The sequence below is a fragment of the Arachis stenosperma genome, chromosome 4 (genome assembly GCF_014773155.1).
Source record: "Arachis stenosperma cultivar V10309 chromosome 4, arast.V10309.gnm1.PFL2, whole genome shotgun sequence".
In the NCBI taxonomy this organism is placed as follows: Eukaryota; Viridiplantae; Streptophyta; class Magnoliopsida; order Fabales; family Fabaceae; genus Arachis; species Arachis stenosperma.
The window spans coordinates 141,457,306-141,601,484 of NC_080380.1; the positions used below are offsets into that span (position 1 = coordinate 141,457,306).

Genomic DNA, 144,179 nt, shown 5'->3' on the forward strand with positions numbered 1-144,179 from the left:
ATAATCAACAGGCAGTCTTCTGGTGTCACATGTCATCTCAAGTTGGTAAAGAATAAAGACCAGGACTCTGTAGTCTCAGACTCAACAATTACAAATGACACAAGAAGGATATTACTGTTACTATCTTGTTGTTACTCCAATTAGCAACACACCACCATATTTGCGATACAGATACGTGCCATTCACAGAGACAGGCTTGCAATGCTTGAAAGCCTCCACAAAATCAGGAAAGACCCAGAAGACCTTATCAAATTGGTTGCAGTCGCGTACCATCAAGTGCCTATCATGGTACGGTTCGGTCCTAAAATCACATATTGTTCCAGAATAACAACTCTGCAATATTTGGAGCAACCTCAACACCTTATTATATGACTCCTCTTAATCATTGTTGTCAAACTTGCCAGTTAACTTGTAAACTTGTAGGAGTTTACGAGTTTAGGTAGTGAAATTGAGTTAACTTGGACACAAACTTGATTTTGAGTAAATTCGAGTAGACTTGACTGAACTCGCATAAACTCGATCAAAATCTTGAGTTTGAGAGAGAGTTTGCATTGGGTAACGTTTTGGCCGAAAATGGCGTAGCTTTGGGCAATAAAAAAATAGAGAGAATAACGTTAAGGTTGGCTCAATCACTATTTCCTCTTTCACTCTCCGCCATTTCGACTCTCACATTCACTCTCTCACTGTTCTAACTTCTGTGCCTCTGCCTCCACCGTTCATCGCCATTCCTCCGTCGATCGCCTACATCTCCTCAACTTCACGCATAGCCGCACGCATCTCTCTACTCTCTGCTCTCTGTTCACAGTTGGGTCACTCTCGCTCTCTGCTCTGCTTTGCTTCGCGCCACGCTTTTGCCATCCGTTATGTTGCCGCCGTTCCTCTAGCTGTTGCCATTCGCCGTGTTCTGTTCTGCTTGGCTTAGAGGTTAGACTTGTGCACAACTGCACGGCTGCGCTGCTTCTCTGCTCCATTCAGGTTTTTTTTAGACAAATTCATAAATAGATAATCATTATTCTATAGTTTCCACGGGTTCATCACAAGCAAAATCCCTTTGCCGTGAAATATTTGGCCATTTACTTTTGCAAATAAAGCATTTAGAGGATTTCGAATTCTAAAAAATGACTTCACTTTGATATCCAACGAATAAATAGGTGTATGTATTGATCATTGTTGTTATTTGTTATTGAAAGCTATTACAGTGGCAAATTTTGTAAATTATTCCAGAAAAAAAAAAGTTAAATTTACTATAGTTCTATTGGAGAATGCTGTTGATTTATGTCATAAAGCTATTGCAGTTGCAAATTTTGTAAATTACAGGGTTAGTGTGTGTCTATGTTACTATATGATATGGTTAAATATTTATAGTTGATTATTTGATTTAGGGGTAGAATTTAGGGACAACCTTATTAATTGAATGGTGATGATCTTATTGGTCATGTTAAACCTAAGCGTTAAGGACATGATGTTTCTGATGAAGATGGTGAAAATGATGATGTTGATGCCATGAAAGATAAAGATATTAAAAGATTTCAGTTTTTTTTTTTTTGTGTATTATATAAAGTTTTGATTGTGTTTTATATTGAACTATATGCATGCTTGCAAAGAATTTGAATATGTGTTCTAAAGTACTTGTTATAATTGTAGTATTATTTCAATTTATTATGTATTTTGAAGTTGAAATTGTTAATTTTGAAGGTCTTGATTTGAATAAATACATACATATATATATATTTAAAAAAAATTTATAACAAGTAAACTCGTACAAGTCTATGAGTTGAGTTTACGAGTTGAGTTTATGTCAGCTCTATGAATTTACTTAGACTCGCGAGTTTGACAACCTTGACTGTATATCTGTCTAATTGCCTTTTACTTTGCCATCCAGACCTTTTTGTATGAGGGTTTAAAGTGATAGCTCTACCTAACTGCACATTGTAGAATAGGAATACTGACTCATGGGCTAGACTGTATAAGGGTAGGATGACACTACAAATAAGGTTGTTGTCCAACTGTTAATGGTCATGGGACATGGTGGGGACTAAGCAGGCATGCGCACCTCCAAATCTACGCACCTCCCTAACAAAATAAAATATACATGATAGGCATTTATAACCAAAACAATAATGATAAATAAGAATTTACACAAATATTAAATTTGACCTCACCAATATCCAAGATTCTGTCGGAGGATAATACGGAGACTCCAAGGACATTCTGTTGCAAATTGCCAGCAATGCACATGGTACTTTAATCGACCCGACTCCATGACTCAGTACTCAACACTTCTACAAATACTGTAATTCTTCACACTTTGCAATACTGCCCTATGCTTTTGAATATGTGGCCAACCCTAAACTCCACACCACCATTTATGTTGTAATCATCCCTACCCATATTGGAAAATAGAGTTTTTTCGTGCATCACATCCAGATCCAATGTATAATAGTGACTAAGTACAGCTGATAAGGCCGGAATTGGTTGCGGAACAGGCAGAAGATACCGAACTAATGCATCGACCGAAGTCTTTGGGATATAAATTCCTCCTCATCATCATCCTCAGAAGAACTACTATCATTAGTATCGGCAACATACTCATCATTGGACTTTTCACCATCCACGTCCATATCATCCGATGAACTAGCACAGTGTAGTGGTGGTGGTGCAAGAGGTGGATCATCCTGCACAAAATTTGAGTGGTCAGATCCACCGCTACCAAAATCACCAACCTCCACAGAAAGCTCTATCACTTATTCCGTGATGATTCTCCCACGGATGTCAAACATGAGACGCACATGCTCATCGCCATGGAGGCAAAACATACGAAACCGAAAAACTTCATTTCTCATTGGTGTTAGCAACTTATATCCAACTCTTCCAACATCTTTTCAACCGTTAGCACCAATACTCCTCAATATTAGATTCTTTAGCTAAAAAAAAAACTCACTCTCTGAATGCGCAACAGAATGAGATTATCATATACACTCAAATATCACTCCAATATCACTGTTTTTTATATGACAATTGGGATACACACTTTCAACCACATATTTTCTACCACTAGACATTTTTTTCTGAATTTTTGAAGGAAAACCGAAGGAAAATAAAAAGTAAAATGTTTGTAGAGAATACAAATAGTCGCAGATCCTTTTATAGCTACTCGAAATTTATCGTACTGTATCTCGTTTACACAGTAAAGGAGATATACATGTTTCACACTAAGTATTTTTATCTTGTTTACAGTGTAAAGAAAATATACATAATGTTCTTTCATTTACACTATAAACGAGATAAGTAATAGAGTACAAATCAATAAAAATGCTACACATTACTTATATTCATAAGATAAAAAATTTATTTTATTTATTTAAAAAAATCCCAAAAAAAAGTAACTCTTACCATTTTTCTAAAAAAAATCGAGAAAGAGGGTATTTTTTTGTAATTGTTATAATTTCATCTGTGTTTTGTTTTGTTTTTGTATTAAAAGTTAAATTTACTAAAATGGTTCTAATTACTTTATTAAAAAGACGAGTAAAGTATCGTTTTTGTCTCCAACATTTGGGATAAGTCTCAAAGTTGTCCCTAACATTTCAAAATTGACTCAATGTTGTCCTGCCGTTAGAGATCTGTTAAAAGAATTGACTGCGGGACAAAATTGAGACGATTTTGAAATGTTAGAATCTTAAATAGGACGAAAACGTTGGGGACAAAAATAATACATAGAAATAAATTTTAATTTTATCCTTTAATAATATCAATTTTTTATAGTACATAGTTATTAATTATTTTTTAATCACATCTAAGTAAATTACACTTAATTACATTAATTTTATTCTAAATAAATTTATTTTTTATAATTTTACCCTTAAAAATTTTTACTCATCATAAAATATTTGTAGAATGACTAGTATATAAATTTATGGAGAAAAAAATGATACATATACAATAAAGTAATGTGATTCTAGTCATTTTACAAATATTTTATGATGAGTAAAAATTTTTAAGAGTAAAATTATAAAAAAAAGTTATTTAGAATCAAAGTAATGTGATTAAGTGTAGTTTACTTAGATGTGATTAAAAAATAATTGAATAATTATGTACTGTAAAAGAGTGATATTAGTGAAGAATAAAATTAAAATTTATTTCTATGTATCGTTTTTGTCCCCAACATTTTCGTACTATTTAAGTCCCTAACGTTTCAAAATTGTCTCAATTTTGTCCCACAGTCAATTCCGTTAACAGATCCCTAATGACACAACAACATTGAGTCAATTTTGAAGCGTTAGGAATTTAAATAGGATGATTTAAACGTTATGGACAATTTTAGGACTTACTCTAAACGTTGAAGACAAAAACGATACTTTACTCTAAAAAGATTTTAATTTCTTTTTATAAATTGTTCATTCATAAAAATATACGTTACATGGGTAACCTGAGGTTTGTGGATTGGACTTGAAAGATTGGCCTAAGCATCAAGAGGAGGTTGTCTCCGACCTAGTTTGCGTCTGGGGGCCGCCTTCCGACTTGTGTATATGGAAGAATGGGGGTAGTACCTGCAAAGACACTCCGATGCCTAAGTCAGCAAAGGGGTAATGATGAGAAGATAATTTATACGCTTGTTGGCATTGTTTTTAGTATGTTTTTAGTATGTTTTAGTTAGTTTTTATTATATTTTTATTAGTTTTTAGTTAAAATTCACTTTTCTGGACTTTACTATGAGTTTGTCTGTTTTTCTGTAATTTCAGGTATTTTCTGGCTGAAATTGAGGGACCTGAGCAAAAATATGATTCAAAGGCTGAAAAGGACTGCAGATGCTGTTGGATTCTGACCTCCCTGCACTCAAAGTGAATTTTCCGGAGCTACAGAAGCCCAATTAGCGCGCTCTCAATTGCGTTGAAAAGTAGACATCCTCGGCTTTCCAGTAATGTATAATAGTCCATACTTTGCTTGAGATTTGATGGCCCAAACTGGCGTTCCAAATCAGCTCAAAACTGCCCGGCGTTAAACGCCGGAACTGGCACAAGAATGGGAGTTAAACGCTAAAACTGGCACAAAAGCTGACGTTTAACTCCAAGAAAAGTCTCTATACATGAAAGCTTCAATGCTCAGCCCAAGCACACACCAAGTGGGCCCGGAAGTTGATTTTTATGTCATTTACTCATTTCTGTAAACCCTAGGCTACTAGTTCTCTACAAATAGGACCTTTTGCTATTGTATTTTCATCTTTGGATCTTTGATCATCTTTAGATCTTTGAATCTTTTGATCACGTTTTGGGGGCTGGCCTCTCGGCCATGCCTAGACCTTGTTCTTATGTATTTTCAATGGTGGAGTTTCTACACACCATAGATTAAGGTGTGGAGCTCTGCTGTACCTCGAGTATTAATGCAATTACTATTATTCTTCTATTCAATTCAGCTTGTTCTTGTTCTAAGATATCACTTGTTCCTCAACTTGATGAATATGATGATCCGTGATACTCATCATCATTCTCACCTATGAACGTGTGCCTGACAACCACCTCCGTTCTACCTTAGATTGAGTGGATATCTCTTGGATCCCTTAATCGGAATCTTCGTGGTATAAGCTAGAATTGATGGTGGCATTCAAGAGAATCCGGAAGGTCTAAACCTTGTCTGTGGTATTCTGAGTAGGATTCAATGATTGAATGACTGTGACGAGCTTCAAACTCCTGAAGGCTGGGCGTTAGTGACAAACGCAAAAGAATCACTGGATTCTATTCCAACCTGATTGAGAACCGACAGATGATTAGCCGTGCTATGACAGAGCGCGTTGAACATTTTCATTGAGAGGATGGGACTGTAGCCACTGACAACGGTGATGCCCAACATACAGCTTTCCATGAAAAGGAGTAAGAAGGATTAGATGAAGACAGTAGGAAAGCAGAGAGACGGAAGGGACAAAGCATCTCCATACGCTTATCTGAAATTCTCACCAATGAATTACATAAGTATCTCTATCTTTATTCATAAATCATCCATAACCATTTGAATCTGCCTGACTGAGATTTACAAGGTGACCATAGCTTGCTTCATACCAACAATCTCCGTGGGATCGACCCTTACTCGCGTAAGGTTTATTACTTGGACGACCCAGTACACTTGCTGGTTAGTTGTGCGAAGTTGTGATAAAGTGTTGAGATTGCAATTGAGCGTACCATGTTGATGGCACCATTAATGATCACAATTTCGTGCACCAAGTTTTTGGCGCCGTTGCCGGGGATTGTTTGAGTTTGGACAACTGACGGTTCATCTTATTGCTTAGCTTAGGTATTTTTTCAGAGTTCTTAAGAATGAATTCTAGTGTTTCAAGGTGATGTTCTTATCATCACCAAAGCTGATTGATTCTCATCAATTTAGCTCTTGAATGTAATGTCCTGCTGAAGCTTGGCTAGCCATGTCTAATTTCTTTAGACTAAAGCTTTAGACTAACATTGCATGATTCCTAGAATTCTCATTAAGAATTTTGATATCCTTATTTTCTTTCAATTTTCGAAAAAAAAACCCAAAAAAATTACAAAATCATAAAAACCAAAAATATTTTATGTTTCTTGTTGAGTCTAGTGTCTCATTTTAAGTTTGGTGTCAATTGCATGTTTCTATTCTTCTTGCATTTTTCGAATTCATTCATGTGCCTTCATTAATCTTCAAGTTGTTCTTGATGATTTCCTTGTTCTGATCTTTAAATTCTCATGTCCTGAGTGTTTTGTTGTTTCTCATATGCATTCTCATTTTGTTAGTGTCAAAAGTATACAAACTTCTAAGTTTAGTGTCTTGCATGCATTGTTTAGTTGATTTTAGTTGCATTGTGATTATTCCTCATCATTAAAAAATCCAAAAATTTTTAATTTGTGTCTTTTCAAGTCAATAATACAGAGAATTGAAGATTCAGAACATACAGCAGAGGAATTACACAGCAAAAACTGGGCATTCAAAACGCCCAGTGAAGAAGGAAAACTGACGTTTAAACGCCAGCCAGGGTACCTGGCTGCCCAAAAGGGGTGAGTTTTGGGCGTTAAACGCCAGAATGGATACTATTCTGGGCGTTTAACGCCAGGATGGCACAAAAGGGAAAATTTTGTTTTTAACTCAAAATTTTTCAAAATCAAATCTTTTTCAAATCATATATTTTCAATCATATATTTTCAAAATCAATTTCTTTTCATTTTTCAAAGATACTTGCTAATAATTAATGATTTGATTCTACATTTCAAGTATGTTGCCTTTTCTATTGAGAAAGGTTTAATGTCTGAATCATATCTTTCTTGTTAGGCAGGTCATTAATTTTCAAAATCAAATCTTTTTAAATTATTTTTCAAATCATATCTTCTCAATCACATCTTTTTAAAACCACATCTTTTCAATCATATTTTCTTAATCACATCTTTTTCAAAATAGTTTTCAATCATATCTTTTTAATTTCTAATTTCAAAATCTTTTTCAAAATTCACTTGATTTCTTTTCCACTCTTAGTTTTCGAAAATCAATTAGTATTTTTTTCAAAATGTTTTTAAAATCTTTTTAATTTATTTTCGAAAATTTCTTCCCCTCTTCTCACACCCTTCTATTTATGGACTAACACTCCTCCTCAATGCACAATTCGAACTCCATCTTTCTTGATAAGTTCGAATTCTTCTACCTCTTCCTTCTATTTTTCTTTTCCTCTGACACCTCAAGGAATCTCTATACTGTGACATAGAGGATTTTATATTTTCTTATTTTCTTCTCTTTCATATGAGCAGGAGCAAAGACAAAAGCATTCTTGTTGAGGCTGACCCTGAACCTGAAAGGACCTTGAAGCGAAAGCTAAGAGAAGCTAAGGCACAACTCTCTGTAGAGGACCTAACAGAAATCTTCAAAGAAGAAGAAGACATGGCAGCCGAAAACAAAAAAAATGCCAACAATGCAAGGAAGGTGCTGGGTGACTTTACTGCACCTACTCCCGACTTCTATGGGAGAAGCATCTCTATCCCTGCCACTGGAGCAAACAACTTTGAGCTTAAGCCTCAATTAGTTTCTCTAATGCAACAGAATTGTAAGTTCCATGGACTTCCATTGGAAGATCCTCATCAGTTTTTAGCTGAGTTCCTGCAAATCTGTGACACTGTCAAGACTAATGGGGTTGACCCTGAGGTCTACAGACTTATGCTATTCCCTTTTGCTGTAAGAGACAGAGCTAGGATATGGTTGGACTCACAACCTAAAGAAAGCCTGAACTCTTGGGAAAAGCTAGCCAATGCCTTCTTGGCAAAGTTCTTTCCACCTCAAAAATTGAGTAAGCTTAGAGTGGAAGTCCAAACCTTCAGACAGAAGGAAGGTGAATCCCTCTATGAAGCTTGGGAAAGATACAAACAATTGATCAGAAAGTGTCCTTCTGACATGCTTTCTGAATGGAGCATCATAGGTATCTTCTATGATGGTCTATCTGAACTGTCCAAGATGTCATTGGACAGCTCTGCTGGAGGATCTCTTCATCTGAAGAAGACGCCTGCAGAAGCTCAGGAACTGATTGAAATGGTTGCAAATAACCAATTCATGTACACTTCTGAAAGGAATCCTGTGAACAATGGGACGAATAAGAAGAAATGAGTTCTTGAGATTGATACTCTGAATGCCATATTGACTCAGAACAAAATATTGACTCAGCAAGTCAATATGATTTCTCAAAGTCTGTCTGGAATGCAAGCTACACCAGGCAGTACTAAGGATGCTTCATCTGAAGAAGAAGCTTATGATCCTGAGAACCCTTCAATGGAAGAGGTGAACTACATGGAAGAACCCTATGGAAACACCTATAATCCTTCATGGAGAAATCATCCAAATTTCTCATGGAAGGATCAACAGAGACCTCAACAAGGTTTTAACAACAATAATGGTGGAAGAAACAGGTTTAGCAATGGCAAGCCTTTTCCATCATCTTCTCAGCAACAGACAGAGAATTCTAAGCAGAGCCACTCTGACTTAGCAACCATGGTCTCTGATCTAATCAAAACCACTCAAAGTTTCATGACTGAAACAAGGTCCTCTATTAGAAATTTGGAGGCACAAGTGGGTCAGCTGAGTAAGAAAGTTACTGAACTCCCTCCTAGTACTCTTCCAAGCAATACAGAAGAGAATCCAAAAGGAGAGTGCAAGACCATCAACATGGCCGAACTTGGAGAGGAGGAAGAGGCAGTGATCACCACTGAGGAAGACCTCAATGGACGTCCACTGGCCTCCAATGGGTTCCCTAATGAGGAACCATGGGAATCTAAGGCTCATAATGAGACCATAGAGATTCCATTGGATTTACTTCTGCTATTCATGAGCTCTGATGAGTATTCTTCCTCTGAAGAGGACGAATATGTCACTGAAGAGCAAGTAGCTAAGTACCTTGGAGCAATCATGAAGCTAAATGACAAGTTATTTGGTAATGAGACTTGGGAGGATGAACCCCCTTTGCTCACCAAAGAACTGGATGACTTGATTAGGCAGAGAGTACCTCAAAAGAGACAAGATCCTGGGAAGTTTTCAATACCTTGTACCATAGGCACCATGACCTTTAAGAAGGCTCTGTGTGACTTAGGGTCAAGTATAAACCTCATGCCTCTCTCTGTAACAGAGAAGCTAGGGATCTTTGAGGTACAAGCTGCAATAATCTCACTAGAGATGGTAGACAATTCAAGAAAACAAGATTATGGACTTGTAGAGGATGTTCTGGTAAAGATTGAAGACCATTACATCCCTGCTGATTTCATAGTCCTAGAGACTGGGAAGCGCATGGATGAATCCATTATCCTTGGCAGACCCTTCCTAGCCACAGCAAAGGCTGTGATTGATGTTGACAGAGGAGAATTGATCATTCAAGTGAATAAAGAATCCTTTGTGTTTAAGGCTCAAGGATATCCCTCTGTAACCATGAAGAGGAAGCATGAAAAGCTTCTCTCAAAACAGAGTCAAACAGAGCCCCCACAGTCAAACTCTAAGTTTGGTGTTGGGAGGCCACAACCAACTTCTAAGTTTGGTATTGAATCCCCACATTCAAACTCTAAGTTTGGTGTTGGGAGGATCCAACATTGCTCTGAACATCTGTGAGGCTCCATGAGAGCCCACTGTCAAGCTACTGACATTAAAGAAGCGCTTTTTGGGAGGCAACCCAATGTTATATTTATCTAATTTCCTTTGTTATTTTATGTTTTCTATAGGTTGATGATCATGGGAAGTCACAAAATCAATTGAAAAAGCAAAAATAGAATGAAAAACAGAAAGAAAAACAGCACACCCTGGAGGAAAACCTTGCTGGCGTTTAAACGCTAGTAAGGGCAGCAATTGGGCGTTTAACGCCCAGTCTGGTACCATTCTGGGCGTTTAACGCCAGAAAGAGGCACCAGACTGGTGTTTAACGCCAGGAATGGGCATCAAGCTGGCGTTAAACGCCAGAAATGGGCACCAGCCCGGCGTTTAACGCCAGGATTGGCAGAAAGAGCAATTTTACTCGCCACTTGGTGCAGGGATGAATTATCCTTGACACTTTAGGATCTGTGGACCCCACAGGATTCCCACCTACCCCACCACTCTCTCTCTTCTTCACCCATTCACCAATCACCTCAACACCTCTTCCCCAAAAACCCTTCACCTCTCAAATCCTACCATTCTCTTCACCACTCACATCCATCCTTCATAAAACCCCACCTACCTTACCATTCAAATTCAAACCACTTTCCCTCCCAAACCCACCCATACATGGCCGAACCACAAAGCCCCTTCAATCTCCTCCATTTCTTCTTCTTCTACTCTCTTCTTTCTTCTTTTGCTCGAGGACGAGCAAACCTTCTAAGTTTGGTGTGGTAAAAGCATTGCTTTTTGCTTTTCCATTACCATTTATGGCACCTAAGGCCGGAGAAACCTCTAGAAAGAGGAAAGAGAAGGCAAAAGCTTCCACCTCCGAGTCATGGGAGATGGAGAGATTCATCTCAAGGGTGCATCAAGACCACTTTTATGAAGTTGTGGCCATGAAGAAGGTGATCCCTGAGGTCCCTTTCAAACTCAAAAAAGGGTCAACTTTGATCAAAGATTGGACCAAGTCCTCATGGATACCACTAAGAAAAGGATGGAGCAAACAAGAGATCCTACTCATCATGAAATCCTTGAGATGCCTCAAGGGATGCACTTTCCTCCACAAAACTACTGGGATCAAATCAACACCTCCCTAGGAGAATTGAGTTCCAACATGGGACAACTAAGGGTGGAGCACCAAGAACAATCCATTCTCCTCCATGAAATTAGAGAAGATCAAAGAATCATGAGAGAGGAGCAACAAAGGCAAGGAAGAGACATTGAGGAGCTCAAGCACTCCATAAGATCTTCAAGAGGAAGAACAAGCCGCCATCACTAAGGTGGACCCGTTCTTTAATTTTTTTGTTCTTTATTTTCCTGTTTTTCGAATTTTTTTGCTTATGTTTATCTATGTTTGTGTCTTATTACATGATCATTAGTGTCTTAGTGTCTATGCCTTAAAGTTATGAATGTCCTATGAATCCATCACCTTTCTTAAATGAAAAATGTTCTTAATTGAAAAAGAGAAGAATTGCATGAATTTTGAATTTTATAACAGATTAATTATTTTGATGTGGTGGCAATACTTTGACTTCTGAATGTATGCTTGAACAGTGCATATGTCTTTTGAATTTGTTGTTCATGAATGTTGGCTCTTGAAAGAATGATGAAAAAAGGATACATTTTACTAAGGATCTGAAAAATCATAAAAATGATTCTTGAAGCAAGAAAAAGCAGTGAATACAAAAAAAACGAAAAAAAGAAAGGGGAAAAAGAAAAAGAAAAAGAAAAAAAAAGAGAAAGTCATAATCCAAGGCAAAAAGAGTGTGCTTAAGAACCCTGGACACCTCTAATTGGGGACTCTAGCAAAGCTGAGTCACAATCTGAAAAGGTTCACTCAATTATGTGTCTGTGGCATGTATGTATCCAGTGGTAATACTAGAAGATAGAGTGCTTTGGGCCACGGCCAAGACTCATAAAGTAGTTGTGTTCAAGAATCATCATACTTAACTAGGAGAATCAATAACACTATCTGGATTCTGAGTTCCTATAGAAGCCAATCATTCTGAATTTCAAAGGATAAAGTGAGATGCCAAAACTGTTCAGAGGCAAAAAGCTAAAAGCCCCGCTCATCTAATTAATACTGATCTTCATAGATAATTTTGGAATTCATTACATATTCTCTTCTTTTTATCTTATTTGATTTTCAGTTGCTTGGGGACAAGCAACAATTTAAGTTTGGTGTTGTGATGAGCGGATAATTTATACGCTTTTTGGCATTGTTTTTAGTATGTTTTTAGTATGTTTTAGTTAGTTTTTATTATATTTTTATTAGTTTTTAGTTAAAATTCACTTTTCTGGACTTTACTATGAGTTTGTGTATTTTTTTGTGATTTCAGGTATTTTCTGGCTGAAATTGAGGGACCTGAGCAAAAATCTGATTCAGAGGCTGAAAAGGACTGCAGATGCTGTTGGATTCTGACCTCCCTGCACTCGAAGTGGATTTTCTGGAGTTACAGAAGCCCAATTGGTGCGCACTTAATTGCGTTGAAAAGTAGACATCCTGGGCTTTCTAGCAATGTATAATAGTTCATACTTTGCCCGAGATTTGATGGCCCAAACCGGCGTTCCAAATCAGCTCAAAACTGCCCGGCGTTAAACGCCGGAACTGGCACAAGGATGGGAGTTAAACGCCCAAACTGGCACAAAAGCTGGCGTTTAACTCCAAGAAAAGTCTCTACACATGAAAGCTTCAATGCTCAGCCCAAGCACACACCAAGTGGGCCCGAAAGTTGATTTTTATGTCATTTACTCATTTCTGTAAACCCTAGGCTACTAGTTCTCTACAAATAGGACCTTTTGCTATTGTATTTTCATCTTTGGATCTTTGATCATCTTTAGATCTTTGAATCTTTTGATAACGTTTTGGGGGCTGGCCTCTCGGCCATGCCTAGACCTTGTTCTTATGTATTTTCAACGGTGGAGTTTCTACACACCATAGATTAAGGTGTGGAGCTCTGCTGTACCTCGAGTATTAATGCAATTACTATTGTTCTTCTATTCAATTCAGCTTGTTCTTGTTCTAAGATATCACTTGTTCCTCAACTTGACGAATGTGATGATCCATGACACTCATCATCATTCTCACCTATGAACGTGTGCCTGACAACCACCTCCGTTCTACCTTAGATTGAGTGGATATCTCTTGGATCCCTTAATCGGAATCTTCGTGGTATAAGCTAGAATTGATGGCGGCATTCAAGAGAATCCGGAAGGTCTAAACCTTGTCTGTGGTATTCTGAGTAGGATTCAATGATTGAATGACTGTGACGAGCTTCAAACTCCTGAAGGCTGGGCGTTAGTGACAGACGCAAAAGAATCACTAGATTCTATTCCAACCTGATTGAGAACCGACAGATGATTAGCCGTGCTATGACAGAGCGCATTGAACATTTTCACTGAGAGGACGGGACTGTAGCCACTGACAACGGTGATGCCCAACATACAGCTTTCCATGGAAAGGAGTAAGAAGGATTGGATGAAGACAGTAGGAAAGCAGAGAGACGGAAGGGACAAAGCATCTCCATACACTTATCTGAAATTCTCACCAATGAATTACATAAGTATCTCTATCTTTATTCATAAATCATCCATAACCATTTGAATCTGCCTGACTGAGATTTACAAGGTGACCATAGCTTGCTTCATACCAACAATCTCCGTGGGATCGACCCTTACTCGCGTAAGGTTTATTACTTGGACGACCCAGTGCACTTGCTGGTTAGTTGTGCGAAGTTGTGATAAAGTGTTGAGATTGCAATTGAGCGTACCATGTTGATGGCGCCATTGATGATCACAATTTCGTACACCAGGTAATCAGGTTTAGAAAGTATTGGAACTTGGAGATACTTGAGGGGTGTCAGTGTATTTATAGTGGTGATCCAATAACCACCGTTGGAGTAGTTTCACCTTTTAAGGTGGATAACCGTCCCTTTAACTTAGGATAGTTGCAATATGGCTCTTGAAAGTGGGTTGAGAAATTTTAGGGGCAATTACTTATTTGAAAAAGAGTTATCTGCCAGCTATCTTTCGAGCCCGACTTCTTTGGAGTGGAGTCTGTGTTGAAACCAACCTCTTCTGAAGAGGTCGGTAGACAACGAAGGTCAATCTTTGAATTGGACCTTTTAGTGTGTTTGGACTTGGACCAGGGTATGAATAATATATTATTTTTATATTTATTTAAAATTTTAGAATTTAATTCATAGGAATTATTCATTCATAAGAAAAAATATTGCCAAAATTAAAAATTGGTATTCTCATTTCAAAAGGTGAATATTTGATATTCTCATATTAAAAGAGTAAAGATTAATATTTAAATAAGTAAATTATTATTTTTACTTATGAAAGTTCAAAAAGCTCATAAATATATTCACAAATAAACAAAACTATTATTTTTATCCATAAAAAATAGACTTTTACTAACAAAACTACCTAAATCCTAAAAAATTATTTAAAATCTCAAAAATACCCTCTAATATAATCTAACTCTAACTTTTCTTTTTACTCTATACCACCACTCCCACCCAAATTCTTCCACACCACCACTCTCATCGACCACCATCACTGCCGTCATTACCATCCCCAAATCATTCTCTTTACTACCACCATCGAACAAGAGAGAAAGAGTGAGAGAAAAAGCCGAAACATAGAGAGTGAGAAAATGACTAAAAAGAGATGTTACTTATCACTATTGGAAAATTTAATTTGAAGAGGAGAAATATTCAGATTCAGAATTTCACATTCACATTCAAATTTGAATAAAAATACCTCAATAGAACCATATTATTACAGATTCAACAACAGAATCAACAGAACTGCAAACACAAATTCAAATTCCAACAACAGAATTTGAGCATTCAAATTCAACAATTACAGATCTACAATTCAATAATAAGTTAGATTATGGAGATGAAAAATTAGAGAATGAAGCAACAAAAATAAAAAATTGAAAAAAAAAACTATGACAATGGCATATTACCGAATCTTCGAACCCCTCAATCCCCAACCTCGAAGTTTTGTGAGCAGTGCTTCAAAGTCGAAGTGCTAGCGCAGAGATTGTTGTTAGAAATGGTCCTAATTATAGTCAACGACGTTCTTGTAAAAGACAACACGAAGACCAAGGATAAGGCAGAGAATGTTCACGACCCTCGTTGATGGAGCAGCAACGGTGGCGAACACACAACTTCAGGCAAGGGCGGCGATGATGCGCGGATCTTGTCACCACTGCTGTTGGAGGTCATTGAAATCGCTACTGCCAAGCCACCACTGCTGTCATTCTCTTTCTGCCTTTGTCGTAGTATTAGATAAGGAGGCGGTGATGGCAGTGGTAGTGAAGACGGCAGTAATGATGGTAGTTGGGAATGAGAGTGTGGCGGTAAAGAAGAATTTGGATGATGGTGGAATTTGAATGGTGATGGAGTTTGGGATTGAGGGAATGGTGGTGTGGAATAAAAAGAGAAGTCAGGGTTAGGTTATATTAGATAGTATTTTATGAATTTTAAATAATTTTTTAGGATTCGAGTAGTTTGTTAGTAAAAGTCCATATTTTATGAGTAGAAATAGTGATTTTACTTATTCGTGGATAGATTTGTGAGCAATCTGAGCTTTCATGAATAAAAATAATAGTTTACTCTATTTAAATTTAGTGTTATATTCTCAATTATTATATTTTTTTTACGATATTTTTCTTTTATTACTTGGAGATAATTTTAAAATTTAAAACTATTCTTTAAAATATGTATAATAAAACAATGTTTTTAAATAATACTTTCAAGCTATAATATTCTTAGAAATACAATTTTTTAAATTTATTTTTTAACCTTAAAGCAAACCTCATTAACGATAAGAAATATTTTAATTACTTCTATGCTAGATTATATTTTAACTTATTAATATATTGTTAGTATAAAATAATTTTGTATTATCTTTTAATTCTGCAATTTTATTTACAAAATTTTTAAGGTGATAAATAGTTAGATGAAAAGAAAATGTTTCAGAACTAATTTTTCAAAATTAATATTCAGTCAATTTTTTTTATCTCTTCTTTTTCTTTTTTCTCTACCTACTTTGTATGCTTAAGAAAAAAATGTGTTTATTTTTTATTTTTTTACTAAATTTCTGAGTGTCCATAAAAAAACTTAGCTCTCCAATTAGAATATGAGATTGTTAAATAAAATATTTTTATTGACTCGACAATATATATATATATAATAAGAGTCTAATTTTAATGTATTGACAGAATAAGATATTTTACATAGTTATTCAATCACATATATTTTATTTAGATAATCATTCATGAAATCTATATAAAAAATGATTAATTTTATTAATGTTGTATTATATAATTGAATAAACGTATAAAACTATTTTATATTAATAGTGTATTAAAATAAAATTATATGCAATAATATCTACAATTATTTATAATTTGAATACATCAAAAGTAAATATAAAGACATACAAGGTTGTCAAACTCGCGAGTCTAAGTAAACTCATGGAGTTGACCTAAACTCGACTCGCGAGTTAACTCGTAGATTCGTACGAGTTCACCTATTATGAAGTTTTTATATATATCATACATAATGTATATTTACTCAATTCTAACCCTTCAAAATTAATAATATCAATCTTAAAGCACATAATAAATTAAAATAATAGTATACATTATAACAAATACTTTAAAATACATATTCAAATCCTCTATAATTATTTTTATACAAATACAACATAGAACACACAAAATTAAAAATTCTAAATCTATAATACTAAATCTTTAATTGAACATTGAACAATATCAAATAATCAAATTAACTCTAATCAAAATAATGAATTACTAATCAGCCATGAATGGATGAACCATCTGTCCATCTAACATAAACGATAAGTAATAGGTTAAAATTATAAGCATTAAAATTTAAAAAGCAAAAAAAAAAAAAACTAAATCAAGAAACAAAGTCTCAAAAAAAGGACAAAAGGCATACAAAAGATAGAGGATACAGAAGAAAAGAAAGGACAAAATCCAGCAACAGCAGATCGAAGACAAGGGTGCAGCAGACAGTGGTGGTGAGGGTGCAGTAGCAGCACGAAATGACGACGACAAATGTCATGGATTTTACGACGGTGCAAACTAGAGCAGAGATAAGACTGTAGGAGAAGTAGTCGAACTCGTGAACGGTGATAGCACGATGGAGTTACGGATAGTGGAGATATGAAGAAATATAAAGTAGAGAACAACATAGGTAAAATTCACAAAGATAATAGCGCAAATCAGAGCAGAGGTAGCAGACGCAGGCGAACAATGGCAGCTCGACGTGAAACGGCGACTGTGGCAAAACATGGAGAAAGTGAGACTTGAGAGAAACGACGCAGATGAGTGAGTTGTGAGTGAATTTTCTTTTATTTTTTGGGAGTGTTATTGTAACTCTAATAAAAAAAATATTTTTTTGGTTTCAAAATGACACTTTTTTGAGCAAAAATGAAGAAAAATACAAACTCACTAACTCGGTCCTAGACTCACGAGTTTGTCTGAGTTTGACTGAGCCTAGTTGAGTTTACTCAGGATAGAGTCTATGCCTGAGTCAACTCGATTCCATATCTAAACTCATAAACTCGTACGAATTTACAAGTTAACTCGAGAGTTTGACAACAATGAAGACATATGTGAAAAGATAAGATAACATTATCAATTATCATTCTTTATCTATTCTTTTTATACTTAAATCCGTTTAATATTTAAAATTTATTATAGAATTCACACAAATATTATGCATATATAAAAAAATAGCTATTAATAGTTATTGTTATTATAACATAATACCAAAATTTCTATGGTCGAAAGATCTAGAGTTCGATCTTTATTATCTCCAAAAAAAAAAATTAACATAAGATAAGTGTCTCTTTTTATTGATTTAAACTTTGAAAAACGGTGATATCATGATATTTATTAATATACATTTGTAATTTTACACATTTTTAACGTATATTTCATATTTAATATATATTTTATATGAATAACTGATTTTAAATAAATACAAATATGATTATAGAATTTAATGAGTATGTATAGGGATAATTTAAAAAGAAAACATTTTGATTAACAAAAAAATAATTCTAAGGATAAAATTTAAATATATTTAAAATATTAGAAATAAAATTTAAATAATTCAGATATTAAAATTGTTTTTGAAATTTTTTTAAAAACTTTAAAGTAAAGAATTTTTTTAAAAACTTTAAAGTAAAAAAATTCATTTTATTTTTATTTTTTGGTATTTTTTTATTTTTGTTTTTGTTCAGGTCCCATTAATTGTATTTTCCATCTCTCTTTGATCCTCTTTAGCCTTTCATTTGGTGGCCCATCTCGAAGCCCACCAACTTATGGCGACTCCATATAAAAATATACGATTGAAAGAAACTCAAAAGAATGATCGTAAAAAAACAAAAACATAGATAACCTTATAAGAATCAAGCTTTAAATTTTTCGTTGGCCAAATTAATAAAAAAAACTTTAAATTTCTGAATGAAAAAAATATTAAGTGTTTTTTTAGATGTCATTATTTTAATTAAAAAATTATTAATATTTTTTTTTATTTTTTAGTATGTTTAGTAAATATTTACTAACTAGTAAAAATAAAAATACTAAAAAAATTAAAATATATTTTTTAAAAAACTACAATTTACATTTTTTAAATTTAAAAAAATATTTTGTAATCATTAATAAATAAAAATATTCTTACTAAAATTTTGAAAGACATTTTTTAACCCTTTTTTTCATTACCGCATTAATATTCAAATAATGAAATATTTTGAGATAAAATCTTTAATGATTTGATATAAATATAATCATTATAAAAATAAAAAAATATACTACTATCAAAATATAAAAAAGTAAAAAATTTAAAATGATTTACTAAAAAAATAACGTATTCGTTTAGTTTTTCTTATATACATATAAGCAAGTTGAAAGTTAAAATATTATTTTCTGATATTTTTCTTTTATATACTCAACAAGTTCAGGACATCATATTTTTATTCCTTTTATTCTTTCTTAGCGTTATGTTCTTTACAAGTTATTGCTATACTAATAAACTACTCCAAAATACAAAGAAAATTGTAAACACGGAAGAAAATAGTTCACCTGATTAATAGGTCATTTGGACACGCATTATATTTCGTTCCCTATAATTTATTCAATATGCATTATGCAACACACATTATATATTTGTTCATTAACATGCTATAACTTATTTTAGTTCATTACGTTATTATTATTGCTTCTTTTATTCTTTCTTTTTGTTATCATTTTGTCATTATTGTTATTATATTATTCGTAATTTTTATTTAGTTTGTTATCACATTACTTTATTTTTATTTAGTGTATTATTATATTTATTATTATTATTTATATTATAATTTGTTTTATTAACATTATATATTATAAAATTTGATATAATTTATATAGTATAGCTCCAAAACTAAATTTAAAAAGAAATTCTAATTAAATGAATATTAAAAATGAGGATGCAATAAATGAAGGAGAAGTAAAAACTGTAAAAATAAAATAGAATGATTGAAATACTGAAATATTTTTTATTATCTGTGTGAAAGAGATACGAGATAATAATAGGTCTAATAAATATTTCAGCAAAATTAGTTAAAAAAATCTACAAAAAAAAAAAAAATTAGAGAGAGAATATAACTCTCATATGTGCATAAACAATTAAGAAATAGATGAAATACTCTTAAATCTTATTTTCAATTATGGGCGAAATTAGTTGGACAAGAGACTGCTTTTGGTTGGGGTCATGAGAAAAAAAATAGTATTAGGTTGTGAATCTTGGTGGACTGATAAAATTAAGATATGTTAATTTTGCATTATAAAATAATACATAAGTTAATTTTATTTTTAAAACTTATTAGATATCTTTTATATTTATTCTTTTGAATATTTTAAACAGATTAATCCAGAATTCGTTAACTTTAAGAATAAAGGTTCTAAATCTTTAAATAACTTTGAACAATATTTCAAGGACATCATAATTACTGGTTGTTTGGGTGCCATCGGAAGATCCAAATCCTGAAAAATTTAATAATTAGAACCATGAGGATTTCGAGAATGGAGGTGACATTAATTATACAAATAAATTGTTTGAAAAAGACATTGCTAATTATACAATTATTCAAAGCCCTACTAGGGAGAAAAGAAACAAGACTTCTAGCAAAAAGATTGAGAAACGAGCTAGAATAGCATCTTGATTACAAGACTTATTTGATCGTATTTTGGTGGGTGTGGAGTCAAAATCTAGATGTTATTCCAGCTCGTTTCTCAACTTTTTTGCTAGAAATCTCCCTTCTTTTTTCTCTAGTAGGACTTTGAACAACTGTATAATTAACAATATCTTTTTCAAACAATTTATTTGTATAATTATTGTTACCTCCACTCTTAAAATTCTCATTGTTCTGATTATTAAATTCTTCAGGATTTGGATCTTCGGATGGCGCCCAAACACTATAACCAATAGCTATGATGTCCTTAAAACATTATTTAAGTCTATCTAAAGATTTAGGACCTTCATTTTTAAAATTAGCGAATTATGGATTAATTTATTTAAAATATTCAAAAGAATAAATATAAAAGATATCTAATAAAATTTAAAAATAAAATTAACTTATGTATTATTTTATAAGGCAAAATTAACATACCTTAATTTTATTAGTCTACCAAGATTCAAAAGTTAACACCTTTTTTTCATGATTTCAACTAAAATCAATCTCTTATCCAACTAATTTCGTCCATAATTGAAAATAAGATTTAAGAGCATCCATCTATTTTTTAGTTGTCTATGTATATATGGGAGTTCTGTTTTCTCTTTAATTTTTTTTTGTAAATTTTTTCATCCAATTTTATTGAAATGTTTATTAGACCTATTATCATCTCGTATCTTTTTTACACAGATAGTAAAAAATATTTCAGTATTTTAATCATATTTTTTTATAGTTTCTACTTCTCCTTTATTTATTGTATTTTCGTTTTTAATATTTATTTGACTAAAACTTTTTTTTAGATTTAATTTTGAAGCCATACTATATAAATTATAAATTATATCAAATTTTATAATATATAATGTTAATAAAACAAATTATAATATGAATAATAACCCTGAATATAATAACACACCAAGTAAAAATAAAGTAATGTGATAACAAACTAAATAAAAATTTATGAATAATATAATAACAATAATGATAAAATGATAACAAAAAAAAAGAGTAAAAGAAAGCAAATAATAATAACGTAATGACTTAAAATGAGTTATAGCATGTGAATGAACAAATATATAATGTGTGTTGCACAATGCATGTTGAATAAACTATAGAAAACGAAATATAATGAGTGTCCAAATACGTTGTGACTTGTGGCCTATTAATTAGGTGAACTTTTTTCTTCGGTGTTTACAATTTTTTTGTGTGTTTTGAAGTAGTTTAATAGTATAGCAATAACTTGTAAAGAACATAACGCTAAGAAAGGATAAAAGAAATAAGAACCTGATGTCTTGAATTTGTTAAGTATGCAGAAGAACAATACTAGAAATAATGTTTTAACTTTCAACCTTCTTTTATTTATATATATATCACTCAAAAACTAAACGAAAATGTTATATTTTTATTAGCAAATCATTCCAGATTTTTTATTTTTTTTATATTTTGATATTAGTATATTTTTTTATCTTTTTATATGATTATATTTGATATCAAATCATTAAAGATTTTATCTCAAAATGTTGAACGATTTGAATATTAATGTAATATATTCATTAATGAAAGAAAGAAGATAAAAGATGTCTTTTAAAATTTTAGTAAGGATATTTTTGTCTATTAATAATTACAAAACATTTTTTTTAAGGAAAAAAAGATCTTTTAAAAAAAGATATAAATTGTAGTTTTTAAAAAAAGATATTTTTTTATATTTTTTTAGTACTTTTATTTTTACTATTAAAAATTTACCAAATACACTAAAAAATTAAAAAAAATTTTTTTAATAAAACAAGATTTTTTTTATCAAAATAATAGCACATAAACAAACACAATATCTGACTTTGGTATGACTATGATTAATGGCCAAAGATTTGATAACTCTCGAATTAGGATGGAACACTGGTAGTCCTTGTAATATTTGTGAATGTTACTTATGTACTTTGTTTTGAAATTCTCAATTGTTAAAAAAATTTTGAGTGTGTAAAATGTGATCTCTAACATTTTATTCTCATATTTATTTATTTTTGGTGACTTCTCTCATATTTATTTTGGTCCTACTTATAAAATTAATAGTAGAATATCACACTTTACTCCCTCAGTTATTAAAAAAAATTGAGAGGATGCGTTGTCTTATATCCATTTTTCAATTTTAACCTGTTTCTTTATTCACCTTTTACTTTAATCATCATCATGTCAAGCATTCCTTTGTCCAAATAAGGAAAATCCCATTCTTCTTTCTAGAATACCCAAAGCAATTATACTCTAAAAACACACTTCCGAAAATAAAGAATCAAATTATTCATGAAATTTTAGTTGATAAAAAAGTTGGAAATTCTTTCTTGAAGAAATCTCGAATAGTTCTGGCAAAGCAAGCTATCCTTTGTTTCAATCTTCTCAGCAAGTAGTTCTGCCAAGCTTCATACATTGAAAAGTTTAACCCTTGCTTATTTCTAGAATTTTGAAAGAGCATATATATCTTGTCACTTGTGTCAATAACAAGGGGTTTGATCTTTCTTCTGCAGACTGCAGATATAAATAGATTGTCTCATGCAATATCTTGCTTTGGTGGAATTTATAAAGTCTCATCACATTTGTTATAAACAGATGCCAAATGGCACTGAAAATAAATGGTTTTATATTGAAAAATGGGGGAAATTTTTAGATCAGAATTATTTAAAAAGGTACGTGAAAATCTTATAAACATTTCAGAAAAGAGTCAAAAGACTACAGGCACCCCTCTCTCTATTCTCTAAGAAAGATCAAGATCCTTTAAAGCGAAGAAATTGGTAAAATGATAAAATGAAGAATTAATCATTCTTTTATAAAAATTATAAAATCAATGGTAATTAACTTTTTACTTTATCGCTTTACCAAATTTCTCAAATTCCTCTAAGAAAAGGCTACCAAACCTTTGATCATGATTCATATTCAAATACGGAAGGAAATAAAGAATTGGAGGTGACTGCATAGATTTTATTTAATATAGATAATATTTTGCTAGTGGATCAATATCGGATACTTGATTCAGAAGTATTTACAATCCCTATTTAAAAAAAAAAAACTTGTAAATATATTATAAATAAGAAGAGGCTTGCTACACATACAAGTCTTTTTGACTTACAAGTTTTACAAGTTGCTACACATTAGAGTCTTTTAATGCGTTATTTAGTTTCCAAAGCGCTACACTCACCGTGAATTATGAACGACTCTTCTTCCTCTTCCTCTTCCTCTTCTTCTTTCTTCTTCTTCTTCTTCACTCACCGTGAATTATGAAAAACTCATCTTCCTCTTCATCTTCCTCTTCCTCTTCCTCTTCTTCACTCACCGTGGATTATGAACAACTCATCTTCCTCTTCCTCTTCCTCTTCTTCTTCTTCTTCTTCTTCTTCACTCACCGTGGATTATGAACAACTCATCTTCCTCTTCCTCTTCCTCTTCTTCTCCTTCTTCTTCTTCTTCCTCCTCCATGTATTCTTCGTTATTCTCTTTGCCTTTTCATTAGTTGTTTTATTTGCGTTTATTACTGGTATTCTTGCTTCGTTTTTTTTCGATTTTCATGGTTTCTGAAATCAAGCTTTGAAATCGTTTTGAAGATAATGGAACTTCAGAAATACACCCAAACGATTATAGAAAATACACCCAAACGATTATAGAAAATACACCCAAAGGACACTTTATGCATAATTCAGAACTCTTTCTCTTTCTCCTCCTCATATTCTGCTGCTTCTTCTTCTTCAAAAATGATTTCAGAGCTTGATATCAAAAAATAATGGAAATCAAGAATAACGAAAAAAGAAAACAAAGAGAAAAGCACGTAAATGAAGAAAGAGAAAGAGAAGGCAAAAAACGAAAGAAAAGAAGAAGAAGAAGAGGAGGAAGAGGAAGAAGAATGTGCAGCAAGAAGAAGAAGACGGTGCAGTGAAATTGTGCAGTAACGGTTGAAGAAGGAGAAAGAGAAAGTAAGAAACGAAAGAAAAGAAGAAGAAGAGGAAGAGGAAGAAGAACGTGCTGCAGTAACGTTCAAGAGCGCTAATATAATAACTTGTAAAGACTTGTATAAAAAAATGCTTGTATATGGAGAATTTCTCAAATAAGAATAAGCATATTCCTAAAATACGGATTAAATGTGCCATTTACATGCTTTCTCATTTTCCAAGTTTGTTGAAAACTTGAATATGATCCCTGTTTCATTAGCTTGCTTTCTTTATTTTGCTATATTTTTTCCCTTTCCCCTTTTGCTTTGGATTTTTTTCTTTCTCCTTTTAGGGAAAATCTAGGTTGGGGAAGAGAAAAAAAAGAAGAAGGGGGGGGGGGGGTTTACATTTCCCCAGAAAGGAATAGAATGGCAATGTGTCAAATACATCTCACAAATAAAATGAGGTAACTAGCTTGACTAATACCTTGAAAATAACAAAAATAACATAATATCATGATCTTGTTTCTTCTTCTGTATCTTCTTTACCCAGTTTCAAAATATCTTCCACTAAAATTTTGCCATCTGCTTAAAATGAAAAGTGCAAATATTAGTAGTTATTCACACTGGTAATTAAATTAATTGACAAATTTAGATTCTTTATCTGCTCCTATTTATAATCTTACCTATGGCTATATATTCTATTATTCTATCTATACATTTGGGAATTGGGTTTTGTCATCGCTAGTTCTTCTCAACTCTATTAATTTTCATATCTATACTTATATATTACTATAGTTATTAAATCCGAGCAGGTTGAGTACGAGCGAACTGATTTGGTTCAGTCAGTTAAACCATGTTCTCTGTGCTAGCCTTTAAAAATTTCCAAAATGGCTACTGTGGGAAACCAAACCTGGTATCTTCAGGTTATGAAGGCTGATTAGTGATTACACATACTATGGTTAATTTTGTACTTTTATATTATATAGAATATATACATCCATGTCTAAAAATCTAAAAATGCAGCTCCATAAGGCGCTAGTACTACCTTAAAGCAAACACCTATTTTGGTATCAACATATTTAAGTAAGGCCAATTCTATGGTGCCTATGGGTTGGTACTTAAATTTTGCCTAACTTACCTTTTGGAGTAAGTTTTGATTTTTTAAAAATTATTTATTGTTATATTTTTTAAATTAAATATTATTTTTTAACCTCTTTTAGTAAATAGGCACCATCTTTTAGACATCATAGCATTCACCTTTAAGTAATTTGGAAACTACATGGAGTTTTGAATTGCCCTCTCAACTCACAGGCCTAACTTCTAAGATTTGTTTGTATTCGTAACTACTTATAATTGCTCTTATTCACTTGAAAAGCACCATTGGAGGAGACTTCCACACCCCAAAGGTGGAGGGGAATGAACCGACTTGGTGTCAAGAAAAGTCAAGTACAAATAACTTGTTTCATACAATAAATGAGACTCTCACAACTATAAGAATGAAAAGTTGAAAAAAAAAAGAAAAAGAACACAAGCTGAAAAGGATAATCTCAGGTTGCATTAGGTGCATTTTATAGTTTTAAATTAGAATAGTATATCGTTTGTTGCATTAATTGGAGGGGGCATGTTGGCGACATCCATAATTGATATCTATTTGATCAGTTGGGGAAAAAAAGGGAGGAAAATGGAAAGTGAACTGACCACTATCTTTGGAAAGGTTGCTGATAAGTTCATGAACTGCTTCTTTACCCAGCGTGTCCTTCAGATAGATAGCTGCAGCTACAACTTCCTCAGGCGTTACTTTCCCATCAGCATCCCTGCCAGAAAATGGTCAAACATTTTAGTTTTTTTTTTTTAATTGAGCCATAGAGATTTATAGTTGAACATGGTCAAACCTGTCTAGCAACCGCCAGCGGTCTCCAATTTTAGCATCAACATCATCAATTTCTTTTTCAAGTGTCTGGAGCATATTATCAACCTAAGATACATGTGAAATTCCCATTGTTGTCAGCTCTTTCCAGTTTCACTTCAGAACATAATTCTGTTAATGCTTAATAGCTAATCTCTGTTTCGTTATACAAATATTAAGCGGCATCAAATAAAACTTGAGGTCATGAATGGAATTACCCTGTCAGCAAGTGCTGAAGAAACCTTGTCTTCCAAAGCTATCCCCATAGCACGATCGCTGTCCTTCCTTGCAGCTTGATAGGCTTTCCTAGCTTCTTGCTCAGCATCAGTACCCTCTTTCCCTACCATGCTATTATACAGATCTACCTGCATAGTGAGAGGTTAAAACTGATTTTCTATGTAAAAACAGCTGTGACTAGGCTTGACATACTCAATAGAGAGTTTATCAAACAACGACAACCATGACAAAAACAATAATCAATTTTCAAATACAGAAAACTATTTCATCCCCGCTTCCCGTGCAGAAGAAGGGGGGGGGGGGGGGACAAAAAGCATTAATTTCTCAGCTTCTTATAAAATGTGTCATTTTTATCTAGCAAATCACCTATTAACAATGTTAAGTTATACGAAATTCAAGAAAGAAGTTGCTATCTGAATGTCAAGACTTTAAATGCCTGTGAACTATGTGCCATGCAGTATCCATTCCCACAAGCAGAGAGACATGAATTCTATAACAATGTGCATACCTCCTTTTTGACAAGCCTCACGAATTCTTCACGTTCCCTGCTAACTGACTGAAAATTTATCAGACAAATCAATGGGTTCACATTCACAAATTCATGACAAAATCTTAACAGTCAGCACTAATTGAAAAGGAAAAAGAAGATCTACTCCTTACAGATGCTGATGCAAAAACAGCTAATGCACGGCTGAGCTCACAAAGTTGCTCCTGCTTGTCCAGTACCTTTGCTTTTACTTCTTCTTGTGCTTGTTTAGGTTTTGAAGAAGCCATCTCTTCCAATGGTAAATCCCTTTTGCTACCAACTGATTCTGTCACTTTGGCTTGTTCCACTTCTTTCTCTTCCTCCTCCTATGAAAATATTTTGTAACCATCAGTCCAAGTTAAAGCAGCAAGTATACTAAAAGCCTAGCAACTTCAACAACAAAATCAGTATATTATGGCTGCTTAACCTTAAGTAATTTTAATAGGATGAAAATCATTGTAAATTTCTCATTGACTTCATTAACTTAAATGTGTTGTTCATTTAAATCAATTATATGTTCCTGCACCCAGTAATTATAAAGTTACAGATAAAGTCATGGACTGATGGGACTTGTATTGGGCATTTTGCTAGTTAGAAGTTAGTAGTAGGAGCTAGTATAAATTAAAAAAAAAAAGTAGAAAAAAAGAACATCTATTCATTTGGGTCTTTTGGGAGAGATTGGGGGTTGAGAATTATTTTTTTGATTAAAAAATCGGGGGTTGAGAATTACCTTAAGAAGTATAAACATTTGTAATTGATTTAGGGTTCTTGGCATATTGTGAAGAATTCTCCATTTCTATACATAATTCAACATTCTTCTCTGTAATACTAATGAAATAATGCATGAATAAACTGACCTTGATTAGCTCCTCTTGCATTTCTAAAAATTCCAACTTCCTCTTCCTTTCTGAAACAGAATCTTCAGAAGGCAAACTTGTTGCCCCAACTGTATCTACAACCTCGTCTGGCAGAGAAGACAGTGTAGCTTGAACAGCTTCCTCTGGCCCCACCTTTCCTGAAACAGAAAATGCTCTACAGAGGGTGCGAGTGAGGCATACCTTTACAGAATGAAAATCCTCAAATAGATAACAAGTTAACATATAAATATTAAAATACCTAGAAAGAATTAAGAGGGAAGACGGCACAGAATGGTTGAGAGACAAATCCAGCCAATCCCTAAGCTGCAAAGAGAGATGATAATTATATTCACTGTTGCTGAACATGGCATTTGTTCAAACACCAGATGGCTTCTATCGTTCAACACTAAGAAAATTTTTCAAACTATATTAGAAATGGGTTTAATAAGAGGAAGGGTCTTGAAATAGCAATTATGAGAAGATGGAGGCTCTCAGAGCAAAAACTGCAAAAGGAAAGGTTTCTGAAAGTAAGAACTATGAGATGATAATGGCTATGAATGTAGCAATATGGCCAACTCCTTAATGATAAAAAATTGAACAACTAGTAAATTAACATAAAAATGCTGATTTCAGAATATTTTGTTCAGTGCCAAAAATTTCATATACTCATTTATGGTTAACCTGTTGTCGCATTTCCTCCACTGAAAGTAATCCAAGTAATCCTCGATCTCTACAAGCTTGACGAAGCTCTGCTTCTGAAAGAGACTCCACACCTTCTTCTTGAATCAATTTATCATCATTCTTGATCCTGCAAACCAAAACAATTCACATCTACTGACCCTCAAGGCAATAATGTTTTAATACATACTTCTCCCAATAACAGAATTATGCATGAAGAACAAACCAACAAACAAGTGAGAAGTCAATACCAGCACAACAAACCTATGATCGAAAACAAATCCATATCTAAACCAGAGACTAAGATGCTATAATGAAGCTTGAAAATGAAATTTCTCTAAAACTAAGTTAGACAATAAAATGAGCTACACATGCATAAGAATCAGAGAAAAGGGGAACAAAATAACAAATGAATCTTACTCCTGTAATCTTTTGCGGAGCATGAAACGCAAATATGCATCAGTGCCATATGGGCTGATTCCCATATATTTACACATGTTTACCAAGCGGGGCCTGTTCTCCATTTTCACAGCCAAAAAGCATGTTAATAATGATAGACAGATTCCTAAAATGTAAAATTTATAATTCAATTGCACAATTGGTGGAATATATAAACAATGGCAGAAGCTCCAACCTGCTAATGTTATCCAAGGTAAGCTCATCATTAAATAATTTGGCAAACCCTAAAATTTCATCATTTGAAACTCGGGCACCTGTCCTAACCTGTTCCAACAGAATAATAAACAAAGGCTTAAAATTTTTTTCCCCGATATACGTATTGCCATAAGAGGATATCTCAGATATAAAACAACACTATGAAGAACATAGCTGACCTTGTTCATGAACCCATCGAGATCTTCTGCTGTCTTCTTTATATCTCCACTTCGTGAATGTTGAACCTCCTTCGCCATTTCTTTTACGGTATCTTGAAGAAACTTGGCATATTCAATTCTTGCATTTAGCCTTCTCTTCAATGCCTCCTGCAAGTTATGCCTTCCCAGAATTAAGTGATAATAAAGCATGCTAGCAGTTAAGCATGCATCATTTGACGAGTAAATCATAATTACCTCTTCTTTCAACTTGTCCTGGAAAGTGGATGGAAGCATGTTGGGGAATAGTTTCAGGAATACAGGCAACAATAACTCCATGAATGGAACTATGATAAATACAGCAACAGGGACTAGCCTGAAAATATCAGCTGTTGTCCGTGTGAGTTGCTGCCTTTCCCTTCTAGAAAGACTTTTTCCACCAGCAAGTTTCAACAATAGTCTGGAGCTTATCCTAACATCTGCCCAAAGTAGTTTTGTACCAAACCAGTAGTGTTTCATTGTAGATATAAACTCATCCTTCCAGTGGCGAAGCTTTTTGGCCCAGTCATCCCTAGGTAATGGAAAATCAGAGAAGTGTCGTATACACATTTATGCCACACAAAGAAACAAGAGGTAGTAAATTTTAAACCTGCTCATTGACATAATAGCTTTGATAGCTGGACCAATTCCTAGAATCTTAGCCCATAAGCTCTTAATAATAGATTCGGCACTCTTATCTGATTCTTCCAATTTTTTAGCCTTGGCTTTAGCTTTTATAGTACTCAAGTCTTGAACAGCTTCATCACATTCCTCTGGTGAAGCTTCCTTTTTCTGTTTAGCATCTGATTGTTCATTTCCCCCATTACTGCTAGCCAATCCAGATTGATGAGTTGCAGCCGTGGAAATGTAATGCACATGTTGGAATGACCACTTGGATCTTGATGGAGAAATCTCAATTCTAAATCCACTATTTGAAATCCTAAAGTAATTATGCAAGAAAATTCTCGATGCTGCTAGAGCTGCTAAATCATTCTTTTGGGCAGGAGATGAGCTTCTTCCCAGTTTATTGTGTCCGGTAGTTGCCGGGGAACAGCAGGGAGACTGACTCAAACCTTCGCAATCACTGGACTCAAATGCTTGACCATGCCCAAGGCTTGAGAATCCAAGAATAAAGCGAGCATGTTGATTCACAGGATTGAACAAGAGGCTCCTTTTCCTTTGCAAAATCACTCTCGAAGCCATAAAAACAATGCTAAAAAATTCCCCAGCCTTTTATGTCAACTATTCCAAAATAATAAATACTCTACTCTCAAGTAACTTAGTGCTCCAATAACATGAAGTGCAGAAAATTCATCCTCTGTAAAGTGCAGCTGTGCAAGAAAAACTACAATTGTTTTTCGCAAAATTTCCATGATCAGTAAACACAATGGAGAAAGAGTATCAGCCAAATTAATTAAATATAGTCCAATAAGAAACAAAAAAGATTTTCTTTATATCTGCCTGTTAAGGTATTCATTGCTTAGTTTTCTGTTGTGAAAAGATCCATTTCTACTTTCCAGAACTTACCCGATCAAGAACCAAGCACATCAAATTATTCTATCAATTTTTATTTTTCCTATTTAAAATTCCAGCCTTCTAGCATATATACAGTGACAAGCTATGTGACTCAAACACACAACGTCCTTTAATTTAAGCAATTAGATAAAATAAAATAATTATTCCGTTAATAATTATCTTCCATTTCGAATTCCACGTACAGGTGAGTCTATAATTGAATTCAATCCGACAGAAAGAAAGAAGATGAATGAGAGGAAAGAGACACTTACAGTTAACGTATCACACACATCACATTTTTAGCTCAAAATAAGTCGAAGGAAGAAAAAGAGACGAATTGTTGGGCTTGAGAAGGATCCAAAACGGTAAGTGGAATCCGGAGAGTAAATGCGCGCGTTCTATATCATCTGTATTTGTTTCCTTGTTTCTATTTCGTGCAGCGAGAAACAACAACGCCTTAACGAGAGAGAGAGAGAGAGAGAGAGAGAGAGAGAGAGAGGAGAGAGAACAGGAAAAGAAGAACTGAGAATAGCATAGGCTTTGTATTCAACATTTCGAATTATACGATTTAAAATACTGACTTCGACGAACACTCCACGTGCAAATTTGAGGGAAATGTGTAATAGGATACGATATGCAGGTATTTCTTATTTTTTTTTTTTTTATCAAAGATAAGAGACTTGAACTCGCAACCTCTTAATTGAATATGGAGAGATTATGCCATTTGAGCTATTACTCATTAACTTTCTTACTCTTATTTTTGTATAATTAGAATTTAATTTGTTATCTACGATTTTTTTTTACAAAAAATGATAAACTTATATAAATTTGAATTCTGCTTGTGTATACTACCTTATTGAAACTTTAAACTTACATGTGAAAATAGATGAAGGTATTATTATATAAAAAAATTTATAACTACACATATTATTTGATTAGACTATAATCATTTACCATGTTAGTTATAGTTATAGTTAAACACCATAAAATTTTCGAAGTGAAAATATATACGAATATAATTTTGCAATTGATCATAATCAGGATCGATCAGTATATTCTGATTTCAATTTCATTCACCACCCTATTATCAGTATATTCTATTCCCCTCACTTCTTGGTAATCAGTATATTCCCATTTTCCACACTGCCAGATTAGCCCTGATTAGGTTCCCTAAGGGGCAATTTCGGAATTTCGTTATAGGAATATAATATTATGAACTTGCTATTCAGAATTTCCATATAGTCTTCCATTGAAGTGATTGGAGAAGTCTTGCATTTAGCTTGTGCCATGGAGTAACTCAACTCACAATTTTTTCATGATCTTTTTCTGCAAAATAAGAGGCACAAGTTTGCTTTCATTTATGAACAAGAAGACTTTAGAGAACTTGAACTTGTCAATCTTTACTTATTTGTTTACTACATTCACCTGTGACATTTCTTAGCAGCAAGAATACTCAAAAAAGGTTCCCAAAATGGATCAGATGAAACACTGCTGATTTTACTGCTTTGAAACAAACTAACCTCACAACAACAAGAAGCAAGCAAGCCTTGTAGCGAAAAGATAAAGTCCACAACATAGACCAGACAGTGTGCTAGTCATGGCAAAACCTTTTGGTTCTCGAAAGACCAAATGATGCCATGATTTCTGGTGTGACAAAAAATTCAAGGAAACTACAAAACTTCATGACAAAAGAAGACAGTAGGACACTACTCATAAACAGAAATATCATAAAACAATGCAGTTGTGACTTGTGAGCTGAGTTTGCAAAGATTGAAAGAAGATAGAGCAAGAATACCATTAAGCTGAATAAATGAAGAAATGGTTCAAGATATGTAAATATTCAATGGAAAGATAACTAAAATACAACTATATGCTTTCCTGAACAATTAGTATCAATAAAAGCATGTGTAGAAGGGGATGTCAAATGCCCCAAAAACTAAACACAGGAGTAAAATTGAACAATATTTAAACGAATAGTGTATTAGAGAACCTTTGACATAAATACTTCATGAAAGCTGAAATCAGCATTTGCAGAAGTTCAAGTTGCTTTCTCTAAACTAAGATATTTGCAGCCTATTTTTTATACATAGATCTTTGTCACAAAGTTTTCCAACATCAGTTAAAGAATATTCTGTACAGATGTATTCGAAGCTATTCGTTTGAGTGAAGTTTACCATATACAATGTTAGGTTTCAGTACCAAAATAATTACACTGGCAACTTACCATGCCGGAATCGCTCAAACCAATGTTTTGGAGCAGCTGGATGAATTTTGAAGACACGAGCTACAAACTTTTTTTCGTTGTTTGCAATCATACTTCGAATAGAATATTTCTTACAACTCAGACCTTTTCCTGAAAGCCACTTATGGAATCTGTACCTAGGTATAATCCGGTCCTCTAAGTGATAATACAATATTGCAGGAAAAGTTTCCACATGATTTAAAGTAGTTCCCATTTCCTGGTGGAAGAAATTCACCTTTTGCTCAATGGTTTCCGAATTTTGGTTAAGAATCCTTGGGGTTGTTCTTACCATCATACAGAGCCGGGAGAATTCAATCTTTGAACGTAGGAGGCAATCGAATCTTTCATGCAGCTCAGTACTAGTGCCATGAAGATGATTCAAAAGGTTTATGGACAAAGTATTTTCTCCAAAGCCCAAGCCAAGCAAGAAATTTAATTTACCGATATTATGAACCCGTGTTTTTAAACTTCTAATTATCCTTAAACCTTCTTGATAATCTAGATCCTGTTCTTCTTTAGGATATCTTGCGATATAATCTGCTAACAACATATGATTTCCATCCTTGATTTTCTTGAAGAACCACTCTTGTAAGCCTAAAGCCTTCATTACATTAGGAAGATTAGCCATTTTATTTGTTCCCATAACATGACCATAACTCCGACTTACTTCCTCCATATCTTCAGTGCTAAGGCCAAAGTGTGTCAACAGCTTCATTACATTGAATACCGGCTTCTCCAGATCCATTTTCAATATTTCCGGGCATTGTAAAATCAATTGAGCCACTTCCTCCTTCTTCACACCAAATCTACAGAAATAATCCACTTTATTAACTAACTCTTCTTCTCTATAATCGATAAATATACTTTTATGCCTTCCGATTAGTTCGCCTAACTCACCTTTCCGACTATCTAAATCATAAAACACCCTTAATTTTCTACACATATCATGCCAAGAATCCACATCTCCCTCAACAAACCTTCCCAACCCAAAATCCAAAAATATCAATTTCAGATCACTTAAGAGTCGCTCAATTCTTCCAGCTCTCACTTGGCCTTCCTCAAGTAAAACAAAAGGGAAAGCCAAACATATACCAATAACCTCAACGCTACCAAAACCAAACCCTTTAAATCCACAAAGCCTTCTATTCAACTGTTCAGCATTCATGCCAAATATTGAACTTTCTGCCATATACAACAACCCCAACTTCTCCCAGGGAAACCCGAAATCACAAAGAGTGCAAGCAGCATTAAAGAGGATCACATCTTCAGAAAAGAACACCTTGTCACGAGGCAACAACTCAGACACCATACTGTACTCTATCCCTATGCTCTCGAAGAAGACCTCGAATTCATTAATAGGGTGGTACCTAAGGAACTTCTGAAAGCTTTTAGAGAAAGTAGGGGCTGAAAAATCTACCTTTGCAATGAGACTCATGAGGGAACAAAGGGCTTTGTTGCCAATGTGCTCTGCATAGGTAAATTGCAAGCACCTAGTAACACACTTTCATTAGCTCAACTGGCATATATACAAACACATAATAGGTGTAACTGTGTAAGGAATGAATTATACATTTGCACACATAATAACATGCCAAAGCTATGTTACACTAATAACAATATGGAAACAAGCACTAAATATGGTTAATAATCAACATATTCCTGAAAGATTAATTTGATTCATTGTTGTATCTCTAGTCGGCCAATTTGAACATCTAATCTTCCGAGTAGCAAATTGATATGTTTCCGACCATATGGTATGACAATTTATATGAAAACATTAGCTATAAATTTAATAAGTACAAAATGGAAGTATTTGATAGAAATACACAAATTGGAGTGAAAATGAATTATTTGTGCATCATAATAGCTCATTAACCAACCACCCAACTAACTAACTAGCTGAGCAACTAACATAACAGAGTTGGGGGTATTATAGTAAGTATACCTGGTGGCATGAAGGTAGTCAGTGAGGGCGTTCTGGGCTTCACGGAGAGCGAAGGTTCTGTGACGCGTGGGGACCTTGGAGAGGGTAGGGAGCTTGGTGGAGAAGAAATGGCGGCGGAGGAACAAGGAGAACATGGGCACTTGGAGGAGAAAGAGGTTCATGGCATCAAGTGTCGGCAGAGAAATGGAGGATTTGAGAATAAGGTTGGCATGTTAGTATGTTACCGTGTCGGAGAAGACGCACAACAAAGACAGACCAGAATTTCTGGTGGAAGGAAATCAAAACACGCAGTGTCCTATATTACATGGACTATGCTTTCCACTTTCGCATTCATGAGAGTATGAGACAACCTTGTATAAATTTTTATTTTATTTTTTCCCCTGGACTACCAAAATGGTACACAATAAACAACTTTTGTATTTTAGTTTACAGTTTGTTTATTTCATCCAAATTTTTTAAATATATTTGAATAATTATTTAGAAGGTATATAAAAAATGGAATTATATCGAATTTTTTATATTTAAAAAATCATTTTAATTATTTAAAAAATTAAAAAATATTTTGATATAAAATTATTGAATTTTAAAGATGAACATATCTTATTTTCTAATTCAAAAGTGCTACACATACAATTCATTTTAGTTTATAAGTTATACAAATTGGGCCAAATTCAATAAAAATGACGATCACCCATACAAGCGTGTTAACACGCGCTACTCAACGGTTTTCATAGCGGGTTTTGTCCTCCTCCTCCTCCTCCTTCTTTGCGTTTCTCTTCCTTTTTCTTCGTGTATTTCATCTTTATCGTTATTTTTATATTACTGTTATTGTTGATACATTTTTTTTCTCCTTCTCTTTCTATTGATTTTGCAACATTATGTATTTTTTTCTTCTTTGTTTGATTTTTTCCTCCAAAAAAGAATTATGAAAGTATGAAATAAGAAGATGAAGAAGAAGAATAAGTAACAGAAGATGAGGAGGATGGAGAAGAAGAGTTTTGAATTATGTAGAATTTATCAACACACATACACCGAAAATTCCTAAATAATACAACCAAATATCTTCGTGTTACACCTAAATATCTTTGTGTTACACCTAAATTTGCTGCAAATACAGAAAAATGTTTCATCTAATGCTGCATTTTTTTCTTCTTTTTTTTCCTTATTTCTTTCTTTCTTTTATTTGAACGAATGTAAATTCATCATTTTTCAAGTAATTTTGTACCATTATGTATTTCTTCTTCTTTGTTTGATTTTTTATTTTTATTCTTGTTAAAAGAGTAAAATAAGAAAAAATTTGAGAAGATAAAATAAGCAAAAAATATGAATAAGAAAAAAAAAGAAGATGATGATGAAAAAGAAGAAAAAGAAGCAGCAGAAGATGGGGAGAAGGGAAAATAAGAGTTTTGTGTAGAATTTATCAGCATACATACACAAAAAAATTCTTAAAGAATACATCCAAATATATTCGTGTTACACCCAAATATAGAAAAATATTTTCTTTAAAGCAGAACTTTTACATTACATTCAATTCAAACCATTAACGATGAACAACAATTTTCACAAACAAAAACAACATTATTCACCTCCAAAATTATAAACCACTAACAAAAACATTAACTAGAATCGAACCACACCTCGACCACTTGATTGGATTCAAAATAACCAATTTTGTTCTAGTTCAATTGACAATCTGAACTTGAATTATTCATTATCTTTAATAACAAGATAACTGATGATGGAGGAGAAGGAGGAAAATGAAGGACGAGAAGAAATTCCAAAGAAAAATGAATGAGGAAGAAGAGGAGAAGGTGGTGTTGGTGAGAGAGTAAAACAAAAAGAAATTTGAGAATGTAAAATAAAAAAGAAAAGATGAATAAGATAAAAAGAAGAAGAAGATGGTGATGATGATGAAAAAAAAGGAGCAGCAGAAGATGAGGAGGAGGAAGAGAAAAAGTTTTGAATTATACTGAACTTATCAGTACACATACACCGAAAATTCTTAAATAATACACTCAAATATCTTCGTGTTACAACTAAATATCTTCATGTTACACTCAAATTTGCTGCAAATACAGAAAAATATTTCTCTAATGCTGCATTTTTTCTTCTTCTTCTTCTTTTTCTTATTTATTAATTTCTTTTAATTGAATGAATGTAAGTTCTTCCTCTTCCAAGTAATTTTGTACTATTATGTATTTCTTCTTTTTTTTTATTTGATTTTTTTGTTTTTATTCTTTTTAAGAGAGTAAATCAAGAAGAAACTTGAGAAGATAAAATAAGAAAAAAAAGATGAATAAGAAAAAAAAGATGATAATGGTGAAAAAAATAAGAAACAATAGAAGATGATAAGGAGTGAGAATAAGAGTTTTAAATTATGCAGAATTTATCAGCATACATACACAAAAAATTCTTAAAGAATACACCCAAACATCTTCGTGTTACACCCAAATATTTTCGTGTTACACCGAAATTTGCTGCAAATACAGAAAAATATATTTTTTTAATATAGAACTTTTATATTACATTCAATTAAAACCATCAACGATAAAACATTATTCACCTACAGAATCATAAACTACTAACAAAAAAATTAACTAGAATCGAACCACACCTCAACTACTTGATTGGATTCAAAACAATAATCAATTTCATTTTGGTTCAATTGATAATCTGAACTTGAATTATTCATTATCTTCAACAACGAGATAAGGAGGAGAAGGAGGAAAAGGAATGAGGAGAAGAAATTCTAATAAAAAAAAGAAAGAGGAAGAGAAAGAGGAAGAAGAAGAAAAATGTACAATAACGGCACGAAGAAGAACGTGCGCGCGTTGATTGAAATCTGTTAAATTTAGAGGCGCGCGAAATGTGCGTGAATAAGATGTGCGCGTGAGAGTGATTTAGGAAAAAATGACTTGTATAGACTTGTATGGTAAAATAGTTTGTATGTGGAGAATAATTGTTTCTAATAATATTTATAAAAGACTACATCAAAATTAGGATAATTTTTATAGATAAATTGAATGACAAAAAAATTACACTGGTATTTTAAACTGAATTTGGTTACATGTATATCTCCTTTGATTATGTATGTAAATCGAATAAAATAAATTCGATTTACATTTTTTCAATTTTAATTGAATCAAGTTGATTCAATTTACCATGTATATGTTATACCACTAGTAAATTGGATCAACTTGATTCGATTTACTACTAATACAACATATATATGTAAATCGAATCAACCTGATTTATTTTATTATTGTACAGCGCATACACAATAAATCGAATCAAGCTAATTCGATTTACTACTTATACAACGTATTGAAATTTCTTATTTTTAAGTTAATTGTTATTAACTTTAAAACATAAATGTTAATAGGACTTCCATTTGAATTCAAATAAAATATCAAATAAATCAAAACGAATAAGAATAAAAATTCAAATTTTTTGTTTTTGTTCAAATTTCAGGAAATTTACATTTTTACAAACTTATAAATTCAAAACAGAACAATAAACAATTTTTAAAATTTTGTTAAATCATCATTTGACTCATTAACATCTAAAGAATCATTACCAAAATTTTTTATGTTGAAAAAGTTATTATAAAGCATAGCCTTTTAAAGTGGTCTAGGAATTAAAATTTGATTATTTTTAAAATCAGAAATGTTCATATCCTGGTCCAATAAATAAAAGTCAGGTTAAATAAGACAAAAGGTCCACTAATAAAGTGGCCCTTTACGATAAAATCTGGTCTCTTAAAGAGGTCAGACATCAAGAAAGAGGATCAGCTCTATTTGATCTAACGGGTAACTGGCTCCGAATATTTTTCCGCTACGTCTAGAAGAGAGATCTTAACAGAATCTCAATATAAAAGGAATAGTTATCTATTAGAAAAGATAGAACTACTCCAACAAAGGTGGTTAGCAACTCTATTATAAATACACTGGAACCCCAAGGTATAACTCACGTTCTACTATACTAAAATCTGCCTAAAATCATTGCTAACTTAAGCATTGGAGTTTCTTGCAAGTACCACCCCCACCTCCTCACGGGAAACTTGAACAAGCGGCACCTCGGCACCAACAAGTCGGATGCTGTCCTACTAAGGGACCTAGACCTCACGTTCAGGCCCAAATCAACGTTTCAGGTAATCCTCGGAACATTGGCGCTGTTGTCGGGAACCTAGAATTCTCCTTCTGACAATGGCGGATCACGAGCATGAAGACGGCCACACAATATCTGAATTTGAGCAAGAAGCTCAGCCAGAAGACCAAGCCCCCGTGCTTCCTCCTCCACCACCATACCAAAGCCTTCACGGGGAATGGACCTCAGGAAATCCTCAACCGAGGAGGACCCATTCCGAGGTCTACCATCCCGAGAACGAGGATCGTCCTCATACAACCGAGATCTTGGACCTAGTTCATGGTCAGGGGGATCGATTGCAACAGCCCAAACACAGTAAATCGAATCAATCTAATTCGATTTACTACTTATACAGTTTATTGATATTTCTTATTTTTAAGTTATGTTATTAACTTCAAAACATAAATGTTAATAAGACTTCCATTTAATTCAAATAAAATATCAAAAAAATTAAACGAATAAGAATAGAAATTCAAATTTTGTATTTTAGTTCAAATTCTTAAAAATTTACATTTTTACAAATTTATAAATTCAAAATAGAACAATAAACAATTTTTAAAAATTTGTTAAATCATCATTTAACTCATTAACATGTAAAGAGTCATTACCAGCGTTTTAGATATTGAAAAGGTTATTATAAAATATATCCTTTTATTATTTTTTTAATTCAAATTTATATATTTAATTTTAATTTTGAATATACTAAATAACTTGTTTTACTGTTATTAAATGTTTAATGTTAATTATATTTGGATAAATTTTTTCGATGTTTATAATTTGTTTAGATGTTTTTTTTTATGTTTATTACCAAAGCACCATCGGAGTCTTTGGTATAAACTTCTCTTCCTCATCATTCTTAAAAAAATTATTATCATTTCTATCGACAACATACTCCTCATCAAACTTTTCACCATTTATGTCCAAGTCTACCACTGGATTAACACGGTGCAACGGTAGTGGTATAAGAGATGGGTCATTCTGGATAAAATTCGAGTGATTAGATCCACCACCACCAACCTTCACAGAAAACTCCATTACTTGTTTCGCTATGATTCTCCCGTGGATATCAAACATGAGGCGCACATGCTCATTGCCATCGAGCAAAAATAAACGAAATCGAAAACTCTATTTTCCATCGGTGTTAGCAACCTATACCTAACTATTCCAATTTCTTTTGTCTTGTTAGTACCGAGATTTGTCAATATTAGACTTTTTAACTCAAACAAAGAATTTAATCTCCGAGTACACAACAGAATAAAATTATTACACTCAATATAACTCCAATATTGCTGTTTTTTATGTGACAATTGAGATACATACTTACAACAACATATATACTATCATTAGATATTTTTATTAAATTTATTGAAAAAATAGAGGAGAAGAAAAAATAAAATGTTTGTGATAAATACAAATGGTTACAGATTCTTTTATAACGGCTCGAAATTTGTCATACTTGATCTCATTTACAATGCAAACGTCATAACTTCTTTAATATCTCATTTACAGTATAAATGAAATAAGTTTATGTATATCTCATTTATAGTGTTAATCGTTCTTCTTTAAGTATCATGTGTACAAACGTGATACGTGCAAACTTATTTTGTTTACACTATAAATGAGATAAATAAAACAACATAAATTAATAAATAGGTTATAAATTATGTATATCCATAAATAAAATATTTAATTTATTTATTTAATTTTATAACCAAATGTGAAACTTAAGTAGGGATGGGAAGTTTGAATTACCACTGCAAATTGAATTTAATAACAGCCTGGTTCGCGTTTCAATAACACAATATATTTTTCTTTTATTAATAATACAAACATTTTACTAATATTTTTATTAGTTCTAATTTTTTCTGATGTCATCATTAAATAATTTTAATTTATTTATGTGTTAATTGAAATTTACTTGATGTTGCTGATAAGTATTAACCAAATTTTTTATTTTTTAAATAATTTTAGTTAATTTTTTAGTTTATTTAAAATTCATTTACATTCAAAAATAAATTTGATGTATTTATGTTAATTGAAATTTACTTGATCTGCTGATAAGTATTGACCAGATTTGTTAAATATTTTGCTTGAACCTATAGCTTTATTGATTTAATAAACTTATACGGTTATACCTGCTGGAGAAAAGAAGGGCATATTGGTCATTGCATATCTACAAAAACCCTATATCGTCGTTCCCTGGAAAACCAGCTCCTCAATTCTTCTCCGATCTCCCTCTCCCAATTCCCAAACCCTCCAAAACCAGCTACTTCTATCTAATATCTATGTCGCAGCAGCAAGGTCAAATTCCAATAAATCCCATGGTTCCCCAGCAGAACCCAATGGCACCATCCATTCCTATGCACATGAACATGCACATGCATATCCCCAACATGAACATCAACATGCCCATGCCCATGAGCATGCCTCTTCCCATGCAGATGCAGATGCACCATATTCCACTCCCTCACCCCCAGCTTCCCCTCCAGGTTTCCTATGACACCTCCATCGCTGGAACCCCATCGTCCGGCGGCAAGCGCCGCCGTGAGGACGAGGCTCCCGGCACCGCCGCCGATGCAGATTTGTTTGCGGCGAAGCGCGCCAAGGGACAGGACGTGATATTCAGGATCGTGGTTCCGTCGAGGCAGATCGGGAAGGTCATTGGGAAAGAAGGTTGCAGAATACAGAAGATTCGAGAAGCTACCAGAGCCACCATCAAAATCGCCGACGCTATAGCTGTAAGCACGTGATTTGTTTTTTCATTAGTGTCTTTTGTTGCTGAATATTGAGAGGGGAAAAAAAATAGTTCCGGGAGGTAACTTGGGTAAAATCTTGGTTAGGTTTTTCTTCTGTTTGGGATCCCTAATCTGGATTTGGAAATTGGAACCAAGTTTGGTAGCTCAGAAAGCGTGTTTATCTTTTTATGTTATTAATCTGCTATGATCCGAGACAATATGCTTCTCAGCTATGCTCTGAAGCTTTTGTAATGTGCAATTATGCACACTTTCACAGTTTAAGACAAGAAGGGACTCATATTATCGTATTTTTATGCTTGGGCGGATTTAAAAATATTCGTGTTTGATTTTGCTTGATGTGGAAAATACATAGAATTAAGCTTTGATGGAGTTTTTGTGAAGACTCTTGAGCAGAATGGAGATTGGGTTGTGTGCATTCGAGCAGTAAAAAAGAAGGATAATGTAACTGTTGTAAGAAGTAAGAACACAATTTGAGTGACAACAAATTTCCTATAACAGTATAACTACATAAGCGTACAAGGCTTTTTTTTGTTCCTCTTTTCTTTTTTCACCTGGTCTAGGATATGATTATTTAACATATCCAAGTCACTGTATAGTGCATGTTTGAGGCAGATAGTCCTATTAGATAATTGGAAGAGGAAATAAATGGGAAGATAGAGCTGTGGAGACAAGCTTTGGAAGCAGTTTTCTTTATCTTTTATCATTTATTTTATATTAATAGAAGTAAGACAAAGTATATAGAATTAAAGTTTCACAGGAAGCTTATGATTCCTAGCTTAGAGGTGCAAATTGGAAGATATAATAACATCACAATTCAAAAAGTTTGTGTTTCTTGGTTTTTATCTACTTCTGCTATACATAAAAGGGATAGGATAGTGTTGGTGGCCATTTTTTCTTCCTAAGATACATGTTTTCCTTATTCCTCTCTTAAAGAAAATATCATAAAATATGTTTTACATTCCAAGACAATTGATTTAAAAATCAAAACATTTATCAGGTTGACCAATTCTACATTTTTTACGATTACAACACATTTAATTAAAAAATAAAGGCTGGATTAATAGGACCCAACCTAAGTGGATGAAACAGAAAGGAGCTTCGGGTGTTAGTTGTGATTAAGGGACACCACTCAGATTCTAGGGAGAATTTTACCATACAACTATAAGATAATTTATACTTTATTGTTCTGAGTAATTATTGTTTGCTGAACCGTCTGGGCAGAGACATGAAGAGCGTGTTATCATTATTAGTTCTAAAGACAATGAAGAAAAGGTTACTGACGCAGAGAAAGCTCTAGAGCAAATAGCCAATTTAATTTTGAAGGTAAAGTGATCTTGAGTGAGTGATTTTACAATGTTAAGCTTTTCACTCATTTACATTATGACTTGAATTCATTGACACCACCGTTAAAAAAATGATCTAGTATTATTATTCATTTTTATATATGCATATAATTTAAATATTTATATTTATATTCTGATAGAAAGTGTATATTTTATTAATTCATAACACTACCATGTCATTACTCATTTACTCTATCTATCAACTCTTAAATTGCTGTGTGATAGAGCAAAGTTTTGGAAACAATACATACTCGTGAATCATGAATCACAATTTGGAAGATCTTTTTTGCATGATCATTGATCAACTATAATATATAAACCATGTTCGGTATTTTAACCTAATCATTGTTGAGTACTTATGGTTGGTACTTTACCACTTAGAAATTTGTGTCCACTATTTTGAGACCAATATGGACGTAAGTTAGTAATTTTTTTTATTGGCCCTATTGGGTGCTACTTCTGTCTGTCTTTGCCAGTAGATGAATTGATGAAGTTATATTCCTTATAACAGGAAGATGATAGCAATCTTGAAGCATTAAAAGTTGCAGTAGGACATGTGGCTGCCAATACAATAAGACTCTTGATTGCTGGGTCCCAGGCAGGTGGATTGATAGGGGTATCTGGTCAAAACATTGAGAAGTTGAGGAATTCCTCTGGTGCCACAATTACAGTTCTTGCACCAAACCAGTTGCCTTTATGTGCTTCTGCCCTTGAATCTGATAGAGTTGTACAGGTTGGATGTCTAAAATGTTGCTCATCCATTTTAATTATGGAAGATTTTGGTTATTTCTAAGACTTATGTATCTTTGCTTTTGCCATAAGTGTTTTGACTTAATTTATTTTTTTTTTTTTGGGGGGGGGGGGGGGGGACTTTCTGTTATTTGAATCTTCATGAAGTATACCTGATTCTATGGTTTAAATATAAAAAATTATTATTAGAATAATATATTATTTTTATTTCTTAGATGAAGGATTATCTATCTAATTTGGCCGAATCAAAGTTTTAGATGTATTATGAAATCTTAGACTAAAGATAATTTCTCTCCTTGATACGAATGCTGCTATAATTAGTTGGATCTAAATATTCTAAATTTTGCTGGTAAATTCTCTTATCAACAAACTTATAATTTGATGTAGATCATTATACATACTTATGTCTGCTCTTAAGGGGATTCCAAATCTCTAGATGCTTTACTCTGTAATTCTTTCAATTATCTGATTCTGCAACTGAATTTCAATCAACATTCATCTTAATTTAGCTATCAGGAGATGTTCCTGCAGTAATGAAGGCTTTGGAGGAGATAGGTTGTCAACTAAGGTGTGGTAGTGAACTTTGTATAATCTTCAAATCTGCTTCCAATATATATTTGAAATTTATATTGTTCTCTTTTGTGTGTGACATTATATATCTACTCCTTGTTTTAGGGAAAACCCCCCGAGACAAGTTATTTCAATCAGCCCAACGTATAATTATGCTGCAATTCGACCATCACAAACATATCTTGATCCAACTTCAGGTTATTTATTGTTTTCTATATAAGAACAACTTTCAGCTGCCTTTTAAGCAGTTATAAGAAGTTTTGGATATTGTCTTACAACCACTTCATCTCTAGGACAACCAATCTTGCAGTTGATTATGTTACGTTCGAGATGCTGATTTCGGAAACAATGGTTGGTGGGTTGATTGGTAGATGCGGATCAAATATATCAAGGATCAGAAGCGAGTCTGGAGCCATGATAAAGGTTAGTGGTCTAGTCTCTTCTACTGGGATTGAAGCAGATCCATGGCTCAAGTATGTGAGCATCAATTTGAAGGCCTATGTCGGTTTTTTTGGGGGCTACTTGCATTCATGTTATGATGCTACTAACATAAGCATGGGATCAGAAACATGTATCACAAATGAAGTGAATATATTTGAAACCATTTTAAGACTCAAGATTGTAAAACATAGAGTCATAAACTCAGACATACCAATATCCATTTTGGACATATATATTTGTGTTCTACCTTTTTGGTGAAAAACTTTTCAATGCTTATACAGATTGAACATTGACACTGCATTAGGGAACAAAAAAGTTTTAATAAAACATTACCAAGTATGAGGAAATTGAAATTCTGCATTACTTGAATGACTATTATGGAAAAGCTTTGAGGATTTTGTGATTAAGTTCTTTATTTGAAAAAGCAATTAGCATGTTTTATTACTTAATTTATTTCACCAATTCAGCTGTAGGTAACTTGAGAAATCAACAGAGTCATAGATTTGGTTGTTGTTGACATAAAAGTTAAAGGCGAGTGGTACATAAATCAAAGAATGTGTTTTCTTATATTCCATTATATATGGTGTAAATTAAATGATTGTTGTTGAATTCATTCACTATTTATAATACTCTTTACTGTCTTTTCTGATTTGCAGAACTGATTTATACCTTAATCGATTGCAAAACTATTGCAGGTTTATGGCGGAAAAGGTGAACAGAAGCATAGGCATATTCAATTTGGCGGCAGTGCTGAACAGGTGTCTCATTTATTACTGACTATTAGATAGTAATCTTCCTTTTTTTTAAAAAAAATGTTAAAATGTATTTTTGGTCCATATGCATGACATTTTTCTAACTTGGTCCCTCTATCAAAAATGTTTTGGTGTTAGTTTTTACTTGTCCAAGAGTTTTGAATATATTTTTTATTGTTTATTTCTGTAAATTTGGGGTATTGGGGAAGTCATAACTAACAAGCATTTTCTCCCCTTGGTTTTGGACTATTTCAATGCTTTTCATACTTTTTGTTGTAACTTGACTTTTTGAGCAGGTAGCATTGGCAAAACAGAGAGTTGATGAATATATATACTCTCAGTTGATACAACAAGCTGGCGCTCAACAATCAACGTAAGTAATCAAGAATTTGGTCAACTGAACTTGTAAAACTATTGTTAGAGTTAGCAAACAAGAAAGAGCCTTATCCTTGTAATAGCTACATTTCTTTACTTCTTGTAATTAACCCTTTTTCTCAAAAGGCAAGATTTTGTGGTTCATTGACAGTGCGAAATTGCGTAGTGTTCTAGTTGATTAAATTAAATTGGTCTTATTAAATGATTATTGGATACGAGGTATTCACGTCTGGCTTACATTTTTTTGTTATACCCTTTTTTCACAAACAGATGTTTCTAAATAAAGTCGCAGCTTTTTTAGTTTACTTTGCTGGCTTGCTTACATAGTTAACATTATTCATGTCATGCTCGATGTGCGCCTGTGCGAGCACACGCATATGGAGCATAAATTCATCTCATGCTGTATCTGTGAACACCTGCCATGATTTCATCTGAAATTAATAGATTTCTGGTATATTCAGTTGCCAAAGATGACAAACCTCAAAAGATTCCTGTCTATCGCTCAATCTACTGCCATGAATCCCAGATTTGTTGGTTCCCTTCCCCTTGCCCTTGGGTCCTGGACTCTGGTGCTTGTTTAGTTGTTTATGTTAATAAGATTAAGATGTTGACTTAGTGGATAGCTCTGGTTTGCCGTATATTTAATAGTGTTATATTAATATTATATTTAATTGTAGTGGATATTCAGCTGTTTATTTTGAAACTTCTCTAAGCATGTATCATATGAATTGTTTTAGTATAGTTCAAGATATATATGTTTTCTAGTATAAAAATCTTGTGTTTATACATTGAGGTTTTGGCCTAGCTTTGAAATTTTTTTTAGACTGGCTTTATGAGTTTATGCCGTCTTACATGCTATTATTCATTTATTTGTGACTAGAGGGTGTTGCTAAGGCTTTTGAAAGCCGTATGTCCGCAAAGTTATTTATGGTTTACTTTAAATAAATGATTCTCATAAAATGAAAGAGAGATACTGTGTATGTTAAACTGAAGTGCAAAATGGAAAGATATTGTGCTCAAATCAGAGTCAGTTTTGATGATAATGATGTCAAAGGCCACCTATAGATGGAAATATTTTTGCTGGAAGAAAGAAGGTTAGAAAGCTTCAAAGTCAGGGGGGGGGGGGGGGTGGAAATCCTTAAAATAGAGCCAAAAGCATAAAGAAAGAAAGAAGAGGTAAAGTTTTTACTTTTTAGGTTGATCATTTTCATCAATCATTGTTGCTTGAGAGTTGAGATATTACATATTAGTCTCAGGACCACGATTAAAATAATGCAAATTACAGAGTTCAGACAAATGAGCCGAGCTTCTAGAGAGCAGAATAATTTAAATTTAAAGATGATCATTTAATCATTTGTAAATTCTTTCTCACTATCACAATTAAATTTTATCTGCACTAGAATTTAAAATTTTCTTCCGCCGTGAGACCAATTATCATTACATATACATATATAACAAATAATATTACTTGCGGCCAACCATATATCTTTCGTATAAATTACGATATCTTTGATTGTTGAAAACATTAATTTGAAGAAGAAAGTTCTTTATTAGATAAAATATTAAATACACATTGAATAGTTCAGCTTTGAACAATTTTTTTTTCTAAATGCAAACCCAGTTATTTATTGCTTGAAAGGAATAGATTTGGTAAATGAATTCACTATGTTAAGTTTCTCGTGTCTATAAACCTCGCGTAGAATCTCGACTTACGTGTTGTGCTATTTGTTTCACAAGCACGCCCAAATAGTTATATTTGTCAAATTGAATTATATCTTCTGTAATCTTTTCATCATAAAGAATAAACTCATTAATTTTCTTATAAAAAAAAGGCATAAATCAATTAGATAAAGAAAATAGAAAATAACACTGCTCTTTTGCAATATATCTATATGCCACTTTGTTTACCTCTATTTATAAACTATACACTCTCTTTTACAAGATTCAAATAATATACACTTTAGTCTATTTGACCAAAATATTTTTTAATAATCACTATATATATATTAATGATAAATGTTTGGTTGATTTAAATAATAATAATAATATATTAATTACTAAGTTTTATTTATTTTAATATTTTATCATTAATATTGAAATGTATAAAATACTTTAGATTAAACTTTTTCTAACAAGTTATTTTTTATATTATGTTATAAAATATTAAAATAAATAAAATTTATTACAAAAATAATATATTATTATTATAATTATAATTTAACTTCATTCAACCAAATAATTATCGCTATTATATAATATAATGATTATTGTACGGTATATTGGTCAAATAGACTAAAATGATATTATATTAATTTTGCATGAAAAAAATGTTCATTTTATAAAAAAAAAAAAAAGACAATATTATTTAGATATTTCGCAAAGAAAAAGAGTGCAATTAAAAAGAAAAGTTTTAAAATCCACTTTTTTTGTTTGTCAACTTTCTTAACTAGTGCCTAAAAATTATACAGGAGCACTTTTAAGAAAATATAATAAAAATCTTCAAGTAATTAGGAAGATTTAAATGAAAACCTAGTCATTGATTGATGGCTCACTTAGTCACTTTTGTTACGCTTAGGTGAAAATATGGCAGTGATTAATTAATCCACGTTTTAAGGAAGTCAATGGATAGTAGCAAAGTAAAACTGTAAAAGTCAAGACTCAAGACAAACTTGTTCTCAAATTTTGATAAAAATTAAAATACACACACAGAGTGATAACCAGAAAAAGAAAACGAAAAAGAGAGAGAGAGAGAGAAAAAAAAGAAAAAAAAAAGAAAAAGAAAAAAGAAGAGAACTCGACATGAAGAATTTTCATAAATTTAATGCATGAGATTGAAATAGAACAAAAATCACAAATACTATTCTACACGAGAAGAAACAACCAATGATGACTAATTTAAATTCATTACTATATGTCAAAGTCTTTATGACGTTTGTGTGATGATGTCAAGCCATTACAACTTAGATATGCATTGTCAACTAAATAATATTTTATCTAAAGTAGATTTCACGAATTTCCATTTATTAAAAATGTGGATAAAGGTTCAGGTTATCTATAAAATTACTTATATATAATTAATATCGCTTCAACTAGTTTCATAATTTGTATAGGTATGATAAGATTGAATATAGTTTAGAGCTCAATTTAGAATTTGACTTTATATTTTGTTTGCAAAACTCATTCCTAAATTGTTGTTTTAGAGCTAATTTTACAAAACTCTTACAACTAACCGTCGGAAGAAAAAGCAGCGAAAGAGACTCACGTATACAACAAGAAACCGGATTTATAAAACTACTTTAGATAATGTTAAAAAACAATATCTAAAATTATCTTATATAATATTTTTTTGGTGACTAAATTATCTTATATAATATAATATTTATAATTTTATATACATAATATTAGTAATTATATATTTATTATATTTAAAATTATATAATTATTCTAATGATAATCAATAAATATTATTTTTCAAATATGTTCAAACTCCTTTATATTTAATTTTGAACTATTTGATGACATACTCATAGCTTGGCATGCTTCTTAATCCTCTATGGCATATATCACGTGATATAAATTATTTAATCATTCAAATTATTTTTCAACAATTTTATTATAAATAATTTAAAATTTGATTCTCTTTTACACAATCTAATTATGTAAGTTAAATATTTGTTTTTTTGGTATATATAACTCATACTTTTCTTTTGCTTCTTTTCTTTTTTGATGCGGATAAAACTCATACATTAATTATATTACAAATATCCAAATCTCTTAGCAGATTACTTTTATGTCGCTTTTTTTTAAACCCTAAGTGGATGCTAAACAATGCACGTATCTATCGCTTCTGTTTGACATAATATTTGAGAAAATTGGGTCTAAAGGCCAAATTGTGGAATTGTGATGTTTCTGAATAAATTATGAGAGTATGGTGTTTTAAAATGAGTAAAATGAAATCCGACAGCTATGTATCCAAAATTGGTATCTTTGTAAAGAAATAGTCTATGATCTCCGCGGACACTTTATTTGTAATATCCGGTGTTTATATTCTGAAATTGCTATTTTTATGAATAGTATTTGGACCAAGAAAAAAAGGTTCCACATGACCAATATTTCTATCCAAAATTTCATAAATATTTCTTTAAAAGAAAAAAGTATACTTATGTACGTATCAGCTGATATATGCATACTGTTTTTGCAACCAAACGATAGTTAATCATACACGTATGAGGAAATCTGACTCTACTAATATAGCAAGATTGTTGGGTCAATGTCATCACTTCCAACTCAAAATTTTAAGATAGCATTTGATTTAAAAATAGAAATAAAAAAAACTAAAACTAAAAGATAGATATCGAAATAAATCTCAATATTTTGTTTGGTGCAAAATGGAAGATAGAAATTGGAACAAGAATAAAACTCTAATTTAATTTATACAAAAATTAAAATTAGAATTAATTAATTAAAAGGGAAATGCTAGGGGGACAATGACTTTGTTGAACAATATGAACAACCACCAATCAAATAAAAACACACTACACCTCCAAATTAACCCTCTAAATTTTAATATTAAAATAACCATCCGTACACTAGTAAAATGAACATCCGATATATCTATTATTTACATTGTTTAATATTTTCATTGTTCACCTGTACTTTTCCTAATTAAAATAAGAGTATTTTAGGTATAAAATATCATTAAAGTTTCAATTTTTATCTCTAAAAATTTTAGTCTTATGTATCCCTATTTTTGAAAGATGCTAAAATACTGGAATTTTGGAGATAGAGACAGAAATTTTAGTACCAATCTTTAAACTAACAAACATGATATTAAATCTCAATCTTTTAGTCTCTATCTCAGTATCTCAAAATAAACGCTACCTTAGATATTAAGTCAATAGATCTCTTATCTTATACATTTCTTATTTTTTTTATGTGAGACTAATTTTATGCACTCCTCGCACTTAAAATATTAACAATTAAAACTATTTTCTCTAAACATTTTAAATTTTTTCCGAAGAGTTAAACCTCAAATACATTTCATCAAAGCCTCAAATTAGTCAATAAATTGTTAATTAACTCAAGACGATTACTAAATTGTTTTTCAATTATTCATATTAATTCGTTAAGTATTTTCAGTTAACCATATGCTAACATGGCATGTTGATATATGGGAGGATCCTGTCCAATTAAAAAAATTGTCATGTATAAGAATATAATTTCACCACGTATAATGATGTTGACACTTGACATGGTGATTAGTGGCGTATATGGTATATGGTATATCGCTACACAACTTGTCCATATGTTATATACATGTTATCGTTATAAATGAAATTAGAGTATTCATATAATGTTTTAATATTTTTTAATATATAAGTTAAGCTATATTGCTATTATCTTTCATGAATAATTTGTTGTATGATAAATATTTTAAAATAGTTTTTCTTTTATGTAAAGATAATTTTATGAATAAAATATTATTTTAATCTTTAGCGTTTGGATTAAATTTTAAATTGGTTCTTAACATTTTAAATGTCTTATTTTTGTTTTAAAAAGTTTTAAACGAGTTTAATATTATTCTATGTTAAATTTAACATGAATAATTAATAAAGTGAGTGTTATAGATGTTACAATTTTATCAGTTATGTTATATCTTTTTGTACAAATTAAAAAAATATAACTAAAATTTTCTTTTAACACTTCTTTTTCTTGAACTGTTTTTTTTATAAAATTCCAAATTCTAATAATTAATTATCAACACTTCAAAATTAAAGAAAAAATTTTTACACTGGTAATTATTGGTAGATCGATTTTACTTATAAATTGAAATCAAATATTATTGGCTCTTCAATATACAAATTATTTGTGTCGAATTTAAAGGTGGACTAATATTAAATTCGAATCTAAATATAACATTTAAAATGTTAGATATCAAATTAAGACTTAGTTTAAACATTGAGAAGTAAAATAATACTTTATCCTAATTATTTTTTTAAAAAAAAGTTCAACACTAGACTTTATCCTAATTTTATTTAAGTTATGTGTGAAAATATAAAAGAAAAATCAGTACACTAAAAATTATTGAGATTTTGAATTTATGATAAAAGAAAAGAAAATTTTGGCCCAAAAAACGAATTTGTTTCTTCTCTTTTAATTTCACATACTAAATTCATATTCTAAAATTTGAATTTATTGACACGTGACACAGAACGCCACATACAGACTGTTTTAGAACATATGATACTAATACCATCATTTATGTTAACAGATCACATATTACTAACCCACAGATAACACATTGAAACTAATTACTTTATTACACGTGAAACTAATTATCCACGCTAGCATGCCATTAACACAAACCAATTTAAAAATCAAATAAAAATTTAAGAACCACTTTGAAACTCATATCTTCTAAAATTTGAAATTTGAAATAAAACTTTGCTAAACAAAAGCCAAAAGAAGAATAAAGGAGATTATAACCGTTATAAGTAGACTCTTAATTGATCAAAAGCTGATTGGCACAACGCACATATGAAAATGATGAACAAATGCCAGAGTTTGACTTCTTTCTTTAGATGAATTAAGGCACCGTATGAAGCGTGCCAATAATGCTCTTTACTTTATTTTTGACGTGTTTAATGTTCCATTAATGATTTAACACAGATACGTCATACCAAAAACAAAATGGAGTAATTATAAATGGATTAATGGCTTTCTTTTCCTTATTAAGAATATACAAGTATAAAGGTATTCGTAATCACGTTACCATCAATATAACGAGATAAGTTTCATTATCACATGTCTCAATTAAAGTTTTATCGCTTGTAATTATTATAAGATATTGCGTCAGATTTTAATAAAGTCTGACATAAATAATTTTTATTATATATTATTGTGGTTATATAATTAATTGAATATTAAGTATAAAAAAAGAATAACAAACAATTTTAGATTGATGTAAAATATTTTAGAAATGATCTAAGACACAAGTCTTAATATAATGGTTATTTTTTAAAATTACGGGGATGCAAAATTATTTAACAATATAGCATTTACTTAAATTGATTAATATTATTGAAATAAATACCAAATTATTACCTAAAAAATTTTGGCGTTAATAAAATGGTTGTTAATCTTTGTTGTTAATAAAATAATTTTTAAAAAATTTTAAAATTTGACAAAAGTGACCAACCATAAATTAAATTATCTGAAGTTAAAGTTTATAAGTGACATGTCAGTTCACAATTAACATAATTACAAAAATTATCCACTTTTAATTTTTATAATTTTAGAAACACAATTTCCATTTTCTAAAACCTTTTTTTTTTTCTCTTCTTCTTTCCTAAGCATCCACATACGCCCTACTCTGAGATTTTGAACATCGAAAAGATTTTATCATAAAAAATCGAAAAATTTTTTTGTCTGAATTCTTTTATGTATTGAGCAATGGTAACCATTTCATCAAGGCATCATGTAGAGGTAACATACTCACTTAAGAGACATAGATGGAAATGCAAGAATTTCTAATGGTCTATAAGAACTGAAATGAGATAGTACCCCTTTTTGAACCCTCTTGTTGTCTTTAAAAGCAAAAACTCATTTTCTCATGAGATTATGATAAAGATGATCGATAAAATTATTGCAGATGTTGGTAGCCCTGAAACTCAAAAACATATCATACTTGTATAGCCGTCTGTTCTTGTTGAAATCCGTTGGCTGATGAGTGGAATCGGAAACTAAATCTTACAGCTTTAAATCCATGGGGGGAATAAGAGGTGGTGGAGAAGGAGGAAGAAGAGGAGGAGTAGTTGTAGCTGATGAATCTTACAGACAATAGAGTAAGGGCTTAAATTTGAGTCTCCAAACCCTCGCCTTCTCGCTTGGATCTTTTGATCCTATTCTTTACTACTCTCTTCGAAGATTGCAAATGTTGTTAGCTCTAGAGAAAAGAGATCAGAGTATAAGAGAAGAATGATCGAAATTGAAACTCACACTAGTTGATTCATAGTGAAGGGAAGGAAGAAAATCGATGGAGAAAAAGATAGAGATGAATCTAAAAGGATTGCGGGAAAGGGAATCGGAACAAGTGACAAAGGAAAAGGAAAAGGAAAAGGAAAATTGGTGGAAATGTGCAGTGAAAGAATTAGGAAAAAAGGAAGAAGAGAGAAAAAAGGGATTAAGGTTTTTAGAAAATTAAAATTGGGGTGTTTTTAAAATTATAAAAATTAAAAGCGGATATCTTTTGTAATTATGATAATTGTTAACTGATACATCACCCATAAATCTTAACTCCAGGTAACTCAATTGACGGCCTGTTACTTTTATCAATTTTTAAAATCTTTTAGAGATCATTTTATCAATAACAAAAATCAGATACCATTTTATCAGGGTTCAATTTTTTGGTTGTGGAAGCTGTGAATGTGTTGTGCTTGGTTATGGATTTTAGAGGTGCTAGACAAATTTGTGGGACAGCTTTTGCTCAGCTTTGGTGTGAAGAAATCGGACCATCCGAATTTTCTGGGAAAAAATTTTGTAAACAAATCGGAGGGTCCGTTTTCCATGGAAGGAAGTTTTGAATTTTGATGGAAGCTAATCGGATCGTCCGTTTTGTATATGTAGTAATTTTTTTAATTTTCGGAAAATAAAATCGGACGGACTAATTTGATTATTATATATTATTTTTGAATGAGTTTAAACAAGTCACTGGGTCCGATTTATATATATAGTAAAGTATCGTTTTTATCCCCAACGTTTGGGTAAGTCCTATTTGTGTCCCTAATAATTAAATCGTCCTATTTGTATCTATAACGTTTATAAAAGTGATTCAATGTTTATCCTAATACCAATTATACTAACAAATCAGATTATATTTTTCAATTATTCTCACTTGGATGTATTCATTCTCAATTAGGTCTCACTTGAATGTGTTAGATTTTAATATTATATCCACTATTTGTGTTTATATTCAATTATGTCCCTAGAAAAGTGAATTATGTAAATGTTGTAGGAATTAGTTTCAACTTTTGATGAGCTATTTTTCGAAGTGGATCATCGATTCTATTCTAGACATTTGTATTCTAACTTCAAGAAGAGATTTTTAAAACTCAAACTAAAGCATTCATGATGTGTAATTGACGGCAAGATAACATTGAATCACTTTTACAAATGTTAGGGATACAAATAGGACGATTTAAACGTTAGGGACACAAATAGAATTTACCTCAAACGTTGGGGACAAAAACGATATTTTACTATATATATATATATATATATATATATATATATATATATATATATTATGAGAAAAGGACAATTTAGTCCCTGACCTTATAAGCCTCAGACATTTTCGTCCCTGAGCATTGGAAAATACATTTAAATCCCTGACATTCTTGAAAATAAGACCGATCAGTCCCTCCGTCCTTGAGCCACCCTCAGAGCGGACGAAAAATGCTGAGCTGGCTCCCCCTATGCTTACCTAGCTCAACGGCATTCCCACGTGGCACGTTAGTGGGATGGAGGTTTTGAAAACGGGACACATAAGTCCCTCTCACTCAAGTAAAATGACTACATTGCCCTTAACCATAATTCTATCCTCACCGCCTCTCTCCTCTTCACCTGTGCAGCCCCCAACCCTGCTTTCCTCACTCTTTCTGCCTTCTCAACTATACACACACAAAACAAATGCATTCACACACATGGAAGAGAGATCCGAGAAGGGAGATGTGTCGCCGGTAGGGTGTGGGCCGCCGTCACGCCATCGTCAAGCTGGAGGGAGGAGCCGTCGCCGCCACGCCTCACCGTCGATCTCCTCTTCACCTGCGCAGCCCCCAACCCTCCTCTCCTCACTCTTTCTGCCTTCTCAACCATAATAAAAGAAGAAGGGATTTTGGCTTTATAAATGAAACCAAACAAAAGAATCCAATAATCTCAAGGGGAAAAAAATTTTCTGGCCACAATGATCTTATTCCCGGTTAAATAAAAATTAAGCTTTTTCATTGCCGTGTTTTCTTAGCTTTCCAACCATGCATCAAACAATTTAGTCTTCAAAAAGAACCGAAGAAACAAGAAGAATTTTTAATACATAAATATGTCAAGAAAAGCAAGAAATTTGATGGAGCAATTGAATTAAATTGTGAGAAGATAAAGGGAAGGGGTAACCGGCACAAGTCTTCTCTTTCATGAGCTTGTAGATGAGAACGGAGATTCCAAGGGAGTGGACAGCTTCAGCGGCGACAAAAAGGTTGTCATGATTGTGAACGATGAAGCGGAGAAACACGAGCGCCGCCATGCCCGAAACGACGGTGAGAAAAGCCTTTACCTTCGGAGGCTGTCGCCGTACCCATGTGGTGACGGCGTGGATCGACTTTTTCGGAGGCCTCATTCCTCTTCTGAGTCTCAGAGAGATGCAAAGAGTTTTCAACTTTTTTCCTTCTAAAATCTGAATTAGGGCGTAATTTGAGATTTATGCACTTCAACGGTTCAACTCTTCCTGCGCAGGTGAAGAGGAGATCGACGGTGAGGCGTGGCGGCGACGGCTCCTCCCTCCAGCTTGACGATGGCATGACGGCGGCCCACACCCTACCGGCGACGCTCCCTTCTCGGATCTCTCTTCCATGTGTGTGAATGCATTTGTTTTGTGTGTGTATAGTTGAGAAGGCAGAAAGAGTGAGGAGAGGAGGGTTGGGCGCTGCGCAGGTGAAGAGGAGAGAGGCGGTGATGATAGAATTATGGTTAAGGGCAATGTAGTCATTTTACTTGAGTGAGAGGGACTTATGTATCCCGTTTTCAAAACCTCCATCCCACTAACGTGCCACGTGGGAACGCCGTTGAGCCAGGTAAGCATAGGGGGAGCCAGCTCAGCATTTTCCGTCCGCTCTGAGGGTGGCTCATAGACGGAGGGACTGATCGGTCTTATTTTCAAGAACGTCAGGGATTTAAATGTATTTTCCAATGCTCAACTCTCTCTCTCTCTCTCTCTCTCTCTCTCTCTCTCTCTCTCTCTCTCTCTCTCTTCTCTCCTCTCTCTCTCTCTCCTCTCTCTCTCTCTCTCTCTCTCTCTCTCTCTCTCTCTCTCTCTCTCTCTCTCTCTTCTCTCTCTCTCTCTCTCTCTCTCTCTCTCTCTCTCTCTCTCTCTCTCTCTCTCTCTCTCTCTCTCTCTCTCTCTCTCTCTCTCTCTCTCTCTCTCTCTCTCTCTCTCTCTCTCTCTCTCTCTCTCTATATATATATATATATATATATATATACACACATATACATATATCAACATTATTCCAAAAAATTATACACCGATTTAGTTTATCTATTGTTACAAAAAGTTACTATAATTTATAACATTATAATTTCTAAAATTAATTATAACAGTTAACTAATTAATTATAATTTCTAAAATTATTAAAAAAATTCTAAACAAGTCATTTTTAATACTAATCTATTATATTGGGAAAAATTTTAAACAAGAATTAATTACATTTAAAGACACCTATTTCTAACTATTATTTAAACATTTATTCCTAAATTTCTAAAATTAATTATAACAGTTAACTAATTAATTATAATTTCTAAAATTATTACAAAAAATTCTAAACAAATCTTTTTTAATACTAATCTATTATATTGGAAAAAATTATTAACAAGAATTAATTATATTTAAACACACATATTTCTAATTATTATTTAAACATATATTTCTAAATTTCTAAAATTAATTATAATAGTTAACTAATTAATTATAATTTCTAAAATTATTACAAAAAATTTTAAACAGGTCATTTTTAATACTAATCTATTATATTGAAAAAAATTCTAAACAAGAATTAATTACATTTAAATATAAATATTTCTAACTATTATTTAAACATATATTCATAAATTTTTAAAATTAATTATAACAGTTAACTATTTAATTATAATTTCTAATATTATTACAAAAAATTCTAAAAAGGTATTTTTTTATTACTAATCTATTATATTACAAAAAATTCTAAACAAGAATCAACTACATTTACACTTTGTTTAAACATATATTTCTAAATTTCTATCAATAAAAATAATAATTAAGCCACATATATCTTCTTCAGTTTAACTTCTAACAACAATAATTATAATTAAATTTCTAAAAATAATAATTATAATTCTGAAATATAAAAAAAATTAACAAATAAACTTACATAATCAGAATGGCTGAGATATTTTACAATGTGAAATTCAGGACAATTAATATTTTTAGATTTTTGCTTCTTTGATATTTTAATTTTTTTTAGTGAAGTAGATGAAGCAGACATCATTTAAGGAGGAAGAAGAAGAAAGAATGGATGCTGAGTGGGAATGAAGGAGAAAGTGACTGGAAGGGTGGGTGTGCATGCAATGAAGGGGTGTGTTGGGTTAAAGGGGCACCATTTGTGAGGAGCAACACGCATGCGACACATAGCTGGAGAGGAACAACTCAGACCATCTGTTTTGTCATGAGAAACTCGGATCGTCCGATTAATCAGGAAGAACTCGCACTCACACCGTCTGATTACTGATCAGTTGACACTACATGCCAGTTAAGCACGCCTGCTCTCCATATCGGAATTCTACCACATTCTAATCTCCATAACAAAAATAAAAAGTATTTTATTAGCGTCAAAATCTTTTCAATACTAATTTAGTATTTATCTCTAATATTATTTTATGTAACTCATATAACATATAACAATAGAGTTGAGTCCCACTGAAACCAGTATTAATTCAAATTTTTTATATAATACTATTGGTAATTTTGTGTGAAAATAATACATATTTTAAACTATTTTATTTTCATTTTTTAAATAATGTTATTATTTTTAGTTAGTGAGGTATTTCTTGAAACCGCAAATATATTCACAAATTTTAATTAAAATTTCTGAAAATATATTTTTACATAATTATATATTATAAAATTAAAATTTAATTTTAATACACCATATACAATAATTATTATTTTCATTAATTACGTGAATGATTGTTTAAAAGGACATATGTTATTACACGATTGTATAAATACATTTTATACCATTAGTACATTAAAATTGAATTCTATAAAATTATTGTGAAAAAATTGAAAAGGAAAAAAAAAAAAACTGTGAGAAAAAAACCCAGAGAGATTCGAGATTCAACCAAGGAATAATTGCATTGTATAATTGTATCATGTATGCCTACAAATTAAAGCAAGAAATCTGCCCATCAAAGGCAAACATGTCATTAGTTAACCATCATAATTACCGTATCGCACGGTATAGAAAGTCAAACACCAACACTATATAAGTATTCAAGGTTAAAACATCTTTGCGGATCACATGATCAAGTATTCAAGTGGGCATATGTTATTTTTACAAATATCATCAAGAGTTACCCAATAGGGTCATTACTGATAGCTATAAAATTAAATTCTAATATAAAACTCCAGTTAAAAATTGTGGAATTTTAAAACTTACATCAAAGCCTAAAATGCTTAAAATTTAAAAATAGCTCTTTTTTGACGAATCTTAGAAAACCACAGGAATGTCTTCGATGAGAACATTTGCTTGATTAGTATAAGTTCTCGATAATAGCTATAACTTTGTCAATATATCATATACGTACAAAAATGTACTAACATTGTCATAATGGGGTAACTTACTTCCCTAAATTTCCCCAAGTATATGCTGTGATTATTGACTTTAAGCATGATAATTAAGTAATAATGTGTTTTTGTCCAAAATAATTACTCTAGCATTCTGATCCTTGATATTTTAAATAAAATTGGTCTAAGCTACCTTTTCCAAAAATTTAGTAGCGAATCTGTATTTTTCTTTCATTTATTTAAAATATCGATATTTGATGTTTATTGAGCTTTGACAAATTTAACTCTAGTAGTCTAGTCATCTAACCAAAAAAGTATTCTAACTTAATTAGTAGTTTTGTTCGTTAAAAGAAACTCGAAAGAGATAAATCTTACCTTTCACTAATTGTATATGATTTAAAGAGAATGATCTCCCATTTCTAATTATATTTTTTTGGGTAAAAAAATGAATCATATGAATCCTTGATTGGCAATTTTCATTTCGAACATATTAGTCTTATATATATATATTTTAAAAATTTCAGATAATTTAATCATTCTACCAAATATGAATTATGTTTTAGAAAAATAAAAGATTAATTTATAATTTAAAAAAAATTAAAAACTAATTTATTTTGTATTTCTAAGACCACATTGTCTAATATTCTAACAAGTCAACACATATACATAGTGACTAATATTTTATGTCTATGTAGTATTTTTGAAAAATATTACAAACTAATTTGGTGTATTACTTATGAAAATATATACTTGAAGAATTAATCAAAGCTTTAATGACTAAGATTACTATTGGTAATTTTAAAAAAAAATTTCGATTATACTATGTGTACATTAAAATCAACTATTAGTATAAAATATATGTTGGAATACAAATACACATTGAAAATAAATTAAACTATATGTATATTTATACACAAATATATTTATGCCTGATTTTAATGACTGATTTTGGTATACGAATAACATTTTTGATTTTTTACTTTAAATACATAACAAATATATTAACAGCTTAAATTTTATATACTTTTTATAGAAGCTTTAGTAATCTTAACATATATATCCTTAGTTAATTCCTAATAAGTAATTAGAATACAAAAGTTACCGTAATGTAGTTTGGCAGTTACCTTATTAAATATCTTAATCAAGTGGTGGAAATTTGATCCTAAGTTTATAAATGGAGAGCATTTAGATTCAAATTTCAGACAATGAAGAGAAAAGATTTGTCATTGCTATGGACTATGAATACTTCGAAGGGAAAAATCAAGAAAGAAAAAAGAAACTAACAAGAATATTGTGACACAATAATAAAGATGCATTATGACCTCAAAGAAAATCTAAATTATAGATATAAAATATATTTTGAAGAAAATAAGTTTGGCTAATCCCTTGTACATGTTGTATTTTTATGTGGATGAATCTGTTCCATTATACTGTAGCATGCATCCTTCCTTATCTAGCTAAGCCTTGGTATCAAAACTGTTCGGACATCCTTTTCCGTAAGCTAAGCTAAGTAAAAGTTTGACCCCTCTCTCTTGTGTCTCTGCCCCGTTCTCACGCTAAATTAAATTTAATACAGATTCTACACACTTATTAGCCCCAACCAACTCTCTCTCTATTTTGTGTGAAATAGACAACGCAACCCTTCCCAATTCTCCATCAGATCTCTCTTTTCACTTCATATAATACAACACAACACACACCCATACACACGCTAATGCTACTGCTACTACCACTACCCAATTTAATCACAACCACCACCACCAACATAAACCACAACCGCAACCACTTCATAACTTGCAAAACGGCGTCGTAACACAACAAGCATCGCAAAAGACAGACACAGAAAATTAAAAAAAAAAATGAGGTGTAAGAAACACTTACCTGACCTTAGCAGTACCATCGGCGTCTGTGCCACATGTCTCCGTGAACGCCTCATAGCTATACTCGCTGCGCAGGCACAGGCCCAGGCCCAGGCCCAAGCCCACGGTCAGGTTCAACTCACTCGAAACGCCTCCCGCGCCTCCGACGAACGTTCCAGAAACAACGACGCTAACCCGCCGCCTTTAGTCTTCCCTCGCTCCGTATCTCCCTACGTTTCTCGTCGGAAATCCGATTACGCCGCCGCGTGGAACTCCTCCGATGACGCCCGCGACCGGCTCTTTTACAGCACGCCTCAGCTTGGCCCAACCTACGCCGGGAATTCCGAGTTCGAAGGCGGAGCGAGGCCGTCCAAGAAGCGATTGAGCAAGTTCTGGAAATTCTCGAATCTTTTCAGGACCAGATCGGAGAAGTATCGTACGGATCCGTCGTTCGAGAAACCGTCGCCGTCGGCGTCTCCTTCGTGGTTCTCTACGTTCTTTCCTTCTCGCCGGAAAAATCAGGATCGGACTGGAACAGCAGAGAATTCAGCTCACGCAGCGGGAACACGGCGGCGGTACCACCATCGAGTGACGGATCGTGGAATGTCGCCGGTAAGAAAGGACGATTTCGGTGACGAATGCGATCGGTCTCCGTCGGGAAGCGGATACGCTTCAGAGTCGTCTCCTCAGTGGCGAAGGACGCCGTTGTCGACGGCGACACCTGCGCGACGCTCGCGGCTAGGGCATGCGAAGAGTATTTCAGGTTCGGGCATGGCTATTTGCCTGAGTCCGTTGGTTCGTGCGAGTCCGAACAGGAGGTGGAACCACAAAGGATTGCCTCCGGAGATGGCGGCGGCTGTCGAGGTTAGGGCGGCGGCGGCGAAGCCGCACCTCTCCGCCGCAGCGTCGTTTTGCGCTAACCGGTCCAGGAAGCTTGCGGATTTTGGAAGAGTTAACCACAACCGTTGATTCTGTTGACATTTCATCTGGTACGGTCATCTCTTTTTTCTTTAAAAGAAAAATTCTTTTCGTTTGTGCAAATTCTAATTTTCTTTTTTGAAAAAAAAAAGAAAATAGAAGAAAATTGAAACACATATTTTTTTTGGGTTATAAATGTTCTTTGTACACAATTGTTCACTGCGATGAACAGAAAGTAATTTTCTCTTGTCCTTTTATATAGGTAAAAAAATGAGTGATGTAATTTTGAAATTGCATATAGTGTCCTCTGTATATTACAGTGTTTTTACTTTGTTAACTCAGTTTGTTCTTGCTTAATTGCTTACATTGTTAGATTAATGTATGCTTAATATGACTACGAGTCTAGTGATAATTAATTCATAATTCTTACTATTTGATTCTTTTTGGCACAAACAATGCTTGTTGGATTACGAATAAATAACATTTTCAAGGTGTATTTATTCACCTTCTTGGTTGGTAGTATTTAATTGGAGATTTCAATCCATGTATTGAAGGAGTTTGAAAATCGTTTACTGAATTTGAACTGAAATCACGAGGTTCTATTGAAGATAATAATAATTATTTTTTATTATTTAAACAAGTTTATTTAAGTATAAATATCCAGATTAGTTTATTTTTAGTGATAATTTGAAATAGAATAATGATTAAGAGTTTGAAGTCATTATCCGAATTATTCTCTTAAAGCTTAAATGGATAAAAATTCAAATGTATATTTAATTTTTGAAAATATCAAAACAATAATAAAAATCTATTTTTTTATTAGAATAAAAATAATTAAAAGAATAATTTAAGACTTCTAATCATTTTTATTCAATATAATACTTGATAATATAGTAGAATGTTTGAAAATTTCAATTTATTTGAAACGTGACAAATAAATTACAAAATTATAATGTTATCTAGTTAAGAAGTAGTCAAACAAGTTTATTTATGTAACCTACTAGTATTAAACTATTGGGAAGGGTTTTGAGCCGTTTCTTCTTGTTTTTCGATTCTGGTATTGTATGAAATCATATATTTATTTTTTTTTTTGCTTTTTAACGCACTGGAATTTATTTAAGGGTTTAGTTTTAGCTAATATGTGTCTTAACATGTGCCTAAAGTAGACACATGATAAGCTTATTAGTAATAAAAAATTTTAAATATTTTTATTTAATAAAGACAAAACAAATATATTAAAAATTTGAATTTTTTGTATTTTTAATGAAAACAAGAAAAAAATTTATAGTCATGTTGAAAAAAGTATCAAGTGTCAACACTTTTAGTAAAACAAAATGGAGAGTTGACTAATCTTAACTGAAGTGTAAAACAAATACAAAGAAAGAGATTTTACTTAATTCAAGTATTTTTAGATTAGTATGTGTTTGGGACATCTGGGAATTGGAATTAATTTAATTTACAGAGCAATTATCTTGTTTGGATTTTTTTAAAAATGATAACTGAATTAATTTTGAAATTTAATGGATTTATTTTATATCCCTTTGTATTTAACCTTTCATTTTTTTAAAGATGATAAAGTACTAAATTAGTCCCTTACGTTTGGGTGTAATTTTATTTTGGTCTTTAATGTTTAAAGTGTTTTATTTTAATCTAAAAAAGTTTCATTTAGTTTCAATGTAGTTCCACCGTGAGGTCAAAGTTAAATAATTAACAAAATGTCCTACATGACAGCAGTACAAGAACAAGGTCGATAACTTGGAGAATAAGTACAAATTTCAGAGGCACAAAATCAATCATGGATGCATCAATACTTTTATTTATCATTTTTTTATAATTTAAATGAAATACTTTTTATAAAACTAAGGAGAATGATAAATAAATGTAGTGATGCATCCACAGTTGATTTTGTGCCTTTGGAGTTTATATTTATTCTCTAGGTTATCAACCTTATTCTTGTACTACTGTCATATAGGACATTTAGTTAATTATTTAACTTTGATCTCACGCATGAAATTTTTTTGGATTCAAATAGGACACTTTAAACCTTAAAGAATAAAATAGAATTACGCTTAAACGTAAAGGATTAATTTATTACTTTACCCTTTTAAAGATTTACATTGATTTTGAAGTTAAACCCTTAGAAAAAAACTATTTTATCCTCTAAATATCAGTGTAAAGAAGGGGACGAAATGTAAAATAATTAATCAATTTTAAAATCAATTCAATTTAGTTACATTCAATACAAATCAAATCAATTTAGGAATATTTTTATTCCATGAGAAATTGATTGGTAATGGAAACTGTTTTAGATTGGTAATAAAAGTGCACTCTTCCCTCTTCCTAGTTCCTAATATGTGCTAAACTGGATTAAGTTTGAAGAAGAGCAAGTGCTTATCAGATCAAAATAAAAAACCAAAAAGTAATAGAGTGCTTATGAGACAATGAATGAATCATGAATGGAAGAAGTACATTTTTGTTTCTAAACTAAGAATCAAGTACAAAATGTTAAACTTAAGGCTATTAATTAATTCATTTACCTTAATTATAATTTGAAAATAAATGTCAGTAGCTTTACAATTAGCTGGGTGCTAGTGAGTGGGTGATCATTAAAAAGAGTGTGAATGGAAGACATATGAAGTTTGGAGAAAAGGGAGATAGTGGTGAAGGTTGAGAAGCATAATGAAATGAAATGAATGGTGCTACCCACTCTAAAGGGTTATAATAGGAGTTGAAGTGGTGGGGTCCAAATGAGTTGAATTTGAAATAAATGTTGAGTGAGTTTCGTGGTGATGAATTGGAACACACAAAAGTGTGAGATTGTATTACAACCTTTAAAAGTGTTGGTAATGCTCTCATGTTATGGGGTCCGCAACATTTAAGCACTTCTTGCCTTCTCTACTTAATTCCCTTGCTGTCCCCATTTAAATGTTGCTATACAGTAGAGTATACCATACACTACTCTATTCAATAGTGTGTGATGGATCATGGTGGCCCTAGTAAATATCATTCATTTTGGTGGATATATTTACTTTTAGATTCTGTTAGCATTTTAATTTGGGGCAGCTAATATGTGTTCTAAAAATATATATTAAAATTATTATTAATACATTTTTTTTAAATATTTTTATTTTATAAAAATAATTATGTTTTTTATTTTTATTTTTTATAATATCATTTTTCACATTTTTTTATTATATGTTTGTATGAATTTGTAAAAAAAATGCTATTAATAAAATAGAAATAATACTATTGTTTTTTTGTTTTATACGTAACAAATACATTAAAAATTTAAATTTTATATTTTTAATAAAAATTTTCTGAGTCTATAAATTTAACATTGTTTTTAGGATATATATTTGTTAAAACCTTTTTTAAAAACACTTACTAAAGAGTCAAAAGTGAAATATTTTACACAAAAAATTAAAATTTTAAGTTTTTATTGCATAAATAGATTAAATTCTTAAAACAAACTCCCCCATTTCGAAATGAATGCCCTAACAATACGTGGTTAAATTTACAAAAGTAAGAAATTGTACTAATATAATAAACTAGAAATTTCAAGTTCTAATACAATAAATAAATCATGTCGGGATTCGGTTATATTTTTATATTAGTTGCCGAAGACCTAACACAACCCTCCTCCTTTATCCAGACTTGAGACCGGCTATGTACCGCAAGTGTAACATAGGCGGAGTTTAATACAATAAATAAATGCAAGAAAAAAAAAATCTTTTAATAATCTTAACAAGTATGTTAAATAGCTCGTTAACAAGATTCTCAATGATATTCTTATACCATACATTAGCAAAAATCACTATATTGATTTTCAGTTGCATGCGTAAAACATAATTATTTGATTATATTAGTCTATCATTTTTACATTTGACAAATGATTTATACAGTGTGTAGTTATATGATTTATGTTGTTAAAAATGCAAAATGTCAAGTCATAATGTCTTATATTGATGGAAGTTGAGAAATCAACCCTATCTTGTGGACAAAAGTTTAGCCAAGTTAGAGAAAGAGTAATTATGAGGATGGGTTGGGAAAACTCTCAAAGACTCCAACCTCTCAGAATTTTTTAGAAGATCACATATCACATCACTTATTTAAACAGCTACCTTACTATTTATTTGGCTTATTATAAAAAAAAAATTAGCATATTTTTTAATGTGTCCATTTATAAGGATTGTTTTAATTTATAATGATTCAAATGGTGGATCTGACGGAATCCAATTTATTATTATTAAGGATTAAGGATAGGGAAAGTTATCGTATACCAGAATAAAAAAAGTCTCCATGCATCCAACGAAATTTCAATTTTTGTTAGGAATATATTTCAAAAATATAATCAATGCAACTTTTTTCTTTTCCCGTTACGCTGTCACTCTTTTTTTTTAAGCTTTGACTCAATATAGTTTTATGCCGGTTTCATATATCAAGTGATAGTTCAGAATTTGTTTTTAAAAATTTCAAAGGACAACCCTTGCTTTAAATAAAATCTATCTTCATAAATGACCCATATTAGTTCATGGGCAATTAATGTGATTAACCAATGTCTTTTACCTTTGTTCTGGAAAACCCAAGTCTTTAATACACAGTACACCTTCTTTTCTGAGTGGTTCAAAAGAACAATGCCTACTTCAACCGTCTAATAACCACTTTGTTGAACCCATTTCAAACAATCTGACATTACTAGTGTTATTTTGCTGATAATATTGTTCCATTAAAACTTTTGATTTGTTAGGACTTAGAAGGGAAGTTTTTCAACCAAAAAAGGATTCAAGATCTAAGAAAATTATTTCATGTATACAACTTCAATGATCTCACTAGTTGGATGGCAAGTTTAGAGCCTTAGAACTATCTTGCGTTTATCAAGTGATCATTCAGTTATCCTTTTAAGCAAATATTAAGAGTTTGAATCCTATTAGCTAGACTCTTAAATGAAGTTCAAATCTATGGCAGATTAATCTTTGACCTGCCAAACTCAAGAATATCGGGAAAAAACAAAACCATTGAAACTAATATTACGCTAAGAAGAGCTTTGCAGCCAAAGAAGGGTTCAGAATCTGATTTTTTTTTTTTCCATTCAAACTCCCTCAATTTTCTCACAAGTTACATAGCAAGTCATTAAAGTGTTATATCTTTTAAAATATTTCTCTCATAGTTATATTAATAAAGATCAACCAGCTATCCAATTGGTTGATCTTTACTGACCAAATGAATCCCTGAAACTATAGCAGTTAATCAGAATTGCTATGATTAAAAACAAATTGGTACTATATATGATAACTAAGAAGGAGGAAAAAAAAATAGGCAACAACATAAAATTATTCTTATGACAAAAGTCTAGTTCCAAGCATTCCAAAACATAACAGGCCAACAACACCCAAATTTAAAGGAAAGCAAAACTTTGGAATATTATCTGATCATTAAAGATGAACATAAGAAGTCACAAAAAAAAAAGATGAACATAAGAAATTCTGTTTCATTCGAGTATTTCCAACAAAACCACCAAATTTAAATTTCAATTGATCACAAAAGCCATCCAAAAAGGAGTACTTTAAATTAAATCAATGAGGCACAAAATATAACCTTTACATTTATTAGGAGCCAAATGAAGTATAGATCAAAATCTATAATGATCAAGAACCATAACGATACTAACTCCAGCTATAAAGACCTAAAGCAACCATAAGCTACACTGAATGATTCAAAACCAAAACTAAAAGGGTCATTTAATTGCATCTCTTTGGTTATGCTTCCTAATTAATTAGTCTCAACATAAAGAATCATTGCGTGATTTCGGTTCAACAGCTTGTCTTTTTCTTGCTTTTGTATCATCAAGATAATTCTGATAGATATAAGAGGCAAAACCCCACAGAGCTAAAAGCAATGAAATTATCTTCACCCCATTCATGCTATCATGAAAAACTACAAGAGAAGCAATAGGGGTTACCGCCAAAGAGACAGTACTAATAACATTCGAGTATAGCGACGACACCAAGAAGATAAGGCCAACAACACCAACAGAACAAACCTGCCAGGCTACTGCGGTCCAAACCAAAGTCATCACATACGCGACATGTCCCTTCCCAAAAGTCTCCATTTCTCCGTGCAAAGTAAGCCATTCCCCACTTGCAAATAGGCCTACAATGGAAGCGCAAGTGGCAACAAGTGAAGTATAGATTTGCATCTCCAAAACAACGGAAAATGTTTCCCTTTTAAGGACCTTTTCGAATGTCCGTTGCATGAGGGAGAGCAAAAGAGAGTAAACCGCGGAAGCTCCAAGGGTAAGGAGGAAGCCAAGAATGTATTTTTTCTTGGAAGCACCCGACGGTTCTGATTTGTCTTCGTTAACAGCAAGAAGCGCAGAAGATAATGATAAAACCACCACAGAGTTTATAATCAAAGCAGTGAACTTTTGGGAATTGATAAAGTATGAGAAAACTGCATTGAAGGCTAATTGGGATGCACAAATTAGTGAATAGGTAGATGCGGAGAGGTATAGGAGCCCAACTGAATACATCATGTTATCGGCAGCGATTATTATCCCGAGAACAAAATATATTGAGGCAATGATTTTGATGGAAGGAGGAGCTGAAGAAGTTGAAGTTTCAGGAGAAGAGGGAATTATGAAGAATGGAATATATAATATTGGGAAGGCAATAGTTTGGACTAGAGTAGCCATCCATTTACTGTTGCCACCCTGATCATAATAGAATCTTCCAAGTAGAACAGCAGCAGCTTGGCCAACAATAAGGAAGAATATGCTAAGTGCAACCAGGAACCACCATTGCCAACGCTGGTATTTAGTCAATGGTAATTTTGTTATCGTCCCATCTGTAATCATGGGTTCTTGGTTATCTGCAAAAGGAAGCAACATCAAATTCAGTTTTTTCTTTTATTCTTGATTCCTATAAACTGAATCAATGGGTACATAAAACAACTACAATACTGCTTATGCAAAGAGACTATCTATTACACCTAAACAACCTCTCTATCAGACTATCAGTACCTAGTAGTCCTCAATATATTACCATTTTCAATACACTAACATTGAAGAGTGAAGATATGAAAATTGAAAGCATTTATATTCAATGCAATATATAAATACAGCATGAAGAGTTCCGTATTTGAATGTAGCCATGACTGTTTAAGATTGGATAAATGAATATAATTGTAAAGTAAAATTTGGATAAACAATCAGCAACAAATTCAGAATTAATTATTTTAAATAGGTTATAGATTAAGATCAGTTAAACTTTTAACTTGGTCTTCAAACATCAAACATTAATAATTGATTATATAATACCCAATTGAATGAATTGATCCTCAAATTATGATTTTTGTGTAGCATAGATATCAATTAGGTCACAAATTGGTCTAAAAGAACAATAAGTGGGACAACTTTGTTGTCAAGACTCAAGATATCAATATCATTGCAAAGAAAACAAGAACTATTGGCGGTGGCCCTAGCAGCAACTGTAAAAGACAATGAAAGACAATAGAAATTATAAAAAATAGAAAGAAAAAACTAAACCTTATTGTATATATTAAGGAAGAACAAAATTTCAGACAGGAAAAGATATATATGTACCTGTCATGTTACCGAGAAGCAAAGGAAGGTTTACGGATTGATTCTATTAGCTCTCCAATTAAGGTAGGAGCAGGTTGTAACCAAATAGAATAGAGAGAATAAAAGAGTAAAACTGAAAAGATAGGTTAGGGTTGAAGTATGAAAAGAAACAAGTGGAAGAAGGTTAGAATGGTGGTTGTGGCGGTGACAACAAAGGACGATGACACTTTTGTCGTGAGATTGAAATCGAATAGGATTCAAAATTTGTGGCAAGATATTTATGGTTATGAACTGAGTACAAATAATAATAAATAAAGATTACCAAACGAGCACAACGAATAAAAGGGAAAAGGGAAATAAGACGTTAGAAGAAACATGCTGAAGAAGTAAAGATTGGTTATTCACTTATTCTGAAAACTAGACCGAACCAATTGGTCAAAGCGGTTTAATCGGAAATCAAACTCTAGTTCGGGTCGACTGTGTAGCAAAATTTCCTTGTCTTTAAACCGGTGACGAACCACAAAACCGTTCGCAAACCGGTGAATCGAACGGAACCGGGGTTCCTGGATTACAGGGTTTTTTTTTTTAAAGAAAATATGGAAGAGAGACGCAGATCTAGCACCGCCGGCAACAAAGCAAAGATGCTGAGGCAGCGACACCGCAACTGAGCACCGGATGAGACGGTGAGGCCGAGGGTGGCACGAGAAAATAAATGCAGACATTCAGGAAGCACAACGAAAAAAGGAGAAAGGATAACGTGCACAATGCAAATGGCGCGAGTATAGGGAGTGGTTGAGCATTGTAACATCAAGGGAGTATTGTAAATTTTAATAGTATTTTTTTTGTTAAAATTATATGAAATTTTAAAACTCCAAACATCAAGAGAGAGTATTGTAATATCCACCTAACATTCACCGACACTGAGCACTGCCATAAACTTTTGTTTCTTGTTAGAGAATCTCATGTTTAGCATCTTTACGGGAGCTAGATCAAGTTTCAAAGCCAAATCAACTTAGTATTAGAGTTGTAAAGAAAATTTGTATAAAATTAATTTTATAAATTTGATTTTGATAAAGAATGAGTTGATGTTAATGTGATTTATATTTAGTAATTTTGTATTAAAATAGATTATAATAAGATAAATGTTGTTTAGATTATATCATTTAAAATTATGTTTAGACAAAAATTATTAAAAAAATATAAATTTATATCATTTAAAATTATATTATTTTAACACTCTTTGATTATAATTTTTTTTTAAATTTAAATTTATGTGTTGAAATTTAATACTCTTTTAGTTATAATTTGTTAATACTCTTCTTTAATACTCTTTTTGTATTTAATTGTATTTTTCTAATAAAATTTATATTATAAAAATTAACAATAATAAATAAAATATATACTAATTTAAGAACATATAGTAAAAAATATACCAAGTCAAATAAAAATAAATAAAGTTCTATAAAAGAATACGAATTAATAAAAATAATTAAAAAAATTATATGAATAATAAATACTAACAATTCTATTAAAAAAATACAATAATATAAGTAAGTAAACATAAAAAAAACTCTAAAAAAAATATTTATACTATTAATAAGAAAAATAAATAAAAAATTGATAAGAATCAAAACTTAACAAAAAAAATACTAATAATAATATTAAAACAATATTTATTTGTAAAGTATAGCCATGAAAAAAATTCAAGAATTCTGATTATTGTTTTTGGTATCTTTTATTGTAAATGAGATTGAATGACAATGACAAAATTGATAGAATGTCAATTAATTTTTTAATTTATTAAGTGAACGTAAAAGCTACAATTTGATAAAAGGTTAGCCAAACAAAAATGACACCATTCAAAAAGATTAAACCTGCTTCTTGTTCTTCCAAAACGTATTTACCAAAACACCCTTAATACTTGAAAAAACTATTATAGAATCAGATAAACTTAGGATTAGTTTAGCTAAACTTATTAAATAAGTTCTTTTGAAAAAAGGAGTTTAAAATATAAGAATTTTTATTAATAACAACTTTTAAATAAATTAGTTTATGTTTGAAAAGTTATTATAGAAGTCCTTGTATCAAAGTTGTGCATTAAATAGGAGTAATAAAATAGTTTTTGAAAATAGAAAAAATCACATTTTTTAACTTTTTCAAAAGCTCTTGAATAACTTTTTAAAAAATTAAAAATTTATCTAAAAAATTGTATCAAACACTATTAATATAATTTTTTATAAGTTAAAAATAAAAAAATAGTTTTTTGGTGTTTCCAATCGGACTTTATTCTTGTTCAAGTAATAAAATCAAAAGAAAAAATTGGAAAAAATTGATGCAATTTTTAAAAAAAATTTTATGCTTTTGAATGATTTGCAAGATACACATCCACCTGGACGCCAAAAGAGAAAAACAGACTAGCTCATGAGATGGCAGTCAGGACATCGATGGAAAACTTAGGCAACCAATGAAGATTGAAACCAATGGAGATTTAACCCCCACAAAAAAATTGCAAGCATTATGAGAAATGAAGCCAGAGACAGAGCATATTAAGCGAGCTATAAACCTACCATACCAAAACAGACTTAGTTGTGCTACTCCCTTGCCAAGTTAGAGGAGTAGTCTATGAAACCAAAGAGAGGATTTAAGGTTAGAAACAGTAAAAGACAAGATACAAAGTAATGAAGACCCATCAATTGGATCACCAACCTGAGAAGCTAAAAACCATCATTACCAAAAATTCCTTCTTCATCAGCAGCTAATTTTTCTGTGGCAATTTTCGCTTTTGGTGACGAAACCCCATGCGAAGTGGCTTCGACAGGAGAGGAAAGTGACTGTGCCGTCCTTGCTTTGTTTTCATCATCACCGAGCAGCAAGGACCAATAGAAGGTATAGGAGCCTTGTAGAAGATTAGCCAAGCAGCTTAAGGTGGTGGTGGAGCGCGGAAGGGACGGTGGATTGCAGTCAGCGGTGGTGACACACGAACAAGGAGAGAAACAGAGTGACGTCACCGCAATGAAGAGTGCAGATTCTGGTCTCTTGCGCAAGGTGAAGAGAGTGACGGCGACCTTCGATGCTGAACAAGAAGTGCTTATCTTCTTCATCGCCCACTGCTGGTTGTGCAATGGAAGAAATCATTGGGGCCTCTTCATACTAACAATCATGATATAGACTAGGTGTTGTTACGGCGACGGGGGGACGGCGAGGTCGTGCCGGTGAAAAAAGCCAGGACGATTGGGTGCTGTTAGGAGGATTGATTTGCCAAGGAGAGTAGCTGCAAGGTAGGTTCGTTTCAGTCTCGCGCAACGGGAGAGGAAAAGGAAGGTTTGAAATCCGGGTCGGGTTGGGAATAAGGTTTCTGTTTCGGATTTGGGCCAGGTTGGTGGCCCGGGTCCTGACAAAAAAAAAATCTCATGTTTAGAGAATTTCATATTCTTCTTAGCAATTTGACAATTTTGAAGCAAAAACTATAATTTAATTTTTTTGTTATTTTTTTTCTCTTACCAAAAACTATACCTATCTCTAAAATTTTAGGATTAGGGGTTAATATTTTGGTAATTGGGTTAAGTAGTAGACTCAATAAATTATAAAGTTATTTTTTTAGTTATAAAATCTTTTTTTGTTAATTTTTTATATGATAAATTTATACTTATTTTAAGATTATAATATAAAAAATTTAATTTAAATTAAATATATATTAAAAATTAAAAGATATAGAATACACTTGTCTTTTAAATAAAGAAAAAAAATAAACTAAGATACAATTAAACTAATAATATTTTATAGTAATTATTTTTTATTATTTTATAATATAAAATATATAATATTATAAAATTTAAACATATACAAACTTAGATATTTCACTATTTTTTTTATTTAACTCTTGTGTTATACTTATATGAAACTTTAGTTGGTTTGTATTTTTAATGATGTAAATTTTAAATTTATATTGGCATATATTTGTATTTTAATTATATATTTATAATTTTATATATTTATTTATTATAATTTAATTATTCCAGTTAAATTACAATTAAACTGATTAAACTTTTAAATTAAATTAGTGAATTAATAATTAAAAAAGTCGATGATCGATTCTTTTTTCATAATCTTTTACAAACAATTCACTTATTAAACTGAACTAGGAATTCCAAAGATTAAAATCATAGTATTAAAATTGTACTAATAATTGACTCGGTCAAATTACTGAATCATTAGATTAATGAATCAAATCGTGCGATAATAATTAAATAAATATATAAAATTATAATAATATAAAAATTTAAATAGTAAAAATAAATAAATACATTTATAATTTAATACAATAAAATGCATAAAATATATAATATTTTATTATAAAATTATAATACAATATTATTATTAAATGATAATAAAATTATATAAAAGTATAATTTAAGATTGATGTTTTTATAAGGGCAAAAAATCCCTAATAAGCCAAGGTAAGTTACAAATAACCTAAATAAACCAAAGTGAAATTCGTTTTAGCAATGAGCCAAGCCCTATCTTTATATAATTCAAACCAGCATGGTTCGAATTAGACTTCTTAATAAATCGAACCAGCTTAGTTCGAATTAGGCTGAGGAAACTTTGCATGTAATTCGAACCTACCTGGTTCGAACTTCAATCCAACGTAATTCGAACAAGCTTCGTTCGAACTATAGCCAAGTTTGCAACGTATGTAATTCGAACCACCCTGGTTCGAATTACCCTTAGCGTGGCTCCTTCATAATTCGAACCTACCTGGTTCGAATTACTAGTGATTCGGCTATATAAGGAGTTCGAATCAGCCTCATTCGAACCATTCTTCCTTTCCCCTACCCCACCAAATCTAAAAAAAAAACGACACAGATTCTCTAACGAAGACCTGAACGGAATACTCTGCTGATGGGGGACGATCCGGCACGATTATATTGCCTGGACGGAGTTGCTCATATAGTCGGGGTCATCAACGACGAGGTTAGTACGGAAATATTTTTGATGCTAGCGGTATTTGTGACTTAGTAGTTTTGCATGTGGGTTAGATGGTGGTTTAGTTGGTGGTTTATCTTGGTGGTTTATGTTAGTGGTTTATGTTAGTGGTTTATGTTAGTGGTTTATATTGGTGGTTTATGTTGGTGGTTTATGTTAGTGGTTAATGTTAGTGGTTTAAGTTAGTAGTTTATGTTGCTGGTTTATGTTAGTGGTTTATGTTAGTGGTTTATGTTAGTGGTTTATGTTAGTGGTTTATGTTGCTGGTTTATGTTAGTGGTTTATGTTGGTGGTTTATGTTAGCGGTTTCTTTTAGTTGTTTTATGTTAGCTCCTTTATGTTAGTGGTTTATGTTGGTTTCTTATTTTGGTGTTTTATGTAAGTTGTTTTGCATGTGGTCTTTGTTCATGTATTTTTATACGGTTTTATTTAGTATAATGTTTTGTTGATGATTTTTTGTGTTGGTTATGTCTGTCATTGGTTATTAAGCTGGTTCTAACAATGCGGTGCATTTCATGCGCAGCCTCAACTATGCATCAGGAGCATGCAGCGGCAGCAGGGCATGCGACTCGATGACAGATACGTTCCGTACTTGCAGATGGCGGGTCTATACCATCTTGCAAGGCTGAACGATAGATGGTTCCGATTAGACGAGGCCCTTGTCAGTGCATTCGTCGAGCAATGGCGTCCGGAAACGCACACGTTTCATATGTTGTTCGGGGAGTGCACGATCACACTCCAGGACGTGGCATACCAGTTGGGTTTGCCAGTGGACGGGCGTTACGTGAGCGGCTGCCTTTCAGAGTTCCAGATATACACCCAGGGTGGCCATCCAGCCTGGGTGTGGTTCCAGGAGTTGCTTGGAGTGATTCCTCCTCCCAGCCAGGTTCAGATGTACGCAGTGAACTGCAGCTGGTTCCTGGAGACGTTTGGTGAGTGCCCCGAGGGAGCCGATGACGAGACCATGCGTCGATATGCCCGTGCGTACATCATGATGTTGCTTGGCACGCAGCTGTTTGTGGATAAGTCTGGCAACCGCATTCACATCAGATGGCTGCCCTAGGTAGCTAGGATGGAGGAGATGGGAACCTATAGCTGGGGTTCTGCAGCACTGGCATGGTTGTACCGGTACATGTGCCGAGTGGCGAACATACATGTTGTCAAGTTAGCGAGCCCACTTCAGTTACTTCAGTCTTGGATCTTCTGGCGATTTCCTCTGTTTAGGCTTGCAGGGTATGAGACGTTCAGCTGACCATTGGCCTCGAGGTACTCTACTTAGCCTTCTCTATTTTAATTGAATATAAATAATTCCATGTTGATTAAAAAAGTATTACAAATACTAAACACACATTTATGATGCCGGTGGTTAAGATACAACTCTTCCGGTAGCGAGAAGGGTCCTAGAGTGCAGATGTGGAGGCTGAGGATAGACCGGTTACAGGACAGGGAGGTGAGTACGCTACGTAATAAGTTTCTTTATTTAGCCACTGTTTATGAGTTGGGTCCATGAGTTGCCCTAACACTGGAGAGTTCTCCATGCAGTTTATCTGGATGCCTTACAGCAGTCCCGACGTACTTCAGGTTGTGCATCCAGAGGCGTTGGAGCCTCGGCATATGGAGCTGTGGCGGTCTGTGACGTCGCTGATCTACTTTGCTGTCATAGAGTGACATCAGATAGATAGGGTTCTTCCGCAGATTGGAGGTGTGCAGCCCTGTCCGAATCCCGCCCTGAACATTGACTTTCTGATGTCCAAGGACGGCAGAGGCGGTGATCGATGGTTCCCGTACCAGTTGCAGAAGTGGCATCTCTACTGGGACTCCTGTGCGAACACTGTGCTGAGGTTCGATGTTGTTGCCGACCCTGGACCATCGCAGCAGTTCCTCGATTGGTGGAGGCAGCATGGAAAGAGGTTATTGTCTCCGGAGATGCAGTTGATGGATCCGAGAGCCGTTCCTATTCCAATTGAGGCCTCACAGCGGGGTGCTGGGTGAGTTCTTGACATGGATCGACCTGAGGACGTGCCGGACAGGTGGCGGGTTGAGAGGAGAGCTCGTGTGGGGACACGACGGAGCCATCGTGAGTGGAGGTGGCTTGATGCGGCTATTGACGATCATGACGATGACGGTCCCGCTAGAGGCGGACGACGAGGCCAGGGAGGGAGACGGAGAGGGCGTGGTGCAGGGGACCACCGTCCTCGTGACCTTGACGACGATGGCAACGATCAGCATGGTCCCATGGGCGGGGATGGTACAGGGGTTGTTGCAGTTCATGGTGTTAGTACCCACGATGGCGGACAAGGAGGTGAGTGGTATGGGTCAGGTATGGGTGACGTGGCTGACCCTGGTCACGCTGGACTTGGGTCGGGTCCTCTTGGAGATTACTTCGTTGGTGTACCCGCCCATGACCAGCCTCAGCAGAAGGGTACCCTATGGGTTATTCTGGGATCACAGTGGTCAGACTTCCTTGCCTCAGATACGCTTGATGCGGACTTCGGGGGTGCACAGTTTCTGGATGACATCACTGCCATCATGCAGGAGGACGTGCCGGCCCGAAGGCGTGGTCAGACATCCGGCACGCAGGCACCGTTAGACGTTGATCTGAACGAGCCTCCTACAGCATCTGTTGGTGACCATTTTGGTTTGGGAGGTACCCCACCATCCGCCTACGCTGCTGCATCAGAGTCTGTTGCCGGGCCGTCTGCGGCAGCCTCCCATTTTACGCCACCTGCACAGCCTGGCCCGAATGAGGACGCGGATGAGATCGAGGATGAGGAGCCGTTTATCCGCAGAGGTCAGCGGGCACGGGTACCCCATCGTTGCGGTACGGGCTCGCATCTGTTTAGATGAGTCATGTATCATGTATTTTGTTCCGTAGGGTTTATTCATGTATCACAAACATTGTACTTTTGTTGTTATTTTAGAGCTGTTTTCCTTTGTTGTTTGTTCATCGAATTGTACTTTGAAAACAGGTGTTTACCGGATTTATCAGTGACTATTTATAATCATTGCATCATATAACAATCTAATATGTACATTTATTTATTAAATTTTGCATTTAGGGTACTTGTAGCAACACTCAAAGTGATACATAACATATTCATTACTTAACGCAGTATGATGAATACATGAAAGTAAAAAAATCAACAATAAAAGTCAACTTGAATAAGTACTACCGCTAAGAACATGGCTACTAATGGCCCCAGTGTGAGACGATCCACCCAACTGTGGGCAACTCCGACGTGTGTGTCTGGGTTGGCAACATAGGCCACATCTCTTTGGACGGTTTGGATCTGCCTCGTCCATATTTGTTCATATCCTGGTGGACCTCGGATGACCCTCTCTCGCACGCCTTTTGTCAGGGTCCGGTATCACAGTAGGCCCGTGGTATGGTGGCCAGAAACCCTCTGGAATTGGAGGGGTGAATCCCATCCGATACACACTGAATACCGAACTAATCTTATACACGCTGTGAACATAAGTGGTCCAGTTTACCCGTGAGTAGGCACAACATGCAAGTGTGTGCGGACATGGGAAATGAAGCGCCTGGAAGTACCCGCAGTCACATGTCTGAGTGGCAAGCGATACTCTGTAGCTACCCAATGAGAAGGAACCAGTCGGAGTGGTTTCGGCAACGGTGAACTCGGAATTATCCCTGTCATACAAAGTCACCGTGAAGCACCTCGCCGTCTTCAAGTTGGCCTCAATACACTTGGCCAAGTGCTGACTGAATTGTTGTCCGGTTCCTATCTGGGCCTCAGCCTCTCTCCCCTTGCGAATAAAAGGTTCCGCAAGCCTTCCATATGTTGCCTTCACCAGCGAGGATACAGGTAGGTTTCTGACACCCTTGAGGATTGAGTTCACACACTCGGAGGTATTCGTCGTCATGTGACCGAATCTCCGACCCTCGTCACGATGTTGAGTCCACAAAGAATAATCAATCCGGTTCGCCCACTCACACATCGCCAGGTCTTCAGACCGCAGAATATCAAACCAGTACTCAAACTCAACCTCGGTCTTGGCATACGCCGTATTCACAAGAAGCCTCTGTGCGTCTTTGCCCTTGAAGGTAAAGGCAAAGTTAGCAGCTACGTGTCGAATGCAGAATGCACGGTATGCAGATGGAGGTAACCAACCTCCGTCAGGAGCCTCAAGCGTAGCCTTAATGCCGTTATTCCTGTCCGATATAACCAGCAGACCCGGCTGCGGTGTCACGTGCTGACGAAGGTGGGAGAGAAAGAATGCCCAAGACTCAGCATTCTCACCCTCTACTAGTGCGAATGCAATAGGTAGAATGTTAGAGTTCCCGTCCTGTGCAATTGCGATGAGCAACGTTCCCCCGTACTTGCCATACAGATGGGTGCCGTCAATGCTGACTAGCGGCTTGCAATGACGGAATGCCTCGATGCACGGTGGAAACGTCCAGAAAAGTCTGTGAAAATAAGCTTGAGACTCGTCTACCTGTCCTCCAACTCGAACGGGGCTAGTCCTTAGGACTGCAACAGTACCAGGCATCGTCAACTGGACTCCCAACACCCACCTGGGTAGCTTGTTGTATTACTCATCCCAGTCACCGTAGATGAGGGCAACAGCCTTCTGCTTCGCCATCCAGACCCTCCTGTAAGTCGGCCTAAACCCAAAGTGTGCTGCCGTGGCATTCAAGAGCACCTTGATGCTGACGGATGCATCCGCCCTAACCATTGGCATAATGAACGCCGATATCACATGGTAATCAAAACTCCTGTGGTCACTCGAGATGGAGGTGGCAAGACAAGTGTGAGGTCCATTGTATCGTTTGACCTCCCAAATGCCCTTACGCTGCCGGAGACTCAGTCGAATCAACCATGTGCACCCATTCCCAAACTCAGAACACTTGCCCACATACCGGATATAATCAGACTCGACTACCTTGTACTGTACCCCTCGCCGGATGCTGTAAGTCTTCACACTTAACAGGGCCTGATCTTTATCCTGAAATTGCTGATCAACCTGGAACTCTGTCAGACCAGCAGTCCCTTCTGCATCTCTAGCTCCGAATCCAACAAAGTGCCCAGAAACCCCCTCCTACCTCATGGCATCCAAGTCCAAAGAGGAAAAATGAGGTGGATACTGCTGTGTGCCAAAGCTAGAACCACCTACCGCCAATGCAGGCTCACTCGCTCCAATATCATCACCGCTGTCATCGTCAATCATATCCGGCTCGACGTCATCCTCCTCTGCATCACCCAACAATCCGTCTCCAACGCCAAGCAGTGCAACGCCCAGTAAAGCGTCCGACAGATTTTCCCTTGAACCTACCTCGTCGCCTACGCTGCCGTTGAGATCAACAGCAAAAGACGGGGAGGCGACAGGTTGGACCACTGGCTGGTACACAGGGACGGAGGAAGAACCAACGGTAGGACGAGAACTAGAACCGGCTGCCGTGGCTAAAGTGGTGGTATTCCGGTTCGAACCCCCTGAGCTGGATACCACATCAACCAGCTTTGCCAACAACTCTGGTGTCCTCACCTCCGGAAACTGCCACCGACAAAGAAACATTACTTGCAAGTCCTCGTCACTACTGATCGTGAAACAATCATACTTCACGGTATCCTAGAGGACCGTGACTGGAATGCAATAGTAAAACTTCTTAACCTGCTTCGCACCTTCCTGACCAAGTTTCATCAGCACAGATCTAACAAGGTCATCATAGCTCGTCGAAGGACTCACGACAATACAGAGAGGATCCTTATCTGTGAACTTCACACCGAAACGAGTTTTCCTCTTAATGGATCCTCTGTGGTGAACCAAAACAAAAAAACTCTCCTCACTAGCCATCTTACACCCTCTAATGAGAGCAACTCACGTTTACAACCATATATATACTGCTCTGTCTCCCACTAATTCGAACCAGCCTTCATCGAATTAGGGATTTTGTAATTCGAACCAGCCTGGTTCGAATTACTTGATGCAGCTTCTCTCTCTAATTCGAACCAGCTTGGTTCGAATTACTTGCGTTGCTAGTTCAAACCTACCTGGTTCGATTTATTTGGTACGCTTTCCTTGTAATTCGAACTGCAATGGTTCGAATTATTCATGGATGCAGTTCGAACCAAGCTGGTTCGATTTATATTAATATATGGTTTAGCTCATTACTGAAACGAGTTTGGTTTTGACTTATATTCTTAAATCTGGCCTGCCATTGGTGGATTCTAGTTTTTTGCCCTTTTTATAATGGAACAAATTGTGTGATGTGCCCTAATATTTTAGTGTAGGTGAGTTTTACGTATGGAATATATTTTACTTTTTAAAAGACACAAAACTCATCTACATTTTGTATGTAAAAATAATTTTTAAATTCATTAAATACAAAATGGTAAGGTCGTTTTTAGGCTAATTTTTTTAATTATTATCAAAGCATAAGTGTAATACAGGAATATTATGCTAATTTAGTGTAATGCATTGATATGGGGATTGAGAAAATATAACAAGAGATCGTTATTAACAATTTCAGAATGGATAAAAAGTTATAAAAATGAGATTAACGATTTTTGAATAAGACAAAAAATATAGAAAATGAGACATACGATTTCAGGTATGGTAAAAATAAGTTATGAATCTATGAGAACTTGAATTCGTTAGTGCTGATTTCCTTTTTTATTAATTTTGAAATTATTTAATTTGTAAACGTGAGTAACGATTTGTTTATTAACTTCTCTATATATAGAGTGCATGCATGAATGTAATGTCTTGCAATTCTCGATCTCCTTTTTTCTTTCTAATGCTCTTCTTCTACTTCTTATTCTTCTTATTATTTCTCTTCTTTCCTGTGTGCAAGCAATTTTTGTTGTTGTTTGTTTTTGGGTAAATTTTTTTTGTTTATTTTAGTTATATAAATATTTCATTTTGATACTATGATATTTCATTAATTCGTGTTAAAAATTATAATAGAAATATAATTTTCGTGATCACAAAAATGGATGATAATATTAGTTTTAAAATTTATTATAATGGTCAAATTTTATCTGAAACAGTTGAAGGTGTGATATTTATGTGTAATAATCCTTGTATATCTGTTCTTTCTTTTATGGTGTCGTTCGAAGAATTTAAGAGTTATATTTGTCAAAATATAGATCCTCATATGCTAAAGAGGATGACAAATATTTTATACAGACGACCTATATTAGTATTCGGTGGATTCGTTCAATTTCATGCGATGTGCATCAATGATGACACAAGTCTGCAAGAGATGTTCTCAATCTACTATCAAGCCCAATCACAAGTGTCTGTTATTGAGCTGTATGTGGAGTTCGACCAATTACCGAATATGGTGGAACAACATGATCATAATTTCGATTGGGAAAATTATAACGGTGACAGTGAAGAGGAATATGAAGGCAATTACGATTTCGATGATCCGAATGCAGACGAGGAACAAGAGGACTGCACCATTGAGTCAGACGTCACAAATGCACTAGCGAGTGAGCATCCATTCGAAGAACCGTCTTTCATGCGCGCTTTGGATCTCGATGCCATGAATGCTCCAGAATTTCCATAGTATGCCAATGTAGATTTGTAGTTTCATAACACCGTATTTGGATTAGTACTTTAAATATTATGTTTGTGTATTAATATTATGTACTGGATTAATATGGGTTGGTGGTGTTACCACAGATCCACATGTGGTCAAAGATGGTAAATTTGTCATAAGGATGGAATTTAATTCTAGAGAGGCTTTGATAAAGGTAGTTAAAGATTATACCATTCACAAAGGTGTTAATTATCGGGTTTTTGAGTCTGAGCCGACGACATTTTACGCGAAATGTGTGCAATATGGGCAAAGCTGTGATTGGCTTATCAAGGTTAGCATTATGCGAAGAAAGTATTGTTGGGAGATTAGACGATACAATGACAGCCATACTTGTACTAGAGCCACTATTTCTCAGGATCATTCAAAGTTGGACTCAGACACTATTACAGAAGCAATTAAGCCATTGGTAGAGACTGATTCATCCATAAAAGTGCGACCAGTGATTGCAGATATCCAATCGAAGTTTAACTATACGATTAGTTATCGCAAAGCATGGTTGGCTAAGCAGAAGGCAGTTGAAAAAATTTTTGGAGGGTGGGAAGCCTCTTATGAAGCGTTGCCCACATGGTTTGAGACAATGGTGAAGAAAGAGCCATCAGCAGCCGTTGAATATGAAACGTTATCTTGCTACCGCATGGATGAATTGGCTCAGGATGTCAGGGTTCTAAATTGAGTTTTCTGGAGTTTCTACCCTTGTATAAGAACATTTAGGCACTGTAAGTCGGTTGTACAGGTAGATGGCACACACTTGTATAAAAAATATAAAGGAGTATTGCTGGTCGCAGTTTCTCAATATGGCAACAACAATATTGTGCCAATTGCGTTTGCGCTTGTAGAGGGAGAGACATCAGATGCATGGTTTTTTTTTCTTCGTCATTTGCGAACCCATGTGGTGACGAAGGTTGGGGTGGGACTTATCTCTAATCGACACGAGTCTATTAGGTCAACAGTTTTTCGTTGTGATGGAGCATGGGAGCCACCAAGAGCCATATACATGTTCTGTATTAGGCACATAGCATCCAACTTCTTGAAGAAGTTCAAGGCACCGTTCATGCAAAAGCTTGTGGTGAATATAGGTAATTAACAATGTATTCTACATAATATAGGAAAGCATCTTGTGGTTATGTTTCCAATGGTGGTTATCGTTGTGTATTTTCATTGTATCTATAATAACATTATCAGTAATCATATAACTATTTCAATAATAATAATAATAATAATAATAATAATAATAATAATAATAATAATAATAATAATAATAATAATAATAATAATAATTAAAAAAATAAAATAGTCACTAAACTCTTAAAAATAGGGTACTCAGTGTTTATTTGGACTAAATATCATGTTCTATTAACTTATTACACTCAAATCTATTATTATAACTGACTTTTAAAAACAGAGTACTTACAGATTTATTTAGATTAATTATCATGTTCACATTAACTCATTACACTCAAATCTTTTATTATAACTAACTTTTACTCTATAATAGTACTAAATTCATTTAAGCAACTTATAATTGATGTTAACATTATAAATAATTTTATAGGCAAAAAAATTACTTACATATAAAAGATGATCAAAAATATTTCACAATATGTTTATCCATTGAGATTTTTTTCTTCCCCATCTTAAAAAAAATAAATCTGGAGTTCCACAAAACATGCAACCTTCATATGGAAACAATGGCACTTAAAAAAAAGGGGATCGAAGCAAATAGCAAAGAGTTAACACACACTTTGTGTTTTGGTGTTTTGGTCTTCTCAATGATGAGTGAGAGCGTCTGGAGAGAGAGAAGAGTCATAGACCACACAGGGGCTCACGCATGCGAGCCACATGGACATAACATCAAATCAGAAGTACCGATTTTCTTCATACTTCCCAGCCGTCGATCGCCCATCTTGCGGTTGCTATCCACTGTCTCTCGGCTCACCCCCATGAAATCGGTACTCTCATTTTGTTTATTGATCCTAGCCGATCTCACCTGATCCAACGCCTCCAACTTCTCTTTTTACACTTTCTCTCCTGATAGAAAATACTATTCATAATTTGTTTAAAATCTTTATTAACGATTTCTGAATATGCCAATTATCAAATCCATATCTGTGCATAATACACTCAGAACCTCATTTCTAAGTATTATCCACAATCTATCTTAATATTAAAAATAAAAAAACTCTCATTTTTATTTTAAAAATAAAAAATTATTTTTCACAAAACGGAAGTTTTGCATGGGATATTTTTTTAAAAATTGGGAGTAGAAAAATTCAATGACGTTTTGAGGTTTTTGATTTTTTTTTAATTAAAAAAAGTTGAAAACGGTAGTAACAATTTGTATATTTTCACAACAAAGTTAAACACAATTTTTTAGACATTTTGATAAGAAAAATAAATACAAGGATAGAAAATGGGGATTTTTTTCTACTAGACCTTCAAAGAACTTGTTCTTGATAACCTAGATCGGAGGGATGAAAATTGAATCACTCAATTTTCTCCATGCAACAAGCGAAGCAAATCACTCACCTCACTTAATCACAAAAAAAAAATGTGCATAAAGCAATAAAGAAATTTTATTCATCAAAAGTTATGTAAATTGTCTCACCAAAGGTGTTTAAATAGGAACCTAACAAACTAACTAAAAGATAAGATAACTAATTTAAATCAGATTTGATCTTATTGGATTAGATCATATTTGATTTAAATTTTAAAATCCTAAATATATGATAACTAATTTAAATCAGATTTGATCTTATTAGATTAGATCATATTTGATTTAAATTTAAAATCCCTAAAAATACTACTAAGCAAATCAGAAGTAATTTAAATCTTCCAACAAACTCTAACAACAAAATAAACTAACATAAATGCCTAAAAATTCGAAAATTAATAATAAATTATGCCTCCCATTGAATTTGAAAAGCATTATTGGGCTTCTTGCTGTCCTGACTTAGCCCAATGGACCTTATGAGTTGTCGCACTTTCAGCACCACTGTTTTTGAGACGGACTCTTGGTCTTCTTGATGTCCAAGACTGGCATGGTACAATTCTTCTAGTATTCAGATCCTTGAATATGACAAGATTACCATTCTGCCCCTTAACTTCAAAATGACGAAAATACCCTCTTGACCATGTATCATTCTCTCCCTCTTCAAAAAGATTCGTCCTCGAATCTTGAATGAGATGCTCTTTGTCCCTCCAAGAAATCCAAACCCAATCTCTGAGTTTAAATACCATGGTTTGATGACTCTTTTCTACCCATCGAATTGTGGCTATGTCTTTCATGTGTGCAAGTTCAATTTTTCCAACCATACTTTTACCATCTTATCCAAGGTGTGCAATTTGACTTTCTTCCTTTCCACCCCTATTAAAGCCTCCATAATTGACCAGTGAATCTACAAACCCTGAAAAACTTGATATAGAAACACTAGGAATTTCATGGTTAGATGTTTGAGAAACTAAGGACTCTGTGAATTTCAATGAGAGTAATGCACTCTTGTCTAAACTAGAACTTTCCAGATCTCCCTCACAAGTGTGTTTATTAAACTCAGTTTCTTTTTCGCTCATTGACTCCTCTTGCTCACTATTATCATCTTTTCTCTCAAATTCTTCAAATTGCTCAAATCCCAAGGACCCAGTTGAAAACTTTCGCACTGTTGAATCTTCCAAGGGCACATCACCCTCTACAGCATATGCAACAAATTCTTCCATCTCTGACTTTGAAGAAGAATGAAAGATAGGCGTAAAAGAATTCCTCTTGTTATGGCGAGCTATCATTTGTTGCACCTGCTCCCAGTCAATGGCCAATTTGACCAAAATGTCCATAGTTGTGTAACGGTAACGTTGGACTTCATCTGCAAGTTCTTCACGTAATCCAAACAAAAATCGGTCCTTAAGAATCTCAGGACTCCTTTTAATATTAGCCATGTCCATCAAATATAGAAACTCCTTGTGGTACTCCATCACTGATTGTGAGCCTTATTGTAACGTAAAAATTTTTCCAAAAAATATATTGTGGTATGATGATGGCACAAAATGCCTCCTCATGATTTTCTTCATCTTCTCCTAGCTGCTAATTGGGCTCTTTCCGTACCGTCTTCTAGATCTTCCTAATTCAGTCCACCCTATAAGGACATCATTGGAAAAATTGGCTTGTACCAGTCCAACCTTCTTTTTCTCTGAAAGGATGCAATTTGCAAAAATCAAATCTATCTTCCTTTCCCATTCGAAATAAGCTTCAGGATTGTTCCTCCCTTTAAAGGCAGGAATTTTCAACCGAGAATCCTTTTTCGCATATGAGATTTCTTCATCATCACTATCGTAATCCTCAATTATTTTTTTATTATTTTTTTCAGATACTGACTTAAAGATAGGATAAATGTAAAAACAAAATTAAAAAAGGAAATTTTTTTTCATTTTTTTACCCTAACGTGAATTTACAGAAATTAAAGAAAAAAAAAACAAAGAGACTAAACAAGACCCATGGAACGTGTAGATAAATAAGAATTTACCTGCGACATGTAACTGATACCAGATGATAAGGAAAATAAATAAAAGGATAGATAATGGGTTTTTTCCTACTAGACCTCTAAGAAACCTGTTCTTAGCAACCTAGGTCACCGGAAGGGACTCCCTACTAGACCTTCAAAGAACTTGTCCTTGACAACCTAGATCAGAGGGATAAAAATTGAATCACTCAATTTTCTCCATGCAACAAGCGAAGCAAATCACTCACCTCACTTAATCACACAAAAAAATGTGCATAAAGCACTAAAGAAATTTTATTCATCAAAAGTTATGTAAATTGTCTCACCAAAGGTGTTTCAATAGGAACCTAACAAACTAACTAAAAGATAAGATAACTAATTTAAATCAGACTTGATCTTATTAGATTATATCAGATTTGATTTAAATTTTAAAATCCTAAAGATATGATAACTAATTTAAATCAAATTTGATCTTATTAGATTAGATCATATTTGATTTATAATTTAAAATCCCTAAAAATACTACTAAGCAAATTAGAAGTAATTTAAATCTTCCAACAAACTCTAACAACAAAATAAACTAACATAAATGCCTAAAAATTCAAAAATTAATAATAAATTATGCCTCCCATTGAATTTGAAAAGTATTATTGGGCTTCTTGCTGTCCTGACTTAGCCCAATGGACCTTATGAGTTGTCGCCCTCTTAGTACCATTGTTTTTGAGACGGACTCTTGGTTTTCTTGATATCCAAGACTGGCATGGTATAATTCTTCTAGTATTTAGATCCTTGAATATGACAAGATTACCATTCTGCCCCTTAATTTCAAAATGACGAAAATACCCTCTTGACCATGTATCACATTTTGATGGATTACACCAATACCTATGAAGCACGAATACTTTGTTGAGTTGTCGTGTTCGCGTATCGGACACATTTTGGATACGACACTCACCGACACTTGTCCGACACGCTTGTCTGCTGTGTTTAACAGTGTCTTAATAAAAAATAAAAAATTCTTCTACTCCGGACACGCCCACACACTTAAATACCATCACGTGTCATCGTGTCCAGTCTTATTCTTAACATATATTCTTGAAATAAATTTAGACATAGTATATATATTATTATTTATTAAAACAAAAATATTTTAAATACTTGATATAATTAAAATAAGATATTAAAAAGCACAATTTGAATTCTCTGTACTCAAGATACATACAGTTTAAAAATTCGTGTATAAATCGAGTACACCGTACTCAGAATAGAAACATAATAAAATTTTTAGCACGATACCATCATGCAGTTTATAAAAAGTTTTTCTTTTAGATAATATTTATTTAGAGTAAATAGTCATTTTTGACCATCAAAGATTTAGATATTTCTAACTCCAAAAGATGGAAATTAGAGTTATACACATGAAAAATGAGGTTTTGCAGATAAAATTATCCAAACTCTAAAAGATTAAATTAAATTTCAAATTTATCCTCTAATATAACTTAACTCTAATTACTAATTTTACTCTACACCACCATTTTACTAATTTTAAATCCTACCACCACTCTCATCCTCAATTACCATCGTTAATGCCGCCATCACTGTCACCGCCACGAGCAAGAGGAAGAGGAATACAAACATGGCCAGCACCAGCGAATCAGCAGAATTCACCACAATCCAAGAGAAGATCACCTTCGATAAAGAGATTAAGAAGAGCAAGTTCATCACTGCCCCATCTCCAAGAAGAAATCTGCCATGCCTTTTCTCTCTCGTGTACTTTTTTCTTCCACTTCCGTTTATTCTCTTAAAATTTCTTCATGCCATTTTATTTTACTTGTTCATTGATTATTATGTTCGGATCCGTTTGCTAACCATAATTGTTGGGCTTACAAGGTACAATAAAGACTATCAACCTTTAGCCAAATAGAACCCATCATCCGCAATCACCTCCGAGTTCTCTCTATCGACCACTATCAAAATAGGGTCCTCCTTATAATACTTATTCATCTTCCATGGCAAAATCCTGACATCCGCAAATGAAACCACAATTCCTTCTTTTCCATCGTAGCCAACGGTTCCCACCGTAGCTAGATTTTGTGCGCCCTTTTCATCGAACTTATTATCGACTATGTAATGGACGGAGGCGAAGCGCTGAGAGGCATTGAGGATGTGGATCTCGTAGAGAATCTTAGCGCCGTTGGTATTGAAGGCGGAGAGAATATCGGGGTCAGTATTTGACTTATTTGACTATTGAAGTGACTCAAGAACCTGAGCAGCAATGACAAAGCAATTCTGTGCAACGTCGGATATGTTGGTGAGCTCATCAATGGAGGGAGGGGTGAAACCATATGGTGGTAGGATTTGGAATCGGAAGAGTGGTGGTGTGGAGTAAAATTAGAAGACAGAGTTATGATATATTAGAGGATAAATTTAGAATTTTATTTAATTTTTTAGAATTTGGATAATTTTTTTCTGTAAAAATCTAGAAAAAGTCTAGGGAGCCAATGGCCTAAGCGTACAATGTGTACAATGGAGGTTTAAGAAGTATTAGAGATATGACCATTAGTGTTATATTGTCCTGTCAGGTTACGCTTTTGGGATGAGTGGTTTCAGATATGGTATTAGAGTTCTAGATTCGAAAGGTCAAGAGTTCGATCCTTGGTGAACTCCAAAATCAGTTTAATTTTTTATTGAGATGTTTATTATCCTTGGTATCCGGATGGTTATCCTTGGTATCGGATGGTTATTCTAGCTAGTATGGTGATGTTCATTTTATTCATGGACCAAAAATTTAGCCCATTGTACACATTGTACACTTAAGCCATTGGCTCCCTAGCACTACCCAAAAATCTATCTTTTATAGGTATAACTTTAATTTCCATCTTTTATGGATAGAAATATCAACATCTAAATCTTTTATGGTCAGAAATAGTTATTTACTCTATTTATTTATCTTTCATTCTTATATTAATAAAATAAAATATAACACATATGATCTAAAAATAAAATTATTTAATTTTTATTATTTTTTAATTATTAAAATTTTAAATTTTAAATATGAAAATACATAATTATTATAAAAATGATATAAGAGTCATTATTAATTTAAATGTAAACTTTTTAAGATTAAATTTAATTATTTTTAATAAAATAATTTAAAAAAATTTATTTTTTATGCTAACAACCTTGTTAGTACTGTGCATAGGCTGTACTGTTATCATATAAAATATACTAAATTGTTAATAATTAAAGAGATCAAAGATTATTTATACATTTTATAATTTAAATATTCTTCACGTATAAGTCATTTACACGAACAAATCATAAAGTCTCCTTAATTTAATTGATCTCATGCGCCACTATCTAACCAACTTTACAATCAATGCACGAATACATAATTGCCTTTTTCGAAAGGATTTTGTTTCTGTTTTCGAATTTTCTCAGCGTTTTTGATCTATGTTCTCTTCCATCTCTGCATTCTCTGCTTTCTCTTCATTTGTTCTCTGCATTCTTTCTTTGTTTTTCGTGATTTTTTTCATTCTCTACGTTTTTTAGATTAAGCTCTGAAATCAATTTTGAACAGTTATCTCGTTGTTAAAGATGATGAATGATTCAAGTTCAGATTGTCAGTTGAACCAGATCGAAGTGGATTATTGTTTTGAATCCAATCAAGTGGCTGAGGTGTGGTTCGATTCTAGTTAATATTTTCGTTAGTAGTTTATGATTCTGTAGGTGAATAATGTTATTTTTATTTGTGAAAGTGGTTGTTCATTGTTGATGGTTTGAATTGAATGTCATGTAGGAGTTCTGCATTAAAGAAAATATTTTTGTGTATTTGTAGTTAATTTTGGCGTAAAACTAAGATATTTATGTGTATTGTTAAGAATTTTCAGTATATGTATACTGATAAGTTCTGCATAATTCAAAATTCTTCTTCTTCCTCTTCCTCATCTTTCTACTGTTTCTTCTTTTTTTCTTCATCATCATCACCATTTTTTTCTTTTTCTTTTTCTTATTCATCTTTTCCTTCTTGTTTTACTTTTTCAAATTTCTTCTTGTTTTTTTTTCCTTAACAAGAATAAAAACAAAAAAAATCAAATAAAGGAGAAGACACATAATACTCCAAAAATTACTTGAAAGAGGATGAACTTACATTAATTCAACTAAAAGAAAGAAAGAAATAAGAAAAAAAAAGGAAGAAAAAATGCAGCATTAAAGGAAACATTTTTGTGTATTTGCAACAAATTTCGGTGTAAAACTAAGATACTTATGTGTATTGTTTAAGTATTTTCGGTATTTTTATACTAATAAGTTTTGCATAATTCAAAACTCTTCCTATTCTTCTTCCTCATCTTCTACTGTGTTCTTCTTCTTCTTTTTCATCATCATCATCATCATCACCATCTTATTCTTCTTTTTTTTTCTTGTTTTACCTTCTTAGATTTCTTCTTATTTTACTCTCTTAATAAGAATAAAAACAAAAGAAAAATCAAACAAAGAAGAAGAAGAAAAATATAATGTTACAAAATTACTTAGAAGATGATGAACCTACATTCATTCAACTAAAAGAAAGAAATAAATAAAAAAGAAGAAAAAATGTAGCATTAAAAAAATTAATTTTGTGCATTTTCAGTAAATTTCAGTGTAAAACTAAGATATTTATGTGTGTTGTTTAAGATTTTTTTGTATTTTTATATTGATAAGTTCTGCATAATTCAAAAATCTTCCTCTTCTTCCTCTATATCTTGTGCTATTTTTTCTTCTTTTTTTCCATCATCATCACCATCTTCATATTTTTTTTCTTATTTTACCTTCTCAAGTTTCTTCTTGTTTTTTTCTCTTAACAAGAATAGAAACAAAAAAAATCAAACAAAGGAGAAGAAAAAGAAACACATAATACTCCAAAATTACTTGGAAGATGATGAACTTACATTAATTCAAACAAAAGAAAGAAAGAAATAAAGAAAAAAAAGAAGAAAAAAATGCAGCATTAAAGAAAATATTTTTGTGTATTTACAGTAAATTTCGGTGTAAAACTAAGATATTTATGGGTATTGTTTAAGTATTTTTGATATTTTTATACTCAAAAGTCCTTTATAATTCAAAAAGTCTTCATCTTCTTCGTCCTCATCTTCTGATGCTTCTTCTTCTTTATTTTATCATCATCGCCATATTCTTCTTCTTTTCTTATTCATCTTTTCCTTCTTATTTTACCTTCTCAAGTTTTTTTTGTTTTACTTTCTTAACATGAATAAAAACAAAAGAAAAATCAAACAAAGAAGAAGAAGAAATACATAATACTACAAAATTACTTGGAAAAAGATAAACTTACATTCATTCAAATAAAAGAAGGAAAGAAATAAGAAAAAATAGAAGAAAAAAATGTAGCATTAAAGAAATTTTTTTGTGTATTTGCAGCAAATTTCAGTGTAAAACTAAAATATTTATGTGTATTGTTTAAGAATTTTTTTGTGTTTTTGTACTAATAAGTTCTGCATAATTCAAAACTCTTCCTCTTCCACCTCCTCATCTTCTGCTGCTTCTTCTTCTTCATCTTCTTATTTCATTTTCTCATAATTTTTTTCGAATTCAACTTTGAAACTTCCTTCACTTTTTGCGACGATTTTTGAGAGATTTTGATCCTTGTTTGAATTTTGAGTGTTGCAGTTCTAATTGAGGGAGAAGAATCGTTTGTCATAATGATTTTCACGCTATTCAAGACTTAGAACAATACGTGTTTAGACGCAATCTGAACTGAGAGTTATTTTTGTTAGATTTAGGCCAACTTGTATGAACTTGTATGCTAAAAAAGATTGTATGTATAGCAGACCTGTGTATAGTTTATCATTTGAGTTATGAATGATAGTATCAATCAATAAACACTTATTATGTAACTAATAATTTTTTTAGTTTGTATTTTAATAAGATCATAAATAAAATATAGTACTTTAGATTTAGATGATATTTTAATATTTATATTACACTATAATTATATTTTAGTATGTTTATTTATATTTTTTATATTTAATTATAAAATAGTTACTTAGAATGTTAAAAACTTAAAATCTAATTTAATTCAATATGATCTAATTTAAATTTAATTAATATATTAAAATTAAAAATAATTTGCCCTAGTTTTAAATCAAATTTTAGTTTTAACTTTCAAAATTTATCTAATCTAATTCAAATAAATTATCTTTTATTTTTATAATTAAATTAAATAATTTTCTTTTTAAATCATATGTATTATATTTTATTTTATTAATATAAGAATAAAAAATAGATAAATATAATTTAAAAGAAAAAAGTATTTTTTTTATAAATTGCATGTGTAAAAAATTTTGTTATGGCTCTATTCCAGATATAGTGCACACAATTTATGTATGAATTTTTAAATTGTATATATCTCGGGTATAAAATAACTGAGTGTTTTTTATGATTTTAATGATTCTGTACTCAAGATGTATAAGATTTATGCACATGTTAATAGAAATTGAAATTAGTAAATTAACTTCAAGATACATTAAAACCGGTTAAGGATAAAGTATGAAAATTTGATAAAAAAAATATTTATTCAACTAACTCTGTTATGTAAGTGTTGTAGACAAAGACGTTCTCAAAAGATGTAACAAGCTTTAGTTTTACTAAAACTATTTGGAAGGATCTTATTCCACCAAGAGTGGAGTTGTTTGTTTGGTTTGTTTTGATTGGTAGAGTGAATATTAAAAAAAAATTATGTAAATTAGGAATGTTTAATCACGTTAATAGTTTCTGTATATTTTGTAAAGAAGATGTTGAATATATTCACCACTTATTCTTTAGTTGTGAATTTATTTGACATGTGTGGTGTACATAGCTTTTGGATTTTGGGAAGCTATGGTTTATTTCAGGCACCTTGAAAAATCATTTTGAGAGCTAGATAAAAGGTCACAATAAAAAAGAGGAGCATAAAAAATAGTTTATAAGTTTTAAAATCATTTTGAGAGCTAGATAAAAGGTCACAATAAAAAAGAGGAGCATAAAAAATAGTTTATAAGTTTTTTTGTGATTGATTGGAATGTCTGATCGAAAAAAAATGGAAGAGTTTTTCAAAATAAGAAATTAGGTGTGGAGGAAATCATTAACGCATCTTTACAATCCTGTAGAGAATAAGGTAAAATTGAACTTTTTTGTTGTTGATGGTAATGTCGGAAATAACAATAGAATAAGTGTATTTGATTGTCTACTTTATACTTTTTAGTTTTTGTTGGTTTTTTTTCACTTGTTGTGTTTAATTCATTTCTTCAAAAAAATAAAATAAAATAAAATAAAATAAATATTAAAAATACAAACTAAATTAACTTTGATTTACTTTAGATTATTTTTTATTATCTTTAAAATGTTTTTCTAAAAAATTGTTATTTTTCATATATATATATATATATATATATATATAATTCAATTCAATCCAATAAATTAGATTGATATGTTTTTATTTGAATATTGTTGACAAAAAAACATATGAATACAAATCAAAATAAAAGGTTAAAAATAAAAATTCATCTTTTCAAATTCTAAATAGCCCAAACAACACTTTTTGTTTTCTTCTATGGCAATTGGAAATCACTCACATTACTTCACCCATTTTTGTTAACATAAATAAAATTATAGAGTAACTATTAAAATAAGTCTATAAAATTTTTAATATTAGACACTTTAATTTTTTAATTTTTAAAATAAACAATTTTTAAAGTTAATTTTAGCAGACAAATCAATGTGTGGCCAAATTCTTTTGTTAATAACCCAAAAAAAATTCTGATATAAAAACATTAATTCGTATACATGACAATTAAGTGTTTATGTGTATGAGTAAGATAAATCAATTTCTATACTCAGATGAAATACTATGTAATTGTAGTAATAAAATCTTTTAAGAGTTACAACTTTTGAGACGAAGATATTGAAAAAAAAGAAGAGTTTTATGAAATATAGAAATATAAGACTTGGAAGAATGCATAAGTTAAAAAGTGATTTGAAAGTTCTTGGTGCTGATGCTAAAGAAAACTTTTATTAAGATTTTATTGTGTTTGTAGAGTTATACTGTTCAAAAGATAAAACTTGAGAATAATGACATTGAATAGAGAAGAGGCTAGGTTACTTTGGAAGAAGAAAAATGAAAGAAATGGAGGAGCAAAAAATGATATCCATGTTTTTTAATTCTGAACTTGTATTCAGATTCAGCATGGAAAAACCTTGCTCTTTGATACAATTATACAAATGAGGTGTTGTTATTGGTGTTGGTGAGTGATTGTTTTTTTTTTCTTTTTTTTTGTTGCTACTATCATATTTTGGAAAGATAAAAGAAATAAAAGATGATATTTTTTCAGTAAAAATCTAATACTATTATTGTCTAAGAGTACAGAATTGATTTGTTCTTATTATATCGTAGATACTTGATGATCATGTGTATTAATCAACCTTTTTATGTTAATATTTTTTAGAGAAAAACTCTAAATCCATGTAAAAATTACATGGATGGTATTCAAGTAACTTTCACTCCACGCCTCCATCCCGTTTATTTTACACGCGCCTCTTATAACCTATATAACGAATCCTTATTTTACATTATCAACGTTTCTCAACATAAAATTTTTCATACAACGTAAACCTCTTTCGCGTTCTTCATCATCATCATCATCATCATCATCATCATCATCTTCTTCTTCTTCTTCTTCTTCTTCTTCTTCTTCTTCTTCTTCTTCTTCTTCAACCAAATTAAATTCTTTGTTCTCCTCTTTCGCATTTTTCTTCTCTACATTATAGATCTGGATTGATTCAACGCAATTATCTTCGTCGTTCATCTTCTTCTTCGTTTTCTTCTTCGATCTGCATTTTTAAATTGAAACAATGAATGAATCAACTTCAAATCAGTTGAATAAGTGCGATTTTGATGATTCTTCTCAAATGCATCAATTTGATGAGGTTTGGATTATTGAATTCTGAATCGAATTTAATGGAATGAAATTTCTAATTTTATTTGAAGTGAATTGAATGGACTGAGGTGATCTACATCTGAATTGAATTTAATTGAATTGATAATATGCAACTGTGAGTAATTGTGAGTGTCAATAATTATGAGTAACTCTGAGTAAATGTGAGAAATTTTTCGGTTTGGTAAGTACTAAAGAGGTGGTTCATCACTTTCATATTTTCGGTTCGGTCTGCAGAAAGGAGTCTAACAAAAATTAGACCAATATGTTCTGTTTTCTTCCCTAAGCACTATATAATTGTTTCACCGTAATTAAGATTTTGGTTCACCATAACTAAGATTTTGGTTCACCATGAGTACTGTGTTCGGTTCATTCTGCACTATTCAAAACTCTTCTTCCTCACCTTCTACTGCTTCTTCACTAGAGAGAGAAGGAGAAAAAGACAAAAAATACAGCAGCAACAACAAAAAAAAATGACGATAGAGTTTCAGGGTTTAAGATTTTAGGGTTTAGGGTTTATGGGTTCAGGGTTCAGTGTGTTTCAAACTTTCAGTTCGCTTTGTGTATTAATTTCGGTTCACCGTATTCATGGTTGAGGGTTTAAGATTTAAGGGTCTAGGGTTTAGGGTTAGGGTTCAGGGGTTTAGGGTTTACGGTAGGGTTCAGGGTTTAGGGTTTAGCGTTCAGGTTCAGAGTTCAGAGTTCAGGGTTCAGGATTTAGAGTTTAGGGTTTAGGTTTTAGGGTGTAGGTTTTAGAGTTTAGGTTTTAGGGATTTACGATGTATGGGTTCAGGATTCAGTGTTTAGGGTTCTGGTTTTACTGTTTAGGGTTTATGGTTTAAGGTCCAGTGTTTAGGGGTTCATAATTTTTTGGTAAACAGGAGAGTGATTTGGATTACTCTTCTGAAACGAATCAAACTGAAAAAGTTTGGATTATTCAATTTTGAATCGAATTGAATGGAATGCAATTGCTAATTTGAATTGAATTAAATGGACGGAGGTGTACTGAATTGAATTGAATTGAATTGATAATATATAAATTGTAGGCAGAGTTATTTGAATTTGATTTTATATAATGGATTATGTTTCATTCACTCGGTACTATACAATTATATTGTTTTTGGTTCACCATGAGTACTATGTTCGGTTCACCATGAGTACTGTGTTCGGTTCATTCTGCAGAAAGCTGTTTGAATTTGATTTTATATAATAGATTATGTTTCGTTCACTTAATACTATACAATTGTATTGTTTTCGGTTCACCATAACTAAGATTTCGGTTCACCATGAGTACTGTGTTTGGTTCACCATGAGTACTATGTTTGGTTCATTCTGCATTATTCAAAACTCTTCTTCCTCACCTTCTACTGCTTCTTCACCAGAGAGAGAAGGAGGAAAAGACAAAAAAATACAGCAGCAAAAGCAACAAAAGAATGACGATAGGGAGAAAACACGTGAAGAAGAAGGAAGGCGAAAAAGGAGGAACACGAAGAAGAAGGCGAAGAAGAAGAAGACACTCTGTGCGTAAACGAGCGTGAGAAGAAGAAGAAGAAGAAGAATAATAAGCGCAGCAGAAGAAGAAAAGCGTGGGGAGAAGAAGCGTTGGGCGCTTTCGTGTGTATTGGGCATGTGTATTTCACGTTTTATTTAATAGTATTGAGTTTTTTTGGTGTTGGGCCAATTTGGTTACATAATTACATGGATGTGTAGCATCCCTGTATTTTTTATTGGCCCTTGACAGAAAAATATGATCGAAGACTAATTTGTTTGTTGTAGTTAAATTTTAAAGATTTTTGTATGTATTTTAAAAATGATGAGACTAAAGTATCTGGAATTAAAAATTTAAAGGATTGATTTAGATAATAACTTAAAATTATATATATATTTTTTGTTTTTGACGGTATCTTTCAACCCGACAGGTCTGTCACGGATTTAACCTTCATTTAAGAATTTATCGCTAATCAATAAGTTGCTGCATGCACAAGACGGGATTCGAACCCCGACACTTACTTAATCGTTCAAGTTATTTTATTTAGGATCACAGTTGAGAAAAATGTACATTTTTGTTTTGAAATAATAATAAAAAAAAAAAGCAAATCTAGTTGAACTTTCTGCTTCCCTCATAGTCACAGGCTTGGGTGTGTGCCCTATTATTTTGCCCAAATTCCTCACAGCAACACACTGACACTCATTCATTCTTCAAAGAAGAAGAAATGGCACTCAGAGCAGCCATCCTCCGCCACGTTCGCGTCCCACTTCAAACTGCACCAAAACTGCATCACAAGCAACCACAGCCATGGCTCGCTTCCTTCCGCTTCATGTCTTCTCACGACGATCACATCACCAAAGAAGAGGTCACCGAAAGAGTCCTCGCTGTCCTCAGAGATTACCCCAAAGTCGATCCTTCCAAGGTCCTTTCACTTCAATTTTTCTTTATTTTTTTTTTGTCATCTCCATAACTTCATTTATTGTTCCATGATTCGTGGCCCTTCGTTATTGCAAATCTTTGTAGTGTTGATTTTTCCAAATGGGTTTCCCCCGCACAAGAAAAAGAAGGACTTTTTACCTTGATAAATATATGGGTAGTGTTCATTAGTGTGGAAATTGGGAAATGGGTATCCCATAGCGTAATCCTTTTGGTTTAATTAAAAGGGTTTTTCTCCCAAAATTTGGAAATTTAGCTCAATTGCCATGGGGGTGGTGTTTTGTAATCTTGATTAGTAGGATATGTGAATTGGGAATATTGCTTTTCGTTATTTTGTTTATTTTGCTAAATGGGTGTTTCCAAAGATTGGAAATTTAGCTCGATAGTCATCTGGGTGGTTTTTGTAGCCTTAATTTGTTATCCCAAATGGTTATTCTGTCGATTTAGCTAAAAGGGTCTTCCCAAAATTTGAAATGTTCCTGGACAATATACAATTGTTGTTTGGAGTATTGGTGTGAAAACTCATTGATGGTACTGCAAATTGTTTTCTGTTGAATTTGGCTGAAAGGATTCTCTTAAAGTTTGGAAACTCAGTTCTATAAACTACCGGGTTGGTGTGTGTAATCTACTAATCTTATTGTGCATATTCCAAATTGTGTGTTTCTTGATTTATCCTAGGGGATCCCCCCAAAATTTGAAAGTTACCTCAGTAATTATCTGGATGATATTTATGGTCATAATTACAGTGAGAAATGAGAAATAGGTATACTAAAACTCTATATGGTGATTTATCCCTACGTCAGAAATTTTAGTTCAAAAACTCTCTTGTAGTATCTGTTTGAAGAAATTATGAGAGATCTTATGTGAAAGAGAATGTTTTGATGCAGTTTTCATCTAAGATATTATTCAGTTGAGACAGATGTCCTGTTATAGGAAAACCTAGATTCCTAACTTCGGCACAATGCAGCGCACACTATCTTTCTTCTTGTCTTTTGATTATGATTTTCATCAATGTCTTCCTAAACGGGTGATCAGTTCGTTTGTTATTTTCTGGATAAAATCATCTGTGCATAGATACTTGTTTCCCTTTTTTTCCATGATACATATATGTATGTGGATACTTTATTGTGCACTTTTGTGCCTTGATTTTCTCATGACATGAAATTATATTTCAATCAGCAGTTTGTTTGATAAGTATGCTTCGATACTCCTTTTGGTGCATACTTATACATTTGAAGTTTACATCAATGTGATCTTTACTTCAAAATACTGTCTTGAGTCGTTATAATTTGTAAATGCCAAACATTGGATGATGCCTAGTTTATTATGTTTTCAGTTAGATATTTTAGATATTTTGAATTCCCTTCATTTGATTGCTTGAGTTGCAATAGGCAATAGCAAATGATCATTGATTCAATGTGTGGAAAATATCCCATTCGCTTGAAAGGTTCTCAATTTTGTGAAATTATTATGGTTTCTGTAGGTATAGGAGTCGAATACAGTCTCCTTGCTTCAATGCTTTTTCTCTTTTTATTCTTTTATTGTGGCTATTTTTATATCCTCCTGATTGGACTCCCCCCTCCCCCCTTCTACCCACCTTCCAATTACACCTTAAAGTCAGTAAAAACCTTTCGAATTAAGATTGGAAAATAAATTAGCTGTATTCTTCTAGATTGTATTAAAATTATGAAAGCATAGATATTTGATTTCCTAAAGGGGGCTGGGTGTGTATGTTACCGCCTTACTGGATATTTGTACTCATACCCCGCAACATTAAAAAAAAAGAGTGTGAACTGGGTTTTTGTTCCTCTCAAAGATACTCATTTTGAGTTAACACCTAAATTAGTCTCCAAAGGATTTTTTATCGTACATTCTGGTTCTTAACAAATTTTTATTACTGTAGAAATCCCCAAGAAATACTTATGTTAGGTAGATTGGTTCTTCCGTCGTTTTCAATTAAATTTTTAATATGCGTGTTGAACAAATAAGACCTTAACAAATTTTTTTATAAGACAATTAGGTTTCTATAAAGTATCATTACAACACAAATTAGTTCTTTTTTAAAATAACGGAGGGATCAATCTATCTTATGAGGTTAATTCTCGAAGATTTTTAGAGAACAAAAATTTGTTGGGGAGCAAAGTGCCTGATTTGGAATTCCTTGAAACCAATTTGGATATTTACTATGCTAATTTTCATTTGGGAGATTTCCAACAATTGTGCTTTATTATTCATTCCTATATAAAATACTGCTAATGTCCTCCTTATCTTGATTTTGATGCATCTCCTTCTGTTCTTACATAGTTGGTCATGCTGCTCTCTTGTGAGTAGGAAGCGTTGTATTGTCGATAACAATTTGCGTTTACTGCTTCCTCCTGTGTCTCAGGTGACTCCAAATGTACATTTCGAGAAGGATTTGGGTTTAGATAGCTTGGACACTGTGGAAATTGTGATGGCGCTGGAAGAGGAGTTCAAGCTCGAGATCCCAGACAAGGAAGCCGATAAGATTGACTCCTGCAATCTTGCTATTGAGTACATTTCTAACCACCCCATGGCTAGTTAATTAGTGTGTCCTTTCCTATTTTTTGGTTTCATGTTGAACTGTAAGCATCAATGCATCACTTCCCCCTCTACTTTCACTTGGTGTTTCCGGAATCCGGTCGCTTTTTGTAATCTCCACTTTGCATTTAAATTGGAGTGAAGGGGCTGGTTGTTGAAAATAATGTGAATTGTTTGGAATTTGGAAAGGAATTTGTCAATGAGGAACTCCTACTGAGTTTTTGAAGGACCATGATTTGGACTTTGAAGTTCTAATTTCTACTTTTGCAAGATCTAGGATCTGCTAGGTGCTAGATTTTAAGTGCTCTAAGTTAGGTGATATTACACACAGGACCATTTGATTTCTAATGCTTACACTAACCCCTAGAGAGGTTATTGTCTTATGCTATAAATGCAAGGGTGCTGAGTATCATATAACTTAAATCCCAGGCAAATTAGTGTATACTTCTACAAGTTGAGTGCTATCATGTGTGATATCACCTAATTTCAAGAAAGGTTGGTGTAATTTACTCTAGTAGAAAGTTTGGACAAAGTTACTGTGGAAACTTTCTTGAATGGAGTTCCTTTCTTCCTGAACTAACATTGTAGACTTGTAAAGCAGATAGCTTCCTTTAGATTTTAACCTTTAAGGCTGTGTTTATGGGTTAAAATTAATAATAGATGAAAACACCAATGAAATAATGTGAAAATAAGTAGTACAAAATTATCTAAGTCTTAATGTAAAAATACCAATGAAAGTAATCCTGAGTTACTTTGGCAAACATAGATTTTGATTTCAAAACCCATTGAAAATGATATAAAAATTCATCCATAGGTAATGCTAGGAGGCCAAAAGAAAAAAAAAATTCAGAACTTGTTTTATTTAGCATTCAAGAATTGTTACTAGAATTAATAAATGCTAAATAAGATAAATTTTAGCTAATTTTTTTTTGGGTAAAGTACTATTTTTGTCCTTGATAATTGCAAAAAGTATAAAAGTACCTCCAAATTTTAATTTTATCCCTCAAGTTTTCGAATAGTAACAATTCTACCCCTCTGGTTTTTAAAATTGAAAACAGATGTTAGTGACCTAGCAGTCTGACTTTTCTGACGCCTGTAATGGCTGACCAGCATTTGTTATGTTTTTGTATTTTGGATTGGGTTTATCCCTCTTAATTTGTTATTGGAAATATGCTAACTAGGCAGGACTATATTATGCCACTTTTGAAAAAGATTTGAGGTGAAAATGTTTCCCTTATATTGAGTTTGAATTTTTTGCATTAAGATCAGTTTGGGTAACCAACTTAATTAAGCTCTTTTTGATAAAATAACTTAAACAATAAATGACTCTATTAAAAGTAACTTATAAATAAGTTTTGTGTTTGGATTTTTAACTCTAAAAATACTTATTTTATAGAAATGTGATGAAAAGTAGAAGTATTATGAGGGAAATCATTTTTTTAACTTCTCTATAAACTCCTAAATAGTTTCTTAGAAAGTTACAATTTGGTTTTGAAAATTGCATCTTGACCATAGTTGTCAGAACCGGACCGGACTGGCCGGTTCGACCGGAAATCCGGTAAACCGGACCTAGTACCGATCCGGTCCAAGCTTGTGACCGTTTCAGGCAAAGAACCGGTACGAACCGGTCTAACCCGGTGTGAACCGGTGAAAACCGGCAAAAACCGGACCGGTCCGAGTCAATCGGTCAATATTGAAGGTGAATGTACAATAGACCAGCAATCTGCAACTCCGCCATGCACCATACCCTCCAGCGCTGCCAAGTGTCAGCTTGTGATGATTTTTGAAAAATTCTCCAAAATACTTCCAATGGGGTTCAAACCCCTTCCTCCTGCATAAAGCTGGCATGCTTCTACCACCAAGCTGGAGTGATTCTCATTAATTAATATACAAATTATAATACATATAGCATTTTTGCTTTTCACTTATATTCAATTTATTTTAATTTCAAAGTCTCTCATTTTTAAATCAATTATATTTTATTTAACTATAATTTTATTAAATATATACAAATTAAAAAGATAAATAAAAAAATTTAATTAATCACAATTTATTTTTTCTTTTCATGATTATATGATATCTATTAATATTATTGTTTTAATATATTATTTTGTTTTTTGTCTTCGTATGAAGTTGATAGTTAAAAATCGTTAGATGATATTTAGTTAAACTAGTCAAATCATCTAACGATTCTTAAATATCAACTTCACAAAAAAATAATTTTACGTGACTTTTCACCTATAATAATATAATAAAAAATGAATATAAACTAATTAATAAAGCATTAAAATTTAAAAATGATAATTATTTTTTATAAAAACAAAAATAAAAATACAAATGATAAAAAATAATTAAATTTTATATAATTATTTAATTATACCGAGTTAACCGGTTCGACCAGTGACCCACCGGTTGAACCAGTGACTCAGTGACCCAGTAATCTCATCGGTTCGATCACCGGTTCGGTTCTGACAACTATAATCTTGACATTAATACTACTACTTTTCATAAATCAAAAATTAAAAATAATTATTTCTAAAGTTTTCAAAGGGGCCTGAATGTTTATGTATTATGTAGTACAAAACACATAACACAGGGATAAAATGACATGTTCGAGCCTAATTTTTAAAGATGCAGTCAAGGGTACTTTTGAAACATTAATAAAACTTTGAAACATTGCAAAGTCTTCGACTTGAGTACATAGATGAAACATAATTCAGTTCACGATTTTCACTACAATTACTTACATTTCTCTGCTAAACTACGCCTGCCATCTCTCTCAATGTTAATATCTCAGTTTTATTAGGTTCCAACCTTACCCCATGAATAACACACAAAAAAGACCATGCTCCATCCTAATATAGCAAGAGTTGTAGCAATCGATAATTTTTATTAGGGAGCCAATGGCCTAAGCGTACAATGTGTACAATAGAGGTTTAGAAAGTATTAGAGATATGACCATTAGTGTTACATTGTCCTGTCAGGTTATGTTTTTGGGATGAGTGGATTTATGACATGTAAGGGTGACAACGGGGCGGATAGGGGCGAATTTTTGCTCTACCCGATCCCGTCCCGCCGTACACCAACCCGCATAGAATCCGCCCCACTTCTACCTGTGGGTAGTAAAACACTGAACTCTAACCCGCCCCTGCGGGTATCCGCCCCACCCCTACCCGCCACTATAATTATTAAAATCTAATAAATAAAATTAAATTTCAAAATTTATATAACCATCATCACATGCATAACATAAATTAAAGTAAAACTTTAAATATGATACAATATTATTAATCATTTACTAATTATTTTACATATATTATACATATTATATATTAAAATAATATATATTATATATATAGAGGGACGGGTAGGGGCGGGTATTACCTAAACCCGACTCCACCTCGTCCTCCCAAGAACCCGCCCCGCGGGTTCGGGTGATCCAAAATCAACTTAAGTTTTTGGGATGAGTGATTATTATTCCTGGTATTCGGATGGTTATTCTGGATAGTATGAGTGATGTTCATTTTATTCATAGACCAAAGATTTAGTCCATTATACACATTGTACGCTTAGGCCATTGGCTCTCTAGCACTACTCCTTTGCATTTTACATAAAACAATTTGGCCTTCAAATTGGAAATCTTTATTTTCAGTCTAGCAACTCAGCATCTTGGATTGCTATTTCACCATTTACCAAGCAAAGAAAGTGCATCTTTTCCCAATCTGCAACATAAACTTCAAGAACTTGAAGAGTTCCATAAGCCTATATCAAAATATAAATTGAACAGTACATTTACATCATAGTATATACAACCCTAAAATCTGCATCCTGGATTTTCTACTGTCTTCGACTACCTTAGGACAAAAAGTTCCCCACAATTCCATGTAAGTGTTTGTCGTCGCCTACTTTTTTGTGATAATGTTGAACTCTTACAAGCTATAGTTTGGGATTCGGTTTCTTGTTTTAGGAGAAGAAGAAAGATGCAAATGGGGTTATTACTTATTAGGGTTCATATTCGGACTTTTATATTTTGGTTTTTTATTTGCTTTATTTTTTTTAAAAAATATAAAATAAAAATAATTTCTATTATCCTAATCAGCCATTACAGGCCACGTCAGAAAAGTTAGACTGCTAGGCAACTAACGTTTGTTTTCAATTTTAACTTCATAGGAGTCCGGAATAAAATTGTTACTATTGAGAAATTTGAGGGATAAAATTGATACAGATTAAAATTTGAAAATACTTCTGATACTTTTTACAAACATCAAAAGCAAAAATAATATTTTATCTTTTTTTATTACCAAAAATTTCCGATATATATGTATGCACGTGCACGGGTATGTGATATTGATAAGTTGACATAAGAGCGGATTTTTAGAAAATGTGGTTAAATTTTACATTAAATGCTAAAAATATTTCATATTAATGTTTGTCACCAAATCCTTTGTACCATTTATATTTTTTCCCTATTTTTCATAATGCAAATGGATTCTGTAAAAAAAAAAAAAATTGGAGGTTTGGGTGGCCAATCCAAAGTCCAAACACACCAAATAGCATAAGCTCATCCTCATAATTGAGCTAACACCATGTTGATGATAGCACTTATAAGTAACTAGTGCAATACTAATTCAGTACTATTATGATTTAATCTAATTTAAGTTATTGGGACTTAAATTCATAAAAATTTGTATGAAACAAAAAATCATAATAAAACTATACCTAAAATACTACTTTATTAGGGCTTGTTTGGGTGAACTTTTAAGAAAAGATTTTTTTTTTGAGTTTTTTTTAAAAGATCTTATAGAGAAGTAAAAGTAATTTTATGTTTGGATATCTTAGATAAAAAAGTCTTTTTATCTATCAATTATGTTTGGGCATAATAATATAAAAGTATTTTTTTGTTTATAGAAAAACATCTTTTTTTTTAAGAATAAAAGATCTTTTAAAAAAAGATGTAAATTACAGCTTCTCAAAAAAGATCTTTTTTTTATTTTACTAGTGTTTTTACTTTTACTACTAGAAATTTGCCAAACACATTAAAAAATAAAAAAGATCTTTTTTCAATAAAAAAAATTTTTTTTAACAAAATAATGACGCCCAAACATACACTTAGTTAATAATCTAAAACCCTATAAAATTTGTTTATTTGATTCATTATAAATCAAAATAGAAGTACCTTTTATGCTAATTGCGAATGCAAGAACCTCCTTTCCTTTTGTTTATAGAACTCATGTAAAATTCGAAATAACTATTGTCAATTTCCATTTTTTTTCCAACTAAATTTTAGAAAAAATTTCTCCCCATTCTTTATCTCTAAACTGCATTATGTCCATTGAATACTTTAATTATCTTGTTTTGTTTTATTCTTACCTCAAATATTCTCACACATCTTGTATCACATCACATTAAGAATGTGTTTAGATAATATTTCCGACACAGACAGAGACATAAAATACAGACGAATATTCTTTGTTTCTACTTTTAATTAAGAAGTATTAAAATATTTCTTATCTCATAATCTAAAATTAATAATGAAATATATGATATCTATTTCTAAGCCTATTTTTATGTGTTTGTACATCATTGTTGTTTATATATGCCTAGAGCTTCAACTTGTAATATTTGTTTATTTCTTGTATTTTTATTTTCCATGTCTTCATCATAGTGGTGTATACTAACAATTAAGTTGGACAACTATTATTACTTAAGAAAAACAAAATTATTATGTGCGGATAAAAAATTAGTTATTAAATTAATTATTATATATTTATTTATAAATATATATATTATTTTATTTATTTTTAATTATTTATTTTTAATATATATTTTATACGAATAATTAATTTGGTGATTGATTTTATACGTACATATAGAATAATTGTATAAAAAATTAAAGAGAGAATCATGTATGTATAGCATTTCTTTTTATTATTTTAGAGAATTTTTTTAGTGTGAAATTAGTCATTACTAACGACACTATATATAGAGTATTCATTCTCTTTCCTGCTACAATAATCAACATAAACGTTTAAATCAGGAGAAATTAAGCTCTGTCGTATTACCATGTGAAATTATTTCTTTATTTTTTAAGTTACCTAACCAGCTCCAATAATGAGTGCACAAATAAAATCAGTAGAGATTTGTCCGGAAAAGTTATGATTAGACATAAAGCAGCCTCAACATATTAGGTTATAATTGAGGTTAATTTGTACGGTCCAAATATTACTTGAGGCAATAATCTATAAATTTTTTTCCTGGATCACTTAATTAGCTTGTATCCATAATTTTAAATATATAAGCATTGAAAAATCAAGAAAATAATTTTTGAATGAAAAAAAATTATTGTATGAATATACTAAAAATCAGCTATTAAATTATCATTTGTAGATATGTTAAATAATATAAAATATATATTATAAATAAATTAAACAACATATTTATTTATATATAAATATATTATAATTAATTTTTTGTGTAAACATATTTTTTTTTATAAAAAAAGACACTTATTATTTTCAAAATTTCATAAAAGGTATTTCAAGATAAAACTTCAAAATTAATAAATTATGATCTTTAGAAAGTCATAAATACTTATATTTTATTTAGGTAGCATTTGAATGAGAGACTCAGTCAGACAGAGAAATAGATATTGAAATAAGTTTTAAGATTGTGTTTGGTGTAGAGTGGGAGATAGAGACAAAAATAAGAATGAAGTTCTAATTTAATTTATACTAAAGTTGGAATTTATTAATTGAAATAAAGGTATTTTAGATATAAAATGTTATTAAAATTTCAATTTCTATCCCTAAAAATTTTAATTTTTTATGTCTTTACTTTTTAGAGATACTAAAATACTAAAAATTAAATTTAAAATAGAAATTAAAATATTAATATGAATCTCTGAACCAATAAATATAATATTAAATTTTATTAGTATCTCAGTTTCGTTTCCGACCCTCAAAACAAATGCTAAACAAATTTTAGTGATTATTTTGTTGAAAGTAGAATAGTGCTTCAGCCAACAATCTTATTCACCTGGAAAAATCTTATCACTGGGCATTGACCATATCTTATCTTATTTTGTTATTTCTAAAACACGTTATTTAAACATCTCAATGTTTCTTCTGCTTTTCACTACTATAATACTTTCTGGAAATCAGTTCGTATTTGCTTTTAGAGTTTTAATATAAAAACAAAAGGAGGTATATCTTGTCTATTATTCTTAAGGTATGTTATTTAAACATCTCAATTTTCTTGCTTTTTATTCAAATTAAAATTTTCATTATTGTCACGAGTGATTTTAATTTTATTCGCTTTTAATTAGTATTAGCCAAAAAGGATAAATATGGGAAGTTAATAAAAATCAGCTAATAATTAACTTCTACGTATACAAAATTTTTTTAATAATTAATTATTGGATGATTTTTTTATTATGGATCTTACTAACACGGGTCTTAAATGCACATTTTAATTAAGAACACTAAATAAATATGTTATTAAAAACATTTAAAAAATATTTTAACTGTTAATTGGGTATCCAAAAAATTTAGTCGCTGATAAAAAAGTTTTTAAAAGATATTATCAATATCGCCCTTAAATAATTTGAAAATAAGATAAAAAGAATCAATAAATATCATATTTTTTTAACCAAAAAGCTTTTATATTTCGTAAACAGCTTATCTAATTGAACTAAATTTTTATGGTAATATTTAAATAAATATTTAAAATATGCAAAAAGAAAAACAGAACAAAATTTGATCTTTAAATTTTATTTTATTTTTTAAAATTCATTTGATAAAATATAATCAAATTTTAAAAATAAATTTTTTTATTTTTTTAACAATAATTACAAAAATTTACATCAAAATTTGATCTCTACGATTATTATTTAAAATATATATCTAATATCTAATTCTTTTTATCGTATTTTTTAATTTTTCAAAAGCTTATTTATTGTTAGCATGATTTTGGTAGTTTCTTCCCTTTTTTTATTATTTCTAATTAAATACGACAAACAAATAAAAAAATTCTATTATTATACTCTTGAAATATGCGATACAATTTAACTAAATATTTTTATTATTTCTCAAACCTCCAATGGAAATTAGATTTCTCTATATAAGTTTCATTGGGCACATTAATTTCATCAACAACTGCAGAATGGAGAATTTATTCAAGAGTTGGATTTCTCGACATCTGGTATTTTATCACTCTCATATGATCATATCTTATATCATCATATACCTTTAATTATCATCATTAGCTAGCATACATCATCAGTTATCTTAATGAACAAATTATTGTATGTCCTTTAATTTGTATATATATATTTTTTATCCAGGGAATGGAAGAAGAAGAAGAAGAAAATGATGATACGATCATCATGAACAACTACTCAATGAATGAAGAGCAAGAGTTCCTAATGAAAATCTTTAATGGCCGACCAGATTTCTCATCACCAGAAAGTAGCGAACATCATTATTATTCTTCCCCCAATAATAATAACAATAATAGTTATAATAATAATGATCCTAATAATTGTGACACAAGCCCCAATAACAATAATAGTAGTGTATCATTTGAAGACACAAGAGTGCAAAAAAGTAAAAGCTCCAATTCTAGTTCTTCTACCTATCTATTATCATTTGAGCCTAATTCATTTAAAGGAAGAAGTAGAGGTGATGATGGGTTTGAATTATTTGAAGCAAGTATGAATAAAAATGATGAAGGTGGAACAACAAAAAAGCGCAAAGGAAAGACAGTAGATCACATCATAGCTGAGAGGAAAAGGAGGCAAGACCTAACAAGAAGCATCATCCAACTTTCAGCCACTATACCTGGCTTGAAGAAGGTTAGTGTTCTTCATTATTATTTCATTTTTTTCTTTTAATTAATTAATTACAAACTTATTATTTTCAAGACATGTCAATTTATTAAGATTATTATTTTCCGTATATTATATTTTTGTTAGGGCAATCAAAAAATTACATATGCACAAAAAATCAGTTACAATAAGTATTTATGTATATTTTTATATATTAATTTACATATTCTTTTAATTAAATAATTATTACTAGAATAATCAAATTTAATAATGTTGTAGAATATTCAAATCTACAATAGACTAATAATCAAATTTTATTTATAATAATATAATAAAAGAATTTTATAAGATGTCAAAATAGCTAATACTTGATAATTAACAGCTAATTTTGATATACATGGAGTATAATTATATAGGACAATAATATATAATATATAATATATAATTATACTCATTCTTTCTCTAACTCAGAGTATTATATAGCATTTTTTTTGTTATACATTTTAAATTTGTTATTTAAAGTGTTCGATCATCTTAAAAATTACAAAAAAATATATATTTTTATAATAATGATAACAGTGATAATGTGTTTTTATCTGTAGTCATATTATTATTAAATTCTTTTTGTAATGGCGAGTACCAAATTATGAGATAAAATTTAATTTGATATTTGATAATAGGACTAATGTGGTTGAGGATTATAAAACTCAAGGACCAAATATAAATACAAGACAAAAGTTTGATGATATTCTTATTTAGAATATCTTCCCCCATCACACACTATGATAATAATAAAAAGCGTTTAAGGTATATGATAGATTTATTATTAGTAAAAAAATTTGAATATTTTTATTTAATAAATACAAAATAAATATATTAAAAAATTAAATTTTTTTTATATTTTTAATAAAAAATTGTTAGTTTATAAACTTAACATGAATTTTTAGGATACAAAATACATAAACTCTAATAAAAAATTTGATAATTAATAAAGTTTGGTTATGATTAGATGGACAAGGCTCATATAATTCGGGAATCTCTAAGTTACATAAAAGTTCTTCAAGATCGAGTGAAAGAGTTGGAGAACCAAATCAAAGATAGAAGAGTAGATTCAGCAATATTCATAGGAAGATCTCAAGACTCATTATCAACAGATAAAAGCACAATCAGCTGTGAAATAACATCAGATAACAACAATGGTGGTGGTGTTTTCAATGAATCATCACTTGAGATTGAAGCAAAAGTCATGGAAAAAGAAGTTCTCATTAGAATCCAATGTGAGAAGCAAAAAAACAATATAATAATGCTCAAAATACATGCCTTTCTTGACAAGCTTCATCTCTCTATAGCAAGTAACAGTGTGATACCATTTGGGACTTCTACTCTCGTAATAATTACCATTGTTGCTGAGGTATGAAATTAAATAGCACAATTTTCTATCTTATTTATGTTACTATAATTGAGTACATAATATTGAAAAAAATTTAAACATTCCAAAAATACCGATATTCTAATTATTTTAATCGTTGGTTTCAATCGTAAAATTTATATATATTTATATAATTGGAATTAAATACTAAAATAAGTAGAATACTGCTATTATTAGAATACCTAAAATATTTTTTATAATATTATCTATATTTTATTTTGGAGAAGTGATTAGTGGTATCATATGTTTTTTCTTTAATAAATTGTTTACATTTTGAATTTTTTTTTATGTTGTAGAATAAAAAGGTTGAAAATAGATTTTTATTTTTAAAATATTTGACTATTTTCAAAATTTATCTAAACATAAAAATATATATAGACTTAAATATTTACAATACCAAGTTACCAACACTATTTATTGTCTATAACTAGCATAATTATTGTCCCCCAATTCCACTTGTTTCTATCTCTTTCATTATTTTAATTCAATTTTCTTTTGTCTCTGTTATATTATGATGATTGGTTTATTCGGAGAATTTTATATTTAAATTTGTACCCTTTTTCAGGATTCTCTTTCATTACTACAAATGGTGTTTTCCTCATCAAAAGCTTAAATGCAAAATTAATTAATACATAAATTCCAAATTCTAAAAGTATTAGGTATGATGCAGATGGATAATGGTGGCAAATTCAGCATGACAATGGAAGAACTAGTGAAAAGCCTGAGAGAAGATTTGATGGAGACAGACAATAATGCATGGTAGTGACCTGTGATAGTGCATTAAATTAAATAAAAAATTCAGTGGTGTTGTTTGTCATTAGAGAGAAAGAATAAAAATTCAGTCGTGTTGTTTTGTTTATTTAAATGTAAGCTTGTATCTAGCTATCAATAAACTTTTTTTTTTTTTTAAATGTAAAGTAACATTCTAAAAGTCTTTTTATTTTAAAATAAGCATTATAAAAAGTTTTGGTGGGAGATCTCTAATATATATCTTCTTTAGGATTAATCCGATTCTTAATAATAAAATCCGGTGATCGAAACGATTAACTTAAATGAAAAAAAAAAGGACACTACTAGAAAATTAGTTATTACAGACGGATACTTCTGACGGATTTTATCCCACTGAAATACAGACGGAATTTCAGAAAAATTTTTTTGTCGGAAAACAAAAAAATATATATATTAGCATAAATTACAGACGGAAAAGAGAATCTGTCTATAATTCCGTCAGAAAAATTATTTTTTTTTCCGTGAAATGGTTACAGACGGATTTTCCGTCTGTAATTAAGAAGACAAGATGCGCGTTTTATTAAATTATTACAGACGAAAAATCCGTTTGTAATTTAAATGAAATCTATCGGAAACATTGAAAACCCTAGTTTACCAAATTCACACCATTGATTACTCGCCATTCACACCATTGATCACTCGCCGTTCACTCCATTCACTTGCCATTCACTTCGCCCTGCACCCCGCCGCCCACAGCCACCGCAATCTCTGCCGCCACTGCAGCCACGCAGCCCCCGCATCAGCCCTCGCAGCTCCCCGCAACCCCCACAGCCTCGCAGCCCCTCAGCGGTGCAGCCACCGCAGCCCCTACACAGACACAGCCTCCACCGCCACCGTAGAAGATCCGTTGAAGATGTGACAGCCTCCATCACTTTTTCACGTTTTCTTTGGATTACTCCCTGCCTTCTCTCTCCGTTGAAGATGTGACATCCTCCGCTGTCGCCGCCGCCGCGGCTCGCGTAGCATGAACTCTCTCCGTCGCCCTCATCGCGTTTGTTCCCTTCGTTGCCATCGTCGTACGAGCTCTCTCCGCCGTGCTCTGGTCTTACGAGCTCCTTCCGCGCCGCTCTCGTCACTGCTTCTTCTCTCCTCGCCGGAGGTTTGTCATCATCTCTTTTCGTCGCCGTTAGTTTAGGTAGGCCTCCGCCTCCTTCTCGTCCATATCCCTAACCCCTTCCATTGTGATTCTATATATTATGATTTCATTATCCCTAGCCCTAGCCCTGTCCCTTCCCTGTCACGATTATGAATCTAGGTTTTCATTCTTTTTTTTTATTATTCATTGTTTTGATTCTCATGCATTTCTTCAGGAGAAGGTTACGAACCCGTACAAATCCAGAGGAAGAAGAGGATCCTGAAGCAGAGGTTGAAGGTTCCACCAGCTTTGAACCAGTTCACCAAGACCCTTGACAAGAACCTAGGTGCGTAAATAATTATCTCCATTTTGTTTCATTTGCCTTGTTTTATGTTTGTGTAATGCTTCAAGTGTAGTAATATTTTCCTCTTATTTATTTAGAATTTTTTTTATGTTAATCATAGCTTTTATTGGATACCTTGTTATTTAGAAAATTGTTGTTTCATGAATTGGACAAGGCCTTGTAATTATTCTGACTTACTGCTTTGCATAATTATTGTGTCTTATCTGTTTACATCTTAAAACATTAGATTTTGTGAGCATGATTACTTTTGCTTAATTCACTATCAATTCTTCTATTCCTTCTAAGAGAACTGAATTGAGATATTGCATTATCTTGCTGCAGGCAGGAGGTCTTGTTTTTAGATAATGAGATTGCCTTCAATGAGGCTATCATTGAAGAAAGAGAGCAAGACATTCAAGAAATTTAGCAGCAAATTGGTGACGTAAATGAAATTTTTAAAGATCTTGCTGTGCTTGTGCATGAACAGGGAGCTATGATTGGTAACTTTCACCTCTATTCTAATTGAGTACATCTCTGTCTTAATCCCAAGTTTTTTATTTGTCCAGAACTTCTCATCTGATCTGATGCCAAGAATTTATATTTTTTTAGATGATATTGGGTCCAACATTGAGCAGTCTCATGCAGCAACTGCACAAGCAAGATCGCAACTTGCTAAAGCTTCAAAAACTCAAAGATCAAATTCTTCTTTGGTAATATACATTGTGTAATATTTGCTTTAAGATTTCACCTCTCACGTGTTGTTTTAGATGTTGGGTGTGGGAGCCGTGCTTCCTTGTTCTTCTTCTTCTTCTTCTGAGCTCAACCCTGCAATTCGGTCAGCTACTGACCAAACTATATCTTATCTGATTCTCTTTCATGGTTTTAGACTTGTTGGGCCTTTCTTAAACATAGGTTTCTTTGTTGTTTCATGTTTGCTTATGTTGATAGGTCAGAGGTTTCATTTTATGTTGGTCTTGCCTCCTTCCTCATCCAGACAAGGTACTAAGATTGCTAAATTCTGATTATTTAGCATATAGCTCGGTATTCTATTTACTCTTCCAACTCCTTTGCTATCTCACTCTTTCACCATATAGCTCGGTATTCTACTTGCTGCTTCATTCATTATTCAGATCATTTCTTTTCCTTATTTAACTCTGTTTATTCAGCTTTTCATTTTTCGTTGTTTGAATATACATGCTTTATGGATTGAGATATATAAATTAACTCTTTTTTTATGTTGCTTGTTGTAGATTTTTCTTCTGCTGCAGTAGATTCTATTCATTCAGATTAACTACTAAAAGGTCTATACATGATTTTTTAAATCTTTGGGCTTGAGATTGCAGCTTATTCTTCAATGATTGACTGGGATATTTGTGCTTATCTATGGTTTTGTTGAGAGAAAGCAGTTTTCTGCTGACATCTCCTCCAAGTTAGGAAGTAGTTTCTCTATTGTTCCCTTTGTCATTGTGGTGGTAAGCATTCTGCCTTGTCTTTCTCTTATCTTAGTACATGGCTACTATACTGCTATAACATATTACTTTATTACATGTTCAAAAATCGGAATATATTTCATTTCTTTTGTTTTCAGTCTGTTTGCACCATTCTGACTATGATTGCTACCTTACCTGTTGCACAACTTTTCTTCTTTCACATCCTCCTTGTTGAAAAGGTAACTTGGCAGTTGCTTGCTACATCATTAATCTGGTTCAATGTGTTATTTCATTTGTAAAACATTAGGCATTAAGAGGAAAAAAGAAAGCAAAAAGAAAATGATGGAAGCTAATTGAAAAATATTCTGATATTTGTGTACCCTTTTATGAATCTTCTACAAGTTCATCTTTCTAGTAATTCTCATTAAGTGTACATTTTTGGTGCCAAATGTTATGGTTATTGCTGAGTTACTTAAGGAATTAGCACTTATGCCAAATGTCAACTGTTAGCTCACTTACTGGATTCAGCAGTGCGAGCTCCTTCACTATGTTCCAGCAGTGCGAGCTCCTTCAGTATGGGTTTTCATGTTACAGTCAACGAGGCTCTCTTGGCTGTTGCAGAGATTTGAGTTCAGTGTCCGTTACAATTACCGTTACCATGTCCTCTGATTCCATTCCTGAAAATGAAAACCTCATCCTTGTGCTGCTTATCTCTATTTTACCTTCCTTCCATTTTCATTTTTTGAAGCTCAAAACATGTTCCCTTTCTAATTCTCATTTCTCCCTCTCTGTTTATGTGCAGTTAGGGTGTGGATCAGTGTCAATTGATTTGTTGGCCACTGTTGCTGCTTATCCCAAACCTGATGAAAAAATCAAAAGCACTTCTTTCAAGGTTCATCCATATTCGCGGTTTAAGATAGGAAATTTTAATTATTTATTTATTTTCAGGGTTAAAGAACGCAACATTCTTTGGTATTAATTGTTTGCATTGTTTGTTTAGGTTGAAGGAGGTGGCAATGCAGCAAATGCTCTAACCTGTGCTGCTCGCTTGGGACTCAAGCCAAGGCTTATATCCAAGGTTCTTACCCCTTTTTTGTTAAATCTAACGCATATTCTATGATTCTTCGTATCCTATTAGTCTTGTATAAATGTTGATATTAATTTGATAACCTATTTTTTATGTAATAGTTATGAACCTGTTTGACACCCGATTATTATTAGGTTGCAGATGACACTCATGGCAGGGCCATAATAGATGAATTACAGGCTGATGGTGTTGATACATCTTTTATAGTGATAAACTAACTGTTTGCAATCTCCATGAAGCTTTTTGTTTCTGTGATCTTCAGTTTCTAGTCTTGCAGTTATCTGATTTGTTTCTAGTTGTTGGTCGGTAAATTACTCTTTATTATGCATGTGTAATTTATCTTATTGTGTTATCTACTTCTCTTTTATCTGCAGGTATCCGAGGAAGGGACTTCACCATTTACTTATATCATTGTGGACAGTCAAACGTAATGATCATTCTAACTGTTGTCAATCTTTATTGAAAATTTGACCTATATAGTACTCTCAATTCATTACTTACTCTCTTGATTGTTTTGACTCATTGTACTAATCCTATCTGCATATGGCTACACCATCTTTCTTTATTGAGTAATTTGGTTATCTGAATTTCAGAAGGAAAATAAGGGCATTGATTAGGTGGATCTAATTGAGAATCTAGTCAAAGTCCCGTGCTTGGATTTGCTCATAAAATAGTGGATTGTGTTGTATTTTTATTTTTCTTGAATAGAAAAATCAAAGTAAACAAAAGTTGCAAACCCTTTTTTGCCTATACTTCTCTTTTTATTTTTCTTGAATAGAAAAATCAAAGTAAACAAAAGTAAGCAGGTTAATACTGGAATTCTCTGTTCTATGATATTTGGCAAAGTTTTTCATGAGAAAAATGTCTTGATATGCCTTTCACTCGAAGGCAGAGTAGCTGAAAATCAGACAGGTTCATCTTTTATGAACTAAAAATCGAGTCAATGAGGCAATGATGCTCTTCATGAAATTGAGTTAGTCCTTGTTCTAGCTGTTAAATACTAACTGCTAAATCCTCTGTTAAATCTTGCTGATCAAATTATCTTTTTTGCAAAGCCTGGAGCAATTATTGGTCTCTCTGGAATCTTAAGTGAACAGGTAGTTTAAATGTTCAATTAATTCTCATTATCGATTTTCTTTATTCGGAATGCAACTATCTCTTTGCTGCCAAATGCATATTCTTGTTGGTGGAACTGCTTCGAATCACATTCTCCTTCTAAATTCATCTCCTTTGTTCCTTATGCAGGTGTCAAAAATATTCACTATTCTTAGAAGGCATAGAAGTGTCGAAAATGGATGACTGGGTCTGTGTGAGTGGCAGAAAAATAAATAATATAGAGTTGATGTATACTAAGAATTATAGTTGATGATCAACACATTTTGTTTATGTTTTGAATTATATTGAGTTGCTTGTTTATAGTACTTTTCTTTTAGTTTGATAATACGATGAATTTGTTTATTTTTTGAAATATTATAAATATTCGAATAAAAATTAGATAAAAATTTGTATTAAATTTATATTTATTTTGTATGAAAACAAGTTTATTTTGTAATTAGAAAAATAAAAAAATCTATTTTACCTTACTGATGGATTTACAGACGGATTTTCTGTCTGTAATTAGAGCGTGAGATGATTTTTCAAAGTTCAAATTACAGACGGAAAATCTGTCGAAAAATCCGTCTGTAATTACAGGCGGAAAATCCGTCTGAAAATCCCTCTGTAATTATAGACAGAAAATTTGTCGGAAAATCCGTCTCTAATTACAGACGAAAAATCCGTCTGAAAATCCGTCTGTAATTACAGACGGAAAATCCGTCGGAAAGTTCTTCGTCTTAGGGAAATGGAGGGAGAATTTACAGGGGAAAAATCTGTCGGTAACTGGTAAAAATTCGTCTGTAATTTTCCGACGGAAAAAAATCCGTCGGTAAATAATTTCCGACAGGACTTTTACAGAGGGACAAAATCTGTCAGTAATTTCGTCGGTAACCAAAAATCTGTATGTAATAAAGACTAAATCCGTCTATAAATTTGTCTGTATTAATCCATTTTCTAGTTGTGGAAACACAATCAGATCATCTTTAAATTCACGAAAAAAACACTATACGTCTGATTTTTATCTATATCACTCAAGTCATTTTCCTTCTGTGAATTTGAATTAATCATCGATGATTAAAAAAATTATCCTATACGTCTGATTTTTACCTATATCACTCAAGTCATTTTTTTTAGGCTAACCTTTTTATCGGTGATTAAAAAAAAAATTAATCATCGATAAAAAGGTTAGCCTAAGGCTAATAATAAGAATAGGCCGGCCTAGTTATTAATAATAATTAACCTATACTCCAAAGAAAATAATGTTAATGATGTGGAAATTAAGATTCTAGAACTTAGTTATTATTTTATATATCTCATTTGATTTGATCTTATGTTAACTTTCATTATCCCCTTGTTCTAAATTACGCTTAGGAGTAATTACTAGATTTTATTAAAAAAAATATTGCTTGATATATAAGCTTCATATCAATTGTGCTTGAATTGATGCAAATTAACTCAAGATTTTTGTTATCCTGTGTATATTTAAGATTGATGATGATAAATTTAAAATTGGATAAAATATCTTTTTTGTCCTGAAGTTTGATAAAAATTTTAAAAATATTCCTAAATTTTATTTTGTTTTAATTTTGTCCCAAAAATTTTTAATTTGCATCAAATATATCCTCGACAGTTAAATTTTCAAAAAATTTAAGACCAATCTAACAATAATGCATGAAAATTATGTTTGATTTACTTGTGTTGAAGGGTTGTTCTTATGAAATTGTTGAATCGGTCTTAAATTTTTTTAAAAATTAGCCATCAGGGATATATTTGATGCAAATTAAAAACTTTTGGGATAAAATTAAAACAAAATAAAACTTAGAAGTATTTTTAAAATTTCAAAGACAAAAAATATACTTTACCCTTTAAAATTTTACCGTGTTATTCTGTTATTGATAACTCAAATCTTGTTGATGTGTAAGACTCAAACTTTTTTTTATTGTAGTTAAAAATACAGAAATAAAATTTTTTTTTCTCAATCGTGTCCCATTTTTTTATTCACATTTACCGCACCATATTAAAGGTGCAATGAGAATAGCAAGAGAAGATGCACGATAGTAAATGTAGCAAAGAATAAAGAAAAAGAAGAATAGAAACTTGATTCACCATAATGGCAAAATTAGATGACATTTATATTACTACATTGTGTCATATATATATATATATATATATATATATATATATATATATATATATATATATATATATACTGTGAATAAGCTTAGCTAATTCAGCTTAAACTATTGAATCATATTATTACAATGTTTATCACTATTATAAATAGATATCACCTAACTGCCTAACTAGCTACCTACCCAAAAGGGAATGAACTAGTTAAAACTGTTAAAATTTTGTTCGAAACTTATATGTCAAGTAACACTTGCAAACACCAAACCTGATACTAATTTTGCAATCGAAAAGCTAAGTCAATTTTTAGACAAATCAACTACTCTGCATCTCAGGGTTACCATGCTCATAGGAGCTTGAGGTACATTAAATCAACACCAACAAAAAATTTTTTTTCCTTACTCAATCTAATTTGCGTGTTATAGATTTTATTAGTGACTCACTGTTTGTCCAGATTCGAAGAGGTCCATTACTGCATATTGCTTTGACATTGAAAGTTCAATTATCTCTTGGAAGAATAAGAAATAAATAACAACAGTATCATCATCATTAGCAGAGGCAAAATACAAAATTCTTGCATAAGCAACTCGTAAAGCTATTTGGATAAAAAAGATATTTAAAAAGATTTGATTGGATTACAGTGAATGATACAAACATAGCCAATAGCGAGACCCAAAAGGATAAAGAAAACGGGTTGGAGGAACCCAATAAGAAAGAAGGATGATCTAATCAGCAAGAGAGTGAGAAAATCACCTCTATAGATGAAAGACTATAGAGTGTAACTGTTGTGCGTCACAGATGATATTTAATTAGTGCTGACTCAGTTATTTACAATGGATTGGAAAAATGGGTTGTTAAAAGGGAATTGCTAGTGGATGAAAGATAACCATTGATAATGCTTATGAATTCTTAGTGCAGGGCTCCCTGTGTTTAGGGATGTTTTCACTGTTTCATTGCTTCTTACTCTCATACATTCTTCTTTCCTTTATTGATGTGATATTGTTTGTTGTGTAGTTACTTATTTAATTGGTACTTTTATTGAGAGTAGATTGGATCCATGGCAGATAAGACCTGTTTGAACAGACTAGAGGAACTCACCCTATCTAATAAACAGGAGATCACCACACTCAGTCTAAATGCTTTAGAAGGAGAATTTCATCTAGAAATTTTAAGGGTGAAAGGAATGTATAGCAATTAGCCACTGCTAATCTTGATCGATGGTGACAGTACCCACAATTCTATCAAAGGGTTAGTAGCTAAGAAACTGGACCTAAACCTCACCCCACCCCAATGCTTCAGGTAATGGTAGGCAATGGAGATTCTATTAATTGCGCTGCGAAATGTTATTTTTCTATGTTGGTACAAGGATATAGCTTCAAAGTGGATACTTATATGCTGGATATAAAAGGTGTTGATGTTGTGTTGGGTGTACATTGGATGATGCAGTTAAAAACTATCAGAATCAATAACTTAGAACTATTTATAAAGTTCAAGGTTTTGGGAAAATGGATCACTTTCAAAAGAGAGAGACTATTAAGGGACACTGAATTGAATTTCAAAGAATTGAAGAAGCTTAATGGCAGTGGCAACATTGCCTCTTTGTTCCAATTGGAGACGATAAATTCAGCAGCATCCTCGATTCCGAAAGTAGTTGATGGGACTGTTCAAGAAATACTTGAGGATTTTTCTGACGTTTTCGCAGAACCCACCCAATTACCGCCGCAACGCGCTGTTGATCATCCAATTCATCTAGTGCCAGGTGCCGCACCAGTCAGCATCAGGCTGTACAAGTACCCTCACTTCTAAAAAGAAGAGATGGAACGTTTAGTGGTTGAAATATTACAAACTGGAGCAATTATTTATAGTCAATGTGTTTTTTCAAGTCCAATCTTACATGTGAAGAAGAAAGATAGAGGCTGGAGATTTTGTGTTGACTATCGTGATCTAATTAGCAAGAGAATGAGAAAACTACCTGTATAGATGAAAGACTATAGAGTATAATTAAGTGTTATGCATCGCAGGTGATATTTAGCTAGTGCTGAGTCATAGTTAGTTACGACGGATTGAGGAAATGGGTTGTTAAAAGGGAATTTCTAGTAGATGAAAGGTAGCCATTGATAATGCTTATGAATTCTTAGTGCATGGCTTCTTGTGTTTAGGGCTACTTTTATTGTTTTATTATTTCTTACTCTAACCCATATATTTTTATTCTCTTTGTTGTTGTGATAATTGTTTGTTGTGTAGTTGCTTATTAGTGAGCCTAGTAATCTTTATTGCGACAGTCAAACAGTAATTCATATAGCAACTAACTTTGTGTTCTGTGAAAGAAGCAAACACATTGAAGTAAATGGTTATACGATTAGAAACAAACTACTAGAGAAGTTGATTCACCTAATGCCTATATCAACATATGAATAGATTACAAATTTGTTGACCAAACCTTTAGTTCCAAGGACATTTTTTACATTGGGTATATATCCATTTTGGTCGTCAAAGAATTTCAGACTAGACACTTTAGTTCCCAACTAAAGTTAATTACTCGATTGGTCCCTAACAATTAACTCCGTCAGTCACTTAGGTACTTTACTTCATTAATTCTAACGGAAGATAAAATAGTCCCTGACAACTCTAACAAGGGACAAAATGGTCCCTGATCTCCTCTGTTCGGAAATGACACTGTTCACTTCCAATTTTCATCATATCTCGTATAACACTAACAGTCTAACACTATAACTTCAAACTACACAAAGCACACTCTATAAATTTAATGTTCACAAGAAAAAAAACTCTCAACTTGTTCTCATTGAACTTGTTAAAGGGTTGTTCTTATGAAATTGTTGTTGAATCGGTCTTAAACTTTTTAAAAAATTAGCCATCACGGATATAATTTGATGCAAATTAAAAGCTTTTGGGACAAAATTAAAACAAAATAAAATTTAGAGGTATTTTTAAAATTTTTATCAAACATCAGAAATAAAAAATATACTTTATCATTTAAAATTTTACCGTGTTATTCTGTTATTGATAACTCAAATCTTGTTGATGTGTAAGACTCAAACTTTTTTTTTGAGTAGTTAAAAATACAGAAATTAAGTTTTTTTTTTTCTCAATCGTGTGCCATTTTTTATTCACGTTTACCGCACCATGTTAAAGGTGCAATGAGAATAGCAAGAGAAGATGCACGATAATAAATGTAGCAAAGAATTAAGAAAAAGAAGAATAGAGACTTGATTCACCACAATGGCAAAATTAGATGCCATTTATATTACTACATTGTGCCATATATATATTGGTGTAGTTACACTGTGAAGAAGCTTAGCTAATTCAGCTTAAACTATTGAATCATATTATTACAATGCTTATCACTATTATTAAATAGATATCACCTAACTGCCTAACTAGCTACCTACCCAAAAGGGAATGAACTAGTTAAAACTGTTAAAATTTTGTTCGAAACTTATATGTCAAGTAACACTTGCAAACACCAAACCTGATACTAATTTTGCAATCAAAAAGCTAAGTCAATTTTTGGACAAATCAACTACTCTGCATCTCAGGGTTACCATGCTCATAGGAGCTTGAGGTACATTATGTAACACCCTACCAAACAGAGTCTTATGCTTAAGTCATAATTCAGAGATGGCAAGGTATTACGACCTCTAAAATAAAAATTTAGTACGTATAGTAGTATGAATGATTGATTATAACTAGGAGCCTTTGTAGAAAAAGGGGTAAACAAAAACCATCGCAACTTAAAAGCGCAACACTCCGATCGGTAACGTAACGAACAAGGATAATCCAACGCGAGATTATATATATACAAGGGAGTGTCAAAAACAGGAATATCAAGACTCAAGATCCGGCTGCGAAGATAACCGGTCCGAGCATAGCAATATATACATATGATAAAATAAGGAAAACCCCAAAGGAAACCCAAAGGGACACAAATACATAAAACCTATTCCCCAAAAATCTCCCCTAAGAGGAGTCATCACAGTTTGTATTATTTAATGGAGTAAAAGTATCTAAGCAAAACATATAAACTAAAACAGAGTCCCCAAGAACAAGGAATCTTCGCAAATCCAGAAGTCTCCAGCAGAGCTCAGCGAGAAACCTCACGTCCTGCATCTGAAAACCACAAAATCCGCATGGGTGAGAACCAGAGGTCCCCAGCATGGTAACAGCTTCCACATATATAATACATAATAATAGAGGAAAGCCAAAGGCAATCCTAGAACTTCCTCCAGATAATATCAAAGCTTATAAACAAGCTAAACCATATAAGGGCATCTGACTAAAGATTCTTCAGTCTAACTAATACTTCCCTTTCCAATTCCTTCAAACCTCCCAACCACCAACAGGAGTATATTATAGCAAACACAGTTATATCAGACAAAGAATATACAAATAGGAGCAGTTAAGACATTTAGGCAATTAGCAAGTAATATGCAGTCAAATAGGCAATCTCAAACAATTCACATAGTATGCATATGATGAATGCCTGTCCCTAGTGGCCGATGATATCATCTTGTCGGTTATAGAGCCAACCCGACAAGTCCTGGTCGCTAACCATTGGACTGTCCCTCTGTCGCGCATCCCCAACTCGAGTTGTACTCGTTATAAACTTGATCATAAACATGATCCATATCCATCACCCTCACTGGTGAATATTTCGGGGGCGAGCTCATCCGGGTCTTTCACAGTGCCCGGCCACACTTACGACATAGGGTCACCAGAGTATCAAGTCTCAACCTGGAGCACGTGGTGGCTAGCCACTGCTACTACCCAGGGAAACTCGTATCTCAGATAGTGGAAGTACAAATCACAATTATCAATAATTCAGCATAAACATGCATGAATCCTCATCCATGGATCAACATCCATATCAGCCATCCGGCTCACGGTTCAGTCCCGAACCAGTCAATATTCATAGCATACACAGCTATCCCGGCTCACGGTTAAATCCATAATTAGCCATTTCATTATCAATCATAGCCTTTCGGCCCATGGCATAACAAGCACTTCCACCACCATCCTCCGCATCTCACATAATCATCTTGATCCTCATTGATCATTCATTTTTCCCTTGCTTCAGTCGCAAGTTACCTCATTCACTAGCCCCTTTTTAATAGCTAGACATGTCATAATGATTTAAGACATAAATGGTGAGATCGGAGGCTTAGAAGTATGAGATTTGGCTTTTAAAACTCAAAAATCAACTTTGGGATGAAAACAGGGCCGCGCGTACGCGCACTCCACGCGCACGCGTGGATGGCCTCAAAAACTCATCGACGCGCAAGCGTCATGCACGCTAACGCGTGGATTCCAAACTTGCCCATCGACGCGCACGCGTCAACCACGCGTACGCGCGGGTGTTCTCGTGCCCCAGGCACAACACCGGCACAGTTCAGGCATAACTCTCTGGAAAATGGCTGGGCATTGGGTGCAGCACAATCGGCGCGCCCGCGCACATCACGCGCACGCGTGGATGGCGCTTTTCGGAAGATCGGCGCGTACGCGCCAGGTGCGCCCACGCGCAAGGGGTCATTCTGCTAAAAATTTTCTAAGTTAAAAACTGCAGAATTTCACAGATTTACACCCCAATCTTCCAACAGACATAACTTCTTCATTTTTAAATCGTTTTTCACCCGTTCTTCGAACGGTATGGACATCCCGGATCCAATTTCATTTCTAAACAGATTTGGTACAAAACAGAGATCCGTAGTCCAAGTTATGTCCCGTCAAAGTATGCCCAAAAACCATATTTTCATACAAAACCACAATATGCCATTTTCAAAACAAACCGTTTTCAACTCTTTCCAAAATCAATCAAAACATGCCAATTTCATCCCTTTTCTTTGAAATCAATTCAAAATGTATCAAATTCAACATCAAGCCTCCTCAACTCACACATTGACACATAACCACAATTTACCAAAATCACTATCTCATCATTTTATCCCACTTCACCCAAGTGGCTCAAACTCAAACACATTGACATATCATATACTATTCCTCATGCCAATTCTCAACAACACCAATTCCAATAAATCATTATTGTACACAATCAACATCATACTCACCATCAACATGGTTCAACCCACAATTCAACCATAACCAATCATCAAGCATATATCACAACATGCATATTTCTCATACATCATACCACCAAGGCATCAATAATCATCATCACATATATGACCACATCATATATCTCAATCATTCAACAACATCAACAATTCAATGCCTATCTTAGGGCCTCTAGCCTAAGTATTTCCTACCACATTACATATTAGATACGGGAAACCGAAACCATACCTTAGCCGACTTTCCCAAGCTCCACCGGAGCACTTCCAAACCACTTATCCACAAGCTCTCAAGGCCTCAACACCTCCAAGAACAGATTTTTCACCACCAAACCCTTTCCAAGCTTTTCAAAGTCACCAATCAAGCTCCAATATTCACATATATACAACCTAAGCCACAACCATCATACCCATACACAACATCTCAAAACCCAAGCATCATAAAATCACAAATTACACTAGGGTTGAGAATCTTACCACACCCAATGTCCAAGGAGACAAGATTAACCTTCTCCTTCAAGAGAGTTGGGTCCTATAACATCAAAGAACCCAAAATCTCAACATTTCACCCATGAAACTCGAAAATAAGGGCTGAAATTTCGAACAGAAACTTGTGGCTTACCTCAAGATTGATTATATGGGTTTTGTAGAGCTCTCCGCGGTGAACGCGTGGCCGCAAACGGAGCGGCAATCGGAGCTCTAGATCAAAAGTTATGGTGGTTTGAAGATCAAGTGAGAGAAAGAACTTGAGAAAGTGTTCTTCCTCCCCTCTCTTCAATTTCAGCGTGAGTTTGAGTGTTGTGAGGAGAGAGAGTGCTGAAAACTAGGGTTTTGGTTTAGTTATGTTGGGCCAAGGGCCCACTTTGGGTCCGGTTGGCCCGGTTTGGCCCGGTTTGGCCCGTTCGGTCCAATCTTGGTCCGAATTCTATAAAATTGGTACCAAAATTCTCGTCTCAGTCTCCTCTATCACATTTAGCCATAAAAATCACATTTTAGGCTTTCTAGAATAAATTCTCATTTATGGGTTAATTAGCCGTTAATTAACCGGGTTTTACACATTAAATCAACACCAACAAAAATTTTTTTCCTTACTCAATCTAATTTGCGTGTTATAGATTTTATTAGTGATTCAGACTGAGGTGTTTGTCCAAATTCGAAGAGGTCCATTATTACTGTATATTGCTTTTACATTAAAAGGTCAATTATCTCTTGGAAGAATAAGAAATAAATAACAACAGTATCATCATCATTAGCAGAGGCAGAGTACAAAATTCTTGCATAAGCAACTCGTAAAGCTATTTGGATAAAAAAGATATTAAAAAAAATTTGATTGGATTACAGTAAATGATACAAACATAGCCAATAGTGAGACCCAAAAGGATAAACATAGATTGAGAGTAGATTGGATCCATGGCAGATGAGACCCGTTTGAATAGACTAGAGGAACTCACCCTATCTAATAAACAGGAGATCACCACACTCAGTCTAAATGCTTTAGAAGGAGAATTTCATCCAAAAATTTTAAGGGTGAAAGGAATGTACAACAATTGGCCACTGCTAATCTTGATCGATGGTGATAGCACCCACAATTTTATCAAAGGGTTAGTAGCTAAGAAACTGAACCTAAACCTCACCCCACCCCAATGCTTCAGGTAATGGTAGGCAATGAAGATTCTATTAATTGCGCTGCGAAATGTCATTATTTTTCTATGTTGGATATAAAAGGTGTTGATGTTGTGTTGCGTGTACATTAGATTATGCAATTAAAAACTATCAGAATCAATTACTTAAAACTGTTTATGAAGGTCAAGGTTTTGAGAAAATGGATCACTTTCAAAGGAGAGAAGCTATTAAGGGACACTGAATTGAATTTCAAAGAATTGAAGAAGCTCAATGGCAGTGGCAACATTGCCTCTTTGTTCCAATTGGAGACGATAAATTCAGCAGCATCCCCAATTCCGGAAGTAGTTGATGGGGCTGTTTAGGAAATACTTGAGGATTTTTCTGACATTTTCGCAGAATCCACCCAATACTTGAGCATCAGGCTGTACAAGTACCCTCACTTCCAAAAAGAAGAGATGGAATGTTTAGTGGTTGAAATATTGCAAACTGGAGCAATCAGAGATAGTCAAAGTGCTTTTTCAAGTCCTATCTTACATGTGAAGAAGAAAGATAGAGGCTGGAGATTTTGTGTTGACTATGGTGATCTAATTAGCAAGAGGTGAGAAAATCACCTGTGTAAATGAAAGACTATACAGTGTAAGTGTTATGCATCACAGGTGATATTTAGCTAGTGCTGAGTCATAGTTAGTTACGACGGATTGAAGAAACGGGTTGTTAAAAGGGAATTGCTAGGGCTGCGTTTGTTTATAGAGATAGGACACTGAGACACAGGGATGCTGAGACACAAAATCGTGTTTGGCAGAAGAGACATGGATAGAGACAATGTGTCCAGAGACACTGAATTAGTGTATTTTGTGTCCATTCTGAAAGAAAAGACATAGAGACATTAACAAGAGACACAACTTATTTTTTATTTTTTCTTTTATTATTCTTGTTAATTTTTCAGAATTATATTTTTTATTGTTATATTTTTCATCTCAAATTTTTTGAATGAAAAAAATGAGAGTAAATTGAATTTTCATAATTTGTTCTAGTTTATCACCAAACAAAATATAAGAACGTAAAATTTTGTGTCTCTGTCCATAAATGTCTTGTCCTATTCTATTCTCAACGTCTTGTCATGTTCTGTTCTCAGTTTCTTGTCCTATCCTATTCTTAGAAACAAACGTAGCCCTAGTAGATGAAAGGTAGCCATTGATAATGCTTATGAATTCTTAGTGCATGGCTTCCCGTGTTTAGGGCTACTTTTACTGTTTTATTATTTCTTACTCTAACTCATACATTCTTATTCTCTTTGTTGTGTAGTTGCTTATTAGTGAGCCTATTAATCTTTATTGCGACAGCCAAGTAGTAATTCATATAGCAACTAACTTTGTATACACATTGAAGTAAATTGTGATACGGTTAGAAACAAATTACTAGAGAAGTTGATCACCTAATGCCTATATCAACATATGAATAGATTACAAATTTGTTGACCAAACCTTTATGTTAGTGTTGTAAGTGTGAGGAGTGTTGAAGTTAGTCTCACATCAAAGAAAGCAAGGAAGAGTGAGAAGTTTATAAGATGAGAGACCCATTAACTTGACACCTTAAGGTTTTGAGTTGGATGTGGTGTCTTCTCATCTTATATTCTCTCACTTGATTCTTCCCCGAAGTCTCCCGATTGTCGAGAACTCTCCACGGTTGGCCCAACACTTTAGACCCATTAACTTTGGACAGAAGTTCAGACAAAAGAAATAATTGAATATCTATTTATTCACATTGTTTAGTATTCTCATTATCTACCTATACTTTCTCACTAATTTATTCTCTTTTGGATAGATAGTTAAGCAGTTAGGTGATATCTATAGAGTATCTAGTAATAATAATCAGCATTGTAATAGTATAATCCAACAGTTTGAGCTGAATTAGCTAAATTTATTCGGTGTTAATATACTAGTATATGTAGTACAGTAAATGGCATCGAATTTTGCCATCATTAAATCTTCAATTTTCTTTCTCTTTTCTGCTACATCTATTGAAGTACATCTTTTTAGTTATTCCCATCGCACCTTCAACGGAAAGGCCAATAAAATTTACATTAACTTTACATTAAGTATGGTTGTGTTGTTTGTCATTTTCTTGATTTGCACCACAATAAACATGCTTTTGATATGTGAGAAAGGAGTAGTCAAAAAGAAAATGGACGGAAAAAGCACGTGTTTTTGTTTGCCATGTTCTAATTTTCAACGATGCCATAACAAAACTGGAATTAGGTATGGAATGAAATCCAATTGCATTATTATTTTGTATATAAAATTTTGTGTATTTTTCATCCCATGCATCATCATGAATGTCATCTTTTAACAATATTTATTATAATCATTTTTATTTTTATATTATTTATTTTAGATATAATTAATAAATATAAAAAAATAACTTTAAATTGATTTAGATTGAATTTTATTATCTTTCAAATATTTCTGACAATAAAATGGGTATTTATTACGTATTTATTTGTGAAAAAGTATAGGGTATGTACCAAATATATTATCTGCCAACTTATTACTAACAATAATTAATTATTATATTTTAAACACATATATAAAGAGACACATCCAGAAAATATATTTATAAAGACACTTCTATTAAATAAAATCATAAAAAAATATTTTTATTAGACACATCCACAAAGACACTTCCATTAAACACAGTTATAAATAAGAGTTGGTAGAAGTTGGCATAAATGTTGTTGGTAACGTAGCGGGATTGTTTATTTGTTTGTGTGATGGGGTTAAATTTGAACAAGGATCACACGTAGGGGTGTTCGCGGTGCGGTTTGGTTCGGTTTTAAGGAAAAAGTCATCCGATCCGAATGCTTAATTTATGTGCGATGCGATTTTGATTGGATGGACTTTTTTTGGAAATCCGATCTGATTACAAGCGGTTTGGATCGGTTTGAATTTGCAGTTTTTTAAATAAAAAAATTAAATACATATAACCAATCTCATCATCAAATTTTAAATAACCAACAATAACATAACAAGTCTTAACAATATCTTAAAAAGCTAACGATAACATAATAATAGAAATAAAATTATAGGTTAGTTAAAATACAAAAATAAATAATATTTTAAACATAAAATATTTAATAAATAATAATAATACATGAATAATAGAAAAATGTATAACAAATTGAACATGTTATAAGTATAATTGTAAATATAATAATAAAATAATAATATTATAGCATATTGTGCGGTTTGGATTAGATTGGATCGGTTATGAAAAATAGATCCGAAATCCGATCCGATCCGATCCAGCAGTTTGCAAAAAATAGAATCCAATCAAATCCAAAATAGTACGGTTTTAATCAATTTTCGATTTAAATTAGATTGGATGAGCAGTTTAATTTGGATCAGTTTAGATTTGAACACTCCTAAATTCACACGTATATTGATTGGCTCTTAGTCAGCTAGTTATACTTTATTATCGATAATAAATAACCATTTAACACAACATTAGTTTTTTTTTGGTGATCTACGGGGGGTTAAAACACCCCAGCAACAGGAGAGAAAGGAAAAGAAACACAGCAAACCAGCCAAACAGGAAAGGAAAAACAAACTGAAAGGAAAGATTAAGACCCTCTAATTCTAAGGGTCCCTAAATTGTCACCGAGCAGGGCATAGCTGATGTCCGGAGGGGCAATATCAAAAATGTGTAAGCCAAGGTCCAGGTCTTGTCCCTTTTTGGCAAGGAGATCCGCCACTGTATTTGCTTCACGAAGGGCATGACTCCAAGTAATGTGTTGAAAGCGTGCCACAAGGTTTCGGATGTCTTGAGTCAGAGGTGCACATGAATGTGCTGGGGGGCAACCCTGGTTAATGAATTTGATTGTAGCAGCAGAGTCAGACTCCACAACCAGGTGTTGATAGCTGTTCCTAGTGGCAATCCTCATCCCGTGAATGATTGCCCAAAGTTCCACGTGCATGATTGAGCAGGTGCCCAAGTTGCAGGAGTATCCTTTCAAGAATTTTTCCTTCGAGTCTCTGAACACTCTCCCACAAGCTACATTGCTTCTATCAGAGTATCAGGATCCATCAACATTAAGTTTGACATTATCACCAATAGGACGAGTCCATCCTACAAGACAGACACTAGAAGCTTGTACGCTTCGCGGATTTAGGTCCTTATTTTCTCCCTTCAGGAATTTTTCAGCCCGAGCCCGGATTTGGAACACAGCACTGGTGGTCACAACAGATTCTCCATTGAAGACAAGTTTGTTCCGAAAGTACCAAATGGATGACAAAGCAGCACCAAAGAGACCGGCCCAGCTGTTGTTTGAAGTGAGGTTCTGAATAAACCTCTCATTGAGGTCTGTGCTGACGAAAAAACTACTACAATTAAGGGGGTTAAGCATTTGCCATATGCTGTTTGCATAGTAATAGTCTCTCAGGACATGCATGGTAGATTCTTCCTGGTTCCGGCACCGAGGGCAGGCATCGTCAGTGGTCAAGTGTCGACGTCTTCTTTCTAAATTCGTGAGGATGGCATTATGGGTTACTAGCCAGAGAAAGGTTCTAACACGTTCCGGTCCTTGCCAGTGCCACACTAACCGAAAGATCCTGTTAGGGGATTCGGGGGTCTCTATGAGGGATTGATAAGCTGACTTTGTACTAAAGGAACCATCCGAGGAATGACGCCAGGCAATACAATCAGCTCCCTTCCACGGCGATGGGGGAGAAATAGCAACGATCTTGTTGATAATGTCCTCTGGCAGCATACCCAGAAGCTTCCCCACGTCCCAATGCCCTGAAACATTAAGAAAATCCATCACCAATTCGGAATCATTGAGCTGATTACTTACCTGGCTTAAGTTCTCGCTTAGTCGTTGGTGCACGAAGTTTTTGATTCGCACAACTAACCAGCAAGTGCACTGGGTCGTCCAAGTAATACCTTACGTGAGTAAGGGTCGATCCCACGGAGATTATTGGTTTGAAGCAATCAATATTTATTTTATTAATCTTAGTTAGGATGTCAACAAGGTTATTTGGATTTAATTGTAAGAAGTCAAAGTGTTTAAAATTGTAAGTTGGAATTATTAGATTTGATTGGAAAGATAAACGAGAACAATAGAGTTACTTGTTTTGCAGTACTGGGGAATATGTTGGAGTTTTGGAGATGCTTTGTCCTTTGACTTCAACTTTTCCTTGAAATCCTTCAATACACGCAAGGCTCCTTCCATGGCAAGCTCTATGTAGGGTGTCACCGTTGTCAATGGCTACTTCCCATCCTCTCAGTGAAAACGTTCCTATGCTCTGTCACAGCACGGCTAATCATCTGTCGGTTCTCAATCAGGTTGGAATAGAATCCATTGATTCTTTTGCGTCTGTCACTAACGCCCAGCCCTCAGGAGTTTGAAGCACGTCACAGTCATTCAATCCCGGAATCCTACTCGGAATACCACAGACAAGGTTTAGACTTTCCGGATTCTCATGAATGCTGCCATCAATCCGGCTTATACCACGAAGATTCTGATTAAGGAATCTAAGAGATATTCTTTCAGTCTGATGTAGAACGGAGGTGGTTGTCAGGCACACGTTCATGGATTGAGGAAGGTGATGAGTGTCACGGATCATCACCTTCTTCATAATTAAGCGCGAATAAACATCTTAGATAAGAACAAGCGTGTTTAAATGAAAAAAACAAAGGAATTGTATTAAATCATCGAGACGCTGCAGAGCTCCTCACCCCCAACAATGGAGTTTAGAGACTCATGCCGTCAAAAGTATGTAATTCAGATCTGAAAATGTCATGAGGTACAAGAAATGTCTGTAAAAGTTGTTTAAATAGTAAACTAGTAACCTAGGTTTACAGAAAATGAGTAAACAGAGATAATTGGTGCAGAAACCCACTTCTGGGGCCCACTTGGTGTGTGCTGGGGCTGAGACTAAAGCTATCCACGAGTAGAGGCCTTTCTTGGCGTTAAACTCCAGGTTATGACGTGTTTTGGGCGTTCAACTCCGGATCATGACGTTTTTCTGGCGTTTAACTCCAGACAGCAGCGTGTACTTGGCGTTCAACGCCAAGTTACGTCGTCTATCTTCGCGCAAAGTATGGACTATTATATATTGCTGGAAAGCCCTGGATGTCTACTTTCCAACGCCGTTGTGAGCGTTCCAATTGGACTCCTGTAGCTCCAGAAAATCCATTTCGAGTGCAGGGAGGTCAGGATCCAACAGCATCAGCAGTCCTTTTTCAGCCTAAGTCAGATTTTTGCTCAGCTCCCTCAATTTCAGCCAGAAAATACCTGAAATCACAGAAAAATACACACACTCATAGTAAAGTCAAGAAATATGATTTTTTCTTAAAAACTAATAAAATTCTATTAAAAACTAATTAAAACATACTAAAATCTACAAGAAATTACCCCCAAAAAGCGTATAAAATATCCGCTCATCACAACACCAAACTTAAACTGTTGCTTGTCCTCAAGCAACTAGATAAATAAAATAGATTCTAACAGAAATTAAGAAGTAATAATATTTTAGAGTTTTAAATGAAGCTCAGATTCTTATTAGATGAGCGGGGCTTGTAGCTTTTTGTTTCTGAACAGTTTTGGCATCTCCCTGTATCTTTTGAATTTCAGAATGATTGGCATCCTTAGGAACTCGGAATTCAGATAGTATTATTGACTCTCCTAGTGTAGTATGTTGATTCTTGAACACAGTTATTTTATGAGTCTTGGCCGTGGCCCTAAGCACTTTGTTTTCCAGTATTACCACCAGATACACAAATGCCACAGACACATGACTAGGTGAACCTTTTCAGATTGTGACTTAGCTTTGCTAAAGTCCCCAGTCAGAGGTGTCCAGAGCTCTTAAGCACACTCTTTTTGCCTTGGATCACGACTTTAACCACTCAGTCTCAAGTTTGTAACTTGGACCTGCATGCCACAAGCACATGGTTAGGGACAGCTTGGTTTAGCCGCTTAGGCCTGGATTTTATTTCCTTGGGCCCTCCTATCCAGTGATGCTCAAAGCCTTGGATCCTTTTTACTCTTACCTAGGGCTCATGGCTTGTTTTTTTTTTTTTTGAACTGCTTTTTCTTGCTTCAAGAATCAATTTCATGATTTTTCAGATCATCAATAATATTTTTCGTGTTCCTCATCCTTTCAGGAGCCAATATTCATCAAATTCAAAGTACAATTTATGCACTGTTCAAGCATTCATTCAGAGAACAAAAAGTATTGCCACCACATATTTAATTATAATTTTTATTATTAAGAACTCGAAAATATAAATCACTTCTTTATTCTAAAAAAATCTACTACTTTATTCATGCCTGATGATGATGAGAAAAATAAATTATAGCTTAATTGGAAATAAAATCAAAATAGACATACTAATTACTACTACTCCTATATAACTTCTAAGGTAAAATCCTATAATAATACTATCACAGAGTTAAAGCTAGAATTAGAACTTAACAACCTGTATTTTGGGAAGTGGATGTTCCTCTAGTCTGTGGGGTGCCTTCAAGAATTAATTTCTGACGCTTCAGCTCCCTTAAGTTCACATCCTTGCTCTTCCTGTTCTCTTAGGTGCCATGATCTTAATGAGTTTTAGCTCAGTGATCATGGCAAATCACACCAAACTTAGAGGTTTGCTTGTCCTCAAGCAAAAGAAAGGAAAGGAGAGGAGTAGAAGGAGAGGCAGTTTCGAAAAAAGATAAGATGAGTTGAAAAAGATATGAGAAGAAATTAAAAATATTTGAAAAAGAATTGGATTGGAAAAAGATTTGTGTTTATAAATTAAGATACATTTGATATTTTTGAAAAAGGGATTTTAGAAATTAGGGTTCTTAGAAAACTAATTTGATTTTGAATAATGACATTTTGAAACATGTTTATGCAAGAAATCATGAATTGAAACATAAAAATTTAGAAAAATTGTAAAGAAAAACGAATTTTACCTCATCCCCACCATCCTGGCGTTAAACGCCCAAACGATGCATGTTTTGGGCGTTTAACGCCCAAATGCTGCTTCTCCTGGGCGTTCAACGCCCAGAAGATGCTCCTTTCTGGCGTTTAACGCCCAGATGGCTACCCTTACTGGCGTTGAACGCCCAGTGGGTGCTTCTTTTGGGCGTTCAACGCCCAAAATGTTTCTTACTGGCTTTTTCACGCCAGTGAGCTTCCAAATTTCCCTGTAACTCTGTGAATTCAATCAATTGCTATTTTTACCCTTTGAAGATACTTGGACACATACCTGTAAAAAAAAGGAAATTTATTTAATTAATAAATAAACTTTGTAAATGGCTGGGTTGCCTCCCAGCAAGCGCTTCTTTATTGCCTTTAGCTGGACTACTACTGAGCTCTAATCAAGTCTCAATTTTGAGCATTCTTGCTCGAAGTTACTTTCAAGATAATGTTTAATTCTCTGTCCATTAACAATGAACTTTTTGTTAGAGTCATTATCCTGAAGTTCTACGTATCCATATGGTGATACACTTGTAATGACATATGGACCTCTCCACCGGGATTTTAATTTCCCGGGGAATAATTTGAGCCTAGAATTAAATAGCAGGACTTTCTGCCCCGGCTCGAAGACTCTGGATGACAATTTCTTATCATGCCATCTTTTCGCTTTCTCTTTATAAATCTTTGCATTCTCGAAGGCATTGAGTCTAAATTCCTCTAGCTCATTTAACTGAAGCAATCGTTTTTCTCCAGCTAATTTGGCATCAAGGTTTAGGAATCTGGTTGCCCAGTAGGCCTTATGTTCCAGTTCCACTGGCAAGTGACATGCCTTTCCATACACAAGCTGGTATGGGGAGGTCCCTATAGGGGTCTTGAATGCTGTTCTGTATGCCCACAGAGCATCATCCAAGCTCCTTGCCCAATCCTTTCTACGGTTAATTACAGTCCGTTCCAGGATTCTTTTGAGTTCTCTATTTAAGACTTCAGCTTGCCCATTAGTCTGTGGGTGATATGGAGTAGCTACCCTGTGGCTAACTCCATAACGCACCAGAGCAGAGTAAAGCTGTTTATTGCAGAAATGAGTGCCCCCATCACTGATTAACACTCTAGGGATACCAAATCTGCTGAAGATGTGTTTCTGGAGGAATTTTAACACTGTTTTAGTGTCATTGGTGGGTGTTGCAATAGCCTCCACCTATTTGGATACATAATCCACTGCCACCAGAATATAAGTGTTTGAGTATGATGGTGGGAAAGGTCCCATGAAGTCAATGCCCCATACGTCAAACAACTCAATCTCCAAGATCCCTTGTTGAGGCATGGCATAACTGTGAGGTAGATTGCCAGATCTTTGGCAACTGTCACAATTAAGCACAAACGCTCGGGAGTCTTTATAGAGAGTAGGCCAGTAGAAGCCACTTTGGAGGACTCTTGTGGCTGTTCGCTCACTTCCAAAATGTCCTCCATACTGTGATCCATGGCAATGCCAAAGGATCTTCTGTGCTTCTTCTTTAGGCACACATCTACGGATTACTCCGTCTGCACATCTCTTAAAGAGATACGGTTCATCCCAAAGATAATACTTTGCATCTGTGATCAGCTTCTTTGATTGCTGTCTACTGTACTCTTTGGGTATGAATCTCACTGCCTTGTAGTTTGCAATGTCTGCAAACCACGGCACTTCCTGGATGGCAAACAGTTGCTCATCCGGAAAGGTTTCAGAGATCTCAGTGAGAGGGGGGATGCCCCTTCCACTGGTTCTATTCGGGACAGGTGATCTGCTACTTGATTTTCTGTCCCTTTTCTGTCTCTTATTTCTATATCAAACTCTTGCAGAAGCAACACCCATCTTATAAGTCTGGGTTTTGAATCCTGCTTTGTGAGTAGATATTTAAGAGCAGCATGATCAGTGTACACAATCACTTTTGATCCTACTAAATAGGATCTAAATTTGTCAATGGCGTAAACCACTGCAAGTAGCTCTTTTTCTGTGGTTGTGTAATTCTTCTGTGCGTCATTTAGAACACGGCTGGCATAGTAAATAACGTGCAGAAGCTTGTCATGCCTTTGTCCCAACACTGCACCAATGGCATGGTCACTGGCATCACACATCAATTCAAATGGTAATGTCCAGTTTGGTGCAGAGATGATTGGTGCTGTAACCAATTTAGCTTTCAGAGTCTCAAATGCCTGCAGACACTCTTTATCAAAGATAAATGGCGTGTCAGTGGCTAGCAGGTTGCTCAGAGGTTTAGTGATTTTTGAAAAATCTTTTATAAACCTCCTATAGAATCCTGCATGCCCCAGAAAGCTTCTGATTGCCTTAACATTGGCAGGTGGTGGTAATTTTTCAATTACCTCTACCTTAGCTTGATCCACCTCTATTCCCTTGTTCGAAATTTTGTGCCCAAGGACAATTCCTTCAGTCACCATAAAGTGACACTTTTCCCAGTTTAAAACCAGGTTAGTCTCTTGGCATCTTTTTAGAACAAGTGCTAAGTGGTTAAGGCAGGAGCTGAATGAGTCTCCAAATACTGAAAAGTCATCCATGAAGACTTCCAGGAATTTTTCCACCATATCAGAGAAAATTGAGAGCATGCACCTCTGAAAGGTTGCAGGTGCATTGCACAGGCCAAATGGCATCCTTCTGTATGCAAATACTCCAGATGGGCATGTGAATGCCGTTTTCTCCTGATCCTGGGGATCTACTGCAATTTGATTATAACCTGAATATCCATCCAGGAAGCAGTAGTATTCATGACCTGCTAGTCTTTCTAGCATCTGGTCTATGAATGGTAAAGGAAAATGATCCTTTCTGGTGGCTGTATTGAGCCTTCTATAATCAATACACATACGCCACCCTGTAACTGTTCTTGTAGGAACCAGTTCATTTTTTTCATTATGAATTACTGTCATGCCACCCTTCTTAGGGACAACTTGGACAGGGCTCACCCAGGGGCTGTCAGAAATAGGATAAATAATCCCAGCCTCTAGTAATTTAGTGACCTCTTTCTGCACCACTTCTTTCATAGCTGGATTCAGCCGCCTTTGTGGTTGAACCACTGGCTTGGCGTCATCTTCCAGCAAGATTTTGTGCATGCATCTGGCTGGGCTAATGCCCTTAAGATCACTAATGGACCACCCAAGAGCTGTCTTGTGCGTCCTTAGCACTTGAATTAGTGCTTCCTCTTCCTGTGGCTTTAAGGTAGAGCTTATGATTACAGGAAAGGTATCACCTTCTCCCAGAAATGCATATTTCAGGGATGGTGGCAATGGTTTGAGCTCGGGTTTAGGAGGTTTCTCCTCTTCCTGAGGGATTTTCAGAGGTTCTACTATTCTCTCTGATTCCTCTAGGTCAGGCTGAACATCTTTAAATATGTCCTCTAGCTCTGATTCGAGACTCTCAGCCATATTGACCTCTCTTATCAGAGAGTCAATAATATCAACACTCATGCAGTCATTTGGGGTGTCTGGATGTTGCATTGCTTTGACAACACTCAACTTGAACTCCTCCTCATTGACTCTCAAGGTTACTTCCCCTTTTTGGACATCAATGAGGGTTCGGCCAGTTGCTAGGAAAGGTCTTCCTAGAATGAGAGTTGCACTCTTGTGCTCCTCCATTTCCAGCACCACAAAGTCAGTAGGAAAGGCGAATGGCCCAACCTTGACAATCATGTCTTCAATCACGCCTGATGGGTACTTAATGGAGCCATCAGCAAGTTGAAGACATATCCTGGTTGGTTTAATTTCTTCAGTTAAACCAAGCTTTCTAATAGTAGATGCAGGTATTAAGTTGATACTTGCCCCAAGATCACATAAAGCTTGCTTGGTACAATTACCCTCTAATGTGCATGGTATCATAAAGCTCCCAGGATCTTTAAGCTTCTCAGGTAAGCTTTTCAGAATGACTGCACTGCATTCTTCAGTGAGGTAGACTTTTTCAGTTTCCCTCCAATCCTTCTTATGACTTAAGATTTCTTTCATGAACTTAGCATAAGAAGGTATTTGCTCAAGTGCTTCTGCAAACGGAATATTTATTTCAAGAGTCCTGAGATCGTCTGCAAAGCGGGCAAATTGCTTATCCTGTTCCGCTTGGCGGAGTTTTTGAGGATAAGGCATTTTGGCTTTGTATTCCTCAACCTTAGTTGCTGCAGGTTTATTACCTACAGGAGTGGGTTGGGAAGCCTTTTTAGAAAGGTCAGCACTTGTATGTGACTGATTCCCCACTGGCATTTGAATGCCAGTGGTGAGAGCTGGAGTGGCGTTAGACGCCACTTCCTTGTTTGTTACTGGCGTTTGAACGCCAGAACCATGCTCCCTTTGGGCGTTCAACGCCGGATTCATGCTTGTTTCTGGCGTTGAACGCCAGGAATGAGCATGGTCTGGGCGTTCAGCGCCAGCTTTGTTCCTCTCTGGGCTCTGATTGTCCTCAGAGGGATTTTGAGTATCCTCTTGTTCATTTCTTGGTTTCCTGCTGCTTTGAAGTGAGGTATTTAATGTTTTCCCACTTCTTAATTGAACTGCTTGGCATTCTTCTGTTATTTGTTTTGACAGTTGCTTTTCTGTCTGCTTTAATTGCACTTCCATGTTCCTGTTAGCCATTCTTGTTTCCTGTAATATTTCCTTGAATTCGGCTAGCTGCTGAGTTAGAAAATCTAATTGCTGATTGAATTCATTAGCCTGATCCACTGGACTGAGTTCTGCAGTTACTGTTTTAGCTTCTTCTTTCATAGAGGATTCACTGCTTAGATACAGATGCTGATTTCTGGCAACTGTATCAATAAGCTCTTGAGCTTCTTCAATTGTCTTTCTCATATGTATAGATCCACCAGCTGAGTGGTCTAGAGAGATCTGAGCTTTTTCTGTAAGCCCATAGTAGAAGATGTCTAATTGCACCCATTCTGAAAACATTTCAGAGGGGCATTTTCTTAGCATCTCTCTGTATCTCTCCCAGGCATCATAAAGGGATTCATTATCTCCTTGTTTGAAGCCTTGGATGTTTAGCCTTAGCTGTGTCATCCGTTTGGGAGGGAAATAGTGATTCAGGAATTTTTCTGACAGCTGTTTCCATGTTTTTATGCTGCTCTTAGGCTGGTTATTTAACCACCTCTTAGCTTGATCTTTTACAGCAAATGGAAACAGTAATAATCTGTAGACATCCTGATCTACTTCCTTATCATGTACTGTATCAGCAATTTGCAGAAATTGTGCCAGAAACTCTGTAGGTTCTTCATGTGGAAGACCAGAATACTGGCAGTTTTGCTGCACTATGATAATGAGCTGAGGATTCAACTCAAAGCTACTAACTCCAATGGAGGGTATACAGATACTACTCCCATATGAAGCAGTAGTGGGGTTAGCATATGACCCCAGAGTCCTCTTGTCTTGTCCATTCATACTTACTTCCATAATGGAATACAAGAGATAATTTATATGTTGATATTATTTATTTTATAAAAATTAATAATAAATTTTTTTCTTAAAATAAAATAAAAACGAAATAAATAAAAGAGAGTGGAAATATTTTAAAATTGAAAATTGAATTTTTATATAAAATTTTCGAAAAAAAGAAGTTCAAAATTAGTTAGGAAATATAAATTTTTTTGAATTTTGAATTTTATGATGAAAGAGAAAAACACACAAAAGACACAAGACTTAAAATTTTTAGATCTAATGTTCCTTGTTTTCGAAAATTTTTTGGAGGGAAAAACACCAAGGAACACCAAACTTAAAAATTTTAAGATCAAGACACAAGAAAAACTCAAGAACACCTTGAAGATTCACAAGAACACCAAGAACAAAAGAAAGAACACCAAACTTAAAATTTTTAGAAAACTTTAATAAAATTTTCGAAAATTATGAAAGATTAACAAGAAAACACCAAACTTAAAGTTTGGCACAAGATTAAATCAAGAAAAATTATTTTTGAAAAAGATTTTCAAAAGTATTGGTGCTCCCTCATCAAAAATATAAGCCAATGCTTTAGCCAATTGGGAATAAATATAACACTTGTTCTAGATATTCCAATTAGTGCTTTAAAAAGAACACAAGTGAAACAAGAAAAGACACAAAGCAAGAAAAACTTAAGATCAAACAAGAAAAATAAGCAAGAACAACTTGAAGATTAATGAAGAACAAAGAACACAAATCGAAAATTTTAAAGAAAAATATGAGATATGCAATTGACACCAAACTTAGAACAAGACACTAAACTCACGAAAATTAGCAATTATTTAAAAGAAAAATAATAAATTTTGAAAAGAAATTTTTGAAAAGAAACTATCCTATCAAGATTTAATGACTCTATAACAATAAAATAAAAATAAATTATTCCTAATCTAAGAAATAAAATAAGCCTTCAATTGTCCAAACTCAATAATCCCCGGCAACGGCGCCAAAAACTTGGTGCACGAAGTTTTTGATTCGCACAACTAACCAGCAAGTGCACTGGGTCGTCCAAGTAATACCTTACGTGAGTAAGGGTCGATCCCACGGAGATTATTGGTTTGAAGCAATCAATATTTATTTTATTAATCTTAGTTAGGATGTCAACAAGGTTATTTGGATTTAATTGTAAGAAGTCAAAGTGTTTAAAATTGTAAGTTGGAATGATTAGATTTGATTGGAAAGATAAACGAGAACAATAGAGTTACTTGTTTTGCAGTACTGGGGAATATGTTGGAGTTTTGGAGATGCTTTGTCCTTTGACTTCAACTTTTCCTTGAAATCCTTCAATACACGCAAGGCTCCTTCCATGGCAAGCTCTATGTAGGGTGTCACCGTTGTCAATGGCTACTTCCCATCCTCTCAGTGAAAACGTTCCTATGCTCTGTCACAGCACGGCTAATCATCTGTCGGTTCTCAATCAGGTTGGAATAGAATCCATTGATTCTTTTGCGTCTGTCACTAACGCCCAGCCCTCAGGAGTTTGAAGCACGTCACAGTCATTCAATCCCGGAATCCTACTCGGAATACCACAGACAAGGTTTAGACTTTCCGGATTCTCATGAATGCTGCCATCAATCCGGCTTATACCACGAAGATTCTGATTAAGGAATCTAAGAGATATTCATTCAGTCTGATGTAGAACGGAGGTGGTTGTCAGGCACACGTTCATGGATTGAGGAAGGTGATGAGTGTCACGGATCATCACCTTCTTCATAATTAAGCGCGAATAAACATCTTAGATAAGAACAAGCGTGTTTAAATGAAAAAAACAAAGGAATTGTATTAAATCATCGAGACGCTGCAGAGCTCCTCACCCCCAACAATGGAGTTTAGAGACTCATGCCGTCAAAAGTATGTAATTCAGATCTGAAAATATCATGAGGTACAAGAAATGTCTGTAAAAGTTGTTTAAATAGTAAACTAGTAACCTAGATTTACAGAAAATGAGTAAACAGAGATAATTGGTGCAGAAATCCACTTCTGGGGCCCACTTGGTGTGTGCTGGGGCTGAGACTAAAGCTATCCACGAGTAGAGGCCTTTCTTGGCGTTAAACTCCAGGTTATGACGTGTTTTGGGCGTTCAACTCCGGATCATGACGTTTTTCTGGCGTTTAACTCCAGATAGCAGCGTGTACTTGGCGTTCAACGCCAAGTTACGTCGTCTATCTTCGCGCAAAGTATGGACTATTATATATTGCTGGAAAGCCCTGGATGTCTACTTTCCAACGCCGTTGTGAGCGTTCCAATTGGACTCCTGTAGCTCCAGAAAATCCATTTCGAGTGCAGGGAGGTCAGGATCCAACAGCATCAGCAGTCCTTTTTCAGCCTAAGTCAGATTTTTGCTCAGCTCCCTCAATTTCAGCCAGAAAATACCTGAAATCACAGAAAAATACACACACTCATAATAAAGTCCAGAAATATGATTTTTGCTTAAAAACTAATAAAATTCTATTAAAAACTAATTAAAACATACTAAAATCTACAAGAAATTACCCCCAAAAAGCGTATAAAATATCCGCTCATCAGTCGTCCTACGCCTGGTACCCAGCAGTCTCCCAGAAGCAGATTTGTGAGCCGTCCCCAATTCTCCAAATGGAGCTTTGTAGGATATTATCCCACGCAGAGCAAATACCCTTCCAAAGATTTGAGATACTACGCTTCCTTTCCACCTTAGGAATGAGATTAGTACCGTTGCCATACTTAGACCTGAGGACTCTAGCCCAAAGAGCATCCCTCTTTTCTATAAGCCCCCAACTGGCCTTCATCATAAACGCTTGATTCATTTGGCTTGTGTGTCTAACGCCTAGTCCTCCAAACTTTTTTGGTGCACATACTTTCCTCCAATTAAGCAGGTGGATCTTCTTTGTTTGTTTTGTGTCTCCCCATAGGAAGTTCCTGCAAACACGATCAATGGTATTACAGGTAGTAACAGGCAAGATAGCAGATTGCATTTTATATAAAGGAATAGAGGATAGGACAGAATTCACTATGGTTACTCTCCCAGCAAGAGACAGTGAAGAAGCTTTCCACGAGTTTAGTCTAGCATGGAGTTTATTGATAATGCCCTCGAAGGTATGCTTAGAGACTTTAGAGTGCAGAATTGGGACGCCCAGGTATTTCCCTAAGTCATCAGTTTTGGCAAATTGCAGAGCGTCACTTACTTCAGTTCGAACAGTGTGCCCCACATTCTTAGAGAAAAAGATCCTGGTTTTTTCCTTGCTGACCCTTTAACCGGAGCTCTCGCAGAAAGCCTCAAGGCACTTATTAATAATATTAGCTTGATCCAAATTGGCCTCAGCAAAAAGGATAATATCATCCGCAAAACACATGTGCGAGATAGGGGGCCATCCTTCTTGAGGAGGATTGGTTTCCAGAAGCCATGTTCCACTGCTGTACTAATGAGCTGGGACAAACGTTCAATGCAGAGCACAAAGATGTATGGGGAGATGGGATCACCTTGTCTAATACCTCTGGAGGGCGAGAATTCCTCAAGTTCCTCACCATTCCAAAGGACCCTCATCCTTGCCGTCGAGATACAGGAGAGGATGAGATTAATAAAGGCCTCGGGAAATCCAATATCGACGAGGGTGTCCTTGATAAAATCCTATTTTAACCTGTTATACGCTTTCTCCAGGTCAATCTTGATGGCCATCCACCCTTTCTTCCCTTTCTTCTGTCTCATAGAATGAATGACCTCCTGTGTGATGATAATGTTGTCAGAACTATGTCTTCCAGGAACAAAGCTGCACTGGTTCGGCATAACC

At 33.3% G+C, this 144,179-nt stretch overlaps 13 protein-coding genes and 1 non-coding gene across 39 annotated transcripts; 7 read left to right on the top strand and 7 right to left on the bottom strand.

Moving 5' to 3' along the window:
- Positions 1 to 8,289: 8,289 nt before the first annotated feature.
- Positions 8,290 to 8,397, bottom strand: LOC130977821 (small nucleolar RNA R71). Its single transcript, XR_009085496.1, has one exon. It is a non-coding gene; the product is annotated as a small nucleolar RNA R71 (small nucleolar RNA).
- A 16,032-nt stretch (positions 8,398 to 24,429) lies between these two features.
- On the bottom strand, positions 24,430 to 31,379 carry LOC130977101 (uncharacterized). 2 transcript variants are annotated; one of them, XM_057902114.1, is made up of 15 exons: positions 31,114 to 31,379; positions 29,937 to 30,671; positions 29,546 to 29,858; positions 29,312 to 29,458; positions 29,113 to 29,201; positions 28,899 to 28,991; positions 28,482 to 28,608; positions 28,060 to 28,124; positions 27,801 to 27,975; positions 27,078 to 27,269; positions 26,926 to 26,973; positions 26,399 to 26,545; positions 26,167 to 26,249; positions 25,973 to 26,088; positions 24,430 to 24,856 (listed from the first exon to the last, which is right to left on the bottom strand). In XM_057902114.1, exons 2-15 carry the CDS (start codon positions 30,527 to 30,529, stop codon positions 24,786 to 24,788), a joined length of 2,259 nt encoding a protein of 752 aa, XP_057758097.1. In that variant the 5' UTR covers positions 30,530 to 30,671; positions 31,114 to 31,379; the 3' UTR covers positions 24,430 to 24,785. The 2 variants fall into 2 exon arrangements, with proteins under 2 accessions (XP_057758097.1, XP_057758096.1); XM_057902113.1 differs by having other exon boundaries at positions 27,801 to 28,124.
- A 1,410-nt stretch (positions 31,380 to 32,789) lies between these two features.
- On the bottom strand, positions 32,790 to 35,336 carry LOC130976728 (transcription termination factor MTEF18, mitochondrial-like). The gene is made up of 2 exons (XM_057901648.1): positions 35,029 to 35,336; positions 32,790 to 34,573 (listed from the first exon to the last, which is right to left on the bottom strand). Exons 1-2 carry the CDS (start codon positions 35,187 to 35,189, stop codon positions 33,049 to 33,051), a joined length of 1,686 nt encoding a protein of 561 aa, XP_057757631.1. The 5' UTR covers positions 35,190 to 35,336; the 3' UTR covers positions 32,790 to 33,048.
- A 6,031-nt stretch (positions 35,337 to 41,367) lies between these two features.
- On the top strand, positions 41,368 to 47,002 carry LOC130976612 (uncharacterized). 2 transcript variants are annotated; one of them, XM_057901519.1, is made up of 9 exons: positions 41,368 to 41,912; positions 43,152 to 43,253; positions 43,785 to 44,006; positions 44,533 to 44,591; positions 44,699 to 44,790; positions 44,904 to 45,016; positions 45,730 to 45,792; positions 46,083 to 46,159; positions 46,623 to 47,002. In XM_057901519.1, the coding sequence occupies exons 1-9, from the start codon at positions 41,460 to 41,462 to the stop codon at positions 46,633 to 46,635; spliced, it is 1,194 nt and encodes a 397-aa protein (XP_057757502.1). In that variant the 5' UTR covers positions 41,368 to 41,459; the 3' UTR covers positions 46,636 to 47,002. The 2 variants fall into 2 exon arrangements, 1 of the variants encoding a protein (XP_057757502.1); XR_009084718.1 differs by lacking the exon at positions 46,623 to 47,002 and having other exon boundaries at positions 44,887 to 45,016; positions 46,083 to 46,374.
- A 14,335-nt stretch (positions 47,003 to 61,337) lies between these two features.
- LOC130973426 (uncharacterized) lies at positions 61,338 to 62,941 on the top strand. The gene has a single exon (XM_057897927.1). It carries the CDS (start codon positions 61,609 to 61,611, stop codon positions 62,575 to 62,577), a length of 969 nt encoding a protein of 322 aa, XP_057753910.1. The 5' UTR covers positions 61,338 to 61,608; the 3' UTR covers positions 62,578 to 62,941.
- Positions 62,942 to 68,025: 5,084 nt separating this feature from the next.
- Positions 68,026 to 70,405, bottom strand: LOC130973083 (probable purine permease 11). Its single transcript, XM_057897479.1, has 2 exons — positions 70,127 to 70,405; positions 68,026 to 69,393 (listed from the first exon to the last, which is right to left on the bottom strand). Exons 1-2 carry the CDS (start codon positions 70,131 to 70,133, stop codon positions 68,306 to 68,308), a joined length of 1,095 nt encoding a protein of 364 aa, XP_057753462.1. The 5' UTR covers positions 70,134 to 70,405; the 3' UTR covers positions 68,026 to 68,305.
- A 5,230-nt stretch (positions 70,406 to 75,635) lies between these two features.
- Positions 75,636 to 76,154, top strand: LOC130975737 (protein MAIN-LIKE 1-like). Its single transcript, XM_057900478.1, has one exon. The coding sequence runs from the start codon at positions 75,636 to 75,638 to the stop codon at positions 76,152 to 76,154; it is 519 nt and encodes a 172-aa protein (XP_057756461.1).
- A 2,246-nt stretch (positions 76,155 to 78,400) lies between these two features.
- On the bottom strand, positions 78,401 to 79,603 carry LOC130975739 (uncharacterized). The gene has a single exon (XM_057900479.1). The coding sequence runs from the start codon at positions 79,601 to 79,603 to the stop codon at positions 78,401 to 78,403; it is 1,203 nt and encodes a 400-aa protein (XP_057756462.1).
- Positions 79,604 to 79,645: 42 nt separating this feature from the next.
- LOC130975740 (uncharacterized) lies at positions 79,646 to 80,905 on the bottom strand. Its single transcript, XM_057900480.1, has 3 exons — positions 80,723 to 80,905; positions 80,228 to 80,605; positions 79,646 to 80,152 (listed from the first exon to the last, which is right to left on the bottom strand). Exons 1-3 carry the CDS (start codon positions 80,903 to 80,905, stop codon positions 79,646 to 79,648), a joined length of 1,068 nt encoding a protein of 355 aa, XP_057756463.1.
- A 1,378-nt stretch (positions 80,906 to 82,283) lies between these two features.
- On the top strand, positions 82,284 to 83,742 carry LOC130975741 (uncharacterized). Its single transcript, XM_057900481.1, has 3 exons — positions 82,284 to 82,548; positions 82,742 to 83,319; positions 83,392 to 83,742. Exons 1-3 carry the CDS (start codon positions 82,284 to 82,286, stop codon positions 83,740 to 83,742), a joined length of 1,194 nt encoding a protein of 397 aa, XP_057756464.1.
- A 14,504-nt stretch (positions 83,743 to 98,246) lies between these two features.
- On the top strand, positions 98,247 to 101,327 carry LOC130973288 (acyl carrier protein 1, mitochondrial). The gene is made up of 2 exons (XM_057897750.1): positions 98,247 to 98,522; positions 100,923 to 101,327. The coding sequence occupies exons 1-2, from the start codon at positions 98,325 to 98,327 to the stop codon at positions 101,097 to 101,099; spliced, it is 375 nt and encodes a 124-aa protein (XP_057753733.1). The 5' UTR covers positions 98,247 to 98,324; the 3' UTR covers positions 101,100 to 101,327.
- Positions 101,328 to 109,241: 7,914 nt separating this feature from the next.
- Positions 109,242 to 112,257, top strand: LOC130976602 (transcription factor NAI1-like). The gene is made up of 4 exons (XM_057901509.1): positions 109,242 to 109,294; positions 109,437 to 109,946; positions 110,929 to 111,330; positions 112,019 to 112,257. The coding sequence occupies exons 1-4, from the start codon at positions 109,256 to 109,258 to the stop codon at positions 112,109 to 112,111; spliced, it is 1,044 nt and encodes a 347-aa protein (XP_057757492.1). The 5' UTR covers positions 109,242 to 109,255; the 3' UTR covers positions 112,112 to 112,257.
- Positions 112,258 to 112,737: 480 nt separating this feature from the next.
- LOC130976132 (uncharacterized) lies at positions 112,738 to 117,589 on the top strand. 24 transcript variants are annotated; one of them, XR_009084609.1, is made up of 12 exons: positions 112,738 to 113,272; positions 113,448 to 113,558; positions 113,898 to 114,055; positions 114,165 to 114,390; positions 114,504 to 114,554; positions 114,806 to 114,856; positions 114,962 to 115,027; positions 115,144 to 115,224; positions 115,517 to 115,877; positions 115,986 to 116,063; positions 116,447 to 117,169; positions 117,318 to 117,589. XR_009084609.1 is itself a non-coding variant. In XM_057900899.1 (5 exons), the coding sequence occupies exons 1-4, from the start codon at positions 115,533 to 115,535 to the stop codon at positions 117,159 to 117,161; spliced, it is 510 nt and encodes a 169-aa protein (XP_057756882.1). In that variant the 5' UTR covers positions 115,517 to 115,532; the 3' UTR covers positions 117,162 to 117,169; positions 117,318 to 117,589. The 24 variants fall into 24 exon arrangements, 1 of the variants encoding a protein (XP_057756882.1); XR_009084614.1 differs by having other exon boundaries at positions 115,788 to 115,877; XR_009084616.1 differs by lacking the exon at positions 115,144 to 115,224 and having other exon boundaries at positions 115,517 to 115,614; positions 115,788 to 115,877.
- A 13,033-nt stretch (positions 117,590 to 130,622) lies between these two features.
- LOC130975742 (uncharacterized) lies at positions 130,623 to 130,976 on the bottom strand. The gene has a single exon (XM_057900483.1). The coding sequence runs from the start codon at positions 130,974 to 130,976 to the stop codon at positions 130,623 to 130,625; it is 354 nt and encodes a 117-aa protein (XP_057756466.1).
- Positions 130,977 to 144,179: the final 13,203 nt, after the last annotated feature.

Bases quoted from the DNA above. Each gene is read 5' to 3' on its own strand.
- LOC130977101 (XM_057902113.1), bottom strand. From the start codon at position 30,529: ATGGCTTCGAGAGTGATTTTGCAAAGGAAAAGGAGCCTCTTGTTCAAT. The intron at 29,459-29,545 runs GTAATTATGATT...CATAACTTGCAG, and splicing joins AGGACAAGTTGAAAGAAGAG to GAGGCATTGAAGAGAAGGCT. The intron at 28,125-28,481 runs GTTAACCATAAA...CTCTCTTTGCAG, and splicing joins TGGAGGAAATGCGACAACAG to CTTAGGGATTGGCTGGATTT.
- LOC130976602 (XM_057901509.1), top strand. From the start codon at position 109,256: ATGGAGAATTTATTCAAGAGTTGGATTTCTCGACATCTG. The intron at 109,295-109,436 runs GTATTTTATCAC...TTTTTTATCCAG, and splicing joins GTTGGATTTCTCGACATCTG to GGAATGGAAGAAGAAGAAGA. The intron at 111,331-112,018 runs GTATGAAATTAA...GGTATGATGCAG, and splicing joins TAATTACCATTGTTGCTGAG to ATGGATAATGGTGGCAAATT.
- LOC130975740 (XM_057900480.1), bottom strand. From the start codon at position 80,905: ATGGCTAGTGAGGAGAGTTTTTTTGTTTTGGTTCACCACAGAGGATCC. The intron at 80,606-80,722 runs GTTAAGAAGTTT...TGTCGGTGGCAG, and splicing joins GTCAGGAAGGTGCGAAGCAG to TTTCCGGAGGTGAGGACACC. The intron at 80,153-80,227 runs GTAGGTGGTTCT...GCCATGAGGTAG, and splicing joins CGAGTGAGCCTGCATTGGCG to GAGGGGGTTTCTGGGCACTT.
- LOC130973288 (XM_057897750.1), top strand. From the start codon at position 98,325: ATGGCACTCAGAGCAGCCATCCTCCGCCACGTTCGCGTCCCACTTCAA. The intron at 98,523-100,922 runs GTCCTTTCACTT...CCTGTGTCTCAG, and splicing joins CCAAAGTCGATCCTTCCAAG to GTGACTCCAAATGTACATTT.
- LOC130975741 (XM_057900481.1), top strand. From the start codon at position 82,284: ATGTGCATCAATGATGACACAAGTCTGCAAGAGATGTTCTCAATCTAC. The intron at 82,549-82,741 runs GTGAGCATCCAT...GTGTTACCACAG, and splicing joins CGTCACAAATGCACTAGCGA to ATCCACATGTGGTCAAAGAT. The intron at 83,320-83,391 runs GTTCTAAATTGA...TCGGTTGTACAG, and splicing joins AATTGGCTCAGGATGTCAGG to GTAGATGGCACACACTTGTA.
- LOC130976728 (XM_057901648.1), bottom strand. From the start codon at position 35,189: ATGAACCTCTTTCTCCTCCAAGTGCCCATGTTCTCCTTGTTCCTCCGC. The intron at 34,574-35,028 runs GTATACTTACTA...GTGTGTTACTAG, and splicing joins GACTACCTTCATGCCACCAG to GTGCTTGCAATTTACCTATG.
- LOC130975737 (XM_057900478.1), top strand. From the start codon at position 75,636: ATGCAGCGGCAGCAGGGCATGCGACTCGATGACAGATACGTTCCGTAC.
- LOC130975742 (XM_057900483.1), bottom strand. From the start codon at position 130,976: ATGCACGTGGAACTTTGGGCAATCATTCACGGGATGAGGATTGCCACT.
- LOC130976132 (XM_057900899.1), top strand. From the start codon at position 115,533: ATGTTCCAGCAGTGCGAGCTCCTTCAGTATGGGTTTTCATGTTACAGT. The intron at 115,878-115,985 runs GTTCATCCATAT...TTGTTTGTTTAG, and splicing joins TCAAAAGCACTTCTTTCAAG to GTTGAAGGAGGTGGCAATGC. The intron at 116,500-117,127 runs GTAATGATCATT...TTTTTTGCAAAG, and splicing joins ATCATTGTGGACAGTCAAAC to CCTGGAGCAATTATTGGTCT.
- LOC130975739 (XM_057900479.1), bottom strand. From the start codon at position 79,603: ATGCCTGGTACTGTTGCAGTCCTAAGGACTAGCCCCGTTCGAGTTGGA.
- LOC130976612 (XM_057901519.1), top strand. From the start codon at position 41,460: ATGTCGCAGCAGCAAGGTCAAATTCCAATAAATCCCATGGTTCCCCAG. The intron at 41,913-43,151 runs GTAAGCACGTGA...CCGTCTGGGCAG, and splicing joins AAATCGCCGACGCTATAGCT to AGACATGAAGAGCGTGTTAT. The intron at 44,791-44,903 runs GTTATTTATTGT...CCAATCTTGCAG, and splicing joins ATATCTTGATCCAACTTCAG to TTGATTATGTTACGTTCGAG.
- LOC130973426 (XM_057897927.1), top strand. From the start codon at position 61,609: ATGAGGTGTAAGAAACACTTACCTGACCTTAGCAGTACCATCGGCGTC.